The 144,179-nt window shown below is 40.6% G+C and overlaps 1 protein-coding gene across 1 annotated transcript; it reads left to right on the top strand.

Annotated features, from left to right (window-relative positions):
• Positions 1–47,582: 47,582 nt before the first annotated feature.
• On the top strand, positions 47,583–103,646 carry LOC148038300 (putative MO25-like protein At5g47540). Its single transcript, XM_087670394.1, has 11 exons — positions 47,583–47,983; positions 48,443–48,604; positions 48,692–48,810; positions 48,935–49,009; positions 89,992–90,085; positions 91,562–91,621; positions 100,341–100,409; positions 101,834–101,932; positions 102,018–102,062; positions 102,211–102,313; positions 102,864–103,646. The coding sequence occupies exons 1-11, from the start codon at positions 47,861–47,863 to the stop codon at positions 102,938–102,940; spliced, it is 1,026 nt and encodes a 341-aa protein (XP_087526520.1). The 5' UTR covers positions 47,583–47,860; the 3' UTR covers positions 102,941–103,646.
• Positions 103,647–144,179: the final 40,533 nt, after the last annotated feature.

Below are 144,179 nucleotides of genomic sequence, written 5' to 3'. Positions count from 1 at the left end.
GCACTCCTCGATCAGCCACTCCATGGGTTATAACTCTTACTGCTTTTTGTATTGTCTTACGGACCAAACATGTCTCCAATATGCTGAGTATTCTTTGTTGCAATTTTCTTCCCATAAGCATCATCATCACTGCTCTCATAAGCATCCATCTCAATTGCAACTTTAGGTCTATATCATGACTCATATTTGTTGAACCTTACATCCTTGCTTATGTAGACCTCTCATGTGACAATATTGTATTATTTGCAGCCCTTTTTCTCATCTAGAAAGCCAAGAAAATCACATTTGATTGCTTTTAGTTCAATTTTTCTCCTCAAGTCACCAAGAACATGAACATAGCATATGCAAATATAGGTGTTCTTCCATATATATTCTCAGTGACATATGATGAGTCAATGCTATTGAAGTCATAGTTATAATATGAATTGCAATATGTACTACCTCGGCCAAATAAGTCAATGGCATGTGCATTTGGTTCACCATAGCTCTTGCAACTTTAGCAATGATCCAATTCTTTCTTTCTACAACACCACTCTATTGAGGTGTATATCTACATGCAACTTGTCTCTTAATTCCATGATCTCTCAAGTAGTCACAAAACTCATTTGACAAATATTCATCCCCATTATTTGATCTCAAGCACTTTACATACAATCCAAACTACTTTTCTACCATAGTTTTAATTTTAAAAAACCTTTTAAAAGTCTCACTTTTATGTTGCAAACAATATACCCATATCATCTTGCTGAAATAATCAACAATGAATGTAATATAAAACTTGCATTTCTCTCTCAAATATATATATTGACATGGATCCCATATGTTTGAATAAATCATTTCCAACAAATATAGGTTGATTCTCCCACTCTTTTGAAATGGGAGTATAGACTACTTGTCAAAGTGACATGCCTCATATACATTATCATAGTTTACATAGCCAATGTACAAAAGATCATGAACTATTTGGATTGCATATATTTTAGCCTTTGCAAGTTTACATGCCCATAGTTTACATAGCCAAAGTGCAAAAGGCCATGAACAACTTATCTAGATTGCATTTGTTTTAGCCTTTGTAAGTTTACATGCCCAATTCTTCTATGCCATTACTCAACATCTTTATCTTGTCCATGTCTAGCATCCACTTATATAGAGCTTTGTATGACAAGAGTACATGCATCCAATGCAAACAACCTACCTTTCAATGAAACAACCACGCTCATTAAACCTTACTTGGAGCCCTTGATTAACCCAATAGAAGCTAAATTCTTAATGACTGTAGGTACATACAAAAAACCTCTAAGCTTATTCTCTATCCCATCTCTAGTAACCAATGGAAAATTGCCAATGTGTGCGATTTTATGCAATGTATCATCTCCTACAACAAGATACTCCTCGCTTTGTGTTTGTTGCTTCCTCTCAAACCATTTTGCATAATGTCTCATATGACTCATAGCTCATGAAACCAATAACCAATCATCCTCTCTAGGGGAATGCGTTATTATGCGAGCGGCAATTTGATCGAGAGCAAGCCTCACTTAGAACCCGATAGACGTTAAGGAGTGCTAGTTGGGAAAATTGACTTTGTCGGATGCACAACACAAAAAGGTTAAATATTTCTACAAACACCACACAAACTACACACGAAACCAAACAACACACAATGCCTCTTGTAGCTCAAACAACCAAAACCCAAACGGGCACTTCGACATCCAAATTCTCCGATTTCAAAACTAGCACGACAAGAGTATCCTCTCGCATGTGACCCTCCTCTCACATCTCTCACAAGATATAATATCAATACATTCGGAAGGGCCCTTTGCTCTTCCTTCTCATCTCCTTATATAGTTTTCACAAGTTCTCTCACATACATTAGGCTTTTTGCTTTCAGCTTTTGGCTTTTGCTTTTTTATTGCTTTTCACTATTTTCATTTTTTATGCCCTATGCCTATTTGCAACTTGTTTGGATCATAACTTCATCATATGAACTCCAAATATAGTCGTTTGGTACTCAAAACGATCGGAACACATTTGGTCGACAAGCCAACGCAGGAAAAAAATTGTGAAAATCTATCAAAAATGGGCAAAAATATCAATTTTCATAAATCGCATCATTTTTCTCCATCTTTTATCTTGGACAACTTATTCCCTTCCTTGGCCTATTGTTCTTATAATTGCACACACTTTCAACACAGATGCCCTCTTTTTCTTCAAAAAATACTCACTGACGATGTAAAACTTACGACCTTTTCCTTTGATCCTTGAGTCTTCAAAATAAACATTCTCTGGATATGAACCTGTTTTTTATGCAGTGTGCCCTAGCAGAAATATGGTTTTTTGAAATGAATTCCGTGCCCAATCATTCATGATTTGAAAAAATATGCAATGTTGGATTGTGCTATGCAACCAATCAATCGATGCTACACACAAAAATAATGTATGCATTGAAGAAATTGTGCCTAGCCTATCTACATGTGATCGTGCGTCATGCATAATGCAAATAGAGTTCCTTGTTAACTTTAAGTTTCCTTATCCTCACCTCTCAATGCTCATAAAAAAGATGTCATACTCCGCTCCACCCAAATTCTTATAAACACTCAAGATAATGATGGTCCTCAAGATGACAAGATATGAACAACCCATCTCACAATTGGCGGTGTCCTTCGCGACCCTCTAACTCACCCAACCACCTTACCCACTCAACGAGAGGTTCCTAACTTGGTGATGAATATCCCAAATATCGTGTGTGGAAGAAATGTGCGTGCTCAATAAATGTGCTCTCTCATGTGCACGTGCAACTAAGATTTACTGCATATAGCTGCAACAGACCACCTCATGTCATGCTAATGCTCAACGATGGTGCAAAACGTGCGTAAAACCCAACCCATGGCATGGAAGTATTTGAACAATTCAGGAGACAACCCCCGAGTGCAATGCATAGACAAGTGCACTGTGAAGTGCTCGTGAACCCATAATCTTTGTGATGTGCAAGAGTCTCGACAGGAAAACATACCATGATCCACAATGTTCGACAGCTACTAACAAACTCCAGCTCCAACCTGTCCAAAAAAATATACCAAGATCGACCAAGGCCATCAGGTTTCACACTCAACAAACCAAACAAAATGACAGAAACAAATCATACACTAGACAAACACGGAAAATCCAACTACAAAACAACAAAGCAATCAGTCACACAAACAGCTAAGCTTAGTAGAAATCAAACCTAACTATAGTTTTGACTAGGGGTTTCCATTTTCAAAAAAATGTTTGACAGCATTATGCTACCAAGTATATGCTCCATAGAAAAAATAAGACCTCTAGGTGATCAATCACCTCTAGAGACATAACCTGTGCCTCCAAAATCACATGCATGATGCCCATACTAAGTCCTTTCATGACCTCTAGACATAACATCTACTTATGGTACCATTCTTTTTCAAAATGGCTAAACTGTCTATAACAATGACATGCATTGTCACTATGAGGACTAGACCATCATCTACCTCTAGAGAATGATATCCCCTTGTTTCTAAGCAAACCAAAAGAGCTATGACCATGAGAAAATGTATCTTCATGACCAAAATATCCTCTAGCTCTTAAGGGACTACCAAGATCTCTCTGATGCTAGAATACATTGTCTCCACTAACATTTTTCCCACTCCTATATGCATAAGGACCCAATTTTCCCACTCCTACATGCATAAAGCAATCAAATCCTCGATGTTAGGTATAGAACTACCTCTCATAGAAATAGAAGTATCAAGGGAATTGTATGCAAGGCCAAATCCATTCAGGGTAACTGAAACTAAGTTGCCATCATTTGTCGGTGCATTAATCGAGCAAGGTTCTTTGTAATTTGCTTTATCTCTGCAACATACTCCCTAATGCTTCAATTTCCATGCCATGTTCCATGCAACTTTGCTTTAGCTATATCTTTCTTACCTCTTTGCAAGTGGTGCCATACATATTCTCAATTATCTTCCATTCATCTTTACATGTGCTAGCTTTCTTAATGTGTAGGATCAAGGTCTCTCGAATGCATATGGATATCCAAAACCTTCATGTTTTTACATATCCAATATGTATAAGTGAAGGGAGGAAACCCTGGGTAGAAGCAAGAGCTATGGTGAAAGAAATAAGAGAACAAGAGCAAGAGACACAAGATGTAGGAACTCCAACATTCATAATATGTGATTGGCCTTCCCTTATTCAAATATCATTGAAAGAATAAAGAATTAAGTGACAGTGATGGGCACCTGCGATTTGCAGTGTACAAGTGTGCGGGTATTATCAATGTAATGAATACATGAGCAATTAGGCACAAGAACCTTTACCCCCAACAATCTCCCACTTAAAGGCAAATGTGCCCGTACTGAGGAGAGAACAAGAAAAAAGTAACAAAGTTCAAATGTGCATAAAGTAGAACATGATGAGGAAATACATTATCTCATCCAATGCCCATCAACTTCCTCAGAAAGGCAAAACACTCGACTAAGAGACTTTTAATGAGAAAATTTGCAAGACTTTGGTCAGTTGAGATCTTGATAAGCTCAATGGACTTGTCCTTAATGACCTCTCAAATAAAGTGGTGACACATCTCAATGTGCTTTGCCTTTACATGGAAGACCTAATTATTAGCCAATTGAATAGTACTTATAGAATCCAAATGTAGGGTAGGGCCACATAAAAAATACCAAGGTTTGCAACGAGATGGCCAATCTAGAGAGCCTCCTTGTAAGTCTCCGTGGATGCAATATACTTTGCCTTTGTAGTGGATAGGGCATACATTTCTATACCATAGACATCAAAGAAACAACACCTCCAACTAAGGTGAAGACATAGTAAGAGGTGGACTTCCTACTATCAACATGTCCTACATAATCAGAGTTAGTGTATCCCATGACTCCTATATCCTAGCCACCATAACATACACACATATCTACAGTGCCCTTATATCTCATGATACCCTTTACAACATCCCAATGCCATTTTCTAGGTGTAGCCATAAAGGGAGTCACAACTCCCACTGCAAATGCTATGTCAAGACAAGTGGAAAGGACATCCAATAGGCTTAATATCTTACATATGAAATCGCTCAATGACCTTCTCGATGCACTCCCTCTGCAACAAGTAGAGGAGCCTCTTAGAGCGATTGCACATTATGCACATCCCAAGAATATGCAAGGTTTGTCCCATGTCATTCATCTCAAAGCTCTTCTCGAGCTCACCTTTCAAGGCATCCAACTCATCTCATGAGTATCCCTAGTAATCAACATATCATTCATATAGAGTACCAAAGTCATAAGGCTACTATCATAGGCTTTCTTCATGTATAAACACGGATCCATATCACTGCAAGTATATTCCTGTGAGTATACGAAAGCATCAAACTTATGGTATCATTCCCTAGTGCCTACTTAAGGCCATAAAGGCTCTTTCTCAACTTGCAAACTAGGCGTTTCTTACATTTTTTATATTTTGTAACCTTCATGGATCATGCTACCCATCGTGTTTGGGCTTACCCTTTAGTATGGATTGAGGATGTTGTTGCTATGCTTGACAGGTTTATAGATTATGCTGGTTGCAGGCCTAGGTGCTTGCAAATGGATTATGAGAGCTATGCTATCTCTCCCAGCTTACAGATCACTTGTCAGTAGTACGGCATTGATTTCTTATGCCGTCAATATTGTGGGATTGCTCATGGCATTTGCCTGACCTTACAGGCGAAGGTTGCTGCTATGCTTACCACAACTGGATTGTCTTATGGATTTTGGGCTGAGACCCTTATGACGGCAGTCTACTTGGTTAACAGGATGCCGTGCTTGACTTTGGATGGTATTACACCGCAGGAGGCATGGAGTGGTATGAGACTCTCCTATGATCACTTGAGGATATTTGGATGCTAGGCTACTATCAGTATGCCACATGAGCCTATGTCACACAGATGTCTTCTCCTTGGTTATGGAGATGGTGAGTTTATGGCTTACAGGTTTTGGGATTTGGATGCCCAGCAGGTTCTACGCAGCCATCATGCTGTCTTTTATGAGATGCAGACACCTCTCGGGCCTCTTGATGCGCATTCAGTGCACTTTATGGCTGATTCTATAGCCGTATGTCAGTCTTTCGCTTTGCCGAGGCTGCATACTATCTTGAGACCCCGTCTGACTTGTGTCCATGATGCTGGCCCCCTTTCAATGATTGACTCTGGAGAGTTTGGATGCTCTCCGATGTCTTGTATGTGCCACGATGATGTTATGCACTACTCTAATGATGGTGATGTATAGCCTTGTACTCCCGAGTTGTGCTGGATTGCTCCATTGTATGGAGCTACGGGATCACTTGCCTCCTAGATCTCTTGGACCCGGAGATTCTTCACACTTATTGCACAACTCGCTTTCCGATTGGGCATTGGGTGAGATGTCATTATTTCTCACCGTGTCTCTTTTCTTTTGTTTTGTTTTTTCACTCCCTAGCCCATTGGCCTTTTAGTGGGAGGTTGTTGGAGTAAAAGGCCCTTGGGCCTACCCATGTACAGTAATTGCCCATATTCTTTATTCATATATATATGAAAGTGTAATAAGGATGTCATAACATTGTTGACAACACCTACATTGTGTGTGCTCTTCTCTCCCGTGTCTCTTGCATCCCTTTCATTCCTTTCATGGGTTTTTAGCTTCCGCGAGGAATAGGCTATAGGATGACCTTCTTGAATTAGTAGACAGCCTAGTGCAAGTGACCTAGCCTCCGTGAAAACCTCAAATACCTTACTTAAGTCAGGGAGCTTAAGAATTGATGCTATCACCAAGCTATGCTTGAGTTGATCAAAACTTTCTTGTTCAGAGGAGGGCGTCCACACTATGGCAACTTGCTTTTTCAGCAAATTTGTGAGGGGGTGCTGCGATTAAAGCATAGTCCTTAATGAAGATCTTATACTAACTTGTTAATCCAAGAAAGCTACGCACTTCTCTAATAGTAGTTGGTGGAGACCACTTTTGGACATCCTTAACCTTTGTAGGGTCTATAGAGATTCCTTCATTTGACACAATAAATCCAAGATATTCAATTTGCCCTTTGAGAAAGGCACACTTTCTCTTCTTAGCATAAAGCTTATGAGTCCTCATGGTCTCAAGGACGATGCGAACTTGGGATTCATGATCCTTCTTTTCCTTGGAATAAACCAAGGTGTCATCAAAGAATACAAGTACAAAATCATCGAGATGATATGGTCTAAAAGTGTCCTGCATTAGCCCATTGAAGGTGGCGGCGGCATTAGTTAATCCAAAAGACATTACTGCAAATTCAAAATGACCATATCTGCTATTGAATGCCGTCTTCAGAATATCCTCATCCTTGATGTGGATCTGATAATACCCTGACCTCAAATCAATATTGGAGAAGATTTTTCCTCCATGTAGTCGATTGAGTAACTCATCTATCCTCGGAATGGGATATTTATTTTTTATGGTTACTTGGTTCAGGCCTCTATAATCAATGCAAAGTCGAAGTGTACCATCCTTCTTCTTTTGGAACAAGACTAGAGCCCCCTAAGGAGAATTGCTGGGGCGTATGTACCCTTGGTCCAATAGATGTTTGAATTGTTTCTTTAACTCAATAGCTTCAGGAATGGACATCTTGTAGGCCTTTTCACAATTGCTACAACTCTTGGCATTAGCTTAATCTCATGATCCACTTCCCTAGGCGGTGGTAATTTAGTTAATTCTTATGGGAACACATCCACATATTCTTTTAACCATGATGGTTCTTCATTGGTGTCCTCTACCTGATCTGGTTTATTTAGCTTGATTAGGTAGATGGGTAATCCCTTCCTTATTCCTTGAACTATTCGTGTTGCCTTAGCTAGCTGGATCTTTGGTTTACCTGCTTCTCCTTGTGTTGTAACTAGCTCACCTTTAGGATTTCGAAATGAGATGACCCTTTCCACAATGAATGTGAGCATCATTGGGGATTAGCCAATCCATTCCGAGTAGGCATTCATGGATTCCTAGATTCATTACCTTGAACTTAACGTATGTGGGCTTGTTTTCAAGTAGGAATTCCACCTTAGTAGTTTGTCTAATGCGAGTGATTTCTCCCCCATTTGCTAGTTCGACAAGCACAGTGGGTGTAGCTACAATGGTTATCCCTAACCTTCTTGCACATACTGGTGAAATGAAAGAATGAGTGCTGCCACAGTCAATTAGGGTTTTGAAATTCTTACATTGGTAGTTCGATGGTGTTTGAATCACCGAGAATTGGCGATTCGGCCCCTTTTTATGGAGAGTGGCATGAACAATTGCCCTCTCAATCTTAGCTTCCATGGATGGATCTTCTTCTTCGTCGATTCCTTTAGTGGTAATATTGGACGTTTTTGCCATTCCCAATGTTGCACGACCACAGCCACGGGTAGCCCTAGCTTGGCCACCGAATTTTCCTTGACGATGATCTTCGCCAAGTTTGGGACATTCCCTTTTGAAGTGCCTATGCTCATTGCAGTGAAAACAATGCAGGCTTTGATCACTTCTTTGAGTGGGGACAAAGTCACTGTTTGCATTTGCTCTCGGCTTCTTCTGTTGTCCTTGACTCTATTGTTGTGCCCTTTTTATTTGAGCTTTCAATATCCTCGGATTTTGGTCTTTGTATGACCAAGGTTGGACTTCTTGGGCAATAGGTCCCGCTCTTATCAATGCATCTTGCAAATCCGAAGGACACATTGATTCCAACCGAGAGTTCATTGGTGGGTTTAGCCCATCATAGAACTTCAAGACCTGTTGGGGGATACTCATTGTCGGGGCGTATTTCAGCAAGGAGACAAATCTCAAGTAGTACGCCTCCAAACTGTTTCAACTTGAAGAACTCATTCATCTTCTGATTTCTGTATGCATGTGGCATATACCTTCCCTGCACTGCTTCATTTAGTTTTTTCCAAGTTATTGTGCTTTCAATGTGACTACTTGGTCTTTACACCATTGCTTCCACCACAGCCTAGCTTCACCAGTGAGCTTGAGCTTGGTAATCATGGCTTGGTTCACATGTGCTGTTCCGGCTGCACTGAAATAGTCCTCTATGGATTCAATCCATATTTTGGCATCAACTTCAACAATCTTCCCTTTTCTGTCAAATTCCGATGGTTTAATTTGTTTGAGAAGAAACTTCTTCTCTTATGCCTCTGCCGAGCTTAGTATGAATAGGATTTTGGATCTGCACTTGGGGTTGTATCTGGTTACCGATTAGGATTACATTTACACATCCCTATACAACTTAAATTAATGTGCACATACTTTCCATCGCTACTATGCAACAATTCAAATGAACATAAAATTCTTAATTACCATAGGGAAGCGTAAGCCTCAAGTACAATTATTCGAGAATAGATAGAGATTGACTGAGATGATTTTCTTTTCAAGAGTTACATCAACACCAGGTTAATAATTGCCTATTGGATTCAACTACAATGACAGAATAGTAGTATGGATTGGGGGAATGGATTCTTAGGAAGCGATTAGTCATGGGAAGTTCACGAAATCCCTGTTTTTGATAGTAACGACGTTCATTTCACCCCATTACTTTAATTTTGTCTGCTGGTAAGATTTTAACCACCTCTTCGTAGATGTAGCAGTTCGGATCTACTTGCCGGCGTCCGATGTGTAGGGTCGAGTTCACACGAGCCTCATGGAAGATGAATAACTTGATAATCTTCAAGTCCTCCAATCACTTTAGCCTCTTCAAGTTGTTTTGAAGATAGGTGAGTCATTTGGCATCTATGTAGCAGTATCCCACGCTCCAAGTCCAACACCTTTGCACATACAGTGGTGAGGGGTTGTAGAGCTGATCTAGGATCCCCATCATGTTGGATCGTCTGTGATACTTTGAAGAGTTCATAACGGTCCTAAACATGTTATGAAATACGAGGAACCTGCTCCATGCCTCGTAAGTCTGGAAGCGGCAGCAATCCACAAGTGAGTAAAAATATATTTTTTTCTAATGAAAACATCACTTCACTCTTCTTGATCTATCCTAATTGTTTTAGTCATTGGTCTGCTCTGATACCAACTGTGATGTGCCTGCCTTAACTATCTGTCCAAGCACGTTTTAGCAGTCCATCGAGAAATGAATCTAAGTGTCACTGCTTGACACTCCCAGGGAATGTCACGGGGTTTGTTGCCTAGGGTTTCCCGAGTCTACCTTGCAACGGAACGTTCGCCACTGAACCCACTAGAATCGACTTGAAACTTGAGCCCCTAGTGGTCAAGGACTCCTGATAGCATTCTAGCATCGGGTCCTAGACATTCTACTCTACGCAAAGTTACCCAATCCAAAGCAGATCCATACCCCACTTGGTTCAAGGAGAATGAGAAACGATAAGGATGCGTAGCTCCACCTCTCTACCCATAGGGTGTAATCCCATTTTGGTCACCTAAAATGGCATGAATCGGGTTCTAACCGTGTGCTGCCTAAAGGTCAAACGACGATAAAACCTTGTGAGAAGCCTCCCAGTTCTCTCGGATCACCTTACCGTAGGGCAGACCCGTTGGGGTTCTGCCCATCCGCTTCCCAATATAGACGTACTTTAGTTATCTAATTAGCCCCTATCACATTTATGTGCAACATTTAAAAGCAGCTTTCTTAATTAAGGCCTTTAGGGATCATGATTTTTTCACATAATCTTATGGCACTAACACAGAAACAATTTCAGACAGGTTCCTTGGAAGTAAACTTAATATTAGAATTTTAGCTGAGATACAAGTCTTGTTCAAAAGGGACAATATTTGCAATCCGTGAGAATGCACCCTATTTCCTCCAAGATTTCGCCCCTCGCACTAGTAATAGGGGACCTCAAGAATCTATCTCAAGTCATGCAGATCATTTGAGTAGGACCCAGAGGCAGGGAATTTACAACCAGAGCCCCCTTGGCATCCAAGTGTCCTCGTACATTCAAACCAACCCGGGGAGAGACCTCTCGTGGTAGGTTCCATCCATGTTCTCGTCATGGCTATTTAGAACCCCCTTGGCTAGGGTTGGGGGTCAGCTAAGGGTGGTTTGGCGCACCTCCAAGAGTTCAAATCGATTCATTATTCCCAATTCTTTCATGAGTTTGGGGTCATACAATCCTTTTACAAGCGGTGTTTCTAAATTTACAAGCACAAACAATGGTGAAGGCGAGTGCTCGGAACAATTGCTAAGGTAGAGTTCCTGTCTTTGACGCTTAGCGTTTGTCCTTCTTGCCTTGGCGTCAATTTCCAATGTCCTCCAAGGGATAGAGAATATCTTCTTTCCGATCCCACTCCTTTGTGAGAGGAGCAAGCAATTATGCAATTGGATCTATATCCAATATTTCTCTCATGGTAGCTGTCCTAGCTTGCTAGCCCTTAGTCCAGGGTTATTGTTGTGGAAAAATGACATCGAGTTTTCTTGTATCATGTACATCGAGCTGTATCTTGGATAAAGGCGATATCTTCGAGGTTGTTTTGGCTTTATCGTGGCCAGATGTAGGATAGAGACCAATGAGTAACTCACTTGTCTCAAGGTCAACCCATGAATGTAACAATATTTTGACTCATTCACTTTTAAACCCTAAATAAGTCGAGTTAAGCCCTAGCCTTACGTATCATATAGGATTCATCTCATTGAACTGCCTTGAGAAATTAAGTTTAGTACTTCATAAGTGTGTCTTATGTCTAGCCTTAAGAGAATCCCTAGCAGTGCAACTGAAATTGACCATGATGCCACGCAATCTAGATGCAAGTCTTTCCTAAGACGATGATGCAATGCGGAGCTTCTACTCTTGGGAATTCATTTCAATGCACTTATGCAAAACATAAATAGAGACTTGTATTTTTCTTTTGTGCGAGGGACATGAAGTTATCAGGCCTAATACAAATGCGAGCTACTTCTCTTTAAAGGTTTACAAGAGCCTAATACTCGGCTTAGCATTGCAACAACCCAACCATACTTAACCGTTTTCGTGGCAACCCATGATCATCCTAAACTTGATTCAAGCCCGTACACCTATCTTTCCAATTTCGCAAATTTCACGATGCAAAAAGTATGATTTTCGCCTAATGATGACTATACTTTATCGTTCCGATAACCCATTTTTCAATTTCTTTTACCTCTCAAGCATGCCAATGCTAGTGCATAGATCTAATGCACTACAAACACAGTCAATCAAGTCCTTGATTACAATTGCATCCATGCATAATCTTCTGTGCAAGTTGTTCGTTCTAAAACATGCCATAGTGCAATAAAACACAATGCCGAACATGATTTTTATAATACAGCCTAGCTGGTGGTTAGCTATGGTATATTTTTGCATGAAAAACGCCTCCTAATGTAGTCAATCTACATTTTTTCAAAGATTCCTACCACATTTAAGATTTATGAAATGCACCTAGTTTCCAAGTGTCGCGGCTCCTTTACCTGTAGCTCCATTAGATGTAGCGAGATTTGCGCTCAATTGGACCTTACTTTGCTTGGGAGGCATCGTATAGTTTGGCTTTTTCATCGCAGCTACGCATCCGGGCTACAAGAGAGTTGACTGCTTCTAGAAGGAAATCAACTGAGAGGACCCTCTCAAAGAGGGAAAAAAAAAGAAAGGGGAAGCTTGAAAGCCTCCAAGGGAAATTTCCCTTTCTCTCTCTCCTCTCTCTCTCTCTTTTCTCTTACTCTCTCTCTCTTTCTCTCTCTTTTCTGTTACTCTCCCTCTCTCTCTCCCTCTCCTTTCTCTTACTCTCCCTCTCTCTCTCTAGACTGACAACAAGGGAGGCTAATGGTAGCAATCCCCCTCCCTCTTACGCCTAAGAGGCTTTTATAGTGGTATTGGGGTAGGGGGGTGGGGGGAAATAGTATGGTATGGAGCCGCCCCATCCCCATCAGGGCAGCCATGTGTGTGGCCGCCATGTAGTCGATCCCTCCAAGCTCCACGTAAGCATTTTGGAAGGCCTCGATGTGCTCTGCCCATACATGAATCTGGCCCCCCCTCCTCCTCAGCCCGATAGAGTAGCAGGTCATCCTCTTCCAGCTGGAGCTCCCCCATGCCCACTCATCATCATAAGGCACCCCCCTCCGTTCGCTAGTTGGCGGCCTGAGTATTATAAGATCTGAGATATACGCTCAACTTTCTTATATACTTAAAATATATATGGTGAATATTATGCTGGCACAAAGGGAGAATATATGAGAGAAAAGAAAGATGTAGAGAGAGAGAGAGGTAGAGAAATTGGCAACACACTAGGGACTAGAAGATGGGCCAGTCCCCCCCCTTGTGGAGTTATATTATTGACAAGGAGCAAGCTCCTACGTTACACATAAGCTAGTTCTTACTTGTAGATCTTGGAAACAAGATCATGGTTCCTTGCACGATATACAACCGGCTAACACTTGCACAACTTGGAAGTTGGTACCTTTTGATCCTTCTTGAGTCTCCTTCTCTCCTACACAATATGTGTAGGGCTCTTCTCTTGGCGCTTGATTTCCGCAGAGCTGCCGTAGCACTTACACCTTCTCTTCTCCTCTTGGAACTTGATTTCAGTAGAGATTCTGTAGCACTTGCACCTTCTCTTCTCCTCTTGGAACTTGATTTTAGCAGAGCTTCCGCAGCACTTGATTTCAGCAGAGCTCTCGCAACACTTGCACCTTCTCTTCTCCTCTTGGATGCATGCAAATTGATGGTTCCTTTACCTCCCTCACACCCAAGGAGAGACTCCTCTTTTATAGGCTTTCAAGAGCTTCTCTTCTTGGAGAGAGACTTGAGTTGATCTTCATGCAATATGTGGTTGTTCCAGGACCTACTTTGGAGCACTAATTTCAAGATATCTCTTTGTGCATTATTCAGATGAAAAAACGTCCAACACGAAAGTTGTAGATCTTGCTATTTCCAATGACCCTTATGACCCATTTTTAGAGATCGTCTTTTTATCGCGAGATATTTTAAAAATGAATTCACCATGTCTTTTTTAAAAAGAATAGCTTCTCAAACTATACTCTTAACTTGTGGTCCATGCAACCACCTTAAGGAGAATTTATTGAATTGCCTTGGAGCTCAACCTTAAGATTGACTTCCACACAAAAGCTTGTGTCTTTTTAGACCTTAGAAAGAGAAAATCACTTCTCTCCTAACTTCCAGAGGATCACGTCTCTTGTCTTTCTTAATGAGAGAATTACCTCTCTTGTCTTTCTTAATGAAAAAAAAAACCTTAGACCTTGACTTGTAAGGGAGAGGATGACCCCAAATGAATGCAATGCTCATTACACATAAGTAAACTTTCCCAGGCGTCCTCGGATGCACACATAAATACATATACACAATGCTAATGCACTTTCTCTTCTTAGAACTTAATCCATCTTCATTTATGTGTAACTCCTTGGCTCTTGTGTACACTCTTACACTTGGCAGACATTTCTTTCCCCCTTCATAACTTGTACTGCCTGTACCAGATATCCCCGTCACACTGCTCTGATCACCCCATTAAATAAGTGATGCACTAGAAATATTAGTCTCTAAATGGTCTCATGGCCATGCTAGATCATCATCAACACTTAAAGAAATGTGAGTCATTAATTTATTGACATGAATTTATTAAATAGAGATTGCATAATAAGCAATCAATTTAGTGACATCCCTCTAGCTTCTAAACAGTTGAACTCAATTAGAGAGGGGATACATAGTCCTTAAGAAGATTTGGAAAGTCTTGTAGTTCTCTCTCAATCATAAACTGAGCATCCAATGGGGGATAATTCTTAAACTTAACTTGATACTTTCATAATACCTTACCTGACTTTAGAGTATTGTCTTGATGGTGTAAAATTCTTTCAGGCACAAGAAACTCTTCTTTTTCTTCTATGTCATGTAAATCTTCCTTGATTGGTTCCATTGGAGGTTCTCCAATATAGGGATGTAGCAAACTTATATGGAAAGCATTATGAATGTTCCAATGACTTGGTAGATCCAAACAAAAAGTCACATCGTTTATCTTATCTGTGATCTTGAAAGGGCCGTAATAGTGATTAGAAAGCTTAACCACTTTATGCTTTTGACCTTTTTGCTTCTTTAAGCGAGCCTTCTCAAACTTAAGAAGAACATGTTGTCCCAAATTGAGATCTAACTTATGACGATGCTTATCAGCTTTGCGTTTCTGCTTCTCTTGTGTTATTTGGATAGCAGCTTTTACTTGAGTGAAAGTTGTATCAATGTCTCTAACAAACTCATCTGTTGCAAAGATCTTATCCTTCATAAGAAGGATGGGTGGTAAATGAGGCTTACCATAGATGATCTCAAAGGGTGCCTTACCATTACTAGAGTGCACCGTATTATTGTATGCAAACTCTACTAAAGGCAAATAATTTTTCCATTCTCTTTGATTATCAAAGACATAGGATTTCAAAAGGTCCTGAATAGTAGAATTAGCACTTTCACTCTACCCATCCATTTGAGGATGATAAGAGGATGAAAACTTTAACTTTGTCTTGAGGTTCTCGAAGTGAGCTTGCTAAAAGAGGTTGGTTATGCGGGGATATCGATCACTTATAATGGACTTAGGCATGCCATGATGTTTGAAAATATGAGCAATGAATAGCTTAGCCATATGATCGGCTTTGATTGTCTTTCGCGCAGGTATAAAGTGAGCTTGCTTACTGAATCTATCAATGATAGTCAAGATTGCATCGTTGTCTGCTTGTGTGCGAGGAAGCTCCATGATAAAGTCCATGGTTATACTTTCCCAAGGCTCATTGGGAATAGGTAATGGCTTTAGTACACCAGGTGGTTTATGCCTGTCATACTTTACTTTTTGGCATATCTTTCACTCGCGGACATATCTTTCAATGTCAGCTCTAAGAGTGGGCCAAAAGAAATATATTTCCAATGCTTGAGTAGTGGGTAGGCCCCTATGTCCAACATATGGAGATGCATGTGCTTCATCCATTACCTTGTGTCACAATGGTAATGCTATACAAATTGCTTGATGATGATACAAATAACCATCTCGAATTGAGTAAGGTGTAATTGACTGACCTGAGTTAAGATGATCCCATATGGTTGAGTAGTCAAAATCAATTGCATACATTTTGGGTAAATCCATGAACTCGGTATGGTAAATAGTTGTGATTGCTTTCACTCGAGGTCGCCGTGATAGAGCATCTACTACCACATTCTTAGTTCCAGATGTATGAAGGATTTGAAAATGAAACATAGATAAAAAATTTGCCCAGCGCGTGTGTTTCTCTGAGAGCTTCTTTGAGTGAGGAAGTATGTTAGACTTTGATGATATGTTTTAATAACAAAATCTACACCAAGTAAGTAGTGTTTCCATACTTGAAGAGCATGTACCACTGCCATAAGCTATTTCTCATATATTGGAGCATGTAGCTCATGATCCTTGAGGTGTCGGCTCTCAAATGCTATTACATGATGCTCTTGGTTAAGCATAGCTCCAATGCAATCCCCTGAAGCATCGCACTGAATTTCAAAAGGTTTTTTAAGATCCAAAACTATGAGAATTGGTTCTTGAGTCACAAGAAACTTAATTCTTTCAAAGGCTTGTAGTTGCCTTGATCCCTAGCGAAAAGGCATTCACTTCTTAGTAAGGTCATGCAGAGGAGATGCAACATACGCAAAATCTCGTATGAACCTCCTGTGGTATGAACATAGGCCTAAGAAACTTCTAACTTCATGTATAGAAGTAGGTGTAGGCCATTCAATAATGGTTCGAATCTTCTCAAGATCCATTCTCACCAAATTGTGAGAAACAATATGGCCCAAGTAATGAATTTTCGAAATGAAGAATTCACTCTTCTTAGCATTGACTTGTAGTCTATGCTTGCGAAGCTCCTGAAAAACAGTAGATAGATGTTTTCTATGCTATTCTTTAGACCGTGAAAATATTAGAGTGTCATCAAAGAATACACATGTGAACTTTAAGTGAGGTCTGAAAATTCTCTCCATCATTCAATTGAATGTGGCGGGTGCATTAGTCAAACCAAATGGCATGACTAGAAACTCATATAGTCTAAATGTTGTACGAAAAGCTGTCTCATGAACATCTTCAGGTGCTATCCGTATCTGGAGATAGCCGCTCTTGAGATCAATACGACTAAAGATACTAGCTTCTTGCAACTTATCCAAGATATCATCTATCCTTGGGATAGGAAAATGATTCTTGATTGTGATCTTGTTCAAAGATCTGTAGTCTATGCACATATGGAAAGAACCATCTTTCTTTTGAACAAGTGAGACTAGAGAGCAGTATGGAGAAGAGCTAGGTTGAACTAACCCTTTTTCCAATAGTTCCTTTACTTGTTTTAGGATCTCCTCTTGTTGACTTGCACTTACTCGGTAAGGCGGTTGGTTAGGTGGTGAACTGCCTGGGATAAGATCAATTGTGTGATCTTTCGAGCGCTTAAGAGGTAACTCTCCTGGGAGTGAATCACTAAAACAATATTCATATTGTTTCACAAAATCATAACTGGCTTGATCAATTAAATAGAGGGGTTCTTTTAAAGTCTGGAACTTAGAAGCATTAGTTGGTATTGTGTGTTCATTAGAGGCATCAAGTGCGCTTGAGTCATTAGCTTCTTTTGACTCTCTCACAAAAATCATGTATGCATAAATAGCTTTCTTCATTTCTTTAGAGATGCTAACATAACTAACCATTGGCACATGCCAATCTCCAACATCAACAATGCATACTATGTTTCAACCCTTGAATTGAAATACAAGGGTCTTTTTAACAAAATTGGGAAGAGGTCTAATCTTGTAATGCCAAGGTATGCCTAAGATAACATCACAGTTACCAATGGGTGCAAGTAGGAAAGATTCTTGGTCGCGGTAATCCCCAATTCTAAGATTCAACTTCCCTTGGACAGGAGTAAAATTGGTTGTAAGTCCTTCAAATGCCAAATCTGATTCAATTGGTGTTTCCAATCGATCGGGTGGAATTTGTATCCTTTCAAGAGTATCCATTGACACAAAATTCTATGTGGAACTTGGATCAAAGAGTATCAAAACTCGTTGATTGTTGAGGGTCCCCCAACCCTTTAAGAGTTGTCTTTTCTTCTCATTTGAATGAATGTTAGCTTGCACATCTGGAATAGAATTTGAGGATGGTAGAGGAGGATCTTTAACCACATTTTCTTCCTTCCTTTTGTGAGGACAATCAGGCTTCATATGCCCTAACTCACCACAAAGAAAGCACCTTCCTTCCTCTTTGTACTTTTGTATGTTAGAGGGTGAGAGATACTTGTGCTTCTTCTTGTTACCCTCTGGCTTTGAATGTTGGTCATGGGTAAAGGTAGGTCTTCTTCGATTAGTCTTGTCTCTTGGTTGATCATAGAGCTGCTCTTGTCTAGCTCTATAAGAACTCATCTCCAACTTTCGAGATGTACCAGGTGTATGTAAACTTTCAGCTATGATGGTAGACTCCATCATGCGAGATAAGGTTTCGTGTGGATACATCTTCATGGTTCTATGTAAATGAGAGAGTAGGCCACCTTCAAACTTCATTTTCTTCTCTTCATCGCTGATCTCCATGAAAGGAGTAACCTTGAGAAGAGTAGACCAAAACTTGTCCACATAACTAGCAACCTTCTCATGCTCTTTCTAACATAGCCAATCCCACTCCTTCTTGACATCATTCTCAAAATCGAGAGGCAAGAACTGAGCATAAAACTTCTTCTTGAACTTCTCCCAAGTCGTGGGTTTCCTTCCCTCCAAAATGAGAGTCAACCACCAATTGCTAGTGTGTCTTTCAAGTGCATGCCTACATACCTTAGCTTGGACTTTTCTAAGAAAGTACCATCAGATAAAGCAACTTCAAATTGCATGACAAAGGCTAATGCCTTAACAAGATCTCTCTTACTGGAGTAAGAGTCAAACTTTATGTCCTTATCCCAAGACTTGAAAGTGTTAGTCTTCTTAAGCTTGCTCCTCTTATGGTCCCTCTTTGTCCATTTGCAGATTGTACGAGACTTAGAACCAAGAGAGTAGGAAGTAGAAGTTGATGAGGAGGAGAAGGAACTTGAGTAATCAAGGAAGTAGCTAGTTTTGTTGAGAGAGATGACTCCATCCTTATCCGCCTCACTCGAGGTGAGGTCTTTTTACTCTTCTTGACCCGAGAGTCCTTCTTCCTTCTAGGAAGCTTCTCAACAATTGGATGCTTTGCACCTTCACACCATCAATTGGTGCAATTGTGTTTCTTCCAGTATCACCATCTTTTGGAGGATTCAATCCTTCATAAGTAGCTTCTTCCCTTGCCCTTAAGCTGTCAATCAATTGACGTACTTTGGGAATTTCCAACAAGGTATGATACTCTGTCAACTGAGCCTATAATTGATCACTTGTAGGCACTTCATCAATTGCCATCTTTGCCTTCTTTTTGCAAGGATCGCCTTTACTTTGAGAAAAGCAAAGAGACCTGCTCTGATACCACTATTATAAGATCCGAGATACAGGTTCGACTTTCTTATATACTTAAAATATATATGGCGAATGTTATGCTAGCATAGAGGGAGAATAAATGAGAGAAAAGAAAGATGCATAGAGAGAGAGAGGTAGAGAAATTGGCAACACACTAGGGACTAGAAGATGGGCCAGTCCCCGCCTCCCTTGTGGAGTTATATTATTGACAAGGAGCAAGCTCATGCGTTACACATAAGCTAGTTCTTACTTGTAGATATTGGAAACAAGATCAATGTTCCTTGCACGGTATACAACCGACTAACACTTACACAACTTGGAAGTTGGCACCTTTTGATCCTTCTTGAGTCTCCTTCTCTCCTACACAATATGTGTAGGGCTCTCCTCTTGATTTTCGTAGAGCTTTCGTAGCACTTGCACCTTATCTTCTTCTCGTGGAACTTGATTTCAGCAGAGCTTTTGCAGCACTTGATTTCAGTAGAGCTTCCGCAGCATTTGCACCTTCTTTTCTTCTCTTAGATGCATGCAAAGTGATGCTTCCTTTACCTCCCTCACACCCAAGGAGAGCCTCCTCTTTTATAGGCTTTCAAGAGCTTCTCTTCTTGGAGAGAGACTTGAGTTGATCTTCATGCAAGATGTGGTTGTTCCAGAACCTACTCTGGAGCACTAATTTCAAGATATCTCTTTGTGCGTTATTCAGATGAAAAAATGTCAAACACGAAAGTTGTAGATCTCGATGTTTCCAATAACCTACATGACCCGTTTTTAGAGATCTCCTTTTTATCACGAGATATTTTAAAAATGTATTCACCATGTCTTTTTTAAAAAGAACAATTTCTCAAACTGTACTCTTAACTTGTGGTCCATGCAACCACCTTAAGGAGAGTTCATTAAATTGCCTTGGGCCTCAACCTTAAGATTGACTTCCACACAAAAGCTTGTGTCTTTTTAGACCTTAGAAAGAGAAAATCACTTCTCTCCTCACTTCCAGAGGATCACGTCTCTTGTCTTTGTTAATGAGAGAATTACCTCTCTTGTCTTTCTTAATGAAAAAAAAAATCTTAAACCTTGACTTGTAAGGGAGAGGATGACCGCAAATGAATGCAATGCTCATTACACACAAGTAAACATTCCCAGATGTCCCGAAATGCACACATAAATACATATACACAATGCTAATGCACTTTCTCTTCTTAGAACTTAATCCATCTTCATTTATGTGTAACTCCTTGGCTCTTGTGTACACTCTTACACTTGGTAGGCACTTCTTTCCCCCTTCATAACTTGTACTGCTTGTAGCAGATATCCCTGTCAGAGTGCTTTGATCACCCCATTAAGTGATGCACTAGGAATATCGGTCTCTAAATGGTCTCATGGCCATGCTAGATCATCATCAACACTTAAAGAAAAGTGAGTCATTAATTTATTGACATGAATTTATTAAATAAAGAATGCGTAGTAAGCAATCATCCTAGTGACAGTGAGTAAGGGGGTGTTTATTCTTTATTTTTAAAAAATTGTTAATTAAAAGGGGGGTCATTTAGTGGGGGAGGAAAATATTACAAATAAGTTGCCTATCACCTCATTATCTTTAGTTTTGAGGACAAAACATCTCTAGAAGGGGATGATTTGTAATGATGCAAATTATCAACATGAGAGTTGAAGCCTATTCCAAGTATAAACCTTGTAAATACTCAACCAAGAGAGATGAGTGCTTTAGGGTTTAGTATAAAAAGGCAAGAAGTGCTAATGTAGCATCATTCTTTGGCATTATTACAATTGTATCCTTCTTGTCTTTTATCTTCTTGTACTTGGTTAAGAGCTCATGGCTACATTGTGCTGTGGTAGTGGAAGATGTTCCATGGCATGGCCATGTTTGTAATTCAATTTGTTACATTTCTTACTGTGTGTAGCTTAGAATAATTTGATTTCCTGTTCATTTCGATTGTTAGATTAGTCCTTCTTTACAAGTTTCGAGCAATTGCTAATGCACACACACACTCTCTCTCACTTACCTACTATTAATAAATATGGTGGTGGCAGATGGCTATCCAACACACTGATTGATCAAAAGGTGTTAAACCCCAATACACTCAACCATGGCTATGAAAACTATTGTACACTTGGCTTTATAACTAGAAGTGGCCATAGTGGGCTACTTCTTGCTCAACCATGACATACATGAGTTGCTAAGCATGAATCGGAAACCACTCATGGATACATAAGTGCTGTAGCAACAAGCCCAACCAAGAGGGGATATATGTAAAGAAGGTTTCCACTTCAATGGAAATTTACACAAAGACTAATATAAAATGCTGGAAATTGTAGCTTGGCATTTCTTAATTCAAGATGCCTTACAACCAAGAATTAAAAGGGATGTTGAAGCTATAGAAGCTTGAGAATCATTTGATGACAGTTGCTACAAGGAACTCACCCCTTACAATGGTGGGGAAGGAAATACCTTCAAGCTCCAAGAAGTGGACATGTGAAAAATGATTAACAAAGATGATTTACATTGGCAACCTCTCACCTTTTATACTCTAGCTTGAAATAGGGTAATTGTCTAAGTAAGGTAGCATGAAAATTGGTTTATTACAATCCATCCCTACCCAAAAGTTTTTTCCTCAAAACTTTGGAAATCAAAAGGACAAATGGATGGTAAATGTGAAGAAATAAGAGGCCAATGCTGAATATCCTTGAAGTTTTCCATTCAAGGAGATAATTTTCCATTAAAAGAATCTCCAAAAAAAGCTAAAAATGGTGGAAATCTGTAATGATGTCTTGAACAGGGTAGTGATAGTAAATGACCCATAACTTTGGATAGAAATGTCAGAATGACGCATATGAGATATAGAATTGAAATATACTTCATTAGGTATCCATCTATATAATCAAAATCCAATTTTGATGTCGATGGGTCAATTATTTTCATGATAGAAAATTAATACAGCAAGCTGTCCACTGTGCAATGAACTAATTATCTTCTTGACGAAGCCATGGAAACTGATCTAAATATGAAGCATGTTGCCAAGATGATTCTTCCATAGGCAATCCCTTCCACTTGATAAGATATTCCATAACAACATGGTTCCTTAGAGCCTTCTCTCTCTTGCCAACAATACTTTCAGGCTCATAGATGATTAAGCCATCTTCATCAAGAGGAGTTAGTTCTTCAAGAACTTGTATATTAGGCCCAATGTATTTCTTGAGTTGAGACACATGAAAAACATTGTGAATGCGTGTGATTGAAGGCAAATCAAGTTGGTAAGAAATATCTCCAACTTTCTTTGTGATTTGATATGGACCATAATAGCGATGAGTAAGCTTATTATGTCCACCCTTGAGAGAAGCATACCGAGACTTAGGTACTTTCAAAAATACACATTCTCCTTCTTCAAAATCCAGATGCCTTCTTTTATCATATGCATATAATTTCATTGTCTCTTGTGCCTTCTTGATGTCTTATTAGCACTGCTTCATCAAGGCTTCCATCTTTTCCAACTCTTCTCAAGCAAGAGAATTCACTTCATCATGAAACAATGCTGAAGGCACTTGGAATTTATATCCATTTCCAATGATCCCATGCATTTTGTGTATCATGGCAAAAGTGTTTGAGGTAGATTTCTAACCATTTATTGACCCTTCCACTTTGGCCATCTATTTGTGGATGATAGGCAATACTTGGAGTTAGTTTGGTACCCATGGAAGTAAAAAGACTTTTCCAAACATTTCCCATGAACTTGGAATCCCTATCAGAAACAATCTTCATAGGTAATCCATGAAGTTTGAAAATCTCTTCCATGAATTGATCTGCCATATGTTTGGCTGAATATTGGACTTTGGTAGGTAAGAAGTGGGCTGATTTTGTAAGATGATCAACCACAACAAAAATGTTATTCTAGCCTTGCTTAGTCGTAGGAAGTCCTGTAATAAAATCCATGCTGATATCAATCCATTTACCATGTGGAATAGGCAAAGGCTGAAGTAGATCACCAGGCAATAAAATTGAGTCTTTATTCTGCTAGCATGGTAAGCACTGCATCACATTCTCCTTGATATCTTTCCAAAGTCCCTTCCAATAGAAGCATTTATGGATCTTTTCAAAGGTTTTAAACAATCCAATATGTCCTGCCAAAGGAGAAGAATGCATCTCATGTAAAATTTGAGATCTAAATGATGACTGAGGGGTATACTCTTCCTTTAAACCAAAGGAGTCCATTTTGCCATTTTAAATTGGGAAATTTAGATCCGTCATCTTACTGTAATTTCTTCATAATATTGGCAATGTGCTCATCTAAAAGATATTCTTCTTGAATGTCCTAGATCCAATCCTTATGTATGGTAGAGATAATAGAAACAGAACATGCCCACATCTTGGACAAGGTATCTGCCACTACATTATCCTTGCTTGCCATATAAGAAATCTCAAAATCATATCCCTGAAGTGTAGCTAACCATTGTCTTTGTTTGGGAGAAAGACTTGGTTGAGAGAGGAAATACTTCAGCACATGATGGTCACTCTTCACCTTAAAGTGGCTGCCATAATTATAGTGGTGCCACTTCTTGATTGCATGAAGAATGGCTAACGTTTCCTGCTCATAGACGTGGAGTTCTCTTTCTTTATCATCCAACTTCTTGCTTTCATAAGCAATAACACCATGGTCTTGGAATAAAACAGCCCCAATACATCTGCCACTAGCATCAACAAATATAGTGAACTTCTTGATTGCATGAAGAATGGCTAACGTTTCCTGCTCATAGACGTGGAGTTCTCTTTCTTTATCATCCAACTTCCTGCTTTCATAAGCAATAACACCATGGTCTTGGAATAAAACAGCCCCAATACATCTGCCACTAGCATCAACAAATATAGTGAACTCCTTGGAAGAGTCTGGGCGTATCAAGATAGGTGCTGAAATGAGTAGACTTTTTAGCTCATTGAGACTCTTAGTGGCTGTAGCATCCCAAAAGAAAGCTTTCTTTTTCAATATATTAGTAAGAGGAGATGCTACATGGGCATAATTCTTAATGAATCTCCTATATAAAGAAGATAATCGAAGAAATCCTTGTAGTGAAGTAGAATTCTATGGTATGGGCCAATCCTTGATGCACTGGACCTTCTTTGGATAAACCATAATCCCTTTCTCACCAACTATATGACCCAAGTATTCTACTTCATCAGCCATAAAAAGTACACTTGCTTTCCTTTGCAAAAAGCTTGTGTCTTCTCAAGGTAAGAAGGACCTCTCTGACATGCTTTAGATGTTCCTCTCTATTCTTGCTATAGATGAGAATATCATCAAAGAATACCAATACTGATTTATACAATAATGGCTGCAAAATCTTGTTCATAAGAGCTTGGAAAGTTGCAGGTGCATTTGAAAGTCGAAATGGCATAACTAGGATAGGACCCATATCTAGAACAATCAAGTCCATCATAATAGTGCAAGACTTTGATAACTCAATAGGAGTCTGCTAGCATATCTCTTTGCTCAACTCTTGAGAACCATTAGCCACTTGTACCTTCAGTAGGGCTTCTATTTCTTGAGGTAGTAACTTCAGCTCATACAATGATTTGGCATTAACAAAACTATGACTGTTGCCGGTATCAATGAGAATATGAGCAACATTTGAATTTATAGGACCCTTGAGCCAAAGTGTATTTTCACCTTTACAACCCATCCATGCATCATGAGATATGGAACATAACATGGGCTGATAAGAAACCATAGAAGGATCATCAATCTCTGATCCACCAGGATCGAATGGACCACCTGGATCATAAGGAAAATTACTGACCGGTTCTAATTCCTCCTATGTGTCCTACTCTTCTTGCTCATGCATCTCATCACAAGTAGGAACTGCCTCTACTTGGAAAAGATTTCTTTCTTGTGTCTCCTCTTCATCAGAGTCTTCGATATTCAACATATTAGACTTTGCCATATATCCTTTGCACTTTTGCTTGTGCTTAGGAGACCATTTCTCCCCACATTTATAACATAGACTCTTAGATTTGTCATTGGGAAGCGCCTTGTTAATGTTGTTATTGGAATATTGCCTAATCGCACCTTCAGCCCTTTTGAATTCTTGTTAACCATTAGACGAACAAGGTGGAAAATCTGGAAAAGCTAAAGTAGAAGACAAAGGTCAAGGCAAAGTGAAACTGAAGACAAAGGTGCACAAGGAAAAGTGCAAGTCAATACTTTTGTAAAAGAGTGTAAGCACATCATGATTTAATTTAAGGAGTGCCGAGCTCTCACCCGTGCAATTTGTAAAGGTAGATGGGCGGTAGGAAGGAAGCTAGGAAGATAGGAGGACAATTGGAAAAAGGGCCTACCGGCCATATAAAAAAGGGGATAAGGGGATGACCGCCCAAAAGGGATTTAGGGTTTTGTATATAAAGTTGAAAAGTGAATGAGAAGCTCATTCTTGTGTATGGCCAAAAGTGGCTCTCCTCTTCTTCTTCTTCTTCTTCTTCTTCTTCTTCTTCTTGCTTGCTTGAGCTTGTGCTTGAGAGAGGGAGTGTGAGAGTGTGAGGGAATGAGCGTGTGAGGGTGAGGGATCGGGGAGGAGAAGCTCTTCATCTTCTCCTCTCTTCTTCTCTTCTCTTTTCTTCTCTTGTCTTGCTCGCGGCTATGGAGCTTGGAGCGTGGAGCTTAAGGATGGAGCTTGCTTGAAGCTTGCACTTGGATCGTGGAGCTACCGAAGTGCGCGGGAGAGGAGGTAACTCGATTGGCATGGAGGTAAACTCACTACACTTGTAGATATGGATGGCGTGTCAGCTATGTGAGAGGTAGCCATTAGTGCTCGGCTTGGAACACTTGAAGCAATAAGCGGTCCGTGGGTCTTGGCGGTTGAGTGAAAGCTCCCACATTTTGGTTCTATTTCTAGGACCAACGGATTCAAGCCTGAGCGCTTGTGCGCTTCGAATCAAGCATTGAAGTAGGGTTTTCCCCGAACTGGTGCTTGAGATAGATAGGTGGGAAGCGAGGGAGTTTGAAGAGGTATTCGATCTCCTTAGCAAGTAGATTTTTGTTGTTTTGGACTTGGGAAAGCATGATGGAGTAGTGTAGGTATTTTCCTTATAGTTTTTTCTTGCATTTGGAAAGGATAGGAGAAAAACGTTGGAGCAAACAGTAGGGTTTTCTATTGCTATATAACAAGCTGAAACAGGAAAAAGAAGAGCAAGAAATAACATTTTGGGTTAAATGTTAGTGAGGGAAGCAAGATTAAGGTGAGTGCAGGCCTGGACAAGGTGATAAGGGGCCAAGAGTGGCAAGAAAGGCCACATTGTGCATTGCAAGGTTTCAGGAGAGCAAGAGAGAGGAAGAAAGCTTTATTGAGTGGATCCGCTTTGATCTGGCCATCCGGGAGTTATTTTCCCAGCCCAGTTAATTCTACACCTTCCCCTACATGAGTAGGTTGGATCTGGAGCTACTCGACTAGTGGGAAGGCCTCCAACGCTCGGCGCAGCAAATTTTGTGAAGTCCGACGAAAAAAACGTGCCGCGTCCGACGTGTTCGAGTGACGGAAATTCTGGGCCAAGTCCCAGAATTGGCCCTCGGACCCTCGAAAATTTGGCCCTTGACCCTATCGACTCGGCCCACTACCACTCAGACCACTTGACTCGGCCCTCAGCCACTCGACCCTCAGACAACCAGACTCGGACTGCCGAATTTGACATTGGGACTAGTTACATTCGGCCCTTTCTACTCGGCCCTTGGACAGGCTGAATCGGGCATTCGGCCCCTGCAATTCGGACCTGTTGGGCCGAATTTAGATTTTTTCAAATTTTAACTTGAAGACAATGAAACTAACCGCGAGGCCATATAGAGCCGAAACCATATCATAGATCGATCACTGGGCTGAAACTTAGAGTAAGTAATTCAAAATTTGGCTATAAACGGTCTTTCAAATGACGTATGGCATTTACTGTAATGGCCCTATGGGCTGGGAGGGACTCCTTCCCCCCCCCCCCCCCCCCCCTCGATCCCCGCAGAGAGGGCTCTCTTCTCACTTGCAAAAGAGCAACCAAAAGCCCATACCCGAACAGAGAGAAACAAAGACCCAAAAGCCCATACCCAAACAAAGAGAAACAGAGACCCTAGAACCTCAATGGGCCAATCTAGCCAATAAGGGCAAAAAGGCCACACTGCAAAAACACATATGTGTTGCATTCGGATTGCATCTAGTTAAAGTGGAAAGCAACAACATCAAGCTACAACAATGAGAATGACTAGATATGATAGTCCTGATGATAGATGCTCCTTGAATAGCACTGCACTGACGATCCAAGACATCAATGGAGAATCCACATCTGGTCGTGCAGTTGGGGACTCAAGGGCATTTGTTAGAAGGCTTAAATTTACAAGCCAAGACCCGAAAGACGAAGACATAGTACCACCTGCTTATCTTAGGGTCAAACTCACCACGAAAAGAGAGTATACTATCGATGCTCTGATTGATGAAGGAGCAGATTTTAATATCTTGACCTATGAATCATGGACCCTACTAGGCCAACCAGGGCTCACACTAACTAATGTAACTCTTAGCCCTTACGGGGGACACCCACAAGCACTCATAGGGAAGTGCAAAATCCTTGCGACAATTGAAATTGAAAGCTTTCCTATCCTATTTCATGTTCCTCCAAATAGTGCTAATTGCGGGAAGAAAACCCTCCTAGGAAGACCATTCAAAAGGGCGACCAAGTGTGAGGCGGACTATGTAGCACAGAGGATACACATGACTCTACCGGGTGTGAGGATAGTCACAACCTTTGGCAAGGGTGACCTCATGGAACCTCGAGGGAAAGGCAAGGAAGATGCTGACATAACAGTCAAGCCTGCTAACGAGAGCAAGGACTTGTTGGAAGAGTTTATACAAGTTTTCCAAATTCTTGAATATGTGGTTTTATCCATTTGCAGTATCTTCCACCCCTTGACTATAAATGTGTTGAGTCTTGTGATCATTATTTATATGGTAGGCAGATACACAATATGCATAAAAACTCTGGTATGACATGCATGGGTGATCTGTTGGCTCTTGTTCATTTGGATATATGTGGTCCATGCACCTTACAAGTTGTTAGATGGCACGAAGTATTTCATTACTTTCATTAAATCTAAGTATACGCATAAGGTTTGGGTATATCCTATTAAGTAGAAATTAGATGTCTTGGCTACATTTCAGTGTTGGCTTGCTTTGGTTGAGGACTAGTTTGGGTATAGACAGAAATGCCTAAGGTCAGATAATGGGGGTGAGTATGTCTCTAAACCCTTTGAGTAGGTTTGTGATGAGAGGGATATTAAGCATCAGTTGAGTGCCCTGTACATCCCACCCTAGAATGGTATGGCTAAGTACATGAATAGGACAATTCAGCAAACAACGAGTTTGAAGTGTGATGAGCTAGGTGGGCTTACCATAGCATTTTTGGGCTGAGGCGGTTATTACTACCATACACTTGATAAATTGGTCCCTGTGCAGTTCTCTTGACTATTAGGTTGGAGAGGAGGTATAGTCTAGAAAACCTCCTGCATATGCTCATTTGCATGTCTTTCGTTGTGAGGATTTCTGCCATGTTCCCAAGGACAAGCATGGTAAGCTAGATCCTAAGTCTAAGAAATGCATCTTACTTGGTTATGGGGATACATGTGAGATGAGCTATCGCCTATGGGACCTGCAAGCTTTCGAAAGGTTATTCACAGTCATGATATTGTTTTCCATGAGGAGAAAATGCATGAGTAACCTGAGCATGTTGTTAAGGTACACAGTGTGATATTTTAGGAGAAGCCTCCTACTACTACACAACCATCTAGATAGCCTATAGCAATGGCTAATACTCTAATGGCTCAGGTCCCTAATGCCCCACAGGATATACAGGCCCCACAGCCAGCAATCTACTAGAGATAGACGACAACCTGTGCAATTTGAGCTCTCTATGGATTATGTTATGGTGACAAATGTTTGTGCATCTCTTAATTATGATGAGGTCATGCGCAGAGGTGATAGTCACTCTTAGGAGAGGTCTATGCAGTCAGAGTATGACTCATTGCAGAAAAATCATACGTGGAATTTGGTTCCTTTGCTTGGTGGCAAGCATACTTTGCCATGCAAGTGGGTGTACAAGTTGAAAAGTATCCTTGGACACCCCAAGCCGAGATACAAGACCAAATTTGTTGGTAAGGGCTCCAAGAAGGAACATGGTGAGGACTTTGATGAAGTATTTTCTCTTGTTGTAAAGATGACTACCCTACGCTTGGTACTAGCTTTGGTTGTTGAGCTTGACTTGGACCTTTATTAGATGGATATCAAGATAGCTTTTCTTCATAGGGACTTCCATGATGAGATTTAATGGAGCAATCTAAGGGCTTTGCATACCTTGGTAGATAACACCTAGTGTGCTGATTGCAAAAGAGTCTTTATAGCCTTAAGCAAGCACCTAGGGAACTGTATCACAGGTTTGATGCCTTTATGCATTCACAGGGATATTCCTACAGTGATATGGATTTGTGTTTATACATGAAGAAGGCTCGTGATGGCAACCTTATGATTGTGATTCTCTATGTGGATGATATGTTGATTATTGGGAGTGCTCATGATGAGTTGGATGCCTTGAAAGATAAGCTCAAGAAGAGATTTGAGATGAAGGACATAGGACATGCCTCACATATTCTTGGGATGCACATTACATGCAATCGCTATAAGGGGTTCCTCTACTTGTCATAAGAAGTACATCCAAAAGTTCCTTGACCAGTTTCATTTGCAAGATGTTAAGCCTATTGGTTATCCTTTACCTTCTCATGTGAGGGTTAGTCAAGCTGATTGTCCACAATGTGATGAGTAGAAGGCCGAGATAGCCAAGATCCCTTATGCATCCATAGTGGGTAGTTTGATGTGTAGCCACTCATCTTGACATAGCATTTGTAGTGGGAGTTGTGGAACGTTGTATGGCTATACTTGGCAGACGACATTGGGATGTTGTCAAGGAAATCATGAGGTACATGAAGGGCACAACAGTTATGTGCATAAGTTATGGTGGCCAAGATGCAAGAGTTACGATATACACTAACTCTGATTATGTAGGACATGTAGATAGTAGAAAGTCCATCTCTGGCTATGTTTTCACTTTTGCTAGAGGTGATGTTTCTTGGATGTCCAGGGTGCAAAAATGCACGGCCCTCTCTACTACAAAGATAGAATATGTTGCAGCCACTAAGGCTTACAAGGAGATTCTCTGGTTAGGCTATCTAGTGGCGGACCTTGGCATTACTGATGTGGTCTCTACACATTGCATTCAAATTCTAGGATTGCTATTTAGTTGGCCAAGAATCTAGTCTTCCATGTGAAGACAAAGCACATTGAGGTGTGTTACCACTTTATCCGAGAGGTCATTGAAGACAAGTCCATTGAGCTTGTAAAGATCTCAATTGACCAAAATCCTGTAGATCTACTCACTAAAAGTCTCTCAATGGCACGTTTTGCCTTCCTTAGGAAGTTGATGGGCATTGGATGAGATGATGTCTTTCCTCATCCTGTTTTACTTATCTACATTTTTACTTTGTCACTTTTTTCTTGTTCTCTTCTCACTAGGGGCACATTTGCCTTTAAGTGGGAGGTTATTGGGGGTAAAGGCGCATGTGCTTAGTCACCCATGTGTTAGTTACACTAACAATACTTGCATACCCACACACGTGTACATGCAGGTGGCGGGCACCCATCACTATCACTCCATTCTTTATTCTTTCAGTGACATTTGAATAAAGAGAAGGCCGATCATAGATTGTGACTATTGTTCCCATATCTTGTCTCTCTCTCTCTCTTTCTCTTGCTCCTTCCACCATAGCTCTTGCTTCTACTCCATGCTTCCACTTTAGAGCTCACTCTTCCCTCGATGATCAATTAAGAATATGAAGAAGTGGGTCTATAAAAAGAGCAAAGATTTTGGAGGAACTCCTAAGCATGGAATGACCATTACTACAAGGATGATTACAACACAATGAAAATATTTCAAGCTACATTTGGATGTGAGGTCAATAGATTTTCTTCTAGTATGGTCTAGAAGCAAATCTATTAAGGTGCATTTTGTCACATAATAGATGTGGATGGGAAACAAGCATGGTAGAGCTACCAAAGGCTATTAATACATTAGTAGACACCACAATGCTCCAAGAGATGATTGAGTGATAGAAAGGTCTAAGATGATTGTTGAGGTAAGAATTAGAATATTTAAATTAAAGAAGTGTTTTTCCAATATTATCATGGTAGTTTATCATCTTCATAAAAGGCTATTGATAGACTTGGATCTAATATATTTTAATTGATATGCATGAGTTGAATGCAAAAGTAACTCCTATTATCATAGTTTAGCTAATGAATATTATAAACTAATATGAGAATGGAGATTGCATAGAGATGTAGAGAGAAATGATGCTATGTTTGTGTTGTCTCTAATAGCTCTCTTGTAAAAAATGCCTTATTTTCTTATATCACTCAAAGAATAATGAATAAGTGTGTATATATATATGGTTAGGGTTAGTAGGATGGAAATCCCGCCACATTAGCCTTTACCCCAACAACCTTCCACTTAAAGGAGAATAGGCATTTAAGATAGGCAATAGAATAAGAGAATATGTAAGGTAAATATATGTGAGTTACCCTCACCTAATGCCTATCAACTATTTGCAATGTACAAACTTTTTAGAGGGCAATGAGAAAATCTGCAAGATTATTCTCAATATGAACTTTGACAAGCTTGTTTGCTTGTCCTCAAGCACCTGATGTGAATGAAGTTATACCTCACTTCTATGTGCCCTTGGTTTTTGTCTGAAACACATGGTTATTTGCCAACATTATGGCACTTGACTATCTTTGTGCAACAATGACGTGTCTTCATTGAGGCCCAAGTCTCCCACTAGATGAGTAAGCCTAATAACTTCTTTACATGCCTCTATGACTGCAATTTGCTTAGTTGTAGTGGCCATGAGATTGCACCACCATTCAAGGTAAAAACATATCATGTGGTTGAGTTTGTGTTGTCAATATACCTTGTATAGTTTGTATCTGTATATCCAAGTGCACCACTACTGCTCCTCCCAAACCATATGCACATATCACTCAAGTATCTCAAGTTACCTTTCATGGCTTTCCAATGTTTCTTACTAGGATTTGACATATACATGCATAGTACTCCTACTCTAAAAGCAATGTCCAAGCGAGTGGCAATCATACTATACATGAGATATTTCACACATGATGAATATGAACCTTGGGCATTTCAACCCTCTTCTCATCATTTTTGGGACAATCATTAGTACTCAATTCTATATATGGAGCCAATAGAGCACTAGTTGCCTTTTCCATATCCATATTAAAACACTGCAACACTTTGTTAACGTAATCCTTTTGGGATAGATAGAGTAATCTCTTTGTTCTATCCCTGAGATACATGCGAAGAATGTGATTTGTATGTCCCAAATCCTTCATTTCAAAGATTTCCATTAATATTTTTGTTAGGGTATCAATCTCATAGTTGTTTTTCCCAACTATCAACATATCAACCACATAAAGAATCAACACTATCAAGATGCCATTTTTAGCCTTTCTAATATATAAGCTGTGGTATATCTCCTTTTTTTTTTGTAGCCATGAGACTCCATAAAGGCATCAAACTTATTATACCATTCCCATAGGGCTTGCTTTAATCTATAGAGACTCTTATTTAGCTTACAAATAAGTTTTTATTTGTCGTGTTTCACAAAACCCTCTGGATGTTACGTGTAGATGTCATCATAAAGGTCATCATGTAGAAATGTTGCCTTGGCATCCAATTGTACAAGTTTCTGTCATCATTAGCCACTAAGGCAATCATAATGAAGAGTAGTGAGTTTTACCATAGGTTAAAACATCTAGTTAAAGTTCATACCTTTTTCTTGCTTAAAACATTTTATCACAAAACTTGCCATATATTTTGGGTTAGAATCAGTGTAACCTTTAACTTATAGATCCACTTGGATGGCAATGCTTTTTTGCTCTTTGGTAGAGGAACCAATTCTTGAGTTTGATTCTTCATAATGGAAGCCATTTTAGACTGTATAGCTAGCTCCCACTGAAGTTATCATCATGAGTTATGCCCACTTTATAACAAGATGGCTCTCCACAATCTATCAATATCACATAGTTAACTCTAGGCTAAAATATCTTAGGGGAATGAGAGATATGAATAGATCTCCATAGCTAGCTAACTTGAAGTGGAAATTTCAATCTCCATTCTTTCTTCTTAAGACATGCCGTGCTTCCTTCTCCCTAGTTGAAGCATCACTGGTGCTATCTTGTTGTACACTTGTTGCACTAGCACTTGCCCTATGTAGCAAAATAATAGTCCTTGCTTCCTTCTCACTAGTTAAAGTATCACTCGTACTTTCTTTTTGGACACTTGGTGCACTAGCACTTGACCTACGTGGCAAAATAATAGGCAATACTACATTCTAGAATGTAATAATTCTTCTTTCCACTTCCTTAAGAGGTTGGTTATGTATCTTCTTCTCATTGAAGATTATATCATTAGCTCAAACAATATTTCTATCTTTTGGATCCCAAAGGCGACAATCTATCTTGACACTCTATCCATAGCCTAAAAAGATGCGCACAAGAGGCGGCGATGGTCACTATTGAGGAGGTGGGAGGCACAAGAGGTAGTGAACGAGTTGGTGATGACACCATCAGCATGGTGGGCGCGGCGACAGCAGCTCCGGCGGCATGCGAGGCGGCTCCTTTGGTGAGCGGCACCTATGACCTGCAAGTGGCATGTGGTCCTAGCAAGCGGCAGCTCCTTTGGCGAGCCGCGTCCAGCGAGCAGGTGACTCTAGCATTGGTTCTATAGGTCTGCCGGTGACCAAGGTGACACGTGACAACTGTGGTGGCGACTTCAAAGACTTAAGCAAGGCGACGTGGAGGGAGAGCAAGGGAGGGAGAAGAGGGAGAAGAGGGGAAGAGGAGGGGAGAATATGCGCAGGGAGGTGAGAGAGAGAGAGAGAGAGAGAGAGAGAGAGAGAGAGAGAGAGAGAGAGAGAGAGAGAGAGAGAGAGAGAGAGAGAGAGAGAGAGAGAGAGAGAGAGAGGGAAGAAGGGGTGTTGGTTGGGGGGTGGAAAAAGATTTTTTTTAAATGTAAATTTTGTTGAATAAAGTGTTTTACTTTTTTTAAAAAATGAGGATCCCCCCATCTCAACACAAACGTGAGCGTGAAAAACGTCAAAACATAAATTAACAGAAAAATTAATAACAAATAAATCGAGCGCCAGATGAACGGACAGGAAAAAGAAAAAATAAGCGAAAGGACGAGAGGAAGAGGCAGAAGAGTGAAACGGGGGTCCGGGACAATTAAGGGCATTCACATGGGAAAAATGTGAAAACCACGCCTGCAAACACACACGAGAATTAATACCAAAACGAAGGGCAGATAGAAGGAAAACTATTTGAAATGATATGTTGGACAGGCCTATAACATCTGAACGCAATTCTGACAAGGATAAGACCCATTCGAATGGAAAATAGGAAAAAAACACACTAGAAAATGAAAATAAAAATTAATACAAAAAATCTAACGATCGAAACAAATAAGAATGAAAACAAAAAATGTATGCAACGAAGTGGTAGACAAGATGGATAGAGGTAAAACGTGATTCCGAGGGCAGAAGAGCGCATTCGCATGGAAAAAATAGTAAAAATACAAACGAAAACGGAGTCAAAAATTAATATATGAAAATCCACGCACTGAAAAGAAGTGCAATGAAAAAAAAAGTGTCACGAGAAACTTGGAGGACAGGCTTATCAAGTCAAAACACATTTTCGATGGCATTAAGGGGCGTTCACATGGAAAAAAAGTAAAAAAACAAACACGAGAATACACGAAAAAATTAATAACATAAAATTAGTGAACCGAAATATGATAGAGGAAAAAGAAAAATTGGGTAGGGGAGCAAAGCCCGGACAAGGCTATCTAATTAAAATTGAATTTCGAGGTGAACAGGATAGGCTCACATGAAAGAATAAACAAAATCACACGCAATACCCAAAAATACGAAAAATTTAATAACTCACAAACTGTGCATCGAAATTACAGGCAAGTATAAAGAAGAAATATCAAGGGAAAAGTGTAGGTTGGGGCTGTCACATCATATCACTATTGAGAAGCAAAAAAGGCTCGTTTGCATGGAAACATGTCAAATTGGTAAAAAATTCTTTAAAAATTAATAACTCATTAACCATGGCTCAGAGCAGGGGTACTGTAAAAGAAAAAATGGCCAATTCTTCGAGGGGAGGAACAAGGATGTAAGATCGGACTTCAATTTCAGTAAACATAGAGTGTGTTCTTATGAAAAAACAACAAAACAAAGGATAAAGACAAACGGACAAGGAACGGCCCTAGGACGGGGAGAAAATAGAACAAATGGGTGGGGAAGGGACCCCATCAGGGTAAGATTAGGACATGATATTCTGGAATAATCTGATAGGGATGCTTCTCGAAAGGATATCCAAAACAGATGCGCAAGGATGGTCCCCACACTTAAGACCTTAGCGAATTGAGTTAACTAATCAATAGGGCCTAACATTCGACCACAACCCATACTCGGACGTTCGCACACTTAAAACATGACCGACACTTGTAAACAAAAAGGGTAGGGTTAGAAAAGCTTGGCTCTATTTGTAGATGGTTGAGATGAATCATCACTAATACGTGAAGAATCGTAGTCGTCGGCAAAAGGTACCACGGCTCACCATATCACACTTGTCCAACATGGCAAGGACCATGCAGTAGCATCGAAGGAGGTAGTGTTGATGGAGAACTAGTTATATACCTAATATGGTGAGGTGGTTCCTCATCACTCCATCCCATTCACTATGCACAAGCCTTTAATTTCTACGCATGGTGAGAATGCGAGCACCTCAATGAGTCAATTCCAACATAGTCCCTATAACAAAACCAAAATGTTGGGAGCTCAATTATGAGACATGGATAGAGCTCTTATTCATTCAAGAGTTCAACTAACTATCTCTCACCTAGTCACTCACCTTCCAACTCTAAATCATTACATTATCCTCTCACAATGACCATGCAAGAAAGAAATACCAATTATTTAAAGATTGTACCAGATGCACCTCTCCAATACCTTCTCATTATAGTTCTTACTTGAAGAAAGAAGTGGATGGTCACAAGATCCTGCTAGACTCCCTTTGCAAGCCAAACCTTTGATCTAACACCTTCATGTGTCCGTCTGTGCTTCAACAGTAGACATTGCAACAAGAAAAAGAAAAAGAAGAGTGAGATAAGAGTAGATGCAAGAGGGTGCTCTCTCTCTCTCTCTCTCTCTCTCTCTCTCTCTCTCTCTCTCTCTCTCTCTCTCTCTCTCTCTCTCTCTCTCTCTCTCTCTCTCTCTCTCTCTCTCTCTCTCTCTCTCTGTGGATAAGCAAGGCTAAATCTCACAAATTGGCACACAGAAGAACAAGCTCTTCCATTCACCTTTTGATTTTTATATGTCATGATTATGATTAGGGTTTCTGCCAAAACTCAAGCAACTTACCACTTTTAAGGCTTATGATTGAAAATATATTAATTTATGCATACATATTAGGTTAATTGGACCTCATCTAAACCAATTTGAATTGAAGTTTCATGCTTGCAATGCTCACATGTATTTCAAGTCTTCTAATCTAACCTTTAGAGATGTTACAATTTGCATGGGAGTGAACCCACCTCTCACATAATGTTACAAAGCATTATAAGAAATAATTGAAATACATTATAGTTGCACATGACATATGGAAGTTCATAAAGTAATATGATTTTATAATTTTAAAATTTATTTTTTTTGAAAATAATTTATGCCAATTTCGCACGCTTTCACTTGACTTTGACTTGACCTTGTAGCCTTCCTTGCTCCTAATAGAGGTGAACCTTGCAAGGGTGGGGGAGTTACCCAAGCTTGTACCTACAAGTGATTGAGGATCTCATCAAGAGAAGACAAAGATAATCTTATCAATCTACTTGACCTACAAGTGATTGAAGATCTCACCAAGAAGACAAAGATAATCTTGTCAATCTACTTGAAGAGTTCAAGTATGTGTTTGCTTAGAGTTATATTGACTGAAAAGAGTTGCACACTCTCTCATTGATTCTAACGAGTCTAAGGCCAAGACAATGAAATAAGGGCCTTACGCGATGAATCCTAGATATATGCATTACATTAAAAGTTGTTAAGTCTAGATTCATCCAAAAATTTCATGTATACTTTGTAAGACCTATTGTTGTGGTACTTTTAAAAAACAATAAAATTCGAGTATGTGCAAACTACAAAAGATGAACCAAGTTGAAGGCTAAGGCAATCAAGGATCAATAAGAGCTTCAAATCCTATTAGATGAAGACAAGGCTCTCCACAAAGAGCATGCCTAGGCTACCATCCAAGAACTCTTGGCTCCTAACAATGTAATTGAAGCCTTGAAGAGCACAATGGATGAGTTGAGGGAGGCACAAACCAGCCATGAAGAAGCAAATAACAAAGTGATTGAGTTCACCATACTTCTAGAACAAGAGAGAGCCAAAGTCAACAAGATGAGCAAAGAACTAGAAGACATCCATTAGTCCCATGAACAATTGAAGGTGACCTTCATAAGGCTACAATCCACCACTAGAAACTCATTGGCAAATATTAGAAGAAATGTGAAAGAGGAAGTATGCAAGAGATGAGAAGCCATGATGGAGCTAGTTTGCAAGATGGCTATGGATTTAGCTATTAAAAAGCTAAAGTCTACAAGCATATTGTGGACATCATCACTACCATAAAACTATTAAGTGATGATGTGGAGGACTTAAAATTCAAGCTAACTTAAGCCACATAAAAATCTTTTGTATGACTTTGGCCAAGAAGCACAAGCACCAAGCTATGGAAAGGCCAAAGACTATTTGGAGCACCTCAAATTTTTTGGTATGGTAACTAGGTGCTAAAGGAAATATGCATTTGGATGTCTACATCTTCAAGGTAATCCTTTGTATCCAACATCCAACTCATTCCACTATGGAAGGGTTGTCGAATCTCCCTTAGAACCATGGATGGTGGAATCTTCTCCACAATTTTTTTATGACTCAAGGGGAGAAAAATAACCTTAAGAAGAACCTAATGAGGAGTTAGACTAAAGAGGAGCCCCATGCTACACGAGAGGAAGTAGAGATATTGTCATATACCCAAGATCAATATGACAAGCTAGTCAAGACTTGAAGGCTCAAACACAAAAGGTGCATGAGGCCCCATTGCTAGTTGAATTGCCTATAGCTAAGAATCAAAGGGGGGACTTTGAAGGAGCCATATAGTAGCTCCTTGAACACATTAGATGATGTTATGATGTTTGACTTCAATCTATCATAGGAACCAAGCCTCAAAAAAATCAAGCCCATTAGCACCATATTGACTCCCTCATAAAGACAACAAAGAAGCTTTTGTTGAAGCTTACAAGACTCATAAGGATCAAAAGGCTAGTCTTTGCATGAAGTTCAAGGATGCTTGGAAAATGCAACCAAACTGAGGGTGCGCGGCTATAAGGTCACAATTATTTAGAAAATCTCAATAATGAGATTTCATTATTATGATGAATTAGGATATTATATAATTGTATTTTAGTTAACTATTTATTCCTATATTGTGGGGTTAACAATCAAAATCCATATGAATATTTATTCTTACATCTTTGAGTTGAAGAATCTTCAAGCATGAATACTTTTTATGTGACTATAAAATAAAGTATAATATTACAACAATATCTCTGTACATGAGATTATTATATATAAGCATGATATTGTATATTATTGACTTCCTAAAGACCCCAACTTCCCAAAGTTTCACCTTCCTAAAGATCCCTGACTTTAATGTCAAAGAACTAGAAAAAATTTATCTATTCCAAGTCAAAGATCTACATGAATCTTTCATTGTCACCATATAGAAATCAATATTTGTATAGATTATGCTTTCATCAACACATGTAACTGCTTGTGGCTACTCATCAAGTTGCTAAAACAAAAGCAAATAGTGTATGAAGACAAGCTTCCCAAGCTCTTCTTTGATGTGATGTAAAGATAAACCATGTCACCATGGCACAGTTCCATCATCATGCATTGGTCCTCCCATCTTATTGCTTCGAGCTACTTGAAGGCATGGTGGACAAAAGGTTTGCATGTTGTTCCCATCCCTTCTTCTCATAGTCTTCCATATCTTATGGGAATCACTCAAAGAATACATCATGAGTGAGAGTTGCTTCTTGTGTGGGTACTTTATCCTCTCCCTAGAAATAGCATTTTAAAAAATGATAAGAAGGAAAATGAGAAAATAAAAAGAGAGCAAAAGATCTAGCAATAATGTGGGTGTACTCACATCATTGCACGTAGGGGTCCTCAAGCTAGAGACATTTGGCAACTTGATTAAATGACTCTATCTCTAACCCCTTAGCCCTTTCTTCCACTATATAATCTACAACATATCAAGGGCATGCCATCTAGGACTTTCTTAACTGGCCTATCACCCGTGAATTCCACTAAAACACTCACACATTACACCAATTTGGGTTGTGGGACACACCTAAGAGGTTTCAGTTTCTTGGTGTTAGACCCATCTCCTAGCACAACTACCATTATTGCATGATTAGGCAACACACCCTTGGGGAGAGCACATCTATTTTTACAAGTACACTTACAGTAGATCTTGGAGCTAGAACAACAACAACCCTACTACCCTTCACATTTTCTTTGCATCCACTAAATTCCACACATCTTTATGATCCTACTGTCAGCTTCACTCTATTAACTTCAATAGAGCATGCCATGGAACTGACTATTAGCTAGCAAGGGGTAAATATTAACCCAAAGAGACAACAACTTGCAGAAAATATTAATTGAGATGGAGAATAAGAAGTGCAGTTAGCCAACCAATGGTGTTGGAAAGGTTTTTAAAAAAATTATGTAAGTTTCATGGGGCTTCATTGTAATATCTTAAGTATTGCAATGCCACAAGGTGGACATTTAATTTTTTCCATTTATCACTTGCAAATATAGGTCTTGTATTTTTGTAAAATAACTAAGAGCCGAGCTCATTTTTTGGATTTAGATTTAGAAAACCCTTAATTATTATAAAGCTACTGTGTTGTAACGTGTCTGCTCGTCTGCTTGTGGGACATGTCTTAGCAGCCCATCGGAAAGAGAGTCTAGAAAGCGCCGCCTGGCACTCGCAAGGAATGTCACATGGTTTGCAATCTAAGTCTTCCCGAGTCTACCCCGTGCAGAAGTATCCGGCCATTCCCACTAGGAACGACCTAAAATCCGGGTTTCTCGTAGTCAGGTCTTCCTAACAACCTTCTAGCGTCAGTCTACAACAACTACTCCACTTTGCACAGATACAACTGGACCGAAGCAGACTCATACCGCACTTGGTTCAAAGAGAATGGGAAACGAAAGGGATGCATCGCTCGACCTCTTTGCCCGTAGAGCATAGTCCCATTCTGGTCCCCTATAACGGTATGAATCAGGGTTCTAACCAACATTGTCTAAGGCCATCGTCCGACTTTTCCTAACATTTCTCGTTAACATTTCCTTTGAGGAAAGATCTCGGCTAACCGAGACCACCCTTCCCTAGGATAGACCCATCAGGGTCACATCCACCACGCTTTCCTCAGGGGTTGTTTTAGTTATCTATTTACCTACAGCACATTATGTTTGACTTATAAAAACAACTTCATTAATTAACTTGTTAATCACAAGTTTCTTTACATAATTTAGGGCACGGACACAAAGACAATATAAAACAAGATCAAACTGTTCCTTAACTTATCTTCATGTTAATGTTTGTCTCCCACCCATATAGGAGAATTAAGTGTCCCTTTTTGCCTCCGCAGAAATAATCCTTCCGTATCCCTGAATACATCAAGTATCATGCCCGAAGGCTATCCCAGCAATCTATAGGATTGCTGCTCCAAGTTTCGCTTGTAGACTAGTACACGGGCCTCAAGATCCCATCTCAAGTCACGTCGGCCTCTTGTGCGGGATCCGGAGGCAAGGAATTTACAACGAGAGCCTCCCTTGGCACCCAAGCGTCCTCCTGCTCCAAGCAGCACCCACGGAGAGACCTCTCTTGGTGGGTTAGGTCCATATACCCGTCATGGCTAACAACCCCCTTGGATAGGGCCAGTCAGGCAGTCAGAGGTAACTGAACCTACCTCTCCCTCCAGGCTTTTAACCTGAAGCATTAAGTGTTTTGCCTTGAATTAGTTCCTTGAGCAAAGAAGTTCAAACAATGTACCTAAGTGTACAATCACGATCATTTTGGAGGCCGTTTGTATGACCAACTGCTAAGGTGTGATTCCTTTTTTTCGGATGCTCCCAGCAGATCCTGGATCATTCGCGACTTGGTGAGATCCCAATAATCTCAAACAAGATCATGCAAGCAAATGTTCTTGGTAAGTTAACTTACTCTTCCCCTTGGGTTTTACCTTATGGTATCTTAACCCTAACTCAAAGCATTAACTGGTCAACCAAGGCAATGGACAAGCCTTATTTGCAACCCAACCAAAGGTCTTTATTCTTCCAATTCTTTACTCATCTCCCTTTAACCAGGTTCAGTTAACACACTTGGCAATGCAAGACTTTTCATCTAGGCCTTCAGGATACAGTCTAGATGCATGCGTCCCTTCCATCTCTCTTAGTGCGGTACTATGCAGAATTTTCCAATCAAACTTACCCATCATGCACATGGCGCACTTAATATATTAGTACATCCTAAACGACCTTTAACTCTCTTCATACCTGGCAACGAATACTTATTCCTAATGCACTGGATCTCATGTGACTTACGTATATGAAAGTCTAGGTTTCTATCCATCGGTGCAATTGCATCCTATGAGCGGAAACTAACATTTCATATGTTTATTTTAATCACAATTGCGAAGCATGAATTCTAGATGACTATTCATGCACTAAACTGGTTTAAAAGCTATTAGTTTATGTGAAATAATGTGAAAACCTTATCATTCTATGTGTGTAAAAGCTATCATTCTATGCATATAAACTTATACAAACTCCATGCTCTACCATTTCATGCATGCAACCTATCACTTGAAGTAAACAAAAATCTTAAGGCTCGTTCTTGTTCCATGCATGTAACTACCCCTTTATTTCTTCTTCTTGAAATAATACAGAATATGCTTAACCAAAATTAATTATAAAGCCTAGGATATCAAAAGGACTTGGGTTTGATTCGTGATCGTGGGAAAAGGGTGTGTCCAATCATTAGATAGGTCAAGTTGGTCCAATTTGAGTATGTTCAATTTCCAAAATCGAACAGGGTCCCCTAAGATAATTTACAATTCGAGTTCTGACACCAAACCCTAGGTAAGTCAGTGAATGGGCCTAGATACCCTTAGCTAGCATATAAGGCTAGATTGGTTTATAAGGATTTTAAGTAGGAGCAAAGTGTTGACTTCGATAAAGTCTTCTCTCTTGCATATAAAATGATCACCCTACACTTTGTATTGGTTGTGGTTGTTCATTAGGTCTGGACATGTATCAGATGGATGTAAAGACGACTTTCTTACATGGGGACTTGCATGATGAGATTTATATGTAGTAGCCTAAGGGCTTTGAGGAAAAAGGTAATGAATACCTAGTATGCAAGTTGAAAAATAGACTTTATGGCCTTGAGTAGGCACCTACGAAATGGTACCACAAGTTTGATGCTTTCCTGTATTCATATGGATCCATATGGATTATGGATATACTTGTTGTGATATGGATCCATGTTTGTACAGGAAGAAGGCCTATGATGGTAGCATTATGATTTTGGTACTCTATGTGGACAATATGTTGATTGCTAGGAGCACTCATGATGAGCTGAATGCATTGAAAAGTCACTTCAAGAAGAGCTTTGAGATAAATGATATAGAATATGCCTCACATATTTTTGGGATGTACATCACATGCAATCACTCTAAGGGGATCTTGTACTTATTAGAAGGAGTACATCCAGAAGATCCTTGAGTTGTTTCATATGCATGACATTAAGCCTATTGGCTATCATTTACCTTCTCATGTGAAGGTTAGTCAAGTCGATTGTTCACCGTCTAATGAGTAGAAGGCTGAGATGGCCAAGATCCCTTGTGTACTTGCAATGGGTAGTTTGATGTATACCATAATAACCACTAGTCCTGACATAGCATTTGTAGTGGGAGTTTAGCACACTATATGGCTATATTTGAAAAGTGACATTGGGATGTTGTGAAGGGTATCATGAGATACCTTAAAGGCATTGCAGATATATGGCTACACTTGACAAAGTTGTAAACGCCCCGAACAACGTAGTATGCTTAACAATTATGATATTCGCTTGTTTTCGAGATTTAATATAAAAGAGAATGAACACTTAAAGCTGAAAATGAAAATTACTCACAAAATTACAGCCATGAAAATGTAAAAGTAATGGAGACAAGATTGAGGGTTGAAGATGGGCAAACCCTCCCCCCCCCCCCCCCGAAGGAATGCATTTCTGCTCAACCCAAGTCCCTTAGGGAAGAGCTCAGTTACAATCAACCTGAGAGTGAGAAGAAGTAATTCTCACTCTCACAAGATCATGCAAAGATGTACAAACACACATGCATTATCTATTATGCAATGATAAGAACTGATTTCTTTACAGTATGAGAGAAGAAAAAGGGAAATTCAGCATTTCTCCATCGTTGATCAGCAGTACATGGATAGGGCTTGCTTCTTGTAGCTAAAATGGAAGAAAAAGCTCGAGAAGGAGGTGTTGTGATGAATTTACAAGCTTGCTGTCCTGTAAACAGCAGTGATAGAAGAGGGAATATGGAGGAATTTGATAATGAAGAAGTGGGGGATGATGATGGGGATGGATGGGGCCAGTTTCTGGCTATCTGTGGGTGCTGTACATGAGTTTACAACAAAGAAAAATGATGATGAATGAAGAAAAACGAGCTCTTATTTATAGAAGAGGGGAGAGCTAGTACAAAAGGGGAAAGTGAAATAGCACAAGACAAGTGTCCAGCCACATGTCATGAGATGTGACAAGTGGTGGGACACTTGGAAACTTGTGTGACAAGTGTCTTGACACTTGTCTCTTCTCTATGGCCTTCCTTTTTGGGTTGAATACTGTCAAGAATAGAAACAACCAGATTTAGTAAGCACAGTCAGAGTACATAACTTACTATTTTTAGGATGACATCCCTATTTTTTAGGACTAGCATTTTTAGGCTAATTCGAGGCTCCTAAATTTTAGGGACCTCCTAAAATTTAGGGATCTCCTAAAATTTAGGGACCCCCCCAATATGGGTGTCATATGAAAGCTTTTTCCGTGTACATCGCAAAAATGGTATCCGAATCTTCATGTGACTTTCCTATGCAAAGAAATGTGCATTTCAAGCTTTCAACCCACACATGCACATTATACAAGCATTTCATGATCATGCCATCTTGTTGATTGTAACTATTTGTTCTAGTGGATCTAGTCCACACTTCAAGGCATCAATCCTTTCTGTGTGCGAGTCTAACCCTGATATGCGTGAGTTCTAGTCACAGGTGCCCAATCGGGTCATATAGGTGGAAGTGTGAACTATCTTTTCTCTAACCCACCGCATGGGTCCACCATAACCTGTGACCACTCATCAATGGCCAGCTCCAATGCACTTTTCTTTATATCTAATTAGTGCAAAGGAAATAAATTTAATAAATCATTATATAGACAAATTAATGAAAAAGGATACAAATTCTGTTTCTATAGAGTTGTGACAAAAGTGGCATTGGGATATTATGAAGGGTATCATGAGGTATCTTAAAGGCAATGCAGATACGTGCATGTGTTATGGTGGCCAAGATATAAGAGTCATATGATACACTGACTTTGATTATGTAGGACATGTAGATAGTAGAAAGTCCACCTCTAGCTATGTTTTCACACTTGCTAGAGGTGCTATTTCTTAGATATCTAGGGTGCAGAAATGGATAGGCCTATTTACTATAGAGACAAAGTATATTGCACCCATTGAGGCTTGCAGGAGGCTCTCTGGTTAGGTCGTTTGGTGGTAGACGTTGGTATTATTGATGTGGTCCCTACACTATATTTGGATTCTATGAGTACTATTTGGTTGGCTGGGTCGAGAATTTGGTCTTCTGTGTGAAGACAAAGCACATTGAGATGCATTATCACTTTATTTGAGAGGTCATTGAGGACAAGTCCATTAAGCTTATTAAAATCTAAATTGACTAAAATCCTACAGATCTACTCACTAAAAGTCTCTTAGCAGAATACTTTGCCTTCCTTAGAGAGATGATAGGCATTGGATGGGATGACGTCTTTCCTAATCTTGTTGTACTATATGTATGTTTGTACTTTGTTACTTTTTTATTATTCTCTTCTCACTAGAGGCACATTCACCTTAAATTGGGAGGTTATTGCAGGTAAAGGCACTTATGCCTATGCCATACGTGTATTCACTATGCTTCACTATCTTTTTCTTTAAGTGACTAATGGATAAGACAAGACTGGTCACATCGTGATTGTTGAAGCTCCCATATCTTGTGTCTCTCTCTTTCGCTCTCTTGCTCCATTTGCTATAGCTCACACCTCCATTGCTTTGGCTTGCTCATGCTCCCACTTAGGCTTCTCCCTTCATCTTAAGACAACTAACAAGCAAACAAATTTGTTAGGCAAAAGTAGGTTTTGATCTCGTGCCATCTATGAGAAGGGAAACATACTTTTTCACTTGTCTTATAATTATTAGTTGAAGCTAGGAGTGAAATATCATATTAATTAGTTATTCAAAAGTTTATGAATATAGGATGGACAGACATGGAAAATTTATAGTTTGTCCATCCACCCTACAGTGAATCCACCCTAAGGGCCAAGACAACGAATGTCAATTAACCTACATGAGTTGCCACAATTATTGTTGAATTACATGCACATGTCATGGTTGTATAGATTATAACCATGCAAAAAGGAGAACTTCACATAGCATGTGAAGTACCTTTAAAAATGAAGGTGCTTCATTTTGCTTCATTGACTTAGGCCAGTTACACTTTATGCCCTCCATGGATTATGTTATGATAACAAATGTAGGTGAGACTCTCTCTTATGATGAGGTCATACACACAGATAATAGTCACTCATGTGACAGGGCTATGTAGTTAGAGTTTGACTCTTTACAAACTAACCATACATGGGATTTGGTTCCTTTGCCTAGTGGCAAGAAGGCATTGCTATGCAAGTGTGTATACAAGTTGAAAATTATCCTTGGATGTCCCAAGCCCATTTATAATACTAGATTGGTAGCTAAGGGTTTCAAGTAGAAACATGGTGTTGACTTCGATGAAGTCTTTTCTCCTGTGGTTAAAACGACGACCCTACGCTTGGTACTATCATTGTTTACTTAGTCCACCTTGACATTTCAACACACAAAAAGAAGGGACGTTGTGCTAAAGTGGCACCTTATGATTCACTCTGCAAAATACATGTGGGCAGGGGAGATCGTTTGCCCAAGGGGCAAACCCCTACCCAAGTGGGATAAAGACAAACACATCTATTTAAAAAGATATATTGGGCTTGACAAATCTGAACCTTTGGCCAATTAGCCATAACCCAAATCTCTAACCATTAAGACACGTGCACTTTTTTGACATTTCTCCCTGCCATGTGTGTAAACAATATGATGGATAACTTTTAGGCCAGCCTTGGGCTTGGGCCCGGTGTGTACCTGGCCTTAGATGATGTGGAAGTTGGAATGGATATCCGATCCTTTCTCTTACCATCACATGCTGATTTCTCTCTCCTTTGTGTAGCTCATCACCCTCTGGGTCCACTATTAACTCTACCTGTGTGTGGCCGCTGTTTCACAAGTTCATTCATGTGATCAATGCACGTTTTGAAGTTGCGTGTGCCTCGACTCTAAATATACTTTTCCTTGGCGTGATAGCGTCGTGTGGACAAATTCGTGTTGCATGACGATGGGTCATCAGTCCACGTCGGACTGGGACGCTTATGAGGGGACACGTGTCAGGGATGATTGCCTGACGACGACGGGTCTAAAAAAGATTCTGCCTGGGGCTGCCACGTAGCCGTCTTCTTCTTCCCTCTGCGTCTCTTTTCCTCTTCGCAGTTTTGGGTGTGTATGGTACTATGGTAGACTGAATCGCCTTTAGTCTCCATCGCTATTGCTGCTTCTATGCAGTGAAACCCTAATTTCAGTCTGTTTTTCTCTTTAATTTTTGAAATTTGCTATTTTATTCTGGTCTTGAGCTTCCCCCCCCCCCTCCCGACCTATTTTGGGGCCTCTTTCCGATCAGGCCCTTCTACAAGGTGTTGAACTGCGATCTGCTCTCTCTCCAAGGATCGCTGAGGCAGAACAAGTCCGACACAATGAAGGGGATATTCAAATCCAAGCCCCGGACTCCTGCAGAGCTCGTTCGATCCACCAGGGAACTGCTTCTGTATGTGGACGCTTCTACAGCTGGAGCTCGCGATAGTAAACGGGAAGAGAAAGTATGTGTGCTATCAAAAGCCGGACATGCACAATCTGTTTCGTGTTTTCCGCATCGATGAGCCTTCGTTATCTGCATGGGTTGCCTTTTCATAGTAGCTAGCTGCTTGTGTTATTGATTTGCGTTTTGCATATTACAGTAGGGCAATTATAACAAGGTCCTTTTTGACTTGTTCTGAATGATCGAGTGTTTGATTAGCTTTTCTCTGGTTGCTCTTTGCTTTTCTGGTGAGGATAAACCGTACTTGCCTTTGGCATGTAACAGCAGGGCAATTGTATTAAGGTCGTTTTTGACTTGTTGTTAGTATCCAGTGATTAGTTTGATAGCAGGGCAATCGTATTAAGGTACTTTTTGACTTGTTCTTAGTATCCAGTGTTGATTAGTTTGTCTCTGCTCCTCCCTTTTCTTCTGGTAAGGTTGTGGTTTGGGGATAATCTGATATCGTTGAACCCTATATTAGATGGCTGATTTGGGAAAGAGCATTAGAGACATGAAGGTGATTCTTTATGGGAATTCTGAGAGTGAACCTGTCCCAGAGGCTTGTGCACAACTTACCCAAGAGTTCTTTCGTGAGAACATTATGAGATACCTTGTTGTATGTCTTCCAAAACTTGACCTGGAGGTACGTCTCTAGTCAATTCTGTTGTGCACCTAGTGCTCTCAAATGCAATGATTTCTTCTTCTACAAAGATAGCTCTTCTTTCCGCAGGCAAGAAAAGATGCAACTCAAGTTGTTGCGAATCTACAGCGTCAGCCAGTTCATTCACGCCTAATTGCGAGTGATTACCTGGAGCAGAATAAGGATTTACTGGACATCCTTGTCGAAGGGTATGTAACACGCCTTTTATTGCCCTTCCAGAAAGTGGCAGAACTAAAAGTTATGTTGTCAGTAGAATCACCAAAGGGCATACTAGCTGCATAACTGACATTATATATGGTATTACTATGGCAGTTATGAGAATACAGACATGGCTCTTCACTATGGCACGATGCTTCGGGAATGCATAAGACATCAAAGTGCAGCAAAGTGAGTTTCTGCATCTTTGTAATTGATAGAGTTGGGCATTATGCAAAGAAAAGCCTTTAAAAAAAGAATAATAATAAATAAAGGGATGATGCACTTATGTTGATGTTTATTTAAGAAACAAATGGCAGGTACGACATAAAGTGGACATGACTGTCCCTCTTTTTCTCCTTTCAGGGCTCACAACAAAGAGATGACCTAGGCCAACAACTTTTGGCTTTTATACCAGACTTTCTTGTGGCTTTCTAGATACCATGGGGAGTGACTAATGTGTGTGAGAAATCTGTATGGCTGCATAGGATAAGCTTGTCTATTTCCTAGTTCCAATTTGGTGGCCTCTTTATATTAGTGGAGGGCCAGCAATACCACTTTTTTGTAGGAAGAGCGCTTTCTTGCGGGCTGACGTTGAGTATGGAGTAGAGGTAATTTGCCTTCAATTTGGGTCTTTAGTCCTTTGGAGGATTGTTAGGTGTTGGGCAAGTTGTGAAAACCCTTGGCTGTCTTTATGACTTGGCAGAGCCTCTGCATGTACCTTGTTTTTGGGGTTTTGTGGACAAAGGGGGTTAATTGTCCCTTTGCTATGGGCTGGAGGTCTCTAGAGTATCCACTATAGCTTTTTTGCAGCTATCAACTATCAACTATATGTGATGCTAGGTTTGGAGCCGGTTCTTCTTTTACACTACTTGGGTGAGAGTGGGTTATGTCACGGGGTGATGAATTTTTAATTTAATGCTCTTGGGATAGTTAAGTTGTGCACGTGTTGTGCAATGCGAGACTTAGATGAATGTGTGTCATGGTGGCAAAATGACCTTAGACATTGTAGCAAAGTAGAAAATGGCTTACTATGAGAAAAGTAATATTACATAGATTGAAAACCATTGAAAATTAGAGGTAAAATGGATTATGTTCTTACATTGGCAGAGAAACGCTAGGTTGGATGGATGTGCTAGCTTTGGCATCAAGTAGAGAACTTGCATGAGAATACACTTCAAGATCATTTGACAACTCACAACAGTGTTTTCAAAGCATGACATATAAACATAACAAAGCAAAAATTTAACTAGTTGATACCATCCTGCCAAATCATAAGGCTAGAAGATGTCTTACCCATGCCAATCATCCATCACCATGAGGTTAAGATGATTAGTGGAGTATCTCCCTCATTGAAACTTGGTGGGCTGATGATTGCTTCACTAGCTCCAAATTAGATGAGATCTTTCCACCTGCTCATGCCCAAACACAACTTACGATTCTAGGCCTACCATGTGCCCATAGAAATCCCATGCCTTTCAATTTGTCACCACATGCACGGCCCCCCTCTTAAAAAGAAAACAAGATGTATGACTCTTCATCCCAATGTGTATCACTTATTGTAAAGACTAAAATCATATATTATTGTTCCCCTAATAGTGATCAAGGAATCTCAACATCTCCTCTCTCTTTAGGGGCAATTCCATGCTTTTGACCAAGTGGGGAACAATAGTAGAACTTGTTGTGGATAGTTGTCAATGGGTGCTTGGTGATAGATCTTGGTCAAAAAGACATTGAATAGCTTCTTGGGAATGACTTTTGGTGTCATGGGGTTTAGGAAATTTAATGATCTAATGTCTTGAACTAAGTTTTGTGGAAAGTTTCAGCACTTTCAAGTTTAAAAAGGCTAGGAATTTTACTGTGAGGTTGGGCACTAGCAAAAGTTTGGGTAGGGCCATGCATTTTTATATTTATTGAATTGCTATTGGCTGGGAATTCAGTCTAGAGGCGGAGTTTTGCATGGGCAGATTTGCCACTTGGCATGCAGCCACGTTTACAGCCATGCAAGGTTGGAGTGAGCGATTTTGGGCAGTTCTAGGACCGGAGAGATCACTTTTGGGGCATTTGTCAGCAGCTGATGCACAATCTGGAGCATTGGATAGCAGCAAAATCCTAAAGGATAGTAAGTGACCTGAACTAATGCTGAATTTGGAGCATTTAGGTTAGGCAACAGCAGCTAAGGCAGTAATTAATGCAGGTGACCTGATTTGGGGCAGCAGTTAATGTTGTTGACAACATTTAATGCACATTTGGACGCAGATGACCTGGTTTTGGGTGCTTTTTAGGCAAGAAAAATCAGAGAATTCTCTTTTCTATTGCTTGTCTTTCAGCTATACCTGATGATGTGCAATCTTGTGAAGAAAATTGATGATCCAAGCCTTGCTTTTGGACCTGAAGTGCTGCTGTTGGGATTTTGCTGATCCCAAGCTTGTAACCAGTACAGTTTGGGTTTGGCATGGTTGCAGTAGGATGTGTGCATGCACCCCTCACTATTCATGAAGGTGGTTGATGCAAATTCAGTCAGTGGACAGCAAATTGGGTGACATTTGGTGGTCTACGATGGGGCTGATTTGCATGCAAATGTAGAAGACTCAATTTGGGCTTCTCGGGGACTCATTCAAGGGGCAAACTAAGTTTCATGGCTGCTGCTTGCAGAGAATAGCATGTTATTTTAAAATTGTGAGAGATTTGAGCCTAGTTTTGTTGGAAATAGAGAGGCTTACACTTGAAGAAACTTGGACGGATTTCAAGTTCTTAGCCTACTTTGCTAGGGAAGAATTTTAGTTGAAAGAACTTGGATGGATTTCAAGTTCTTATCCTAGTCTTCTCAATTTCAAAGCTTTGGCCTTTCCCAATTGTAAGCAATTTCTAAACTTTATGTGTAAACAAATATTGCAAGGGGCGCTAATGCTTTTGGGGACAATCGGTGTTGGCTTCTCTCTTTCCTTGAGGGTAGTTTAGCTCAAAGTGATAAAGTGACAAACTTTCTATTTATTATTTATTTCATGCATTAATTGCTTGTAATCATTGTAAATTAGGGTTCTACCACCCTTCTCAGTCAAGGAAGGTTGGTTTCATGGTTCCATTTTTGAGATACATCAAGTCAAGACTGGAGGCACCTAATTGCAAGTCACAATTCGAAGAAATTTGCTGAACTTGTTCATAGCTATCACAAAATTTAACAAGCATGTCTTCTAGTAGTGAAGAATCATGCTACGATTATGCATTACTCTATGGAGAGTTGGAAGACAATGAAAATAATGCAATGTCTAATCATGGAATGGGTGTTCAGTATGGGCAGCATTTTGAGAATGCTAAATGCATGTCCTGACAAACTGCTCAACAACATGCCTCAAAGTTGGGTAAGAAAAGAAGTGTTCCATTGCCTTAAATGTGGCATCAATACCTCTATGCCTTGCATAAAGAACAGCATGACTTTGAGTTGTCACCTTGTCACTTAAGTGCTTTGTAATATACAATCGCCCACGCATCATCAGAAAGCCCTCTCCAAGCATTAAGTGCTCATGTCTTTGGCCATTGCAAAGCTGGTCATACACATTCCCAAAGTTGGAATCAACAATATGCTAATTTCTCATGGCATCCTACTCAGTGTGGTAAACCATACTGACAATTGATGATTGAGGCTTACGTGATAATGTATTAGCCACTATATTCTTTTTCCCATCAATTTGTACAATTTGAAAATGAAACATAGAGAGAGAGAGTTTGCCCATCTCACATGCTTCTTTGATAACTTCATCTGTGTTAGAAAGTATCTCAATGTTTGATGAGTGTTTGCATTGTGAGATCGGCCCCTAGACAGTGCATGAATTACAACCAAGAGATCTTTCTCATAGACTTGCAATTCGTCTTTGCACCATGGAGAACACGACTTTCATAAGCAACTACACGGCCATCCTGCATTTAAATAGCCTCATTGCTGTTTCACACACATCACATTGTACAACAAATGACTTCTTGAGATCAGGCAATACAAGCACAGGATCCAAAATCATTTCATCTTTCATCGTATTAAATGTTGAAGTTTCCACTGCCGTCCATCTAAAAGGCACATTTTTCTTCTGCAAAGCATGCAATGAAAAAGTAATTTCAGTAAAGTTCAATACATATTTTTTCTAGTATGGAAAAAATTCCACGAAGCTACAAATCTCATTAGCATACCTGAGATGTGGCCATGAATAAGTTGCCTAAACTTTTGCAAGATGCATTTGCCTAAACTTTTGCAAGATGCATATGAATGTTATGAGCTAATACAATGTGCCCCAAAAAGTGGATCTCGTACAAGAATAATTCGCTTTTCTCATCATTTGTTAATAACTGATGCTTACGCAACTCATTGAATACTATTGCCAAGTGCTTTCGATACTCAGCCTCATTCTTCGAAAAGACAATCATGTCATCAAAGAAAGTACCCACAAATGCCCTATATTGTCGAAAAATGTGATCCATCATTCTATTGAATGTGGTAGGAGCATTATTAAGCCCAAATAGCATAATAAGAAACTCATATAAACCAAAGGATGTTTGGAAAGCATTTTTAGATGCATCTTTAGGTCTAATCCAAATCTGATGGTATCCACTTTTCCAATCTATACGGCTGAAAATGGCTGCTCCCTGCAATCTATCCAAGATGTAATCGATCCTAGGGATTGGAAATTTATTTTTAATCATGATTTTATTTAACGCACAGTAGTCATTGCACATGCACCATGACCCATCCTTTTTTTACACTAGAAGCACTGGTGAACTAAATGGAGATGAGCTGGGCTGAATAAGCCCTTTCTCTTAACAACTTATTTACCTAACTCATAATCTCGTCTTGCTGGGCTGCACTAACTCTATAAGGTGGCTTGTTAGGAGGGCTATTGTCAGGAATCAAGTCTATGTTATGATTCTTGGGCCTTTCAGGTGGTAGCTGCCCCGGAAGTGATTGAGAAAAGCAGTCAGTATACATTTTCAGAAACGACATGTGATCTTTACCTAGGTGAGTCACATTCCCAACATTTTCATTATCACTTTTATCTTAAGTGAAAACCAAGTAAGACGAAAGATGGTTTTTCATTACTTTGGAAATGACAGAAGTAGATAGAAGAGGGAGAGGAGAAATTCTCCTTTCAAATTTACATCCAAAGTATGAACTTTGCCTTTACGATAAAGGGTCACAATTTTATCATGAGTATCAATAATTGCCTGCACATCACGACACCAAGATCCTAAGCAAGACATCACATCCTTTCAAAGTGTAATAAAGAACTCTTCGCTATCCACATAACTTTAAATCTGTAAAGGAAGCTTTCCAATGATAGGAGTGGGCAGCTTTGCATGCCCCTTGCATGCCATACCAATCTTACCCATGGGCCCTATCTCAAGGTTCCATGCTCTCGTTATGTCCACTTCAAATGTTCTTGTCAACTGGTTTGAAGCAAACATTTGATTGAACTTAATCTAGGTGGTAGGTGCTCTTCTGTGAATAAGAAGTGTAGACCACCACTGCAATGTATTTCCCTTAAAAAATGTGGCTGCCTTACGAATTTTAGATGCCTCTGTGAAGTTGCCTCGTGAATAGGTTGTATCAAATTGTTGTATGAAAGTGAGAGCTTTCAGCCCGCCGTCTTGTGCATCACTGAAAGGTTCAATCTTCACACTATTCATCCTCATCATAGTCCTTTGCTAGATCTATGGGAATGAAATTGTCATAAATAGGTTGTTGCTTAATGGGTGCACTCGTTGCACACTATCAGATGCATTTACATGACAGCACTAAATCCTTGTGCTCCAACAGCCACAAGGGGTGCAAATGCATTTTCATATGGCCCACTTTGTGCCCCAGGCGTCATGTCTATGTTGCCATATATGGGATCGTGCATTCCACCTGACATACCCGGATTACTAGGAGTCTTTCTAATATACATGTTTCCAGATGCAACACATGGCGATAGTGTTAGACAGTCATTTTCTGGACAGACGGATGTCAGTAGCCACGTCAACAACTGTGTCAGCAATGTGCGCAGGTGCCACGTGGCAGCCTGCAGTCGGACATGACAGGCTGTAGTTGGACATGACAGGCTGTAGTCGGACAGTTTTTTTATTATTTTCCTACAGTCGGCTGCATTTAATGCAACCGACCTGGTGCTGGGCATTCTTTTTTTTTTGGCTATTTATAGCCAGTTGGTGGCACACTCCAATCATTATCATTATTCAGTGATTTCAAATTTTGATCTTCAGATCTGTTGGCTGAGACAAACTGTGCTCGGGCTGATGGAAATCGAGGTCATCAAGTCGGAGACATACGCATATATTTCCTCTGTCCCCTTGTGTATTTCTGCACTCTTATACAACATACTACACCGCAAATTTTCTGCGTTTACATAGTCTCCTTTTCTCTCTCTTCTCTCTGTGTTCACTCTCTCTCAGTCTTTGTCCTACGCTTCCGTATCGTTGCACTCTGACATGGTATGAGAGCAGTGAAGATGGACTGACTGAGGGTTGAACCTATCTGAAGAGGAGATTTCATCGCGACACAAGGCTGCGTTTCCAGGTTTCGAGGGCGAGCGGGAGGGCTGCGCATTGGATCAAGGCTGAAGCGAGCGTGGGTGTGCGGGAAAGGAGTCTAATTGGTAAATTTGCTGCAGGTTATTGCTGTTTGAAGTTGAGGAAGGCTACGTTTAAGGCCTTTTCATCGCCTTCGGCAGGTGAAGAAGGTTTGGGCAGCGGAGGAATCAATCCTAGAAGGCTGCGTTTTCATAGTCAAAGGGGGCTGCTTTTACGTTTGTGCAGGTATTGTAGGTTAACATGTCTTCAGAGACTGATTTGGAGTTCCAGGCGATCATGGACAGGAAGGTGCCTGTCCTACCGGCTCTTCCAACGGATTAAAAGCTTGATGGTGACAATTACCGCATCTAGTGGGTGATGATGTTGGCCATTTTAGAGTCTTATGATTTAGCGGAACTGGTGATGGAGGAGATTCACAAGTCCTCGGTGAGGGATGAGTCGAAACTCTCTTCCAATGCTCGTGCGGAGTTGACCAAGGCCCAGTCTTATTGGGACAAATTGAATGCCAGGATTCGATCTTTTTTGTTTCTGTCTTGCACCACAGCTGTGATAGCTCATATCGAGCATTTGACGGTGGCTTGTGAGATATGGCTGAAGCTCGATTAGATGTATAACCGGATGACCCTGATGAAGAGGGTTTCTTTGGAGGTGTAGATGTGGACTTTGTCTGTGAATAAGTCTTCTTCGCTTTGGGAACACATCAACAAGCTTCGGCAGCTTCAGATGCAGGTTCAAAATGCGGGGAAGCCTATTTTTTCCGAAGACACGGCGATTACTTTACTATCCCAGTTGCCGCCACGATTCGGTACTTTTTATTCCGCTCTTATTGCTTCAGGGCGAGAGTCGACTCTTCAGTGGGAAGAGTTGGTTCCTATGGTCTTGGACCAGGAGGAACAATTGAAGGGACAAAATGCTTCCAAATCGGAGGCATTGGTTGGTCAAGCTTCTGAGAAGAAGGGGAAGGACCAAAAGAAGAAGGAGGATGACAACAAATCCAAGAAGGACAAGGAGAAGGAATCAACTTGCCATATTTGTGGTAATACTGGTCGCTGGAAGAAGGATTGGCCCGACAAAGACAAGAAGGATACCAAGAAGAAGGACATGAAGGACTCTGGAGTAGTGGCTGCACCCTCATCAGCTGCTTTTCTACACTTAGCAGTCATTGAGGACTCTACATCGACAACTTCTGATGCTGCGATGATAGCTCCCTAAGCTCGAGAGTGGATTGTGGATAGCGGTGCCTCACGGCACATGACTCCTTCCGTTGGTGTTGCCCATTTGTGACCTTCGCGTGGGCAGATTGTCATTGGAGACAGCTCTTCGGTGTCTATTGCTGCGCGGGGTGAGATGCAGCTTATTCCAGATGGACGTGATGGTACCCACACCTCTGAGGTTTGCATGTGCTAGGATTGGGATATCATTTACTTCCGGTTCATAAGATTTGTGCTCTTGGCCTCTTGGTGGAGTTTGACAGTGATACTGTTCGAGTCCTTGATCGTGGATCGAGGAAGGTTCTCTCTGCAAGGTATGAGGAGAATGGAGTCTATAAATTGAAGTTTTCTTCAGTTCTTACTTCTCTTCTTCTTACATCTCAGACACAGTACGAGCTATGGCATGCTCGGTTTGGCCACTTGAACTACGAGTACCTTTGGAAGGCGTCGCGAGGGTCATTTGTCCGAGGCTTGCCGGACATAGTGGTGAACCATCAGCCATGTGTCTCCTGCATTCGTGGGAAACTTCTGGATGTGATTCCCAACAAAGCTTCTAGGCGGTCTACTTCACCCATGGAGCTTGTATCTACGGATTTTTGTGGCCCAATGAGGACCGAGTCCCTGAAGGGGAGCTTGTACTTCATGTTGATCGTAGATGACTATAGTAGGATGACTTGGGCCTATTTCTTGACTTTGAAGTCGGAGGCTTTCTCTCATTTCAAGGGGATTGGCTTCTTTTTGAGGAGAACCGTTCTGGTCGGCGACTGAAGACCTTGCATTCAGACAAGGGAGATGAATTTATGTCTAATGAGTTTGCTTGTTTTTGTGCAGATAGAGGCATTCACCAGGAGTTTGCTAACACCAACACTCCCCAAGAGAATGGCATTTTGGAGCGGAAGAACCGAAGTGTAATCGAGATGGCACGCATCATGATAGAGCATTGACAGACACCTCAGTTTCTATGGGCCGAGGCAGTGGCTACTGCAGTTCACATCCTAAATCGATCTCCCACTTCGGCCGTTGACAGGATGATACCTTTTGAGGCTTACTTCGGGACTAAGCCTGATGTCTCTTATTTTAGGATCTTTGGGTGTGATGCTTATATGCACATTCCGAAGACACAACGTGATACGTTTGAGGCAGCTTCCCGATGACACGTTTTTGTTGGCTATAGCTCCCAATCCCAAGGTTATCGTTTGTTTAATCCCGTTAAGTGGGATGTCTACATGAGCCGAGATGTGCGGTTCGTGGAAGTACCGGCCACAAAGGGGGTGAGGTATCAAGATTGTGGAAGAGAAGGAAGGAGTCTCACTTGTAGCTTTTTCACTTACACAATGGGGGAATACACACAAAGGTGGAGGCTAAAAACAGTTTTCCTCTTCTTAGTTGTGTAAGCAAAAAGAACTCAAGTACAGAGAAATAGAAGAACCCTATATATGGGTCTCAAACCAAACTCAACTAACCAAGGTGACATACTAACTGAGCCACGAATTAGAGTAGATAAGGATAGCTGTCATCTAGCTATTATTCATGGGCGGTGTACCAATCGCATCTGCAGCTAACAAGTCGGTGACATAAATGCACAACGGTCACCTTGGCATATCACGAGTGGAGCTGGATATCTCAACACTCCTGGAGCCTGCATAAACTGACTTACCAATCCAACAGCATAGCTCAAATCTGGCCTGGTAATAGTCATATAAATCAAACTTTCTACTATGCGTCCCTACATAGTAGGGTCTTCCAGAAGCTCACCTGCATCTACGCTCAGCTTCACATTCTGCTCCAAAGGAAGTGAAATAGGCTTACGGCCTGTAATCCCATATTTGGACAACATGTCCAATCCATATGGCCTCTGCAAGAGCCATATCCCACTTGGTGATTTAATCACCTCAATGCCCAAAAAAAAAAACGCAGCTCTCCCAAATCCTTCATCTCAAACTTCTGCTTCAATAGCATTTTTACATGAAGGATATCTTCATCACTATCACATGTCATAATCAAATCATCAATATAAATGACAAGTAGCATAATACATTTCTCTGTTTTTCTCACATAAAGTGAGAAATCTGCCTTGGAAATCTGAAAGCCAATAGTGACAAGATACTGTCCTATCTTGTCAGACCATGCTCTAGGTGCTTGCTTCAAGCCATACAAGGCTTTCTTCAACCTGCAAACAAACTCAGGATGAACAACATGCACATAACTTGGTGGCTGCTCCATATAGACCTCTTCTTGCAAATCACCATGCAAAAAGGCATTTTTTACATCCATCTGATGTAAAGACCATTTCTTTGATACAGCCATAGCAATGACTGCTCTTACGGTTGCCATCCTTGCAACCGGACTGAATGTTTCTTCATAATCAATGCCATATGTTTGTGCATACCCCTTGACTACTAATCTTGCCTTGTACCTATTCACAGAACCATCTGCATTGTGTTTCACCTTATAAACCCACTTACAACCAATTGCATTCTTATCTTTAGGCAAAGGTACCAATTCCCATGTAGCATTTGATTCCAAGGTATCCATTTCTTCATCCATGGCTTTCTTCCATTTTTCTTTTTCCATGGCTTGCTCAAAAGAAGTGGGTTCTAGTTCCTGTATCACTTTGATCATATAGGCATAGTGAATGGTTGTAAATCCATCATATTTCAGCCTATCCACAGGATACCTAGCTCTGGTAGACCTGCGTAAAGTAGGTTCACTCCTAGGTGCTCTTAAAACATCCCTGGTCTTCCTTACTCCAGGTGTAACAATAGAAGGAATACCCAACTCATTATCAATGCTTTGTTCTGAGCCACTGGATTCACCATCCACATAAGAGTGACCTGCATTCACATCAAACATGGGTTGATCTACATTCTCTTTTCCTTTTCGAGAAACCTGCATACCTCTATCTGCATTGTTTTGAGGAGATTCTCCTGATCTCAATCTGCCTGTCCATGGCGAAGAATGTGAACCACTTTTAGAGGACACTCGAGGTCCACTAATATTTTGTGACTGCTGTTGTGAATTCTGTGCAGCATTATCATTTTGTACATCTACATTATCAATCACATTTACTGGTTTATACCAGCTACTCATCTCATCAAAAACATCTTTGCTCACTGTAAACTTACGAGTAGAAGGGTTATAGCATCTATACCCTTTCTGCTGTAAAGAGTAACCAATAAAGATGCACTTCTCAGCTTTTGGATCCAACTTGGATCTCAACTAATCTGGCACATGAATATAGGCAATGCAACAAAAAATCTTCAAATGAGAAATATTTGGTTTCCTACCAGTATATCTCTCCTCTGGAGTCATCTCATGTATTGCTGTAGTGGGAGTCCTGTTCATTATGTAGACTGCTGTAGCAACTGCTTCAGCCCAGTAAAAATCTGGCAAGTCTCTTTCGTTGAGCATGGCACGAGATACCTCTCCAATATGCCTGTTTTTCCTTTCTGTAATTCCATTTTGTTGTGGGGTATAATTGCATGAATATTGCTGCTTTATGCCATGCTCCTGCAGGAACCTTGCAAACTCATTTGAGAGGTACTCTCCCTCTCTATCTGACCTTAGGCATTTTATTTGCAGGCCTGTTTCTTTTTCAACCATAGCTTTAAGAGTTTTGAAACGCCCAAACACTTCACTTTTCTTTTTCATAAAATACACCCAAAATTTTCTGTTATAGTCATCAATAAAAGTGACAAAATAATGACAACCTCCAATAGATGCAGCTTTAGTAGTCCACACATCAGAGTGGATTAATTCCAATGGCTTCTTACTTTCTTGAATATGTCTAGGAAATGGTTTCCTTGCCTGTTCTCCAAATTGACAGGCTTCATATACCTTATGCATTTCTGCAACCTTGAATTTAGGCGATCCTGCAACAATATTTTGGGCTTGTATTGATTTAAGTCGCTGTACATTAACATGACCAATGTGTTTATGCCAGATATCAATATCTGCAACTACACCGGTTCCATGTGTAAACATTGCTGCACTCAATTCAGGCATGTCTGCATCCAACGTAAACATTCTGACCTTCTTCGTTCCTTTTGCTATCAAGCGACCTTTAGTTTTTATATCCTCAACAAAGCATCCATGAGAATTAAATCTGACTTGCAAGCCCTGCTCAACCATTTGACCAACAGAAACCAGGTTCTTGGTGATATTCGAGACATGAAATACATCCGACATGTATTTCTTTTTCCCATCCTGTATAGACAAATGAATTTTTCCAATCTGCACAATAGGATATGCAGTATCATCACCAGTCTCCACAAATCCTGGTTTTTCCATTTTTCTTGCATCCTGTATCCATTCTGCATGGCCTGTCATGTGGTTTGATGCACCTGAGTCAACATACTACACATCGTTGCTTTCTTTTGCACTTGTCACAGAATTGGTCATGTGCTGCATCATAAACAAATGCCCATTTCTGTCATCACCCTGTCTACTAGAAGATGCATAATTCCCTTGTTGCAATTTTCCATTCATGATGTCATTCTGCTTTTTATAGCAGTCTTTAGCCATATGACCCATTTTACCACAGTAGTAGCATTCAACATTGCTGTTTGTATTTTGGTCTCTTTGCCATCCACCACGACCTCTTTGGCTCCCCCTGCCTCCAGAGTTACCATGTCCTCCTCCATAGGATTGGTTTTCTTGAGTTTGTTGCATATTCTGATTTCTACCACGGCCTCCAGATCGGCCTCCTCTACCTCTGCCTCTACCTCTTCCAGCATTTGAGTAGAAGACATCTTCTTTTGAAGTTCCTCCTGAAGAAGATGCACCACCATTTCTCTGCCCCTTAGAAATTAGAAGAGCAATCAACTCCTCAAAATCAGGAAATCTTTCACGGATGGAAATCGATGTTCGGAACTGTGCATAATTCTTTCCTAGACCATTCAAGGTCACAGAAACTAAATCATCATCTTCCACTGGCGACCCAATGAAAGCAAGTGCATTTGCAATCTTCTTCACCTTCATGTGGTAGTCATTGATGCTCATACTTTCTCTTTGCACATTTTGCAACTCTTGCTTTAGCTGCATTTTCCTGGCTTGCGTATTTGTGCTATACATTTTTGACAAAGTATTCCATGCCTCCTTTGGTGTACTTGCATCCTGAATATGCACAATCATAGAGTCTGAAATATTGATAGACAGCCAATACATAACTTTTCTGGCTCTCTCATGCCATCCTTTAAATGCCTGCATTTGTTGTTGATTGGGAACATCAGGAAGAATTGGTTCTTCTTCGTTTCCTGCAACAAATTCCCAATATCTTTTTCCCATAAGGAAATTCGTCATTCTAACTTCCATGCTTGGAAGTCGTTCTTGTCAAGCTTTTCAGTGACAATCTGTGAAAGATAATCAGACGCCATTACAGAACACTGCAAAAAATTCTGTCACTGCAAAAAACATAGCTTCAGCCTCACAGGTGCAAATCTGCAAAACTGACGAAAGTGATATTTGACCACACAGTCACTTCCTAGTGACGATTTTGCATCAACAGGCAACAAGGTGATTCTGTAACTCCCAATGTCTCTGCGCACAGGCATACGATGTAATTTCTATGGTACCTTTTCACCGACTTGTAGAACAGTGGTTGCACAGTAAAAAAACAAGGCCTTTTCCTGAGTGCATGCGGAAAACTTCCGTCTCCAAAACATGCCTCGAAATGGCCTCGAATCAAAAAAACAGGGCAACCAAGCTCCAAAGCCCTCACCCTCAGCATATACTATCCTCTTGCTACACCGCGAAGGGCGTCTCAATCTGAGACAATGCACTCTTGCACTTTCCGGCTGTGCTACCTGCAGAGACTTGCTCCCAAACTTGAAAAATGAAAGCAACACTGATCCTCTTATCAGAACGCCGCGAACTTGGTTTGCTTTCTTGAGCTCCTTACCACGAACCAAGCTCTGATACCATGTCAAGATTGTGGGAGAGAAGGAAGGAGTCTCACTTGTAGCTTTCTCACTTACACAATGGGGGAATACACACAAAGGTGGAGGCTGAAAACAGTTTTCCTCTTCTTAGTTGCGTAAGTAAAAAAAACTCAAGTATAGAGAAATAGAAGAACCCTATATATGGGTCTCAAACCAAACTTAACTAACCAAGGTGGCATACTAACTGAGTCACGAACTAGAGTAGATAAGGATAGCTGTCATCTAGCTATTATTCATGGGCGATGTACCAACCGCATCTGCAGCTAACAAGTCGGTGACATAAATGCACAACGGTCACCCTGGCATATCATGAGTGGAGCTCGATATCTCAACATGAGGAGCACCCCGTCCTTGGAGATCTAGGGGAGAGTTGGGCTCCTGAGACAGTTCCTTTGGAGCCAGAGCCTCTTGATGGAGATTCTTCTTCGGATTCAGAGTCTTCTCTTTCACCGGCCACCCTCGAGGAGCTTCCGGCGGTGGATGTTGCTGAGTCTTTAGCAGATGGAGAGCGACGGGGAGAGGTTCGTCCTCCTCCTCATTGGGCCCGTGACACCCTCTGAGATTCAGGGATTGAGGGGGTCCTTGAGGAGTGGGAATTGCAGGATGGACCGCAGAGGTCACGGAGGAACCGGGCACATTCTTCAGAGCTTGTTTGCTCCAACTATTGTTTGCTGACCCGTGTTATGCAGGACCAAGAGCCCACTTCAGTGAAGGAGGCTTTTCAGTCTGATCATTGGCGGAAGGCCATGGAAGCCAAGTTGGAGGCTATTGAGAGGAATGACACTTGGTCTCTTGTGCCTTATCCCTCTCACAAGAAGGTGATTGGTGTCAAGTGGGTCTTCAAGACCAAGTACCTTAGCGATGGTTCTTTGGACAAGCACAAGGCTCGCCTTGTTGCTAAAGGTTTTGCTCAGTACCCAGGCATTGATTTTCAGGATACTTTTGCCCCCACTGCTCGTATGGCGACTATTCGAGCTGTTCTTGCCTTGGTTGGCCATAGGAGATGGCCTGTTTATCAGTGGGATGTGAAGTTAGCCTTTCTAAATGGTGACTTGTAGGAGGAGATCTATGTTGAGCAGCCTCCTGGCTTTGGATCCTCGGATGGCAAAGTTTATAGGTTGAAGAAGGCCTTGTATGGCCTCAAGCAGGCTCCGTGTGCATGGAACGAGAAGATTGACTCGTTTCTTCAGTCGAAGCTGGGATATCGGCGCTCCAAGGCCAATCCGCAGCTTTATGTGCACACTTCTGCGGTTGGTCGTGTGTTGTTTGTGTTGTATGTTGATGATTTGATTTTGACAGGGGATCATGCACAGAAGGTTCGAGAGACCAAGACAGCCTTACATCAGGCATTCGAGATGATGGATTTGGGGCTTCTTCATTTCTTCTTGGGTCACGAGATTTATCAATCTCAGAGGGGGATTTTCATCTCTCAACAGAAGTACATTTAGGAGCTTTTGGTGACTTTTGAGATGGAGACTTGTCGGCCCATTACTACTATGGATCCGAATTGAAAGGCCACTTTACATTCAGATTCTCCCGTGATGGATGCTTCACGCTACCGTCAATTGATTGGATCCTTGATTTGGCTTCTCAACACTCGTGTTGATCTTTGTTTTGCTGTGGGTCTTTTGGTAGGGTTCATGACGGAACCCCAACAGGTGCATTGGCAGGCTGCCCTGAGGATTCTTTGATATTTGAGGGGGACCTCTGACTTAGGGATTTCTTATCCCGTAAGTACTACAGGCTACTGTTTTATCTTGGGTACATGCGTTATCTCTTGGAGTAGCAAGAATTAGCCCACGGTAGTCCTTTCTTCTACTGAGACGGAGTATCGAGCTGTGTCTTCCACCACATGTGAGGTTGTGTGGCTTTGGAGATTGTTGGAGCAGCCTGGCTACCACCAGACTTGTCCTACTCTTCTGCGGTGCGACAATGAGAGTTGCATTGCCTTAGTACAGAATCCAGTATTCCATGCTCAGACGAAGCACATTGAGATCCAGTATCACTTCATTCGGGAGAAGCTTCTGGATGGGACCATTGATGTGGAGTAATGCAAGACGGAGGATAATCTTGCAGATTTGTTTACAAAGGCGCTTCGCCAGGCTCTTCTTCGGCAAGCTACCATGTGGCATCTGCGCAGGTGCCACATGGTAGCTTGCAGTCGGACAAGAAGGCTGCAGTCGGACAGTTTTTTTATTATTTTCCTGCAGTCGGCTGCATTTAATGCAGTCGACCTGGTGCTGGGCATTTTTTTCTTTTTGGCTATTTATAGCCAGTTGGTGGCACACTCCAGTCATTATCATTATTCAGTGATTTTAGATTCTGATCTTGAGATTTGTTGGCTGAGACAGATTGTGCTCAGGCTAACGGAGATCGAGGTCATCAAGTCGGAGACATACGCAGATATTTCCTCTGCCCCCTTGTGTATTTTTGCACTCTTATACAACATACTACACTGCAGATTTTCTGTGTTTACACTCTCCTTTTCTCTCTCTCTCTCTCCTCTTTGTGTTCACTCTCTCTCAGTCTTTGTCCTACGCTTCCACGTCGCTGCGATCAATTGCCTTCTTTTGCTTTTCTTGCAATCTCTGAAGTGCATATTTTATCTTTGCATAGGCTATATGCAAGTTTTCCACATAACGTTCAGCCTCAAAGATCTTATCCTTAGTTGTTAGAATAGGTGATACCTTCTTGCCACCCTCAACCACCTCAAATGGAGCTTTGCCCGTAGAACTATTCACTGTGTTATTGTAAGCAAACTCAACCAAGGGCAAATACTGCTCCCACTGTGTCTTGTGGTCTGAAACATAGCATCTCAAAAGATCTAAAACTGTGGAATTTACTTCCTCAAACTGGCCATCTGTCCGCGAATGGAAGGATGATGAGGATTTCAGCATGGTACCCATATTCTCAAACAAGCCCTTCCAAAAGAAACTGGTTATCCAGGGGTCTCGATCACTAATGATCGACTCTGGCATACCATGATACTTAAAGATGTGCTGCAAAAACAATCGTGCCATATGATCAGCCTTTATTTTCTTCTTTACCGGAATGAAATGGGCTTGTTTGCTAAACCTGCAAATGATAGTCCATATCCCATCATTCCCTGTAGGTGTCTTAGGAAGCTCAAAAATAAAGTCCATTGCAATGCTCTGCCAAGGTCTATCTGGAATAGGCAAGGGCTGCAATAAACCCAGCATCTTTTGCCTATAATGCTTTACCTTCTGGCATATGATGCATGTCTTAACAAACTGTTCTACATCATGCCTCAAAGCTGGCCAATAAAAGAAATGCTCCACTGCCTTGACCGTGGCATCAATACCTCTGTAGAGGGTGGTAAGAAAATATCCCCTATTTTGCACACAAAAGATACGATCTTTGAGTTTGATCACTATGTGGAAAGCATGGATGTAGCTTATCAGAAGGTTAAGTATGCACTTAAAGATCACAAGATAAGCAAAAGAGGGCAGCTGATCGCCATAGACGTGCTTTGCAGTTTGGAGAGGGTGATTATGTATTGCTGCGTTTTGAAAAGGCAAGGCTGAAAAAGATGAAAGGAAGAGAAAGACTGTAACCGAAGTTGAGTATGAGATACTATGGGCCCTTTCAGGTGTTGGAAAAGATCAACGATGTGGCATATCGGCTGAAATTACCTCCACATTGGCGGATACACAATGCCTTTCATGTGAGCTTGCTTAGACCTTTTCATGGAGATGTGCCAGAGGATGTCTCTGCTGAAATTCAGCGGGAGGTTGAAGAGCTCGATGAAATACTGGTACCTGAGCAGATTTTGCAAGGAAAGAAAGGTCAAAGGTAAAGTTTCCAAGAGATACTTGGTGAAGTTTCAGAATTATTCACTAATGGATGCCAAATGGATGGAAGAGGATGACTTGGCAAACCATCCTCAGTTGTTGCAGCTCTGCCTAGATGCCTTTCAGTTAGAGCCGACTTTAGTTTGGGCTTCGTCAGGTTCAGCAGAGCAAGGGTCCGGAGTATTGCCTGACGCTCAAGGGGGAGGTACCACTTCCACTCCTCCAGTTATGGATAGCTCTCGTATGTAGTGGATTTCAGATGTATTCAGCATACATTCAGGGTACTGTAGTTGAACATTATGTTTGCCAGGAGATCACTATTCAGTGTACTAGTCACTATGTTTGGTATGCAGATTGGTATGGTTTTCACTGCAGCTTTGAAACTGTACATTTGCATCCATTATGCTTGGTGTGTAATCAGTTATGCTTGGTATGGCATTGGTTATGCTTAGTGTAGCACTAATTAATGATCATCAGGGGCTGATTATTGAATGTTGGTTTTCAGCGTATGATCATTAATATTCGGTGGTATTCAGCTCAGTTTTTGATCAGTATGAGAACCGTTTATGGTCACTTTTTGGATCAGTTTTGTATCAATCTTTGCATTGATTGCTGGTTAGTTTTTGCAATGAGTTTGTGATTAGTTTGGGGTCACATTTGCAGCAGTTTGTGATTAGTTCTAGATTAGCAAGTGATCAATTTATGATTATATTATGCTCAGTTTTCAATGGTTTATATCTAGTTCCATGGACAATAGCATATGTTATGATGCCATTGATGTTTTAGCCATGGTTTATACTTGGTTATGTTATGTAACAGTTTGGTTTTGCCAGATGAGCTGAGCTCATGAGAAATAGACATGTCACATGATAATCTGGCAATGTTTTTGACATTCCTTGCGAGTCTTATGTTATGTTATGTTGGCTGGTAATTTTCAGCATATGTTGGGCATATGGAATGGTTGAACAGTAGTGCGCAATGTTGTGTTGACTATGATGCTCTATGGAAATTCCAATGTAGTACTTTGCTTTTGATGCATTTGGCAGTGCAATCAAGGACGATTGCAGGGATTTCAAGGGGAAGGGTTGTCATGAGGACATGTATTTTTGAAACCTCACTTAACATGTGGATTAATTTTTAATCACATGGTTAAGTAAATGTTGCAAATGTGAGGTGTAATTGGGATTAGAGTAAATTTTCAAGCCCGAGACTCGAAGAAATCACGGGATGTCAAAGGTAAAAGTTGCTATAAGTTATGCCGCACAGGTAGTTGGTGGTATCTGGTGCCAGTTGTTGGCCTAGGTCATCCATTTGGCCATAAGTGTCAATTGTGGTGATACTAGGAAAGTGGCATTTAATGGTACCTAACACCAATCTGATGGTCAAAGATGGTGTAGAGACACTCAGGAATTGCCTAGCTAATTTAATTATTGGCTGGTCAGATTATTTTTTAGGGCACCAAAATAATTATTAGATTAATTTTTAGTATTTAAAGACTGAAAATTAATATTTAATTATGAAAAATGTCGGAAAAAACCATTTGGGAAGGCTATCACTTGTCAAAAATGCCCATGCAAGATTGAAAAACGTCTTTACAGGTTGAAGAGAGGCATTTTTATAAATTCAGCCTACAAGAGAGGGGGAGGGGAGATTGCTGGTCTGATTTGCAGCCATTGGAGGACTTTCTGAGGTAGCCAAGGGCAAGAGAAGACCAATCAACAGCAGGTGACAACATCTACAAGACTATAGGCTGCTGAGATGGGGCAGCAGTAGTAAATGACTGACTTTCTTTAGTTCTTTGCATCTGTAAGTTGTTGTGGCAGGGCAATAGCTGCATTTGACTGATTTTTAGTCATTCTTCGCGACAAAACTCTGAATTTTCTCTCTGTACAGCTTTCTCTCTCATCTCCCAGCCATTTTGCAGCCTTGCTCCGAAGATCTCAGCATTTGGACCCTTGGAGGTTGAGAAATTGCAAATTTCTCTGGTGTAAACCCTAATTTACAGCAGAAATTAGGGTTTAGCAGCAGCCTCGGGAGGTGTGCCATAAATTGGAAGCTCCAAGACTTGGATTCAACAGGGTTGAAGGTGAATTTTAGCTAAATTTAGGTGGAGGACTAGCTAGCCATTGAATTTGGGGCATTTTCATTGTTTATGAAGTGGGTGAAGGCCAATTGAGTGCCCGAATCAAGGGGCAAAATAGATTTAAGACTTGCTGTTCACTTTGGATAGCAAGGGGAGTTGGAATACCGAAAGGGATTTGGAGAATCCCATTGTAAGTCAACATTTTCTTCAATAAAGCTAAAGAAATACTGAAAGGGGCACCAATTTTGGGGCCAATCGGGTTTGCATTGTCCAAGATGAGTAGGTAAATTTGTATTTTCAGATTTGCATTTATTGTTTGCTGTTGTAATTAAGTTGTAATCAGGGTTTTACCACCCTATCCGAGGAGGAAGGCTGGTTTCACCTCTCAAGGGGTAACTCTCATGGTAACAAATCTGAGAAACAGTCACTGAATTTATCCAAGAAAGCCCTTCTACTTTCATCTAGTATAGACACATTACTGTCAACTTTATTAACTTGCTTTGCATAAACCAAATATGCAAAAATATGATTTTTCATTACAGAAGTAATTGCAGGAGCAGAAACAATTGGGACAGACTCTCCTTTAAGCTTCATGTCTAATACATGAGTCTTGCTCCTATGTACAAGAGTAATTGTTCTATTGTAAGTATCCAAGATAGCATGCTTCTTGTGGCACCATGGAATACCCAACAGAACATCACAGCCCTGTAAAGGCATAATATGGAACTCCTCTGTGTCTACATAGATCTGAATATGCATACGAAGTTTGCCAAGAATGGGAGTGACAGGTTCAGTATGTCCTGGGCATGCTAAATCAACCTGTCCAACTGGTCCCATTTCCTCGGGATGTATACCCAGCTTAGTTGCCAATGCCGGTGAGATAAAGTTTGCATGAGCTCCAGGATCAAAGAAAATAAGCACTGTGGAATCTCTGATCTTTCCCCAAGCTCTGCACAATTTTGTAGCATCATCAGTGATCTCCCACCATATTAGGCACTAAGCCAATGCTGGGCTTCTTTATACTTAGCGCATCTTTATCCTCCACATCTTTAGAAGATTGCTGTGGACACTTAGAAGCAATATGGCCTTTTTGTTCACATATAAAGCATTTCCCAGCCATCATTAAAGCCTTTCTTTCTTCAAATGATTTGCCAAAAAGTGGCCTCTTTTGTCCTTAGCTCTGTTTAAAAGAAGTCTGAGGTTGCTGCTGAAATCTTTTCTTCCAAAAAGACTTCTTTGTAAAGCTAGTCCTTTCTGGAAATTGCTTCTTCTTCTTGCCAGGATCCTGCTTAAATTGAGAATTCTTCTTTTCAGAGCCTTTAAAGCTATTAGCTTTGCCTTTCAACAATGCATTTGCCACACTAGCATTTTCAATTAACTGTACCATATTTGTAACCTTGGTCTTGGTATAATAATCCGTGATGGCTTCGGGCAAACTGCAACAATACTTTTCAATTTGTTCTGATAGGGGCACTGTCCTTTAAGAACTCACGAGCAAAAGTGCTTCCCAAAATTTCTTATTGTACTCTTCTAAATCCGCACAATTTGCTGCGTCCAATTTATGCCATGCAGTCATGACATCTACTTCAAACGTGTTAGTTAACCATGAGGCTGCAAACAACTGTTTAAAATGGACCCAAGTGGCAGGTGCATATCCTTGCATCAACAATATGTTCCACCATTGCAAAGCATTACCTTTTAAAAAAGTTATAGCCTTCCGCACCTTAGAAGTCTTAGTAAAATTTCCTCCTGTGTAAGCTGCGTCAAACTGCTGTATAAATGTCAAAGCTTTCAGCTTATCTTGCGTATCACTAAAGGTTTCAAACTTTAATGCCTAACCACTCTCTTTATAGTCTTTAGGCTTTGCACTTTTTGGTGTCAGGTTGTCATAGAAAGGTGGCTGTAAAAAGGGGAGTCCCTTTAGGCGCATTATCAACATTAATTTCACCTGTCTTAGTTGCCGTATGCCCACTAGGCTGAAAAAACCAGCCACTACATTTTGTACTCCAGGCATCAAATAAGGACTCTGCAAAGTTTGATAACCGGGTTGTAGACCAATATTAGCATAAAGTGGGTTCACTGCCTCAATAGGCATCATTCTTGGTGGCTCTCTAGGCAAGCATCCCTGATAACCAGTGGGTAATCCAGCCATTGCTTGAAAAACTGACCCACCACCAAAGTAATCAGGATAAGTAGCAAACTGAGGAGGAATAGTCTGCTGTGCCACTTGTGCATAACTACCTTGACCATTCACTCCCTAATCCTGTGCTTGTGTTTCTTGTTGCACTGGACCTGTCTCTATGTTCGGTGTCTTTTCCACATGCTCACGCATATTAGAGGTTTGCCTTTTTTAGCGCTCCATGGTATGGTGTGATGACTTAGCTTGAGAATCCTCACTATGTGACTTCAAAAATTTTTGCATCCAAGGATTCTTTACAAGCTGTTGAAAAGAGCCAACCATACTGAGGAGTCGTGCCATAAACAAGTCCTCTTGTTCTTGCTCCTCATCCTTTGGTTCAATGTCGGTTCTAGAAGGTGCTAACACTTGTGCACCGATACTCTCTCTTCGGTGTCTATGAGCAAAAGAAGAACTCTCTTGTTCATGAGGGAGTTTTTCTTTGACTTTGTCCATGTCTGCCATCTCTCTAGTCCTGTAATCTTTGTAAAACTTGTGTGTATGGCCTTTTCACCCAAAACTGTCTGAGCTTAAATTCTTACAGAAAAGGATTCAAATCTCGGGGATGGAACCATGAAATCGGTCTATGACTCACATAAAGCGGTAGTTCCTTCAATTAATACTTGGTCTTTTCTCTCACACACACAAACACAGAGACCTCACTTCCTTGCTCAACACCAGATTGGCCCCGAAGACCGGCACCCCTCTCGGTATTTCTTTATCAATTAAAAGATGGAAAGTTATAACAATGAAATGTTCCAAAATACATAACCTGCGAACAGTTGGTTTTCATTTTTTTCTGAGTAAATCCCAGCTGCATAAGGACAGTTCAGCATGACCAGATCAATATCCCTTTTAGGAAAGGATTTTTTGTAACCATAACTCAATGATTCATGTGCTAGAATTGCAATCTGCAGAACTTTGAATTCACTGTTCTTACTGTCCAACATGTCCAGAACAACATCCCTTTTACTCTAGCATCATTCCAGTAGTAAAACAGTCCCACGAACAGCACTAAATCAGAGCTGAAAAACCTTGTTCTTGTGTGGCATGGTCATTACTTTCTTTAGTTCTTGCATTGGAGAAGCCAAGTGCTGCTCCTAAACCTGGACAGCGCGGCTCTTGCCTCAGTAGAAGTGCAAAGAAAACACAGAATTGTACCTTTGATGGAATCAGCCCATCATGCAGAGCATTTCCTCTGAGAATAGAGAGAGAGTTGACCAGAGGGAGCAAGCTCTACCTCCGTACATGAGTCAGAGACGAGGAAGTACTCTCCATAGCTGATGAACTTGCAACAATTTGCCCTCAGCTCCTCAAAAATTCATTCTCAGATCTGCCCCTTATGTCTATTACTTTTTTCTTTAATGGTCTCTCTCTCTCTCTCTGTGTTTTGGGAATTTGTCCCACATGACATATATGTAACAATTTTCCTGTTTAAACCTTTCGGTCTAAAATTCTCCATGATCGGTGCAAAATTTGACCTCAACACAGACTAAAGAATTAATCCTCATGCAAAAACGAAGATAATGACGCGAATAGATTCTTGGGGTCCAAAAATAGTAACTTCCTAAATCTTAGGGATGGTGACCCCTGCATTTCTCAAGTTGTTTTGAGCAACTTTTATCATTCAACCACATCAAAAAGTGTAATGTGGCTTAGTTACGGTGACTTTTATTCCGTGAGCATTCTCACATGCGCATCTTCTGTCTTGGCCAGGCTCATTGTCCTGCACCATCTCCAGTGGCTAAGGATACAATCCCAAACCACTGGCATTCTATTCTTTAGTGCCCATTCAATATGGAACCAGTCCTAATGCTTAGACAAACCATTAGTCCAATTTGTCCCAATGGTTGCCTCTTATGGCAATGCAAAGATCCTGGCTTAATCCAAGAGAACTCTGGGGGTAAAAAGCAACAACTACTAAAGAAAAGATTTTTTTTAAAAATATAAGTAAATAAGGAAAGCAACTGCAAAAAGTATTACCACCTGGTGACAGCTCTCGTTAGAGTTTAACAGAAACATAGAAACTCTGGCAGTTTAGGTGCATTGTCTTTATTTGTAAGCTTCTTGTGTGCATTCCTAGGCTAGTTACTAGTTTCCACAGTTTGTGCCTACACCTGCTAGACATTGGCATTATCGTCTAGGATTTTTTCAGGGTTACCCCTATTTTTTTTGGCATTTTTCCTTTAGTGATCAATATTAAATGTTGGTCAGCAAACATTTATGGCCCCTACAGGAGCAGATTGGTTAGTGTTTTAGAGATTTGGCTATTTATAGCCAGCTCCCCTTACCGCCCTTTCTTGGTAAACACATACAGTCTTCAGTCTTTAGTCTTCCCTTTGCAGGTGCACACTTTGACACTTCGACTCTGCTTGGTGCTGTCATTGTCATCAACTTGATTCGGTGTCCTCATTGACACTTTGGGCTGTGTGCAAGGACTAATCGGTCCATCGTGATTGTATCAAGAATCTTGTTTAGTCAATGCTATATTCTTTTTTCATCCTCTGCTCTCTCTCTCTCTCTCTCTCTCTCTCTCTCTCTCTACTTCTCTTTATATTTGTATTTCTCTTCTCACATGGTATCATCACCTAAATGAGGACACAATCTGGAGATTTCTTGCAGAAGAATAGGTTTTCATCGCGAAGGAGCAGCCTAGAGCTTCAAAACATAGATTTTTTGCTTGCGTTTATTGCGTTCATACTTTGTACAGGTGCTTTAGGACCAGGTGACTTTGTCCAGTCATTAGGCGGCCCCAACTTTTTGCGTTTTGTAGAAAACACAAATTTGTGTTTTGTAGGTGCTCTCTCCTTGGTGCGACAACTTCCTAGGTATAGGCGACAACTTTTTATTGTAGATGATAGCTTTCTGTGCAGGCGACAACTTCCTAGTGAGAGGCAACAGTCGTTTCTTTGATAAACGCAGATTTCTGGATGATTGCAGGATTGAAGATGTCTTACTAGTTCATGAGCTTTAATGACTCAGAGGAGGAGCTTCTTTCTAGACACTCTTCTGAGTGGAGACATGATTATCACAATTATAGTCGGCAAGAGGAGTCCCCCATTTGCACCATCTTTCACAAAAGGCTCTGTCCTCAGTGAAGATGTTGTTTTTGATTCCCTCACTGTAGGTGCCTGTCTTACCTTCATTACCCAAAGTAGACAAACTTTATGGTTCAAACTATGTGATGTGGTCGTGTAAGGTGGAGTGCGTACTCGACATCTTTGATCTTTGGGCTCTTGTTTCAGATTCCCTCCCTTGTCTTAAGGAGGATCTAACAGATGGAATTTCTATGGATTGTGCAGCCTTGTGGGATTGACTCAACTCTTGAGCTCGATCCTTTCTCTTTATGAGTTTGCAAGATTTTGTCCTTGTGCATCTTCAAAGATTGAAGACCATGGCGGAAGTGTGGAAGAAGCTTGCGTCTTTGTATGAGCACAAGACATTTGTCCACAAGATTTTCCTTGAGAAGAAGTTGTGGATGCTCAGTCTTGATGATTCCTCCTCTATGAAGGAGGACATCATGAAGATGGAGGATATGAGAGGTGAGCTTGTCTGTCTTGGTCGGATGATATCCTTTGAAGATATGGCTATAATCCTTTTGACTTAGCTGCCATCTCCTCGGTTTGATATCTTCTATACGAGCCTTATTACATTGAGGACCTGCGAGACACTTTTATGGGAAGAGCTTTCATTGCTTGTCTTGGAGTATGAGGAGCGACTCAGAGAGGTTGGGGCTAGTAGTTTTGGCTCCACCAAGGCATTTACTACAGGTACAGGCAAAGGAAAGAAGAAGAAGGTACAGGCCAAGGACAAGAAGCAGAAGGACAAGAAGGATGAGAAGGAGAAGCCCAAGTGTCCACACTGTAGAAATGACACTCATCCCGAAGAGGTGCTGGCAAAAGTACCCCCGTTTGAAGGCAAAGGAGAAGGATTTAAAGGATTCAAAGGCTGCCCCATTGACGACAGAGGTTGTCTTTGTGCATGTATTTGGCGACGAGGATACATCTCTTGCTTCCTTCGCTTAGGAGAAGCCTTGGCTCTTTGGCAGTTGGGCCTCTTCTCACTATGATCTACAGACAAGATTGGCTTCAGGATTTTGAGTGACAGAGGGGGCAGTGTCACCATTGGTAACAACTCTATTGTTTCTGTTCGGGGAGTAGAGACTATTTTTTTGTTGCCAGACAGGCAGTCTTCTTTAACCAAAGTTCTCTATGTACCGGATCCAGGTTTCAACCTCTTGTTTGTTCATGGTCTTACACGGCTTGGTAGCTACGTAGTGTTTAAACAAGATGCGGTGACAATGGAGGATGCCTCTATGGTTACCGTTCTTTGGACAGGATTCCAAGAGGCTGGGCTTTACACGTTGAGAGCCTTAGTTGTGAGGTCTTTCCAACGAGCTTGGGCTACCTTGGCATGCTCGTTACCGTTCTTTGGACAGGATTCCAAGAGGCTGGGCTTTACACGTTGAGAGCCTTAGTTGTGAGGTCTTTCCAACGAGCTTGGGCTACCTTGGCATGCTCATTATGGTCATCTCAATTTTGATGCTAAACGACAGGCTTCTTGGAAAAAGATGGTGGAGGGACTTCCTAACTTCTCTCCTATTCACACTTTGTGCCCTAGTTGTTTGAGGGGCAAGCGGCATAGGCAGCCACATCCCCAGGCTGCCACTAGGAGGGCTTCTATCTTGCTTGAGTTGGTTTACACCTACCTTTATGGCCCTATGGGCATGGCCTCTCTTGGGAAGGCCAAGTATTTAATGTTGATTGTAGATGACTTCAATCGTTATGTGTGGCCTTATTTTTTGGAGTATAAGAGCGAGGTGTACTCCCGTTTGTGCGAGTGGAAGGTATTTGTGGAGACACAAACTACTTCCAACATTGATGCTGTATGACAGATCATGGGGAAGAGTTTACTTCTAATCTCTTTTCTCAGTTTTGTAGGGATCACGGCATTCGGGTGGAGTATACTCATCTGCACACACCTCCAGAGAATGGTGTGGTGGAGTGTGTGAATCTGACCATGCTAGAGATGTTCCGAGCATTAGCGTCTTCCTCATACCCTTTGGGGTGAGGCGGTGGCTATTGGAGTTCACATCCACAACTGTTCCTCGACTTTTGCGTTACAGGATATGAATTTGTACGAGTTTTTCCTTAGTCGAAAGCCCTCCGTGTCTCACTTTCGCATCTTTGGATGTGATGTATTGTACATGTGGACGAGAAGAAGAGAAAGATGAAGCTTTCTGGATTGGATAGCAAATAGTAAATTCCATAATGCATGTTTGATGCTTTAGGGGTGCTATTTTGGTGCCCGGATGGTACGGTTATGCTTTTGGGACTAATTCGAGCTTGAAATAGCTCAGATTTCGTTGTCATTTCGGTGCTGTAATAATAGGGCAGCAAGCATTTATCATTGAAAAGCTTATGCCTAATACTCATTGATGCTTTACGGGATACTCAATGGATGTACCACTACTTCGGTTGGTATGTATACTTCCCGATATGCTATGGCATGCTTTTGAGTTGAGATTTGGGCTCTGTTGCATTGATCTTGGCTGTGGTTACATGCCTTGGTTACTTTAGTGACTTATGCAATTACGGGCTTGAAGTATGTATTGGGTTTTATAATCTCGACTTATGCTTCATGTATCTTGGATACTCGGATGTTATGTACTTGATGTTTTAAGCTTGCATTGCTCATTTGGCATTCAATTTTGTTGTGGGAGTTACTTGCGCTACTTTGGATGTTATGTAGAGCTTTGGATTTATGTAGTTGAGCTTGAGCTTACTTTCACCGAGACCGTGGGACACTTCATGTACATGCTTTCTTGATATCTATTGGGTGTAGTACTCTACACTGGGCTAATTTAATCATTTTTGATCTGGCACTTATGTTTGTCAGTGTGTTGCTAGTGATATTTATATGCTTCTAGGTTATGTATTGAGCTTTGCTTAGTGGGTTATGCATGTGGCATCCCTCCTCTCTTTATCCTGAGATTTCTTCTGTGTATGATGTCTATGCCTAGTGCATGTATGGTTATTGACACATTGCAGTTGTGATAGCTCTTAGTGCTGGTTGTTCTGGGTCTTTCTTGGTTTCTCACACCCGGTTGTTGGCATATTGTTGCATTTTATTACAGCAGCTTGTGATTTCGGTTTTATGCATTCTATCTAAGGACAGTCACTTGGATTTGATAGTTACTTCATTACAATTAGTGGACAACTCATCCTTTTGGCAGTTTCTCTTGCTCAGCCTTTGATTTAGCTGTGATTTTGGGGCTGTTTTGTTGTCACTTATAGTAGCTTGTTTGTCTTAGATTGTGCTTTCATCTCCTATTTTATGGTTGGTGGGTCAAATGACAATGCTATCTTTAACATTGAGAAGTTGGATGGCATAAATTATAGCTATTGGAAGGCACAAATTTGACAGGTTGTAGTGCAGAAATTTGAGATTAAGCCATTGAGACACGAGGGTATAAAGCGTGAACGTTTTGATGTAGAGGATTGGGCTGAACTGGATGAGTTACGTAAATCTACAATCATTTTGTCACTCTCTAAGTAGGTCTATTATAATGTTGTCTCTGATGGGCAAACTGCATGGGAGTTACAGGATAAGATTTGCAATGTCTATGATAAGCAGTGCCTTGCCTCTTAGATGTATTGGCTGAAGCAACTCAGGGATCTTTGTATGGAGGAGGGGATTTCCATGTCCGGCCACTTTCATTCTATTTTCAGCTACTTGTCTTCGCAGGGAATTGAATTTAATGATCCTTGTTCTTGCTTGTTACATTGTTCGAGTCATGGGACACATTCCATACTGCTATGTGTGCAAATATGCCTAATGATGGGCTGAAATTGTAGGATGTAGAGGATGCACTCTTGAATGAAGAGGTTAGTAGAAAGAATATCGATGCTTTTTGCACACCTCATGCTTTGATAGTCAGAGGCAATAATGGTAGGAGTGATAAAGACCATTGTGGGAGAGACTTTTAGAAGTCTTGTTCTCAGTTACGTGGACAGTCTCGCACTAAGTCCCGTGGCTGTAAGTTTGCATTGACTTGTCACTATTGTGGGAAGCAATTGTGGAAGAGACTCTTGGAAGCCTTGTTCTCAGTCACGTGGATAGTCTCATAGTAAGTCCCGTGGCCGTAAGTTTGCATTGACTTGTCACTATCGTGGGAAGCAAGGTCATATTTGATCTCAATGCCATAAAATGTGTGATGATAAGTGCAAAGAAAAGGAAAAGGATAAAGTGTAAGAAAAAAATGATGATCATAGCATTGTTTCTAGCAAGTCGAGTGTCAAGATTGAAGAGATTAATATTGTGCAAATTGATTTTGATGATGACTACATATTGATAGCTTTTGCTCTTGATGATTTGTAGTTGACTGATGCCTCGTCTACTTATACCAAGTATTGGGTGCTTCATTTAGGGGTTTCATTTCATGTCGCCCCTCATCAAGAGTGGTTGTACTCTTATCGCAGCATGATAGGATCTCTCAGATTGGATAATGATGTGTCCTTGAATATTGTTGGCGTTGGACATGTCTAGTTGTAGTTTCCTTTAGGCAATATGTTTACTTTGCATGATAGATGCCACGTTTCAGCTTTGACCAAAAGACTATTTTTAGTTGGATAGTTAGATGATGTAGGTTATGTTGTCTCTTTTGATGATTCCTCATAGAAACTCACCCATGGGAATCTTGTCTTGACACGAGGTGCTAAATTTGACACTCTTTACCCCTTACTTGTATCTGGGTTTATCGACAATGTTTTGGGAGTGGATGCAATACCACATGTATCGTTATGGCATCATCGTCTTGGGCACATGTCATTAAAGGGAATGAAAGTGCATACTCGTTTGTAGTATCTTCTACCCCTTGACTATAAGTGTTTTGATTATTCCGATTATTGTCGGCAGGCAGACTCGTAATCCGCATAAAAAGTCTAGCATTATATGTATGGGTGAGCCTTTGTCTCTTGTTTTTGTTTATTGTGATGTTTTGTTGGGTTTCACTCACGCCTACGGTCATAGAGGAGTGTTGGTGATCAATAGGACATTGGGGTACTTTTTACTCTCGGTATGAGAGTTTTTTCCCCAGACTTGGTTTTCTTTCGTATGCGTTTATGCTACACACTTACGGGCACTTATCGTTTTCGGGTGTGAACACCCCCTACAACCCTAAGGTTTAAGGGTTGTACTTTGTACTTTTAGTTTACACTCTTTCAATCTATTGCATTGGGTGTTGTGCTTCACTCTCCACACTGTCTATTGCACTCTTAGTTGAGCTTCGATCCTCACCCTCTCACATTTGGTATCAGAGCAGAGTTCAGCTTTGCTCAGCCTCCGAGAGTTCCCACACAGTCCAGCTCTGTGTGGTGGAAGACTGCCAGTGCTGCCCATCTCCTGCAGCAGCCCGCCATTGCCGAGTAGGTCCACTATCTACGCCTCCAGGTCCACCACAACAGCGCTATTTTCGTTAGCCGCCAGCTAGCCCGCTGCCCCAACGCTGCCCGTCGCCTAGCGTCCGTTAGTCGACAGCTGCCCGTGCCTTGTGCCAATGCCCAACGGCCCACCAGTTTGTCTGGAACCGCCGCCAGACTGTGCCCTCCTGCCTGGAGTCTGCTGCGTGCCTGTGGCAGCGCTAGCCATGTCTGCCTCTAGCTCGCCATCGTCACCCCTGCAGCTTCCTGCCGTGTGCCATACCTGCTTGTGCCAATGTCCGCCTTCTCCAAGCAACCACCAACGTACACCTGTTGCCCTGCCTGCAGCTTCTCTTCTGCACTTTGGCCTTGGTCCACTGGCCTAGCTCGCTCAGCAGCTGCTTAGTCCACCACGTGTGTCGCTATCCTGCCTTAGAATCGGAGATACAACAAAATTTTTTAAATTTATTTTTCTCTATTCTAGATTCATCTCTAGAAAAGAAGATTCTATAAGGGCAGGCACAGAAATCAGAATATGTGTCTGAGACATGATTGATGCAAATTTCTTGGCAAATAAGTCAAGAATTTTGGTGCTTTTGGGGTTTTTGAAGACATTGGCACATTTACTGTAGTCTTAGTCAGAGACAGACTGTTTTGGACAATTTTGGGGCAAGAAATTTTGGGGTTTTTGCTGATACAATTTTACTAAACATTGAATGCACCTTGGACTATGTGCATTACAGACAGTTTTGACAGAGTATACCTCAGTGTACTAATTGCAATAAGCTATTTGCTGTAATTTCTGGAAATTTTGGATTTCCAGGTTGCTTCAGCTTGGACATTGCTCTTTTGCCTTCTCTTGGTATTGTCTGTCATGGCTAATTAGGGAGGAGATGTATTTACCTATGTATCCAAGGAGGAGAGATTGGATGGTAACAACTACTCACTTTGGTCCTTCAAGATGAAGAATGTGTTGGTTAAGCCTGGAGTTATGGATCCTGCTACTCCTTCTCCAGGAGGACGTGGACAACGGGCACCTTAGCCTGTTTAGCCTACTCCACTTCATCCACTTCCCCAAAGGCTCAAAAAGCATGGGATACACGGGATGCACAAGCTTTGTCGTTGATTGCATTGGCAATTCAGTGGTCCATCATCCCTCACATTCGTTTTGCAGCTTCTTCACGAGAAGCTTGGCTAACTTTGGAGCAGATGTTTGCTGGTAAGAATGAGACTCGCATCTCTTTCTCAAAGAAAGAGCTTAAGACATTGAAAATGGATGAGGGTGATTCTATGTAGGATCACTTGAATAAAATTTAGGACTTGCGTGAGCAACTTATGAATGTTGATGAGTACTATTCAGATGCACAACTGATATCTACTACATTGAACTCATTACCTCCTTCGTACTTGGCTTTTCATACGGTCCTAAACCTCACCATGAGGATTGCTTCACAGCCTATGGCTTCTTTAGTTAGTCGGTTTGCTTCTAGAGGAGGAGCAAACAAGAATAAATAATGGTGTGGATGTCACAGCCTCTGAGCAGGCTTTTATGGCAAGACAGAAGGGCAAAGGCAGCCAAGTAAAGAATGCTACACAGAGCTTTGGGACTTCAGGCACTTCATAGGGTAATAAAACACAAGGGGGTACGCAAGCCAAGAAGAGCAAATGCCATTATTGCAAGAAGCCAGGCCACTACATCATTGAATGTAGAAAGCGCATCGCCAAGGAGAAAAAGGAGTCAAGGATGTCTGTTTTTGATGCTCCTTTCACTGCTACTAAGTCAACGTCCTTTCGTTTCCAAGCTCGTAGAAGATTTGCATTCGGAGGAATCATCACACTAGAATTTGATGGGTCGAGGGTAGGCTGTGGTTCTGCGTCAGTCCCCAGCACAGTCTCTAAAAGCTCATAAGAATCAAGGATAGTTGTAATTTTGAACTTCCACAAGGTGTAGTTTGTACCATCTAACTTGCCTTTGTTGAAGCTTGGTGGACAAATCCTCAGTGTTTGAATAGCTGGTACAACAGCATCACCTCCTGATGCGCCAGAACCACATACGGAAGACGACATTGCTTCTCTTTGCTGTTGAAGTCTTTGCCTCTTGCGCACTCTTAGACAGGAACTATTGCTTTTACACATGCAGTTATGACTCTTCTTGGGCTGATAAGAGCATTTAGCTCTACTGAGGATGCAGACACTTGGTTTTTTGATAGTGTGCTTCTAGGCATATCACATCTCGCAGAGATTTATTTGCTTCTGTTGGTGCAGCTCCAGTTGGCAAGTTTGTATAGTATGTCAATAATGCATCATACCTTGTTCGAGGTATTGGGGAGATTGTACTCACAACCATTGATGGCTCTATTCTTCGTCTATAGGATGCTTTGTTTGTGCTAGGTATAAAGAATAATCTGCTCTCTATTTCTTCTTTGGCATGTTGTGGATTGTAGGTCACTTTTGATGATAACAGATGCGTGGTGAGAGATAAGGAACACATGACTTTAGTCTTGACCGATACTTTATGTCATGGGTTATATGAGTTGGATACTCTTTCAGTTGATCAGTCAGTGTATTTGGCATCCACTCTTACTCTTGCTATGTTACAGGCGCAGTTATGGTATGCTCGGATGGGGCATGTGAACTATGGTAGTTTGATGCTATTACAACGTACACAGATGCTAGATGGATTACCTCTTATGGAGAGACGTCCTGAACACTTGTGCAAAGGATGTATTTTGGGGAAAATGCATTGGTTTTCGTTTCCCCGTGATATAACTTTTAGAGCCACAGCTAGGTTACAATTAGTGCATTTAGATGTATGTGGGCCTATGCAGACAAAGTCATTGGGTGGATGCTACTATTTTGTGACTTTTATTGATGACTTTACATGCTTTTGCTAGGTCTATTCTTTAGTGAAAAAGTCGGAAGTGTATGATTCATTCTTGGCTTTTGTAGCACTTGTTGAGAACCAATCTGGTTGTAAAATAAAGACTCTCCGTTCGGACCGAGGGGGGGAATATATGTTGGATAACAAGGCTGTCAAATGTATTTTCGTGGGATATAGTAGTGAGAGCAAAGGCTATAGAATCTATTATCCAGTCTCTAAAAAGGTGTTCGTCAGTAGGGATGTACTTTTGATGAAAAATCAGAATTATCCCTTGATGGTTTAGACACATAGTAGGCTGCTCATAATGTATTTGAAGAGCTTTTGCCCATTTCATTTGGTGATTCAGCTGGAGTTTCAGCAAGTGAACTTAATGTTCAGCCAGCTGCTCCATTGGAAAATGCAGAAAATCAGCCATTGGCTGAGCTGATCTGAATATTCAGCAAAGTGCTGAAACTGAAATTCAGCAAGAGCTTATGCACAGTCAGGAGGCAAGACAAATGGCTAGATGGTATTTACAGACTATGAAAGATAGTCATCTGGATGCACCCATGGCTGGTCTTACTAGAAGGCAAGCTCGTATGCTCATGCACATATCATGGAGTTTGTATGGCAGCAAGTACAGTTGATGATGAGGAGCTTGAATGTTTTGAGGATGCACAACAAAGTGTGCATTGGATGGCAGCAATGCGAGTTGAATTTGATTCTATCATTAAGAATCAAACATGGGAGCCAAGGGTTTATAAACAGCTCATCTGAGCCTACTCTTTATGTATGTAAAGAGGGGGGATCCATGTTGATCATTTGTCTATATGTTGATAATCTTTTGCTTACAGGGACTCATGCTGATCAGATTTCAGCATTTAAACAAAAAATTATAGCAAACTTTTGAGATGTCAAATTTGGGGTCTTTGCATTATTACTTGGGCATTCAATTCATACATGATGCTAGAGGTATTGGTTTATCACAGTCAAGATACATTGGTAAACTTCTTGAGAAGTTTGGCTTGCAGGATTGCAAGCCAGTTTGTACACCAATGGAACCTGGACTAAAGCTGTCATTACATGATGATAGTGATTTGTTTGATATACACACATATGCTCCCAACCGTTGGATGCCTTATTTACCTATGCAACACTAGGCCGGACATACGGTTTGTAGTTTTAGCCTTGAGCAGATATATGCATTAACTACGCATGTCACATTGGCAAGCTGTTAAGTGTATCTTTCATTACTTGCAAGGTACTCGATCTCTTGGATTGCTTTATGCCAAGGGGGGACCACTACAGTTACATGCTTACAGTGATTTTGATTGGGCTAGTGATTATGATTCACGTCACTCCACTAGTGGCAATTGTTTCTTCCTTGGCTCATCTTGCATATCTTGGCTTAGCAAGAATCCATTGTTGCCACATCGTCATGTGAAGTTGAATACAAGGCAGCTTTCACTACCATAGTTGAATGCGTATGGATTAGACGCTTGCTAGTTGATCTTGATGTATCTTTTGTGAAGCCTACTCCTTTGTTCACTGATAGTCAGAGTGTCATTGCAGTGGCACGGAACCTAGTATTTCATGCACGTGCGAAACACATTGAGATACATTATTACTTTGTCAGAGAGAGGCTACATATAGGTGATATCAACCTTGTCTATTGTCCTACCACCAATAATAATCCTTGTACTTTTGATCACTCTTCACTCCAGGGGGATTTGTTGGGTTTTACTCACGCCTACGCTCACAGAGGAGTGTCGGTGATCAGTAGGACAAGACTGGGGCACTTTTTAGTCTTAGTTGAGAGGTTTTTTCCCCAGATTGATTGTCTTCTTTCGTATGTGTTTATGTTACACACTTACGGACACTTATCGTGTTTGGGTGTGAACACCCTCTACAACCCTAAGGTTTAAGGCTTGTACTTTGTACTTTCAGTTTACACTCTTTCAGTCTATTGCATTGGGTGTCGTGCTTTACTCTCCACATTGTCTACTGCACTCTTAGTCGAGCTTCTATCCTCTCACCCTCTCAGATGTTTGTGAACCTATGCTCTACAAGTCTTTAGGTGGCGAGAAGTATTTTGCTACTTTCATTGATGATTACTTGCATAAGGTCTAGGCATATCCTATAAAGCAAAAATTGGAAGTTTTGGCTACATTTCAGTGTTGACTTGCTTTTGTTGAGAACCAGTTTGGATATAGGCTGAAATACTATGTTTTGACAAAGGGAGAGAGTATGTCTCTAAAGCCTTTGAGAGCAGTTTTGTGATGAGAGGGGTACTACGTGTCTCTTGGGATAATTAAGTTGTACACACTTGTGCACATGTGAGAGTAAGTTGAATATGAGTCATGGTGATAGACAACTCTAGGACAAGTGCCACTAGGTGCTTGGTGAGAGATGTCTATTAAAGACATTGAATAGCCCCTTGAAAATGAACGTTTGTAACCAGTCTTCCTTCTGTGGATGGGTGGTAAATCCCTGATTACAACTTAATTACAACAGCAAACAATTAATGCAATTCTGAAAATATAAATTTACCTATTGATTCTTAGACAATGCACACTTGATTGGCTCCAAAATTGACGCCCCTTTCGGTATTTCTTTAGCTTTATTTAAGAAAAAGTTGACTTACAATGAGATTCTCCCAATCCCTTTTGGTATTTCAACTCCCCTTGCTGTCCAAAGTGACCAGTAATTCTTCAATCTATTTTGCCCCTTGATTCGGGCACTCAATTGGCCTTCACCCACTTCATAAACAATGAAAATACCCCAAATTCAATGGTTGGCTAGTCTACCTGAATTTAGCTGAAATTCACCTTTAGCCCTGCTGAATCCAAGTCTTGGAGCTTCCAATTTCTGGCATGCTTCCCAAGGCTGTTGCTAAACCCTAATTTCTGCTGTAAATTAGGGTTTACACCAGAGAAATTTGCAACTTTTCAGCCTCCAAGGGTCCAAATGTTGAGATCTTCAGAGCAAGGGTGTGAAATGGCTAGGAGATGAGAGAGAAAGTTGTAGATTCAGAGTTTTGTCGCGAAGAATGACTGAAAATCAATCAAATGCAGTTGGTGCCTTGTCACAATAGCTTGTAGATGCAAAGAACTGAAGAAAATCAGTCATTTACTGCTGCTGCCCTGTCTCAATAGCTTGTAGATTCTATCACCTGCTGTTGATTGGTCTTCTCCTGCCCCTCGTTGCCCTAGAAGGTCCTCCAATGGCTGCAAATCAGACCAGCAGCATCTTCTCCCTCTCTCTTGCAGATTGAATACACTATAAATGCCTCTCTCCAGTTTCTAAAGACGTTTTTCAATCTTGCATGGGCATTTTTGACAAGTGGCAGCCTCCCCAATTGGTTTTTCCAGCATTATTCATAATTAAATATTAATTTTCAGTCTTTAAATACTAAAAATTAATCTAATAATTATTTCAGTGCCTTGAAAAATAATATAATTGGCCAATAATTAAATTAGCTAAATGCCTAGTGGCAGCCTCCCCAATTGGTTTTTCCAGCATTATTCATAATTAAATATTAATTTTCAGTCTTTAAATACTAAAAATTAATCTAATAATTATTTCAGTGCCCTGGAAAATAATATGATTGGCCAATAATTAAATTAGCTAGGCATCTTCCGCTCCCGAGTGTCTCTGTGCCATCTTTGACCATCAGATTGGCGTTAGGTACCATTAAACGTCACTTTTTTAGTGTCACCAACTGACACTTATGGCCAAATGAATGACCTAGGCCAACATCTGGCACCAGATACCACCAAGTACTTGTGCGGCATAACTTATATTAACTTTTGCCTTTGATATCCCGTGATTTTCTCGGGTCTTGGGCTCGTAAATTTACTTTAGCCCCAGCTGCACCTCACATGTGCAACATTTACTTAATCATGTGATTAAAAATTAATCCACATGTTAAGTGAGGTTTCAAAAATACATGTCCTCATGACAATGTTGGTGTCATGGGGTTAAGAAATTAAATGATTTGATGTCTTGGACTAAGATTATGAAAAGTTTGAACAATTTTAGGTCCAAAGAGGTTAGGAATTTTAAATTGGGGCTCGGCAATGACCAAAGTTTGGGCAGGGGCATGTACTTTTAAAATTTTTTAGTTTACTATTGACTCAGTTTTGCATTGGCAGGTTTGCCACTTGGCATGCAACCATATTTAGAGCCGTGTGAGGTTGGAGAGAGCCATTTTGGGGGCAATTGACAACAGCTGATGCACGTTCTGGAGCATTGGACAGCAGCAAAACCCTAAAGGACAGCATGGAACCTGATCTGATACTGGATTGGAACATTTAATGCAGGTGACAGCAGCTAGGGAAGCAGTAATGCAGTTGTCCTGATCTGGAGCAGCTTTCAAGAATGCAGGAAACCTGATTTTGGGCACTTTCCATGTCAGAAAAATCAGAGAATTCTCTCTCCTCCATGCCTTATGCATGTGCAATTTGGTGAAGAACATTGACAGTCCAAGCCTTGATTTTGGACTTGAAAAGTTACTGTTGGGATTTTTCTGATCCGAAGTTTGTAACCAGCAAGGTTTAGGGTTTGTAGGGCAAGGATGTGTGCATGCATGCCTTAGTGATTTGTGAAGGTTATTGATGTAAAATTTGGCAGTGGATAATAGATTAGGTGAGTTTTGGTAGTCTACATGTTGAGAAACACAGATCCTTGAGTAAGGTTTAGCTATAGAGGACGAAAGTCAATGACAAGAAGCATGATGACTGAGGCTAGACACATTGATTGTTACTTAAGTGAATTAGGTTCCAAGATAGATAAGCTTAGAATCATAAACACAATCTTGAGTAGAGAGAGACAAGACTTCAAGTACAAAGTACAATAGCATTCTTAGTCTAATGATTGTGGAGTATACTCTTTCATGGCTGCAGGATGGTACCACTTTCCTCACTATGTCTATGGGATAAAGGCAGCTTCTCTAGATTGTTGCATGTTCCTTACCCTACTGCTCCATACAAAGAGGTTGTCATAGGAGTGTGATTGCATATTCCTCAACATCCCTCCTCAATCACATTCATAAAAAGCACAGAGTATATAGAGGCTGTTATGAGTAGAACCTTGCTAAGTGTAGATATGGAAAAACCAACCATATAAAGCTAGAGGCTGTCACAAGGCTCCATTAAGTGTGCAAAGGCTGTAGTGTATAGGTTACATGAGGGTTACAAAGCTTATGATTAGAGCATTAATGCAAGTACATACAAGGGTTAAAAAAGTCGGTTTGAATACCTTGTCTTTCTGTTCTCGAGTGTTTTCTTCTTTTTCTTCTTCATGGTCTTCTTCTTCTTTAGTAGTTGCTAGGTAGGCCTTCTGTGATCTTTTCTTGGCATAATAAAAGTTTTCAATGTGTTCCGTTCTCTTGCAAAAGTCACAGACAATGTCTTTCTTCCCTTTATACTTGTTATTGACACAGAGAACCCGTTTTTCCTTTCAAGTGCTTGCTTCTTTTTTACCTTTGAGTTTTTCTCTTCTTCTAGGAGTGATGCTTTAATGTCTACCAACTTTGAATTTGGCATATTAATTAGTGTAGTGAAGACATTACCAAATTGTGAAGGAAGACACTTGAGCAAGACTCCAATGCATATGTTTTCTTCCATCTTTAGGTTAATCCCTGTAAGTTGAGTTAGCAAGCTTTCCATATAATTAAGGTGAGTCACAAGGGATGTATTAGCCTTCATATCCAACTTGAAAAACACAATAAAAAATCCATATTTTTAGGATTTAGATTGGGCACCAAATAGTGTATTCAACTGTTCCCAAGTGGCATGAGATGTATTACATGTGTCTACATGGTGGATATAATTGTTATCAAGCTCAAGCTTGATGATTGCTTGGGCTTTGTCATCACTCTTTTGCCATATTGCTACAAGAGCAGCATCTCTAGGTCTCTTCTCTTGGCCATTGGTTATTGACCAAAGGCCCTTCTTCATCAAGATCAACTTGTTTGCCAAGTATGGAAGCCCGTTTCTTTGAAGTGGTATGGCGGTGAATCTTTTCCTCTACTGGATGGCAGGAGCAGTAGTAAATCAACACAAAAAATCTTAGATCAGACTAGCAAATGAGTTACTTGGATGTGCCAAGAGACATAAGTAATGGCAGTGTCAGATAACACTACGTAGTATCAAAAGATACTAGCTTGAATCTTAATGTTGGATTTTTATGTTTGATCTTTATCTTGAATTTCCTTCTTGTTGATGGCTTTGTTGGGAACAGAGTGGTGCAACAATTTTAGAGTGGTAGTGACTTGGTTGAGCCAAGAAAAGTGAGAGAATGTAGAGTTTTATGAGCTTGAAGGTCAATGGCTATGGCTGTCCACTTTAGGGTTTTTGTATCTGACTGGTTTTTTTGATGTAGTAGCACATGGAAGCAATCATTTGATGAAATATTTGGTGAGGAAGAAGCTTAGGGGGTAGGCTTCAAAAGTGCTAAGGTTGTAGGGTCAATCGCACTGCCTGTAGATGGCGCGAGGTTTATGACTAGCAGACGGCGCATTCTGAACAACAAGCTGGAAAATTCGCAATGGTGAGTAGGAGAGAGGCCAATTTCGTGGTTTGATGTGCGGGCCTGAGGTGCCTTGAGTAGGAGAAGGTTTGCCTAGTTCAAGGCATGAGCTATCTCCTCTTCTTTGGCTAGATCCAGGAGCTCCAAGATAGGTAGATACTGTTGGCTATGGTAGTCGAGAGGTTGAGTGAGAAGATGAAGACTTTTGTTGAAGCTGAGCTGGACTGAGGTTGTGGAGAGTTGGAAGAGTAGTGTGTGGAGCTAAACCGAGCTCACCATGGCTCTGATACCGTGTTGAGAAACATGAATCCTTGAGCAAGGTTTAGCTATGGTGGACGGAAGTCAATGACAAGAAGCATGATGACTGAGACTAGAGACATTGACTCTTACTCAAGTGAATTAGGTTCCAAGATAGATTAACTTGGACTCATAAACACAATCTTGAGTAGAGAGAGACAAGGTTGAAAGTACAAAGTATAATAGCATTCTCATTCTAATGATTGTCAAGTACACTCTTTTGTAGTTGCAGGATGGTACCACTTTCCTCATTGTGCCTATGGGATAAAGGCAGCTTCTCTAGATTGTTGCATGTTCCTTGCCCTACTGCTCCATACAAAAACGTTGTCATAGGAGAGTGATTGCATATTTCTCAACACTGCAACAGGGTTGATTTGCATGCAACTGGGGAAGACTTAATTTGGGCTTCTTGGGCACTCAATTCAAGGGACAAACTGAGATTTAGGGTTGCTCATTGCAGAGAACAGCAAGTTGTTCCAGATTTGTGAGAGATTGTCCCTAGGTTTGTAGGAATTAGAGATGGTTTTAGTTGAATGAACTTCAATGGGTTTTGAGTTCTAAACCTCGTGTCCTAGGGAAGAATTTCAGTTGAGAGAACTTGGACAGATTCTGAGTTCTCAGTCTGGTGTTTGGATTCAGAATTTCCAGAGTTTTGGTCCTTCCCAATTGTAATCAATTCGAAATTAATAGGAAAAGAAAATACTACAAGAGTCACCAATGTTTTTGGGCCCAATTGTTGTTGGCTTGTCTACATTCTTGAGGGAAACTTAGCTCAAAGTGCTGAATTTTCTATTTGTCATTTATTTCATGCATTAATTGCTAGCCGGAATTATTGTAAATCAGGGCTCAACCATCCTTCAGTCAAGGAAGACTGGTTTCAGGTCACCTTCCCCATTACGAGTAAAATTTTTGTCTGATCTTGAACCTATATTGGCTTTTGTCTTTATCTCATGTGAGGACATCTGAAGAAAACTTGGAGGGATGTCATAAGTACAAATTTACATGAAAAATACATCGCTATATGTGTGAATTTAGAGGGTCATTTTGTGAAGCTTGAAGAATTGTCTTTTGGAAATTTGCAAAGGGTAGTAAAGTTTTGGAAGTTTTCTGGTGTAAAGTTCTTGATTCATCATTCTTTGTTGTTCAAGTGTCTTTGACAAGTTATACAAGTGAAATATCTTGCGATCGGGGTCTGTTTGAAAACCTCCTTATGTAATCTTTTAACATTAAAGCAGCAGTTTGAACTCCTAAAGTGTGTACCTATTTTTTCAGGTATGTCTTAGAGTCAAATAGTCTGAGGAAATTCTTTGGCTATATGGAGCTTCCAAATTTTGATGTGCAATCAGATGCTGCTGCAACATTCAAGGTTAGTAGAAATCTTAATGTTGAAAAGAACTTATACATATCCTAGCCATTGTCTCATTAGAAAAGACTTAATCCATGAATGAAATCTACAAGGTCAAGTCTTAACCGGAGGATGCATACACAAAATTTTGCTTGTTTAGTTGGGTGAGTGCAGGCCAAATATGTGCGCATACAAAACTTTCAGGCTCATAATCTTCTGCTTGCAAATTCCTGTTAGGAAAATAGAGATACAATAGGAAGAGCCAGAATTTCTGGGACTGTTCAATCCATGAGTCTTTATGCAAAATGAAATTATAGAGTTCATTGATTTTGTGAACATGGGCATGTGCACATAATTCCCTGTTCTCTTCATTTTAGTCTTCACTATATCTCCTTGTAGCTGCAAAATATTGGCATTCCTTGTTCCGGACTCAAGCAAGGTCCCTGAATTTTGCAAGTTGTCATCTAGCATTTTTCATTATAATTTAAATGTACTAGTATGGACACAAATACTTTCCATCTGAATATTGATGGTCTGTTTCAGAATGCCTGTTGATTCCAATGGATTTGTGTTAATTTGAATGCAAATACCTTATCTGTTTGGGTAGTCTCCTTGAATTGAGTCATTTTTGGAAATGTCATTGTACGATATGTCAATTTGGGAATGTGCTGAGACCTGTTTTTGGGTTGCTGAATATTCATGGTCTGTTTCAGAATGTCTGTTGATTACAATGGAATCTGGGTTATTTCAAATGCAGATGATTTCTCTGTTTTTGTAGTTCCCTTGAATTTGAGTCATTTATGAAAATTCCAATGTACATCACATCAATTTGGGGAATGTGCTGAGATCTACTTTTGGGTATCAGATTGAAAAGTAAAATAATATCTTAAACTTTTGTTTAGCTGCAATGCAGCTCTCAGTTAAGCCAATAGGCCGTTCAATTAAGTTCATCTCTAGTACCCTTCATCTTCCCAAATCGACTGTTAACTGGAGGGATGATTGGGTCCAGCTTTTCAAATAACCAGAGATATGTTGTCCCATAGATTTTGCCTCACCAATAAGAACTCCTGCCCACATTGATGAATAAGGAAAACATCTTGTGTTCCAACAATATGTACGAAGCATGTTTTGAAGCATTGATTCAAAAAATTTCTTCCTATTGCTGTTTTATTCTTTCTTTTTGAAAAGATAAAGCTGCTCTGGGTGTGCAATCTTTACCAATGATAAATTATCTACCCACTGGGTTGGCAACTGGCATTACCTTACTACTATGAATACATACGTGCAATTCTTGGGGGCTCCACCTTGGTCCTTTATAATTGTATCTGCATTCTTATCCAAAGGTAGTTTACTTGTGTTACCTCCGTCCTTGAGACATGGTTAATTGTACTGTAAGAACTTTGTCCATTGATTGCTGTTGACTATTTGCAGGATTTCGTTACTGTTTATGAGACATTTTTCTCTCGTTGCTGATGGTGCATAGTTATTGATCCTCAGGAGCTTTTGACAAGACATAAATCAACGGTGTCAGAGTTTCTCACAAAGAATTATGAATGGGTAAGTTTTGCTTGGTTTTCTGATTTACCAGAAAAAAGAAAAATTCAGTTGCTGAATGGCTATTGTGCATATGTGGGAGCATGTTTGTGTTCATGCTCATTGACGAGATTTTATTTTTCTGCCTTTTCCTTCTTGAAAATATCTAATATGTGTAGGTTTTGTGACAGTATATGGCCATATCTCGTCTAACCGGTGCTTCAGCAGCTTGTGGAAAAACTGTTGTAACACCTATAAAACATCTGTAGAGGATCATTGAGTGCTGGAGTAGCTTGTATTTGTCTGTAATTGTGGGCCTCTGGTCAAGTTCTAGAAGCCTTCTCTCAACACTGCTCAAAGTTATTTATTTTCTTGAAGAAAGGCAATAATGAGCCAAAGATGCACTGATCCACAGATGCACTTATTGCTCTCTCTCTCAAGTGTTGGTGCTGTTTTACATATGATGAAAACTGTGATCAATGATGAATGTTATTGTGTGATCATATGATGAATGCTATTGTCTCTCATTTTGTTCCTATTGAAACAACTGGTTTCTCATTCGACCAATTGAACGTGTTCTGAGCTTATACCCCAGAGCATCAAATCTTACCTTGGACCTGTGAAACATTGTTGGACAGATAATTGGATTTGGAAGCAACATATCTTGGCCACATTGCATCACCAAGTGTTGATTGAGATAAGACTGAATGTATTCACAGCTGGCCACAGCCTCAACATGTTTTTGTTTTGAATCAATCAAAGTCATAAGAGAATGACTTTATAAATTTGGGGTAAAATCACTGACAACCTCCTTGGATCTTCTATGCAACAAGAGGTAATTTTTGGCTTGCTTTAGAAGAGGCATATCTGAGAGGTATGTGCAGGGTTCTTCAGTATTTCTATCTTTACTGCTATCAGGCTTCTAGTCAAACAAGGTGTCTTGGTGACATCCAAATGCACCATGGCAAGAGAACCTGCCAATCATAGTTAAGGGAAAAGGGGAAATGGAAATGTCAAAAAACTGGAGCTTTAGGGAGTTTCCAGTAATTACAGGGATGTGAAAGGTAGTAACAGGAACAGGAAAATTGAAAAGGTAAATTAGTGGAGTTTCAGGGAGTGTGCAATAACTATGCAATCAATATCCAAACTTGCACCATGACACGAGACACGAGAATCTGCCAAGGTGCACACTTGCTTGGAGGGACCAATCCCAGTGTTCTCATGAACGGAAGTGTAGCCAGTTGCTGTGCATCCACATTTATTGAAATGATAGCCTGCAAGCTTGTCTGCAGACTTTGACATTATGTACTCTCAAGAAAAAAGAGGGAACATGATGTATCAATATTCTTCTTAGTCCAAGTGGTCACACAGTTGCTTTTCAAGTAAAGTGCTTGCATTTCTTCTTAGTCTAAGTGCTCACATGACAAAAATATTTATATCAACATTATGGGACTGGGATGGGAGGCTAGAAAATGGCCATCCCCTGTTACTATGCCCACCATAGAGCGGCACTAGCCTTTTGAACCATGAAGCCCTTATGACAGCACACTCTCTAGTTGCCATATCCAAGTGGGACAAGCTTGCCAACTAAACTTCAGAATATTGAGGCTGTATTGTCAGGAGGTGATCTCATTTGGCATTGAAGAAGAGTGAAATCTCTTGGTGGAGAACCACTGCCTCCATGCCATAATGCCCTTGCATGAACTAGCATGAAGAAGGGGGGGAAAAAGCGGCAACTTTTATTAAAAAGAACTGAAAAGCTACAGATACTTCCAGTTTAAAACAACACTGTCTAAAAAATGTTAAAGCTTTTCAATGGTCCTCTATCATTTTGAATCTGACCTTTGGCTAGATTAAACTGCATCTGATCTTTCGTTATCACCTAATCTATCAACCTTAGTTGTGACTTGCACTCTCACTTGCTGTGTGTGCGTGCGCGCGGGTGTGATCCTGCCAGACTACCCCCTCCCCAGTAATTACATGGATGTGAAAACAGAAATGGGAATGTTGAATAGGGAAGTTTCAGGGAGTTTGCAATAACTATGCAACCAATATCCAAACTTGCACCATGACATGAGAATCTGCCAAGGTGCACAATTGCTTTGAGCCACCAATTCCAGTGATCTCATTTGAATGGAAGTGTTGTTGGTTGTCGTGCATCTGCATTTATTGAAATGATAGTCTGTCAGCTTATCTCCAGACCTTGACGTTATGTCATCTTTAGGAAACAGAGAAATTGACAAAAATTTATATCGACATCTTCATCTTGTAGTTGCTGCTTTCTTTAAGAAGATTTCGGTCCTAGTTTGTTGAAGTGCTTGCATTTTTTCTTTCCAAATGCTTGCATAGTTTCTTTTCAAGTACAAGTTCCATCACAGAGCTGCACTAGCTGTTTGAGCCATGAAACCCTTATGACAAAGCAATATCCAGTTTCCATATCCAAAGTGGGACAAGCTTGCCAACTGAACTTTAGAATATCAAGTTTGTACTGTTAGGAGGCGTCCATTTCATTTGGCTTTATAGAAGAGCAGTCTCTTTGTGGAGAACATCCACCTCTATGTCATGATGCTATTGCATGAGGGTTATCTTAAAATCAATCCTTTTGTTAAGAAGAACAGAAAAGCTACAGATAGTTTTAGTTTAAAACAACGTTTCATTAGATCATCATTATCACCTAATTTATCAATGTTTGTTGCAACTTTGTGCCCGCGTACGCCTCTCTCTCTCTCTCTCTCTCTCTCTCTCTATTGGTCAGATCCGCACCTCATCCCACCACCTGAGGATTGAGACAGGCAGATGGGAGGGTATACAGACAGAAGAACGCATATGCCCACTATGCGACAGAGAGCCAGAGACAGAGGAACACTACATCTGCCGATGCACTGTATATTACGACATACAAGGTAGATACCACTGTCTGTTTCGAGAGGGTTTTGGACCCCTGAGACGGATCATGCAGTATGAGGATCAGAGATGCTTGGGATTTTTCCTCTTGGAGCTCCAGAGGCGCAGAGCAACAATTCTACGGAGTAGGAGGCCCCCACAGCTCGGCTCACATAGACAGAGAGCAGTCACTGACTTTTTCATGGATACACGACAGAATATGGCAGATACCACTACTACTGCCACACAGCCTACAGGAATACATCATCATTGGACCTCATCTTCTGTAGGTGTCCCTTTGGATAGAGCAGTGGCACTTAGCCGGTCTAGGCGCCCACGTCCACCCGGACGAAGGCCTAGACATCCACATTACAGACAAATTAAAGCCATCATTGAGCGCCACAGGAGACAGATGCCAAGACGCCTTAGCTATGCAGAGATACACTTCCCTAGAGAACAGACATATCATTGATGGAGGGTTTTCCTTTCTCTACTCTCACTTTCAGATCACTGACATGTTTCCCTTTATGGGACACTATTTCATTTCATTTCATTTCCTTTTCAGTCTTATAGGCATGTTCTTCATCTTTCTTCTCGTTCTAGATGAGAAATACACCATCATCATTGTATGTACTGTTTTGGTCTCATAGGCCACATTGGCCTTTTAGAGACGTTAATATACTCTCTCTCTCTCTCTCTCTCTCTCTCTCTCTCTCTCTCTGAGTCATCCCACTAGACTGCCCCTACCCCACATGGAAGAGTCACATTAGTTAGGGCTACTGCACTTTGCTGGGCACGCCACGACAGAGGTCTCATACCACAGTCAGATCAGAGCCATTGTTGCAAGGCATAGGAGACTTCACCCTCTGGTGTTTGGGTGTGCATGCACCCGTACACATGTACTCTCTCTCTCTCTCTCTCTCTCTCTATATATATATATATATATATATATATAAAAATCAAAAACCTAAAGTGGTACTTGGAGATTGTACCCACTTCAAGTCTTGTGCTCTCCCTCTCTCACTCTCTACGCTGCACTCACACACACTCATTGTGCAAACCACAGCATCGTGTGTCTTGACCCTCATGCACTCTGCTGACAAACTAGTATTAGAGCTTAGGTTGCTGGAGCTGCATTAGGACTGTGTCAGGACAGTCGTCAGAGAGCTGCATCAGGACAGTCTGTCAGACTGCGTCAGTCAGTCAGACAGCTTAGATTGCAGGCGGCAGGCCAATCAAGGTAACAGGACAGATTTTTCATTATTTTTCAGAATTTCGAAGGTTTTCTGAATCAAACCTTTAGCCCATTTACGGGCGTTCGGATGCGTAAGCAGAGTGAAATTTTGAGTCAAACATTTGGGGCTTTTCCTAGATTTGGGGATTTTGATGTAGAACATGTCAATTTGATTCAGAAATTGCAAATTTGGTGCACATTTGCTTGGGAAAGTATGTGAAGTGAATTTTTGACAATTTCATTGAAATTTCTGCACACTAAACCTGAGAAAATTGGGGCTTTTGCGGAATTTCATCAAATTGTGCAAGAATTGCCTGGTACATGCACTTGGGTACATGTATTGATGCAATTTGGGCGGATTTGCCTTTGAAAATTTGGGGCTTTTGACCGCAATCGTCAAATTTGTGCCCGAGAATGCAATTGGAGCAGAAATTGCAGCAGAATTTTGGGGATTGCACATGCAATTGGTGCATTGGTCTATGAATCTAGCTGTAATTGATTGTGGAGTGCAGTATGAGACATTCTCTAATTCTGGAAATCAATTTGCAGATATTAAATTTCTGTAATTTTTTGATTTTCATTGCTGGTTGGTAGTCGTAGTGTACCATGGTCATTTGTGTGACATTTGGGCTTGGATTTGCTGACGTTTGAGTCAATTTAGTACTGCAAATCATGGCTGGAAATAGTGACAGCAACAACCTTTTGCACATCAAGAAGGTTGAGGTTGCACACAATTTTGCAATATGGCAAAAAGAGTGCTACAATGTCTTGGTGTAGAAGAAACAGGTGAAGCCCATCAAAATGAAGGGAATAAGACCAGCAGGTATGAAACAAGAAGAGTGGGATGATTTGGATGAGCTTGCATGCTCTACCATAGAGCTGTCAGTGTTAGACAACTTGCTCTTTAACATTGAGAAGCTGAATTTTGCATATGAAATGTGGGAGAGACTTGAGGAATTTTATGCTTAGAAAAGTGCAGCTAACAAGGCTTATTGGTTGAAAAAGTTGATGGATATTCGCATGAAGGAAGGTATAGCCATGTTTGTACATTTGAATGAGTTCAACCCAATTTTCAGTCTGCTGATTGCTTTGGATTTCCACACTGATGATGAGTTCAAGGCTAGTTTCTTGCTATGCACTTTGCCTGAAAGTCGGGATAGTTTCAGGATAGATTTGAGTAACTCAAATGCTCAGCTTTTATATTTTGATGTGGAGAGTTCTTTGCTGATGGAAGAGCTCAACATGCAAAATAATTCAGCAAACAAGTCTTCTAATGCATTGCACACTAGGGGCAGGGTAGTTTTGAAAATAGAGTGCACAGCAAGTCTCGTGGCAAAAATGTGGAGAGTCATCATTGTGGCAGGAAAGGACACTACAAACAAGACTGTTTTCAATTGAAGAAAGAGAAAGGCAAAAGTAAAAACATTGAAGACAACAAGGTTGAGAAAAAGGACAGCCAACCTGCAAAGAAAAATAGTGTGAAAATAGAGGAGGTAAATGTAGTCACTCATGAGAATGATAGTGACGATAATGTACTCCTTGCTTCTTCTTCGAGTGCACATGTATTAATTGTAGATTTTGATGATGACATGCACACTTGGATACTTGATTCAGGTTCATCTTTTCATGTCACACCACATCATGAATGGTTTTTTGACTTCAAAGGTGGTGCACGTGGTATTGTCCACTTGGGGAATAACTATGCATGCCAAATTGCTGGTATTGGCAATGTGATTGGAATTTTAGCATGGCTTTGTGTTTGTTTTGCATAATATGAGGCATGTATGTTAGCTCAAGAAAAGCTTGATAAGCATACAGGGCAGCTTGATGACAAAGGCTATCATAGCACCTTTGGGGATAACAAATGGAAAATTTGTAAGGGCTCTTGTATTGTTGCTAAGGGCTCTAAAAGTGATACTTTGTATGCTTTGTATGTATCTAGCGTGCGTGACCATGTAGTTGCCATAACCGAGTAGCCAAGTGTTTCTCTGTATGTATCTAGCGTGTGTGACCATGTAGTTGTCATAATCGAGCAACCAAGTGTTTCTTTGTGGCATAGCTGGTTGGGACACGAGTCAAATTGGAATGAAAGTGCTTTCTCGTTTGGGTTATTTACCGTATTTGAGGTATGCTAATTTTGAACAATGTGATCATTGTATTTATGGTAAGCATGCTCAAACATCACATACTCTAAAGTCTTAACCCTTAGAGTTGGTACATTCAGATGTATGTTAGATGTCAAAGTTATGTCTAGGGAAAAAGAAGTATTTCATCACATACTCTAAAGTCTTAACCCTTAGAGTTGGTACATTCAGATGTATGTTATTACTTTTGTTGATGATGCCACACACAAAGTATGGATCTATTCAATTCGTTGCCAGCAAGACATTAAAGTGTCTTCGGTTTGACAATGGTGGGGAATATGTGTCTAAAGCCTTTCAGGGCTTTTGTGACAGCAAAGGGATTAAAAGGAAGCTCACCGCCCCTCACAACCCATCCCAAAATGGTGTTGCAAAGCATATGAACAAGACCATTTAAGACAAGGTTTGTAGAGTGCTGTCACATGCTGCTTTACCTCATGGATTTTGGGCAGAGGCTGTTATGACAACTATACACTTGATTAATTGGTTACCAAATAGGTCTTTGGGGGGAGGGGAGAGTCCCTCAAGAAGCGTGGTCAGGCAAGCCACCTTCGTATGCAAGGAATGCAAAGAATGCCCCCTGGATAGCAGAAACTTCCTGCTGTAAATGGCCCTGAAAATGCAGGGAATGATGCTGAAAATGATTAGCAAGATATTGCCCATGATGTACCACAATTTCAGCAAGAACAGATGCCTTTGGAACAACCAGAACCGGCTGTACAACATGCTGAACCTGTAAGAAAGTTAACCGTTAATGCAGATTTGTAGGTTGAACAGCTAGCAAATCTTGGTCATTGGGTCCGTAGGTAGACCAGAATGCAAAGATAGCCAGATAGATTTGTTCCTGGTGTCAATTATGTGGCTGATTATGTCATGTTGACAAATTGTGGTGAGCCGTCATGCTTCAAGGAAGCAATGGATAGAAAAGACAACAAGAAATGGCATAAGGCTATGTTGTTAGAGATGGAATCCCTCATAAAATTGGCACTTGGGAATTGGTGCATTTGCCTAAAGGGTAGAAATTGCTACCATGCAAATGGGGTTACAAAATGAAAGTCACTTTTGGTTCTTTGCCAAGATACAAAGCACAATTGGTTGCTAAAGGGTACAAGCAAGAACATGGAATTGATTTTGATGAAAATTTTCCTCATGTAGTCGAAATGACTACTTTGCAAACCATTTTGGGCTTGGTTGCATTTGAAGATATGGAACTTGTACAGATGGATGCACAGACAACTTTCTTACATGGTGATTTGCATGAGGAGGTCTATATGTAGCAGCCTGAGGGTTTTGTTGCAGAGGGGAAAGAGCACATTGTATGTAAACTCAACAAGAGTTTGTATGGGCTGAAATAGGCACCGCGAGAATGATATCATGAATTTGATACATTTATGCAATTTCAAGGATTCCATAGATCTCAAGTTGATCATTGGTTATACACCAAGAAGGCAGCAAATGGCAGCTTTATTCTCTTGGTATCATTGGGTATACTCCAAAGGTTCATGGTTCACTCCCCCATTCAACAGAATGCCTTTGAAATGTCCCGATTCCACAGGATGGTATGATCTTCAAGTGCTGGCTAGCCTACTAGTCTAATCCCAAAAATCTTGTTACAGTGGGGAATGGAGCCTAGGGTTTGAACTCAACCAACCACCAACCACCACCACCCCTCTTTGTGGATGAAGATCACCTATACTTGTATTTTTGTTAGATTCTCTACTACTAATGAATGGTTGAGGATCTGATGTTTAGAGCTCATAGGCGCTCACTTGTCATGCCTTGTTACTCATTTCTCAAAAATTTCATCCCTTCCCAAAAGGGACCAGGGCCCATTCTGATTTTTCTGGTGTTTGTATTTATCTCATTCACAACAAATTCTCATTCTCTGTTTATTGTGTCATTTGGTTAAGAGATACTTTTTGACCATGGCATCACACGAGGAAAATGAAGATGATACAATGCTCGATAGAGGTATCATCACTAGCCATGCAGCAAATTGAACAAATTGAGGTTGAAACCTGCCATTACAATTCAGTTGTGGAGAAATATACTGAAGATTAAGAAGAGAATAAAGAAGAGGTTGTTACCTTTGAAGCTATTTGTTATCAACTCAAGTTTAGCAAGAAATGAGATGGTTGTGGCTCAGGTGATGGGACATTGGCTCTAGAGGCACTTCATGCAACTCTGTGAGAATATGTTCAGGTGAGCATGCATAATTTTTTCCTCTCTTTTTGATAACAGAAGAGGTGGATGGCAATGAATCTGGGATGCAAGTTATCAGTAAAATTCTGCTATTTAGTGGCAGTCTTCAGATGACTTGTTTTTTGTGAGAGGAGTCTCTTTTTCACTGTTGTATTTTGTTTGTAAAGGCTTTGGTGATGTGGTTGTTTTCAATTGTCTTGTGGTCTTCCAAGTGTTTCTGCATAGTGTGGACTCATGTAAAGATCAATCTAATTCACAATTTTTTGTTTCTGTTGTGTGCCAGTTTTTTGCAGAATACAACAGCAAGCTGCTGGAGTCCCCCAACTACATCACAAAACGTCAAGCTGTCAAAGTATTATTCTTGCTGATTGTCTTGGCCAACTTCTAGGTTGTCATTGTATCGTTGGTTTCATCATTAGAGGAAAGCTGTGCTTTAGATTGTATTATAGAATGCCTGTGCTTGAGATGTTCTGTGACTCTACACATTATGGACTGGCAATTGATCTGTCAAAAGGTAGCATAGATTGGGTTTGCATCATCAACATGTACTAAAAATGATTCGGAGGGTTTTCAGATCTTTTGGGGAACAGATGTTTGGCCAACTGTTTGTATAGATGTGCATTCATCTAATCTATCTGCAACTCCAAATTTCTGACATACAAAATATCTTATAATACTACATCCCCTACATACCTAGCCAAGTCTTCATCATCTAGGATCAACAAGTCACCTTGCAACAAGTACAGATAAGACATAAGTATGGTATATGTAGTCACAAAATCCTCAAAAACCATTGTAACCACTTCAATAATTCAGAAGACCAAGCTCCACTCCAACCATCCTCTAGAGGAGGCAAATCCGCAGGGGATAAGGAAGGAACTGACTGCACAGAAGGAGCTTTTTCTGATAGTTAACCATCTAAGCTTGCTTGGTATTTTCTTTTAGTACAATTGGGAAACAGACATGGTTTGTTAACTGACTGAAACCTGTTATTAATGTCTAGCTTGCATAGGCTGCCTCATACATATTGTTTAAAAGGTTTCTTCTGTCGGCCCTAACTTTGAGTAGGGATTGACTCCATTTCTATTCTGAAAAATCTCAAATATGCAGAATCCTGACATAGTTGCCAGTACCTGTGAGTTTGAGCTCATGTTAACAACTTGATTGCTTGATGTTTGGTGCATCACTGCCATTAATTATAAGAAGGTTTTAGGGTTATTGGGACTTCAATTGCCTTGTAAACTTATATTGATTAGAACAGTCACCGTAGAAGAAAGAGGGGTGCCACCATAGTCTCCAGTGCTTGGGGTTGCTGTCAGTCTTTATATTGTATTGGTGTTGTATTGAGGTCTTTTACAGGTTTTTGCTTACCAGCTCTAAGATGGTCAAGGGCCTCAAGCTTTTACTTCATTTCTTGACATTTAGTCACCAACACATGTAAGCAGATTAGGCTATTGAGAGTAGGAATCTAGCGGGTGAAACACCATTTTCTTGTTATCTAATCCACTTCTTGTATATTACTTGGGATCGTAACCGTATCCATGCATATGTTCTTAAAAACGATTATCTAACTGCAGATTTCTATTGAGGTGACTGTCCTCGTGTAGAATCATGTGACTGGACCATTTACATGCTCTGCATGTTATCAGCTCTCTTAATAACTGCTCTCTGTGTACTTCTCATGCAAATTATCAGACCATCTCCAATTGTTTTATTGTGTGCTTTTCATGTATATTGTCAGCTATCTCTATAACTCTGGTATTGTGTACTTTACAGCTGCTAGGTGATATATTGTTAGAGCGCTCGAACAACAGAATCATGTTGAGATATGTGAGCTCAAAGGACAATTTAAGGATCTTGATGAATCTTCTTAAGGTTGGCACACTATTAGAGCTGATTTGTTAGAAAGAGATGACACAGGACAATGAGTTATTTTTAAACATTTTTGTGTTGCTAGCAGGAGCCAAGCAAGAACATTCAGGTTGAGGCGTTTCATGTTTTCAAGGTGGGAAGCCATCTATCTTTCCAAGTTCACACAATTTGCTCTAAAAACCTGTAAATAATGGTTTGGATAATCATGATGTCATGGGCATGCTTTTGCATCAGTGATATGAACTGCACATCTGACTTGTGTTTATTTCTTACATTTGTAGATCTTTGTGGCGAATGCAAATAAACCACCTGATATTGTGAGTATATTACTTGCAAACAGGAATAAACTGCTCCGATTTTTCAGCGATTTCAAGACTGATAAAGGTATTTTTATTTGACTAGCTGTCCTTTTCTAGTATTCTGGAAATTTGGCTTAGGAAAGATATTGGTGTATGTGGTCATATTTTTCATCTTTTCATTGTGCATTCATTATAAGGATTTGCTAAGTGACTCTTGCCTGGTCTATAGCAGTACTGTTTATCATGCCATATGATTATATGGTTTTCCTAAGTCATATATAAATAGATCAACGAGACTTGATATCCAATGGGCTCAAGATTCTTGATGCCATGAGAATCATCTTTTAGGACATGCAGAGCTTTGATGGAAGATTGAAGCAACTGTTGATGGTGTACCTGTTTGCTATATTTCACATGTGGGGCATTCTCAGCCTTGTAACTGTTAAAATTAAAATTTGCATGTTGTACCGTTATGCTGTTGGCAATATGCAGCTGTTTTTTAATCCTGTGAGATTGACACAAGGCTTAGTGTGCTCATTAATTGTGACCTTTCTTTCGTACAAAATTTGTCTTCCTCAATCCAGATATTTCATTGGTCATTGAAGGTTGTGACTTTCTGTCTTGCAATATTTCAGAGGATGAACAATTTGACCAAGACAAGATGCAAGTGCTGAAGGAGATTTCAGGGTTGGAGCCAAAAGAAAAACCTTGAGACAGGAAATTCTATATGCCTGTTGTTTGTACATTGACATTTAAAAACCCTGGAGATGAAATCCGAGGATTGGGCTTCCCAGGAGAATTGCAACGAGCTGAAGTAGACAGCTGGTCTGTAGTACAGCTTGTTAGCCTGTCGATCCACTGCTTTTAAACGACATATTTTCATTTAGCAGCAGCATGCATCCCGGGTTTTATATCTGACACGATGTGGAGGTATTTTCAGCAAAGCTCCTACTTCCTGTCCCCTCAAAACATTTGAAACTAACAAATAAGAGTACAAATTATAAGGTTCTGTATTCTGTGGAAGAATTGCAGGCATTTCTGATATGGTTTTGCCAATTAGCATATTTGAAAATATCAAATAATACCTTAGACTTCCTATGGTTAAGATGAGGGTTTGGGTTTATTTTTTAGCTGTAATTTATGCTCACTCTGAATCAAAAGTAGTTTTCTTTTATTCAGTTGCCTTGGAAGGCCCAAGCTTTATTAAAATTGCCCTCCTAATATATGTAACTTATTGCAATGCTCTGCCATCACCAGACGAGTGATTTGAGTGATTTGTGTGTAAATAGTATCTTTTAGCAAAGGCTCAGCACATGCTGAAGTGGTATGATACTGTGAAACACGCCCAAATGATTAGAAATTGACGTGCTTATAGCTTCATGGCCCCTCCATGGCGGCTCCTAATGACATCAAGCTACATTGAATAAATGGAAGTGGTGGTCACTCCCTAGATGTGGTGGATGGAGCTTGAAGTTGCACATTATTGAAATACAAGTTCTTGATACTACTAAATGTGTGCATATGCACACTGCTTTGTCAATGATGTACAAAGTAGAATAAAAGATTGTTGGAAAGTGAATTGGAGCTTAAATTGTTGCATTCCTCGAAAAGGAGCAAAGCGGGACATTCTTTAGAACTTTTTTTAAGAGTATGATTCTTGAAATGCCCTAAAATACTTGTTTTTTTTCAATATTTTTTTGCCAAGGGAATGATGATTTTGAAGTAAGAGTAGACTTTGCTTGAGCATTGCATGTGGTCAACCTCAGCCTTACCCAAATCCTAGTTGAACTTTAAGAAGAAAAGTTTGGAGTTGGAAATGCACATCCTCCCATTCATCATCCAACACCTAAGCAATGTTTGGAAGATAATTTTATGGTTGTGTACTCTAATGAAAGGCTTTGTTGACAAACATTGTTACACTCCTAGGAAAATTATTTCGTATATTTTCTCTACAGTTGCATGATGCTTTATACATGATGAATTTGAAAGTGAATATGTATCTAGCACATTAATTTGTTAGATTAGATGGTATATTCACTTTGTGGTTTTACATCTCTATTGTTAGACAGAGATTTGCTATATTGAGATTATGAATACCACAATTACATTGCGAGGGAGAAACTAGTTCAACAAAACAACTAGAACAGCCATATCTATGATACTAAAAAGATGAAAGATTTCAAGATGGTATTTGGATGCCATGTTGACCAAAGTGACCTCTTTATATCTACCTTCAAAATGGTGCTTACTCTTGGCACCCCAAATGGTCTTTATAGTTCCTATTTTGATCGTTTTAAATGTAAGCAAGTCTAATTTATCATCTACTTTATATTTACCAAAGATGCATGAGGTAGATTCATTGCCATTGCACACCAAAGTCCAAGTGAGGTAAACTTACTCTAGGCTTGTCAAGCCATATCGCCCCTCTAAAATAGATGATCCATTGTGTTGAGGGTTGAAATGACTTGGACTTTTTGGTTGTTTTTTGTTGTTTTTAAGGATTGAATGGTTGATCTTTGATGGATTTTGTATGTTTAGTTGGTTTGGGAGTGATTGAGTGTGTTGAATGAGGTTGATTAGGTTTGAGAAGCTCATGATGTTTTAGTGAAGATATGTTTTGATATGTTTTGTTGACGTTTTAAAAGTATTTGATTAGTTCTGATTGAGATTGTTGAGCTTTTATTTTGTTATGTTTTTTTTTGTATGAGGTTGGAATAATGATTGATGGAGTTTGGGAGTGTTTGGAAGCTTATTGATTGATTCTTGTGGTTTTGAATGATCCAAGTTAAGCTAAAGGCTTTTTAATAACCTTTTGTATAGTACTGTAGACTAAATAAGAGTTTTTGTAGAGCCTTTGTTTTTGTTCTGTTTTGTTTTGTATGTCTTTGTGAGTGTTATGTTGGATGAATGTGTAGCTTGGAAAAGTTTTTCAACCTTGGGAGGAGATGAATACAAGTTTAAAATAGCTCAAAGAAATGAAAGTAGTTGTTGAAGACTCAAGTAAAGATTGAAGTGACAGTGACATTGTTAAGTTACGAAGGGACATTATAGTGGCTTTGGTGACCTTTTATATCAAATATCTCTTAGGAGGGGTATTCATGATCAAAGAGAGATTATAAATGAATATTTTTAATTATTTTATTATATTATTGAGAGAGCATGTATGATATATATATATATATATATATATCTGTGTGTGTGTAAAATAATGTATTTATGAGTGAGATTGTGAGAGAGCTATGGAATCTTTGAAAAATACTATGTGATGATTTTTATTCAAAGTGGTGTATTTTTTGTGTTTTTGTGATCTCTTGATGAATTTTATGAAGAGTATGAAGAGTATAATCAATTTTGTTCAAAGCTGTAGGAGAATTGTTTTTATGAAGTTCTGTGAATATTTTTTTATTCATGGTGTTTTTTTTCTTATGGTGGTTACATAAAATATGAAAAAAATATTTGTTAATGATCAAATATAGATTTTTTTATAGTAGATTTTTTCTTTTTTTTAGTGTTTTTCTTAGGGATTTAGTTTTTGGTGCGCACTCGGGGAAGAACTGCGATCAACATACATAAAAAATGGTTGAAAATAAAGGAAATGACATAATAGAGGAGAATGATTCAATGGATGCTTGCAAAGTTCATTCAACCACTGAAGAATTGGAAATTCTCATTGCCAAAGCTACTTTTTACAAGAAATTTATGTCACAACAATGTAAATATATTACCATCTTGATACATGCTTTATGTGATGGAGTATTTTCTCCTTGCTGAAGCAACATAGATGTACATCTTGGTGGTAAATTGTTTGGGAGTAAATTGAAGTGCAGAAATATAGAGTGATTATTCATGGGAGATTTTGCTTTCATTGAAGAGTTTTCAAATATCAAGTGGGAGATCGTGAAGAAGTTCCAAGAGTCGTGGTCAGTGAAAGTTTATGAGAACAAGGAGAAAAAGAGTTAGAATTTGTTCATGGATGCTCAATAGCAAGATATGTGGGATGCTTGGTGCATTGACAACCTTTGGTTTATCCAATTAGCAATCCACTGGAAGCTAGTAGACAATGTTTTTTATAACATACATTGTTAAAATCATCAAAAGCTAACATTACTATGATGATAATACAACAATGATGCTTTAAAAAACAAGTTTTAATATCTTTAGGACTAAATATATTTCTCTAGTGGTTTGAAAGTTGAATTCAAAGACGTCGAAAAGAAGGAAGTAAAATAAATGTTGGCAAGAGAGTCTTTCAGAGACATGAATTTCTGCTTCTGTTTTGTTGAGTAAAAATAAATTGGGTGGAGTTAACTCGTTGATGAATGACACAATCAAGAGGCAAGCACCAGAATGAGTCCAAAAGTATGAGAAAAGAGAAGGCAAAAATCAAAGTTGAGTCTCAAACAGTTCTCCTAATGGCGATCCAACAATAATGGAATCCTACCAATTGAAACCAACAATCCCCAGTCTAAACATGAGCTTTGAATTAGAATCAAAACAAAGGACCCTCTAGATTAACCCAACCAATCTATGCGGTGATAACAGAGGCTTCCCAAAACCCTACTGCAAGTACCCCAGGAGGAGAAAACTTGAAGGACTACCTGTCCAATTCAGTTGCAAGCATCAATGAGTTGATGTATGTGATTATAGAACAATTGCAGATGTTGAAGGTGAATATCGCCAACATATCTACTCTTGCAAGAGGTGGAAGAGATGTGATGCGATCTAATACATGGTGTGGGAAGTGCCATCAAGCGAGACATTTAACCATTGAATGTACTCGAAAACCAATAATCCCTGGAGCCTTTTGTTTGTATTGTTTGAGGAAGAACCGTACAAAAGATATTTGTTCCCTAAAGGAGATGCATAAAAGAAGGAAGAAAGATGAAGAAGCAAGATTTAACGTGTTGGAATCTAAGATGACAACTCAGGATATTGGATCAAAGCCTAGAGAGTTTGGTCCTAATTTCGGCCCAAGAAGGTTTTCCTCTCAGAGTTACAAAGGACGACAGTTTGGCGGTGGCCAGAGATCAGAGGTGGAGTGTTACAGATATGGAAAAAATGGACATATCTCGCCAAAATGTCCAAACCCTGAAGGTTTATGGATTACAAGCCCTTATGCAGTTGATGCAAAGGAGAAGGTCACACTGCAAAAGACTGTCCTAGTCTAGCTCTTGTAAAAGCTACCCCTGATACCCAACAGAAGACCCAAGAATTCACCTCCAATTTGGTGGAATTAGAAGTTGTTGCAACAATGTATGCCAAGAAAAGAAAACCCATAGTTCCAAAAGAGAACATTTTCTATGTCAAAACGGTGAAGTTTAACCTTCCCAAGGAGAAACAGAATAGTGTAGAGCAAAAAAATGTAGTACAGATCACTGTAGTGCCACAGAAAGTCACAGAGATAGTCGTAGAGACATGACTAGAGGTCTATGAGATGGAGGATGCCGAAGTATCTCCAAAAGTAGAAGTGCAGATGTTTGCGCTCTTGGGAGGAAAGAGGAAAGTTAAAGTGGGCATTGTTCCATTTTCTAACCAATTAGAGAAGCTCATGGATCCTATTAAAGAATATGACTTGGTTAAAGACCTAGACACCTTCAAACCAAACCTAACATTTCGACAGTTGTTGCTGATGTTATCTCCTAGTTGTCGAAAGAAATTCAAAAGTATACTGACAAGAAGAAGAGGCTTATTTATTGCTCCCTCAACGGCAACCAAGTCTAACAAAGCTCGAGAGCCAATGAGAGAAGTGGATGTGGCTAACGCCTTCTTGGATCCTGGTACCCAAAAAATTGGCATGTGGATTAAAGGATGCTTTATAGTAGACGCATTGATTGATGGAGGTTCATCAATGAACATAATGAATGGATGTGACAATGAAGGATCTAGGCTTGCAAGGTATGTAGCTTATGTAGTGGCTTGTCAGACTAGTAGACCAAAGTAAAATCAAACCTTTGGGCATTTTTCCATATGTGAAGACAACCCTCGCAGGAAGAGATTATTGATTGACCTATTTGGTGGTAAAACCAAATTCCTATGGGACTTCATATCCTTTGCTGCTGGGAAGACCATGGCTTTTTGAAGCAAGGGCATGGATGGATTGGTTCAAAGGAATCCTAACCCTAGGCAGAGAGCCCAACAAAGTCATGCTGACGTTGTATGGATCACAAAAAGGTAATGGATCCACTTCTATTCACGTCTTAATACTCTTCCAGTGAGATAACTGATGGCACATCAGGAGACGAAGAAGCTGTCAACATATATTTCCCAAGAAAATAGAGGCATAGTCCGTGACAGTGGGCACTATAAGCCAACTCTTGAAAGAAGCAAAGTCTTTGTCAATGAGTGAATACCTCTTGCCTAAACCCGAAATGACTTCTGAAGTCACCTCTGATAGTGAGATAGAAGCATGGATATATTGTTCTCCTTGTTACACGGCCGTAGTAGAGATAGAGCCAAAGACAAACACAACCAGAGACAAAGACAAATGTAGAAGCAGAGGCAGAGGACATAATAGAGAGTTTGTTCTTCTCTTACAAAGCCTACACAGAGGCAGAAACAAAGTTCGAAGAGGACGAAGAGGACATTGGAGAAGAAGACTATGAAAGCAAACTAGAAGAATCTATTCTACTAGCAGAAGAAGACGCGAATGAGGAAGAAGTTCCAGAGACTACAGAAGCAGAAAACCCCATGCCGTTAGACAAAATAACTCTGTTACCCTTTGGATTGACTAATGAGTTGCATCATATGCAAAATATCCATAAGAAATGGATTAAATAGAATAAGCATTCCTTTAGCAGTGGCTCTTGTCGCTTGAAGTTACCCTTCTCAAGAGAGGATGATGATGATACACATTGCCAACCACCACCGACCCTGTAGCAGCTCAATAAGAACTCTGAATGTTCTTGGATGAATCGTCGAAAGATGAATCCTTGAGTCAAGAGATAAATAATCCTCTAACTAGACCCGAAATAGCCCTGATACCGTTTCAACATACCAAGGAGCAAATTCAGTCCTCACTAAAAAAGGAAGTTGGTTCCAGTGGAGCATAAGATGAGGAGACTACTCCCTTGAAGGAGTCAGATCTCTAACTAGAAGTAGTCCATGGGACCTTCATTCGTGAAGTGGAATGTGAAAAGCAATTAACATTCGTGGATGCTGATAGTATTGAATGTCACTTGAAGGTAGGAATCAGTCTTTCAGAAGAGGATTTGTCGGTCCTGCATGACCTACTAAAGGAGAACTTGGATGTGTTTGTATTATCCTATAAAAATATGAAGGGGATTGATCCTACGGTGTGCCAATACCACATCGACCTCGAGCCTGATGCCAAGTCGATGAGGCAAAGACAGAGATGCATGAATCCAAATTACTTCGCCTTAGTCAAAGCCGAATTACTGAAGCTCCTTGAAGTTGAGTTTATCTATCCAGTGGCCAATAGTGAATGGGTTTCACCCATCGTGGTAGTAACCAAGAAGAATGAAAAGCTGCGAATATGTGTGGACTTCCAAAAATTGAATTCCAAGACTAAGAAGGATCGTTTCCTTATCTTTTTCATAGACTAACTGTTGGACACAGTGGCGGGCCATGAGCTCTATTTCCTCTTGGATGGATTCAATGGATACAATCAAGTCCAGATTGGAGAATAAGCTTAATCCAAAACAACCTTCACAACAAAATGAGAAACCCGTGCTTACAGAGTGATGGCGTTTGGGCTTTGTAACGCTCCTACTACCTTTCAATGAGTGATAATGGTTGCATTTTAAAACCATATGCATGACTTTATTAAGGTCTACCTAGATGACTTCTTTATGGATTTCATCTAGATGACTTTCATACACACCTAGAGCAGTGTTTTGACAAATATCGAGAGTATGTGATCTCTCTCAACCCCGATAAATGTGTCTTCAACATTTCTTTAGGAGTTCTTCTAGGCCACATTGTCTCTGCACAAGGGATAGCAACAGACACTGCCAAGATTGAGAAGATTAAAGCTTTAATAGCGCCAACCAACCTCAAACAGTTGAGGGGATTCTTTGAAGGTTCATTGTACACTTTGCAACAAAGACAGTCCCCTTACATAAGTTCCTGAGGAAAGATGCAAAGTTTACGTGGACTACTGGCTGTGACGAAGTGTTCAACACCTTGAAGCAGTGTCTAATTGAAGCACCCATCCTGCAACCTTCTGATTGGACGAAGGAGTTTCATGTGCACACTGATGTGTCAGTCGAAGGCCTAGGCGCGGTCCTATTCCAAAAAGGCTCCTCAAAATTAGATCAACCTATCTACTATGCTAGCCGAAATGTCACTAAAAGAGAAGGAACTACACAGTGATGGAGCTTGAGTGCTTGGCAATGCTGTTTGCTTTGGAGAAATTCTAACACTACCTACTATCAACACACTTCAAATTCTATGTGGATCACGAGGCTCTGTCCTTCCTGATGAACACAGTAGATGTGAAAGAAAGAATAATAGATGGTTCCTTCTATCCCAAGAGTTCGACATTGAAGTGGTTACCAAACTTGGTTACTCTCATGTCTTGGTTGATCATTTGCCACGAACTTCTCACAGCGATGAAGAGGAGTAGGATGACCCAGACTTTCTTGATACTTTTCTCTTTCTAGTCGAAATTGTTACCCCATGGTACGCAGACATAGCCAATCTCTTGGAAATGTAATAATATTCCCTTGGTATCTCTAGTCATGAGAAGAAGCTTATGTTGGAATAATTTCTCTACACCTTGTTAGGTGGTACTCTGTAGTACAAGGCAAAGATAAAGTACTGCAAAGATGTATTGTGCAAGAGATGAGATCAGGATTGTTTTGAAAGCATGCCATGACGAGCCCTGTGGAGGCTACTTTGTAGGAGAAGTAATAGCCATAAAGACCTTGCTCGCTGAATACTGGTGGCTGATCCTCCACAAGGATGCCTATGACTACTACAAATTTTGTGATACTTGTCAACAAATGGGGAAGCCTACCAAATCTAGCGTTATGCCAGTGCAACCCATCTTTCCCCTAAAGCCATTCGAGAAATGGAGAATCGATTTTGTTGGCCCCATTGATTCGCCAACCAAAAGGAAGCAAAATAGATATATCTTGGTTTGTACGGATTATGTGACAAAGTGGTGTGAAGCCAAAGCTCTCAAGCGGGATGATGGCAACATCGTGGCTTTATTCTTATACGAGAATATCATCACCCATTTTGGTAGTCCCCTAGAGCTAGTAAGTAACATAAATACTCACTTTCTCAATAAATTTATGGAAGAATTGACAGAGTTGTACAAGATCCGCCATCGCAAGTCCACACCTTACTACGAAAGCCAATAGCCAAGTCGAGGTTACCATTCACATCATTTGCTCGATTTTGACAAGAACGATTGTTGGATATTTCTATGATTCGGATAATTGACTTATAAAGGCCTTTTGGGCATACAGAACCTTCCATAAGGCTGCTACAAGGACAGACCCCTTTCTAGTTGGTGTACGGTACAAAAGCCATTTTTCCTGTTGAGTTAGAGCTACCCTCTCTACGCGTGGCTATCAAAGAGCGTTTCGGAGATGACGAGTCCATGTATCACCGTCTCTTGTACTTGGAATGTTCAGATGAAACTCACAGGATGGCCCTACAGTGCATGGAAGCTACATAAGCTCGGCAAAAGGCCTATCATGACAACTTCATTATACATAAGTTTAAGGAAGGTGACTTAGTCCTGGCTTGTGACTCAAGATTTGGCAAGTTTCCAAGCAAGCTTCAATAGTGATAGATGGGCCTCTATAATATACTTACCATCAATCCTAGTAGCGGTCCAAGTGCAGATAGTCGATGCTTCTTATGATCATTATATAATTAATGGCTATCGCCTAAAGTAGTATTACCCTCCTTGGGAATCTTGACAATCACCGGTAGATAATTCCTTCATTTCTTGGGTGTCGGTTGATAAGGCTTTACCTATTGGTCTTGATAGTCCTCATGCTTATCTTGATGAGGTGGCCTCGTTCTTCTAGCTCCTCACATCTTCCTTCCACTCATCCTTTGTTTTCTTTCTGTCTAATCTAGCAGCAGTGGCACATATGGTTCTGATACATGGTGTTCTGCCATTCTTCTCTTTCAAAAGAAGAAAAAGAAATAAAGAAAAAAAAATATTGGTCATGGGAGAAAAGGAATACGGTCCCTGCCATAACGACCTGTTCTTTGAGAAAAGGTGGAAATACCCTCGAGAGTAGGGAAAAATAGAATAAAAAGAAACTATTATGGGAGAAAAGGAAGAAATTCCCTATCATAATAGGCCTCGTTCCAAGAAAAGGCGGTGAACACCCTTGGATGGGAAGCTGGTTGTGGAAAATGTGGCAATACCCCTTAGTCCAGGATAGTTGAATCATTCATTGATCCTTTGGAAGCAATTCAAAGATACCTCCCTTTTGGTGCACTGAATCTTGCAACTCCATCAATGCTTCTGATTTCTATAATAGACGATATTTCTAGTGTGCAATCCAAGTATAAGACTTGTTGGCTACCTCCTTGGGTACTCCTCTTCATCAACCGATCCAAGTTGACATCATTAACCATACGAAGCCGATCTTCATTGACAACCCTTGAGTGATATGAGCTTTCATCCTAACTGGATGGAGATGTGAGTATGGGTTGCCTTTTTGTATTCATCAATAGAGCGTGAGATAGAAAATGGGATGAGTGACTAGTCCTTGTCCTTTATATTCAAATGAGAGGTGAGATGTGTTAATGGAGTGTTGCACATAAGCATGAGATGGGACTCTCAATGCACAAAGTACAAATTGTTCCTGTGCACGGCACTATAATGATTCTTGGCCTTTCTTCTCACACCGTATGTCGACACAAGGCATGATGTACTATTGCACCATCAATTGCACACAAGGCATATAACTTTCGCACAAGTGGTAGTGAGGATTCAATCAACGGGGTGTGAGAAATTCGATTGTCTTCCTATAATCATCAACAAAGCATGAGACAGAGGGGGAGCTGAGCGTGATTGATTTTCCCTTCATCAACTACGAGGTGAGGTTTGAGGGATGCTTCGACAATTGGAGTTAGGCACGTTCTCATTTTCCTATGCACACACGGGACATGCCTTCTATCATCAATATACACATCATTCTGTTTGGTGCATTATGCAACAAGCTCACTGGCCTTTCTTCTTGTATCGATGCCAGATGAGTTGGGACACTGATATACTATCAACTATGCACGCTGACATACTCCCTCGAAACTATCCCCTTTTTTTGATTTCTCAACTAGGTGTAAGTTACGGGTTTCAATCATTCCTATTGAGTGACGTGAGTCATGGGGTGAGCGACTGATCTATCATTCCAACATGAGTGATTGGGAGTGTTGAATAGAAAGAAAATATTAATCACTTAAAAAAAAAAACTTCTATTGCACAAGTTATGATAGCAAGATTTATTTGTTTTTGTAATGGATTAGTTGTATTCCATGGTTTATCTATGTTCTAACCACTATTGTGTGTGTTCAAAAATGAATAACAAGAATAGTTAAGTTTTTGTACAAGTCAAGTTGAGTTTAAGTGTATTAAGCAAATCTATATTTGTGTGCGCTAGAGAAACTTTAACTAGCCTCCTAGTTATCATATTTATGGAGATACAATATGCCACTATCGATTGGGCCCATCTCAAAGATTTTTAGACTCATCAAGGATCAACAATATATTTTTCCCTCCAATCACAAGTCCACAATCACCTCTTAGGCCAAACTCACTTGAGTCCACCGCTCGAGTTGCTCCATCCACTTTCTTGACTCGATCTAATCCAGTCGAGCCCCCTTGCCAATTTGTCACCCACCACCCTTAAGAACAACAATGTGACTTAATTGACACTCAAGTTGGCATGCTTGAGGTCTATCTCAATCAAGAGCATACCCAAATCCATATTCGAGCCACTTACCTAACCCATCTTGGCACTTGAGTGAGCATCACTCAAATTGTCAACAGTTCAAGCCATCACACTCAATTCCATGATCCCATTAATCCTCCTACTAAGCACTCAAGACTTGACCTCTCCACACATCACCTCACACCTCCAAATAATAACTAGACTACAAATTGATTGGCTTTGCCTACACTTGACAGCCATTACTTGACTAACTTGGATAGCCCGCACTCCACCTCTCCACTTGCCACTCAAGTGTGACAACCCACTCAAGTTAATAACCATCTCTCAAGTGTGAGAACCCAACAAGTTCCCACTTAAATGTGAGAGCATCCACTCAAATCAATCGCTTAGCTCTTGAGCATACACAAAAATCCATATCAACAACTAACTATACCACCCATTGGGCATGGCACGGTGCCTACTCCAACATGCTTGAAATGCTTTGCATTAGTAGATAGAAGGAAGGTGAGGGAGAACATGCTGGTGAGGATGCCCATGATGAAGGCAACATTAGGGCAATGTTAGAGCTACGAGAGAGAGAGAGAGAGAGAGAGAGAGAGAGAGAGAGAGAGAGAGAGAGAGAGAGAGAGAGAGAGAGAGAGAGAGAGAGAGAGAGAGAGAGAGAGAGAGAGAGAGAGAGAGAGAGAGCACGTGCATGCGTGTGCACACGCACCCGTGTGTGTGAGGCTATTGAGGTTGCAACTTGCAACGAGTACACCCTCTCACACCTTTTGTACTAGATCATTAAGTCTTATAGCAAGACAAAGAAACCAATGATGAGCAAGAGTATTAGCTTTCTCTCACATGCACTCATCGTCATGTCTCTCTTGTTATCACTTATCTACGCTCCCTACTTGGTCATGTGACAATGCCAATGGTACCTAGCCACCTCACCTACATTCTTATTTATTCACCAAGAGCTTTGTGTGCCTTAATTGTAACCACCTAATTGACCCACTAGAGTAGCCAATAGCCACTTGAGGAGTCACAACTATCATGTGAGTGCCTAATCAACCAATCACTCCATTAGATTGTCACCCAACTCGATCATTGTCTCATGAGAGCACACAAGCTTACCCCCACTCACCACTCAAGTGTGACCCCACACTCAAGCACTAACTTATCCCATCATCATCTCACTCAAACATGTGAAGCGAAGTGCCACTTGACCTACATGATCTCAACTATAAATTTTGATTAACTTGCCAACATGCTAACACCCGCATGTGCATCAGTCAACCACCTAGTCATGTAGCCGACTAGCTTTGACATGTAACATAGATTGGGACCCCTTAACATGAATTCAACCCATGACCTAGACACCTCTATCACAAAATAAGTGTAAAGGCATGGTGACCTTATTTTCAACGAGTATTATTAATAATAACTCATAATCAACTGCATGTACATGCACATATTTATAAGCCATGAGGCATTTATAGTCCAAGTAGGCACCCAACTCACACATGGGCATACTTAGGCAATCATGGTCTCAACATTTTAGAATTTTCCATAGCCATATCTTTGCGGTTAGCACAACCCACCCAACCCCTTCATCACACATACATATTTAGGCAGAAGATCACCACACCATGTACACAATCTCAACCCTAGGATAGACATTGATAATCACATACCTAGGTGCACACTATAGTTACTTAGACACTCATGACATCCTCTCTTATGCCTTACATGGCGAAACACATTGCAAATTTAGGCATACGACCTTACACTTTGCATAAGCATTAAGTCATTGCATAATTCCATCACCACATATATACACCATGGGGCATTTGCATCCATCATCTAGGGCTATACCTTTCATACCTAATCAAGAGTGCACCCTTCTTGCACTACACAAACACTATCCAACTAAATCCTAGTCACATTCTCAAATTCAAGGTCACATTTTTTAGATCATTCCCATAAGCACTTGGAATAGGGACTTACCTCTCTTAGGTACACATAAACCATGTATTCTTGGGCTAAGTTACATGCACCTTACCCTTTGCACTTTTAGTCACCCCATTCCCCACTCTTAGATACTCCACACAATTTGATAGTCACCCCTTGTAGAACATTTGCATTCAACCTTAGATAGGGTTACTTGACATCCTGAGCACTTCAAGGCCAACCATAGCTCTAACCTTAGAAGAACACTCACACGCTCAAGGCCTCACCGAGTTCTTATATCACTATCAGGGTAGGCCTTACTCCCCTATAATAGCTTCAAGTGCCACCAAAACTTAACCCTAGTTTACACATTTAGATACCCAACTAAGAAACATTACACCTTGAGAGGGAAGCAATGGTGCGATGTAGGTTAGAAGCTATGGAGTGCACGAGGATTGACACAGAGAGAGAGAGAGAGAGAGAGAGAGAGAGAGAGAGAGAGAGAGAGAGAGAGAGATGTGTGGGCAAAAAACTAATGGTGTCCTTATTCTTTATTATGTTCACTTATATATGACTATATAATGTGTACATATAGAAGGGGTGGCTATTTAACTATAGGAGGCCATTGGCCTTTATCCCAACAACCTCCCATTTAAGGCCAATGTACCTTTATGAGAGTATAAGAAGAACGTGAAAATAGTATCCAATGCCGATCATCACTCTATATTGTGCAAAGTGCTTAAAAGGTAAACTCTTATTGAGAAGATCTACAAGGTTATCATCCATATGGATCTTGACAAGCTTGTCCTTAAGAATCTCCCTAATGAAGTGATACTTCACCTCAATGTGCTTTGTCTTTGCATGAAAGATAGGGTTCCCTGCCAACTAAATGGCACTTTGACTCTATCAAAGTGCAATGTAGACACCTCTCATGTAATATTCATGTCTCCCACTAGATGAGTGAGCTATATAACTTCCCTCCAGGTCTTAATGGTTGCAATATACTCTGCCTTAGTAGTAGATAAAATTGTATGTGGCTATAATTGAGAGACATTTGAGACTACTCTACCTATGAAAGTAAAGACAAACTTGTAGTAGACCTCCTAGAGTCTACACTCCCTACCAAATCAACATCTACATATCCAAGAATAGATGCATTCTTCCTTCTCAAGTATATGCACATAGATGTAGTGAATTTACTACTGTAATAGAGTAGGGTTGAAGCTATTTAACTCAAGTTATGTTATGTCTATTGGTCTCAGGTGCATCTCGGATGCTTGTTATGACTATTTGGATGCAAATGGAGGTTGGCAAATGTCTTGGATGGTTATGGAATGTATTTTGAGCCTTGTTTGAGCTTTGTATTGGTTGGCACTTACTTGACATTGGTCTACACTGGCATGCTTTGTGACAGAGGTTATACCTATAGTCTATGCATGACCCATTGGTACATGCTTTGAAGAAGCATATGTTAGTGATGCATGTTACCTGCATTGTTTGATCTTCTTTGCCACTTGGAGCTTCAATTGGGCTTATACTTGGAAACTTTGGAACCTCTTTTGGATGCCTGTCAGAGATTGACTTGGATTTGTACATGATGTACTTGGATGCTATCAGATGCTTGACCGCTTACATGCTCTTGGTACTCTCATGATGTACGGTCTTGGATATGAGATGTCTTCTGCATTTACATGCTATCTCTGAGCTTGGTTGCTCATTTTCCATAGAATTTTGTGCCAGTGGGAGCTTTATGCTTATGGTCTTGGATTTACCCAAAGCTTGCAGGTTATGCATTTTGAGCTATTACTTGAGATTTAGGACTAGGATCTCTTACACATCCTTGACTATGATATTTGCTTGGTAGATGCTTCCATGTTTGCTCTTGGATGCTTATGAGATGATTTGATCCGTCTTCATTGAGCATACACCGACCTTTGTCAGGCCTTACGAGTAGTGTGTACATCTTGCTTATTACTCAAGGATGTATCGGTTGTACTGATGGACTCTCTTGACACATTTGGGTGTCATTGGATCTTTATTAGCTCACTGTTTGCTCTCATTTACTCACTGTTGTCATTTATTACAACATGCTATTTTATGCAAACTATTATGTATTTATTGGGTTAAATCATGTCATTTTGATGTACTATTGATAGTACTTGGTGGGCAGCATCATCGATCACTTGTACTCTCCCATTTTGTCTTGGTTTGCTCGTGGTTTTGGGTTGTTTATAGTAGTATAAAACAAGTTGTTTTGACTGTCTTCACTGTTTCCAACTTGCATTATGGCTAGTTCTTCCACTGATAATGCTATATTCAACATCACTAAGTTGGATGGCACGAACTATGGCTATTGGAAAAGCCAAATATGGCAAGTGTTGGTGTAGAAATTGTAGGTTAAACCATTGAGATTGAGTAGGTAGCAATCCCAACGATGCCTAATGATCAATGGCTTGAGCTTGATGAATTGTGCAAGTCCACAATCATATTGTCTCTCACAGAATAGGTACACTATAATGTAGTTGAGGAATCACAGAGTGTATGGGATATTTGGGAGAAAATTAAGAACTTATATGACAAGAAAAGTTTTGCTTCCCAAATGTACCGGTTAAAATAGCTTATGGATCTCCGCATGAAGGAGAATGTGACAATGCCTGCTCATTTGAGCTAGTTCCATGCTATCCTGAAACATTTGGTTTCGTAGGGCATTGATTTTAAGGAGGATGTGACTCCCTTGTTCTTGCTTGGCACTCTTAGTGACTCTTGGGATATCTTTCGTACTGCTTTGTGTGCCTCTACTACAACACTTAAGCTATCTAATGTTGAGAGCACTCTTCTTCAGGAAGAGATAAACAAAAAGAATTTGGATGCCTCACATGTCTCTCATGCATTGACAGTTAGAGGCAAGGATGATGGAAATTGAAAGAATGGCAGTGGCAGTGGCCATGGACGTGATTCTCAGAGATCTCACTCTAAGTCTCGTGGGAAATCATGCAGCAAATCTCTTGGCAGGAATGCAAATGTTACATGCCATCATTGTGGGAAAAAGGGCAACACTAGGCCACAATGTCATGAACTGTGCAATGAAAGGCGCAAGGAAAAGGGGAAAGAGAAAGTACAAGAGAAGTCCTCTGATCACAATATTGTTTCTGCAAAGTCTAGTGTTAAGATTGATGAAATTAATGTTATGCAGCCCAAGGACTCTGATGGAGATTATATTCTTGTAGCTTCTCCATGTGATGCCTCACATTATGACTGTCACTCAGTCTATATATGGCCAGTGTTGGCTTTTGGATTCGGGTGTGTCCTTTCATGTGACACCCTGTAGAGACTGGTGTCATACATACCGCATTATTTCTGGTTCTGTGTGTCTTGGTGATGACAGGTCTCTTCATATTGTGGGCATAGGTGATGTTATGTTGCAGTTTCCCTCTGGGAGCACTTTTCTAATGCATGATGTATACCATGTACTTGCATTGACCCACAATATTATGCTAGTTGGACAGTTTGCTGACATGTGCCTTTTAGGGACTTTGCATGGAAAATTACTCGTGGTAGGCTTGTACTTGTAAGAGGTTCCAAGTTTGGTAGCCTCTACCCCTTGGTTATATTTAGTTCTACTCCTAATCATGTATTGGCAATGGGTTCTATCCCACCTGTATCTCTTTGGCATGCTCGTTTGGGGCATATGTCTCTTAAAGGAATGAAAATGCTTCGTGCTTTGTAGTATATCCTGCCTTTTAACTATTCTGACTTTGCGTCATGTAATCATTGTTTATATGGCAAGTAGACTAGGAACTCACATAAGAAGTTTGGTATGTCATGCATGGGTGAGCCATTGGCTCTTGTACATTTTGGTGTTTGTGTACCCATGCCCTATTAGTCACTAGGGGATGCGAAATACTTCGTTACATTTATTGATGACTTTTCATGTAAGGTTTTGGCTTATCTCATAAAGCAGAAGTCTAATGTCTTGGCAATATTTCAATGTTGGCTTGCTTTAGTCGAGAACTAGTCTGGGCATAGACTGAAATTCCTAAGGATAGATAATGGGGATGAGTATGCTTCACGTGCCTTTGAGCAGTTTTGTGATGAGCAGGGTATTAAGCATTAATTGACTGCCCCTTACACCCCTCCCTAGAATGGTATGGCTTGGCGCATCAATAGGACCTTTTAGGAGAGGGTATGCAATATGCTTAGCCATGCAGGCTTACCACATCATTTTTGGGATGAGGCAGTTATGATTGCAGTGCATATCATTAATAGATCGCCTTGTAGTGGCATTGACTTCTAGGTTGTAGAGGAGGTATGGATAGGAAAGTCTCCCTCTTATACTCATTTGCATGTCTTTGGATGTGAGGCATTTTTCCATGTGCCCAAGGACAAGCACAATAAGTTGGATCCTAAAAGCATGAAATGCATATTCCTTGGCTATGGAGATACAGGTGAGATGGAATATCATCTCTAGAATCCACAGGCGTGAAAAGTCATCCGTAGCCATGATGTTGTGTTCCATGAGGACAAAATGCATAGGCAGCCTGAGAAGGTAGTGGAGATATGCATTGTTATCTTTCTAGAGGAGCTACCTACTCCTGTGTAGCTAGCTGGATAGCCTACAACAGTAGTTGGTAATCATGGCCAAGATGTTAGACATGATGTTGGACAAGTAGCACAACCTGCAGTGAGGCATTCTACTAGAAATATATGTTGTCATGACGACTTTAAGTCCTCTATACAGGGGAGCCTCTCACCTATGATGAGGCTATGTGCAGGGGTGCTAGCCACTCCTGGAAGAGGGCTATGCAGTCTGAGATAGACTCATTACATAAGAATCATACTTGGGATTTGCTTTCCTTGCCTAGTGGCAAGAAGGCTCCACCATGCAAGTGGGTGTACAAGTTGAAAAGTACCCCTAGATACCCCAAGCCAGCATACAAGGTCAGATTGGTAGCAAAGGGTTTTAAGCACGAACATGGTGTTGCCTTTGGCAATGTCTTCTTTCCTATGGTTAAGATGACTACCCTGCCCTTGGTTTTGGCTCTGGTTGCATAGCTTGACTTGGACTTTCATTAGATGGATGCCAAGACGACATTCTTACATGGGGACTTGCATGATGAGATTTACATATAGCAACCTAAGGGCTTTGCAGAGCATGGCAGGGAACACCTAGTGTGCATATTGAGGAAAAGTCTTTATGGCTTGAAGTAGGCACCTAGGAAATGGTATCATAAGTTTGATGCATTTATGCAGTCACATGGCTACAAGCATAGTGCTATGGATCTGTACTTGTACAGAAGAAAGCCCATGATGGATCTTTATTGATTTTGGTACTCTATGTGGATGACATGCTTTTGGTAGGGAAAGCTCATGATGAGCTAGATGCTCTTAAGGCTCAGCTCAAGAAGATCTTTGAGATGGAAGATCTGGGACAAGCCTCTCATATTCTTGGTATGCGCATTACATGTCATAGGCATCAAGGACTATTCTATTTATCATAGAGAGAGTACATTCATAAAGTCTTTTTGCGATTTAGTATGTAGGATGTAAAGCCTATTGGTTGTCCATTGCCTTCTCATGTGAAGGTATCACAGGATGATTGTCCAGAGAGACAGATGAGCAGAGGGCCACGATAGCCAAGCTTCCCTATGCATCCATAATGGGCAGTCTTATGTATGCCATGATAGCCACTCATCTAGATATTACTTTTGCAGTTGGTATTGTGGCACATTATATGGCTACACTTGGCAAGAGGCATTGGGATGACATGAAGGGTATCATGAGATACTTGGAGAGCATTGCTTATACGTGTGTATGTTATGGAAAACAGGATATAGGAATTATGGGATAAACTGACTCTGACTATGCAAGACATGCAGATAGTAGGAAGTCCACCTCTGGCTATGTGTTCACTTTTGCTGGAGGTGGTGTTTCATGGATGTCCAGGGTGCAGAAATGCATGGCCCTTTCTACTACAGAGGCCGAGTATGTTGTAGCCATCCATTGAGGCTTGCAAGGAGGCCATTTGGTTGGGTCATTTGGTTACTGACCTTGGTATTGCAGATGTTATCCCTACATTGCATTCGGATTCTATGAGTGCTATCCAGTTAGCCAAGAATTTGGTCTTCCATGTGAAGACAAAACACATTGAGGTCAGGTATCACTTCATTTGTGGGGTCATTGAGGACAAGTCTGTTGACCTTTTCAAGATCCCAACTGACTAGAATCCTACAAACTTTCTCATGAAAAGCCTCTCTATAGAGCGACTTGCCTTCCTTAGGAATTTGATGGGCATTGGATGAGATGACGTCTTTCCTCGTCCTCTTGTATATATGTACATGTTGTATTGTCTTTTTTTTCTTTTTTTCTTCTTACTCCTCACTGAGACAGATTTGCCTTTAATTGGGAGGTTATTGGGGGGGAAAGGCACCTCCGCCTAGCCACCATGTATTACTACACTGATAGTACCTGCACCTGCACATTGCAGGCAATGGGCACCCATCATTGCCACTTTCTGTGACATTTGAATGAAGGGAAGGCTAGTCACACATTGTGACTATTGGAGTTCCCACATTTGGAGTCTCTCTCTTTCTTGCTCTTGCTCTATCCGTCATAGCTCTCACCTCCATGCTCTCTTGCTCAATCATTCTCACCTTTCATCTTGCTTGTACCTAGATAATGCATCAGATGGAGATACCTTCAACTTGAAGTGCCACTTACATGGTAGTGCATGTTTACCCTTAAGCAAAGGAACTAACTCCCAAACATTGATTGTCATTCCTAGTCATAGCATTTACATAACAAGAGGGCTTACCACAATTTGTGACCATGACATAGTCTAGAGATGGAGCACATCTATCTGGCAATATAGAAACCCTTGTAAACTTGCATAAAATAGGCTCAATATTAGCCTCTAGCTATTCAACCTATCTATCATGTAAAACATGAGACTCTATCCACCATCCTATGGCATTCCCACCTCAGCACTATCCAAGCCCTATATCATGTGGAATAGGTCGTATAATTTGCTTTTGTATTGGCTACCCATCCTCCTAAAATACACTATGAAGGTCTCAACAGTTTTAATAGACTACTTATGCATCTTACCTTCAATAAAGAGGACATCGTGGTTGTCTACAACACTTCTTTGGTTTAGGATCCCATAAGCAGCGATTTCACCTGACTCTCCATAGCAAATAGAAATGCATTTCTTAGACTTAGGATCAAGCTTACCACAATTGTCACTAGGTATATGTATAAATGACTCACAATAAAAAACATGCAAGTGATAATAACTAAGTCTCTTGCTGGATAATAACCTCTACTATTTTGCCATCCAATGGCTTGTTATGAGATATATTGATCAAATGCATTATTGTCTTTATTTCAGCCCAAAATTCATTAGTGAGACCAACATTAGAGAGCATAACATGAACCCTTTCTTGAATGGTCATATTCATCTTCACTACCAAACCATTCTGAGCAGGACTCTCTCTCTCTCTCTCTCTCTCTCTCTCTCTCTCTCTCTCTCTCTCGATAGCACATCTTACACAAAAGTTTGTAAAGGTATGTGAGGTTTACTCTCTACCATTATCAATCCTCAAGAATTTAAGCTTCTTCCTCAACTAACTCTCTACCAAGAACATTTGAAATGTATCTAATACATCACTCTTCTTGTGTGAAAAGGATAAGCCCAAACCTTCATTGTGGCATTACCTATACAAAGTAACAAAGTGTGATGCTCTTTTCAATGGACATTGGTCCACACAAATCACTATAAACCAAATCAATACATTATGATATTCTACTTCCACTATCTCTCTTATGTGACATTTAGTTTACTTTCCAAAGAGAAAAGGTTCACAAAAGTCAATATTAAAAAAAATTAGACAAGGAAGATAGTTTAAATAGCATAAAGATTTCATTCTAGTAGGATTGGCATTTACTCCAAATGGGGATCCCAAAAGGAAACATGTGGCTATTCCGCCATCATTACAACATAATCTTTAACTCCAAAAATATGTAAAGGATATAAAGCATTAGATTTTGACCCTATGGCTACAACAAAAAATTCATTGTGAATCTTCCACACATCATTACCAAATGTCATTCTATAACCATAATCGTCAAGTTGTCCTAAACTCATCAAAATTTTTACCATTTGGCATTGACAAGTATATATTTCCAATGCCAACAATACTACATGCATAGTTATTTCCAAGTAAACACATCCTCTCTTTCCAGCATCATAAATAGAGAACCATTCCCTATGTGGGGTAATGTGAAACAATACTCCAAAATCTAGAAGCTAGTATTGAGACATGTGATTATCCATAGTAACCAAGAATGCATCACCCAAAGAGGATACATATAAAACATCACTATCATCACTACTCCATGAATTTATCTTCTCTATCTTTGCCTTGCTTTTCTCTTCCTTTTTCACCCTTTTCTTGTTCTTTCACTTGTAGTAGTCCTTTTTAATGTGTCCCTTCTTGTTATAAAAGAAGCATTTTACATCCTTTTAATACACGATTTGCTTCTTGTCATGACAAAGCTTCACTCCTCGCACTTCTCTCTCCAAGAACAAGCTTTCATGAACATGAAATGCCACTCTAATAACAATTGAGAGAGAAGAAATGGTGGGATGCAAGGTAGAAGCTATGGAGAGAGAGAGAGAGAGAGAGAGAGAGAGAGAGAGAGAGAGAGAGAGAGAGAGAGAGAGAGAGAGAGAGAGAGAGAGAGAGAGAGAGAGAGAGAGAGAGAGAGAGAGAGAGAGAGAGAGAGAGAGAGAGAGAGAGAGAGAGAGAGAGAGAGAGAGAGAGAGAGAGAGAGAGAGAGATGTGAGAACAAAATGAATGGTACCCTTATTCTTTTTCATCTTCACTTATATACAACTATATAGTGTGTACATATACAAGGGGTGCCTACCTTGTTATAGGCCATTGACCTTTATCCTGATACATCTTGCAAGGCATAAGCCACCATTTCTTCAAGAGGCATAGAAACCTAACATTAGGCTATATGCATGCACTAGACTTATCCACATGTAGCTCAAGTTCTCATCCTACTTAACCACATGACTAACTTAGAAACCACACAGTTGGATGCATCTAAATTGAAGCATAGTTAAGAGTGCAACTCACAATCTTCCTTGGCACTGAGACTAAAGTCCACTATATATGATGGGGAATAATTAGCCAAGCTCGTCAAGTTCTTTATGTAGAATTGAGTCAGCATTTAAACTTTGAATGACTAGGGAATTCTAAGTATACATTAAGGAAATGCAGAAAGAGCTCGAAGCCATGAAACAAGAAGGCCAAAACTAGTTGGAGACTAGAATTGAAGGGCATGACAATTGAATGTCAATTAAATTTGGTTCCTTTCATGGATTGGAACTTGTAAGGTCAAGCTCTAACTTGAGTGCTACTGATTGTCTTTTTGGAGCAAAGCTATTTGAGTTTTATAGACTCATTTTGGCCAAGAATTACCAAGGAAATTGACCTTTGTATCACTTATGACATCGAACAAGCTTAATATCTTATCAAGCAAAGATAGTAATTACTTGCAAGTTGTAGAGAAAGCCAAAGTTAGAAACCCACTTGATTAGAGTTAAGGCAAAGAGGCACAAAGATCTCTCTCGACATGGGAAATGATTAAGTTAGCCACAAGATAGCAAGAACTAGAACTAAAAGGTTGGTGGAGACACAAAAGTGCACATAAACTTAATTTGACAAAAGAAGATTACACATAATTGTGCTTTAGTAGATCGCATCTAGTGGGAAATTGAGGGAATGATTCAGTAGATCACATCTAGTGGGAAATTGAGAGAATAATTTATAAAGGGGGAAAAGACACTAAACTATATACTACGGTGATTAACCCAAGAGACTTAAAAGAAGTGAACACCAAGAAGGAAAACATTGATAGACCCTAGAGCTTATAAAACCCAAACACATACAAACCATACACACAACTTGATTCTCAATAAGAGCAAAACTCACCTTTAAGGACTAGAAATGGAATAACACCCTAAAGCACATTAACAAAACTCGAGCTTGTAGAGAAAGAGTAAGCAATTCATCCAACTAGCTTTGCTCATTGTGCGCCATGGGGGGGAGAGAGAGAGAGAGAGAGAGAGAGAGAGAGAGAGAGAGAGAGAGAGAGAGAGAGAGAGAGAGAGAGAGAGAGAGAGAGAGAGAGAGAGAGAGAGAGAGAGAGAGAGAGAGAGAGAGGGAGAGAGGGAGAGAGAGAGAGAGAGAGAGAGAGAGATTCCTAATGCATTAATGATGGTTGTATATACATGAAAGAAATTGAATAGGATAGGTGAATACAAATATCTATGGTATTTACATAATTAGAGTCCCTTTTTCTATACATTTAATCCTTATCTCCACATCCAAATATCTTATCCTTGGAAACCTATTCTAATATCCCCCTCAAAAGGATTTCATGATGATTGTATATGAATGAGTGATACAACTGAAAAGGAGAAGAATAAGACTAATATCAACTTATTAAAATCCATGTACCCATTCCATTCCTCCTCTGTAGAGTATGCAAAGAATCTTCATGGCTATTTCATAAAAAGTTTACTCGATTATTACATGAGGATATATTCTCAAGCATTACATGAGATTTTTCAACTAGTTCACATTTGTAGTGCATATCTATGAATTTGAGCTTTAAATTTAACTTAGCCCCTCGGTCCATAGAGATACATGACTTATCATCACTCAAAATAGGAATAGGCTAAAGGTGATATCTTCAAGAAACTTCTTAACATAAATGACTTTTTATGTAGCCATACTGTAGAGGCTATGTACTCCACTTCGATAGTAGAGAGTGATATTGATTGCTATTATTTGTTGGTGGACAAAAGGATAGGGTCACCTAATGATATAACAAGAAAACTTGAAAGAAATATATGAGTATTTAGATCTTCATCCCAGTCCACATCCAAATAAGCCTTTGATGTAGATTTACTATGTATGTTGGTGAAGTAGATACCTGCCACAACAAATGTGGAAGCATATGGACAAGATTGAAAGAAATGAACATGAGAGAAGAGGGAGAGAGAAAAGAGATGGAAAAACACAAAAATTTTAGGTATATGAATGGTAAAATGAAGAATGCAGATGTACAAATGGGTTGTTGAAGTATCTTCACAAGCCGATCTCTCTCTCCACTTGAAAATTGACAAGTGCAAGATGAAAGTAGGTTTGCCTATAAATAGGCATGCAAAAAGGCCATACAATAATTAAGTTGACCAATTTTAAATTGTCCAACTACTGCCAAACAACAAATGTTGAATAAAATAATACAAAAAATATTCCACAATAATGTTATCTATGACATGGCAACCTGTGCAACTTGCTCAAAACAAATTTGCTAGGTTGTCCTCTATCTTACAATAAACCATATCAATGGTTGCATCCAATATCTTCTCCCAAATGAAATGATATCATATCTCAATGTGCTTTGACCTAGCATGGAATACATGATTCCATACCAAAGCAATGCAACTCTCATTGTCTCAATGCAGTGTAGTAGGACCTGTTTGAGGATAGGCAAGCTCTCTTAACAATTTTCAAAGCCACACTATCTCACATGTCGCCGCTCTATACTTCACCTCCGAAGATGATAATGAAATAATGGGTTGCTCTTTGCTACTCCATGAGATAGCACCTACACCCAAGTAAAGTAATATCATGTTGTTGACCTCTTGTGGTTGACATCTCCAGTGCATCCATCCAACCCTATAGAACCAAGGTTGAATCTCCTATACCTATAGATCATTGAAGAGCACCCTGCCACGGCACCAAGAGAACCACGAACCGGCCAAGAGAGGCTGCAAATACATTTGGTGGCCATAAAAACCTGCAAGAAAACTCTCATTCTCACCAAGAATCCATATCCTCAAGACACACAAGAGGAAGGCACACAAGAAATTGGACAATTCTTCCATCCTCACCCTCTTCCTCTTCCTCACTCTCCATTAGATTTTGCAAAGGAGCACAAGAGAGGAATGCAAGAACAAGAAGGCAAGTGTTGTGCCAAAATGAGAGAGGGAGAAATGAACCGTGAGAGGAGAAGATAAAGGAAGAGAGAGGGTGTAACCACCTCAACCTCCCACCTCCCCAAATCCCACGACTGCAACCACCTCCTTTCCTTTTCTTGCATTATAAAATTCAAATTTGCATACATGGACTAAGGTCTAAGGATCTTTCAATTTTTGGAATGAGACAAAAAGGTTTGACCTTTCCTTTTCCTTTCAACATTTTTTTAATGTGAGCCTTTTGGACTACACATTTTACATTGCTTCATATTTGATTTTTGACAAAGGGGTACAATTTCAAAGTATCAATTTAACAAAAGTTGTTTCCATGTGAGCACATTTTTGTGCCTTTATTTGCACTGATTTCCTGGTTATCATTTCCTCCCACACTTAAGTGTGAAGCGTCCCCGCGAACAAATTCGAAGAAGAACCACAATCAGCTTGGACAAATCTTCATCCTCTTTCTTCAATATTCATTTCTTTTCTTCATTGTCTTTGAATTGTCATTGGATTTGGAAAGGAAAATAATCACAAAAATACACACACAACTAGGACGGGGAGCCTAGTTTACGAGCATACCACATAAAATCATACATTAGGCAAAAGATAGGGCTTTCCACACAATTTGCACATAAAGACAACCTTACACTTAGCATGAATTGAAAAATAACCAAACATGAAGCACAATAATAAGACCCTGAAAAGATATGAATATGAAGTATGCCCTTACAAATGATATGGCAATAGTATTTTCCCACCCGGTTCTCTTTAGAAAGGACAAGGAAGGTAGGTTTTATTTGAGATAAAACTAAAAGAAATAGAAAATAAAGAGGACTTGTGTGTATGGAGAAAGGGTAAAGGTGGAAAGGTCACAAGGATGTGGGTGAGAAAGGTTTTCCTTAACAGAGGTTTAAATCTTTACTCTATTAAAAGAAATTGAAGAAGAAGATAAGGTTGTGAATGCCCGTCGATCATCTTGTGTGGGAAGAAGAGAGTAGAGGAAATTGAGGTTTGGAACGGCAGCTTATCCTCTTCATCGCACACTTGCATGACTGTCGTGGTACATCAGCGATGAGAGAGACGCAGATTTGACACCGTGAGGATTGGAGGAAAGTCGCCTCCGCCTGCAAATCACAGATGCATCAACACTACTCCTCAACCTTTCCAATCACCTCTTCAGATTTTCGATACAAATTCTTGCCCTCTTTGCATCCTTGCGGCCATGAAATGTGTGGTGATGTATGACGAGTAGAGGTGCATGATGGATATGGTGGGGAGTGACATGGAAGGACAAATCGGAGGCACGAGAGGAAAAAAAAAGGAAGATAAGGCGACTATTAAGCAAGAAGTTCTTGATAAACCGTGAAGCAATGGAGATGGTGGATTGAGAGGAGACGCCCAGGTTGGAGCGCTCAAGGGGGTAAGAGAAGGTGTATTTGTGGAGGTCGCAGGACCTGAAGCGTGCCGCGCAGGACCTGAGGGGATAGCAGGGAGTTGCTGATGGGGTCGATGGTGACAATATTAAGGATGACGTGTGGGCGCAAAAATGTAGGTAGCCAGGAAGACCGTTCTGGCCCATTGAGGTGCTCGCGCAGATGCGATCTGCAAGGATGAAATGCTAAAGGCTGTAGTTGCACCATGAACCTGCAGCAAAAGTGTGGACTCGCCCATACGTACGGTGTGTTTGGAGAAGCACAAAGGGATAAGTGATATGGAGAAGATCGATAGATGGCGTAGAGGGTGAAAGAGAGTAGATGATGGATAGGGATGGAGAGGATTTGGAGGCCAGCAATCGAGCAATTGACAGCATTCTCTCGTCTCCTTCTTCTTCTTCATGTACAACATTCAAAAACCCCTCTTCTTCAACTTCTTGATCCTTGAAAATGCAGCCAAGACAGATAGCTTTCTATGGCTAAAATATAGACTGCAAATCCTTGTCTCTTGCAAGCTCCATGACCACCTCTTTCCTGGCCAGTGCACCAAATGAAGAGCACCCTGCCACGGCACCAAGAGAACCACGAACCGGCCAAGAGAGGCTGCAAATACATTTGGTGGCCATAAAAACCTACAAGAAAACTCTCATTCTCACCAAGAATCCATATCCTCAAGACACACAAGAGGAAGGCACACAAGAAATTGGACAATTCTTCCATCCTCACCCTCTTCCTCTTCCTCACTCTCCATTAGATTTTGCAAAGGAGCACAAGAGAGGAATGCAAGAACAAGAAGGCAAGTGTTGTGCCAAAATGAGAGAGGGAGAAATGAACCGTGAGAGGAGAAGATAAAGGAAGAGAGAGGGTGTAACCACCTCAACCTCCCACCTCCCCAAATCCCACGACTGCAACCACCTCCTTTCCTTTTCTTGCATTATAAAATTCAAATTTTCATACATGGACTAAGGTCTAAGGATCTTTCAATTTTTGGAATGAGACAAAAAGGTTTGACCTTTCCTTTTCCTTTCAACATTTTTTTAATGTGAGCCTTTTGGACTACACATTTTACATTGCTTCATATTTGATTTTTGACAAAGGGGTACAATTGCAAAGTATCAATTTAACAAAAGTTGTTTCCATGTGAGCACATTTTTGTGCCTTTATTTGCACTGATTTCCTGGTTATCAATCATAGATACCTAGGTTTAGGATCCTCCTCAGGAACTACAAAATCCTCATAGCAATCTTGCAATGAACCAGCTTGAGTTCACTCATGAACCCTGCAAGCAAACTTATAAGAAACCAAAAATCAATATGAGTGTTAAGGACCCATATCAATGACCCAATCAACTGCCTGTTGTGTGTAGCATCTGCCATGCTGGTGAATTTTCATAGGATGTAGCCTTCCAGTTTGGATCCTATAGGAGTAGAAATAGCCTTACACCCCCCTCCATCCCAAATGTTGTCTAAAGCTTCTATGTGTATTGCTATTGGGAGATGAAAATATCCCTCAAAGTTTACTAAATCTTGTGACCTAAAAAGAAGTGGAGAAGGCCCATATCTGTCATCTTGAATATCTCATGTAGTGCCTCCTTATTTGCTTGACCTTTTGGGAATGGTCACATGTCAATATGAGATCATCCACATAAAGCACAAACAATTCATGCCCTCCAACTGAGGGTGCACACATACAACTAGGGATCAAAAGCAAAACGATGACACCCTAACTTCCTTGGGAGAAATGAATTTATATTCTTGTTCTAAGCACGAGGAGCCTGTTTGACACTGTAAAGGGCCTTCATTGGATTATGAAAAGAAGCTAGCAATCTATTCAACATAGATCTCTTCCTTCAAATCTCCATTAAGGAAAACAAAATTCACATAAAGTTGATGAACTAGCCATGGTTGACCAAGGCAAGAATGGCTCTAATGGTAGCGATCCAAGTTGTAAGTGCAAAGGTTTTATGGAAATCCATCATTGATCGCTATTATGTGAAGTCACCTTGTGCTTATCCAAAGGGCCATCGCTATGGTGCTTGGTTGTATAGACCCATTTGACTCCAATCACCTTCCTATGAGTGGGCTAAGGCATAAGATCTGAGGTGCCATTGTGTTCAATTGCATCCAACTCCTCCTCCATAGCCTTCTTCCAATGCTATGGATGTAAAGCCTCCTTCATGAAGGTGGGCTCTCTATCTTGTATGGCACAAGATATCAAACGATAGTTAGTACAAACAAGCTCCGTGGAGTATGCTTGGTTCCTCTAAGATCACTACGGGCCAATGTACAACAACTAGCACTCCTCAGGGACTCCCTCAATCCCTACATCATGGAATGTATCACTTACCCAATGAAGAGCAGGCCGATACTCCCCTCAGTATAGTGCCTTTACCAAAGTCTCTGGAATGCCCACTCGTGCCAGCTTATGGGGTAGATGGTGAAGTAATCTCTTCCTCCACTAATGGTGGAGCCTCAATAGGCAGAGGTTGTATAGGCTCTAGGTCAAGTGTCCAACTATCACCTAGATCTCCAAGTACAAGATGGTCGACACTTCCTCTACAAGCTGGAAGTTCCACAAACTGAATATCTTGACTCATGTATATCTCTCATGAAATGGAACCATAAAGCCTCTATCTATGGAATTGTGAGCTATAACCCAAAAACACCTATCTTTCGGAAGCCATCTCAAACTTATGGCTCTCTTTCTTTAGAATGTGAACATAAGCATCATGCCTGAGCACCCTAAAATAAGACACATCCAACTTTTGACCAAATTAAGCCTCAATAGGTGTCATGCCTACTATGACCAATGTAGGGGATTGATTAAGGATGTGGACGGTGGCAGCAGCCATTACTTTAGCACATGGATGCTAAGATGTCTATCAATACTCCATCATAGTCCACACCATCTTGATCACCTTGTGATTCTTATGCTCCAAGATGCCATTCTCTTAAGGTGCATTTGTGTTGGTAAACTCATGGAATGCCATGATTTGCACAAAACTTGGCTAGCTCTTTGGAGTCAAACTCCCCTCTCTTATTGAAATGCAAGCTCTTAAGTTTCCTACCACACTTATTCTCCTCAAAGATCAACCAATCCTTAAAGTGTGAGAATTCTCTGACTTCATCTCTAAGAACTAGGCGCAATTCATCCTACTAAAATAATCAACAACTAGCATAAAGTATAAACTCCCCTTAAGGGACTTCATCCTCATTGGTCCACATAACACTATTGAAACAAGCTCAAAGGGCTCCTTAGTCCTATGTAAAGCCTTGATGGGAATAACATTTCTATGTTGTTTAACATGAATATAAGATACACATGGTAGGTGTGGCTCATTCCAATTTTTGGCAATCCATGCGCAAACTAATTATTGGGGGTTAAAGATTGCCTATGCTTAGCCACCTATATTTACTTGTACTTACTACTCGTACACTTGTACACTATAGGTGGTGGCCACTCGTCATTGTCACTTTATTCTTTATTCTTACTATGACAATAGAATAAGGGAAGGCAAGTCACACATTGTGACTGTTGGAGTCCCCGCATGCCGTCTTGCTCTCTCTTACTTGAAGCTCCATAGGTCTTGCTTCTGCTTGTGCTTCCACTCTTCCTCCACTTTTCAATTGGTATTGGAGTAGGGATTCGAGGAGTTTCACCAACATTCCATTTAGCTCAAGAAGAGAGCTTGGCTTACACCTTTCATGCCAGCCATATTTCAATTCATTTGAGGTATGCAATGGCTTCCCTACCTTCAATACTTGTTCTATGCCAGTTGAGGAGATTCCCAAGGCTTAGTTAAGCCTTACTAAGTACTTACTGAGCTAAGAAGTATCCATTCTATCCATTTTGAGCGGATATAGAGTATGCTATAGAAGTCGTATACAACTATGGCAATTTGACAACACTTTCGTATTTTGGCCATAACTTTTACATATGATGTCCAATTGATGCATCTCATAGCTATAAACAAAGAGGCAATAAGAACTAGAAGTCTAAGCACTCATAGAGTTTATTTTGTGTAGTTTTTAGTTCTCTTTTTTACATAGAATAGAACAATTTTGGTTTGGACAATAAGCTTATAGGTTATAGAGCTTTATGTATTACATATCCACATGCTCTTTGGGTCTTCCATATGCTTATGTTGATGCTCAACATTGATGTTTATACTCAGGTATGTTTATGGGTGACCTTGGAAATTAAGCTCCATTGGATGTATTTGGGTGTTAGTCATTTGCTTTAATGATTCTTCACTTATGGATTGAAGACACATTAGATATATTTGCTCTTGGATATATCATTGAAAGGATTAGCCTTCCTAAATGCTATATACTTTATGTATTGAGGTTTTTTATACTCTTGGGCATTCCAAATTCACTTCCAGTAGGAGCCATTTGTATTTATATTACAAAGCTTGGTGTAACATGTCCCCTTGTCCACTTGTAGGACACGTCTTAGCAGGGAAGAGAGTCTAGGAAGCACTGCCCAGCACTCACAAGGAATGTCACGGGGTTTGTGATCAAGGTCTTCCCGAGTCTGCCACGAAGTGGAAGCATTTGGCCATTCCCACTTAGGACCGACCTGAATCAGGGTTTTCCCAATAGTCAAGTTCCTAGGAAGTAGCTAGCGCCGAGCCTGAGACGAACCACTTTGCGTAGAAACATTGGGGTCGAAGAGGATTTATACTGCACTTGGTTCAAGGAGAATGGGAAATGAGAGGGATGGAAGCTCAACCTCTCTACCTGTAAGGCGTAGTCCCATTCCGTTCCCCTAAAATAGCATAAATTGGGACTCTAACTCTCATTGCTGCTTCACTATCAATTCCTTCGAGAAAAGTTCTCTGCCAACCAGGACCACCCTTCTGTAGAACACACCCAGAGTCACATCCACCGCACTTTCCTCGGGTTGCTTAGTTATCTAATTACCTACCACATTTAGTTTGACAAGAAAAAACAACTTCCTTAATTAACCAATTAATCACTGGTTTCTTCACGTAACTTAGGCACTGACACAGAAAAACAATGTCAAGAAAGTTCCTTTAACATTTGATCTTTATTTATCATAGTCTTTGGAATACATCAAATAACCTGCCCGAAGGCTATTCCAGCAATCCTTAGGGATCGCTATTCCAAGTTCTGCCCGTTGACTAGTATGCGGGCCTCGAGATCCCATCTCGAGTCACGTCGGCCTCTTGTGCAGGATCCGGAGGCAAGGAATTTACGGCCAGAGCCTCCCCTGGCACCCAAGCGTTCTCCTGCTCCAAGTAGCACCCACGGAGAGACCTCTCACGGCATGTTCGGTCCACGTACCCAGCGCAGTTAACAACCCCCTTGGATAGGGTCAGGCAGACAATTGGAGGTAGCTGATACTGCCACTCCCTCCAGGCTTTTAACCTGAAGCATTAGTTATTTTTCCTGAATTAGTTCCTTGAGCAAAGAAGTACAAACAGTGCACTTAAGTGTACAATCACGAGCATTCTAGTGGTTGTTCGTACGATCAACTGCTAAGGTATGATTCCTTCTCCCCGAATACTTCCAGCATTCGATCTTGGCTCATTCGCGACTTGGCAAGATCCCAAAGGTTTAGCAAGCTGGGTTGCTTTTTACCCTTTTTCCTTGGTTTAGGGTTTATACCCTATTGACCCCAAATTGTCACTACCTTAGGTTTCCTTATATTATAGTTGAATAACTCCTGGACAACCCCATTGTCCTAACTTGGTTGGTCAAATTGCTTCTTGGCAATTCACCACTACCCTAAACTTGACAAAATAGTTCCCAAGAGGGAGTGTTGTAGTAGGGCAACTACTCAATTCTCAGAGAAATTAATTTGTAATTAGAACTCACTAACCTTGGTCTAAGGTGTAGCAGTACTAACTTGTGATTTAGTCACAAGAGCATAGGACATTGCAGGCATGTTGCACGAGATAGGTGTCAGTACCTAACTTGTGGGATCATACGGTATTTCTTGATCAAGAATACCTTTGATCAAGATATAGGGTTTGGGAGTCCTATTGACCCAATCCAAGACCCTAACCCTACTAGGCTGATAAACGTTTTGGCCCTAGGGTCCCTAAATTCCTTGCGAAAGTCTATCATTTGGTCATCTGTTCCTTAGGGTGAGAACCCTAGATCATTCTTACACGGGCGTTTAGATAATCCTAACATTTCGTGAATGTGGGTAGGACCTTTAAAGTTGGAAATATTAAATTGGCATCCTAAGTGCGATACTATGCAGAATTTCATCATAACTTAACCCAACCTAGCACATTGAGGTGATCGTCGTATGCTACTATTCACGCCTTTATGAATCTCATGTGAGTTACTCAATTTTATGTGCTTTACTTAATTGATCTAACTATCTTACGAATAAAGATGATCCTTCCTTTAGTGATGCAAATACTTCCTTCAAAATTTGCAAGTACCTTCCTTAAAAGATGAAAGTCACTGCAAGATGTATGCCATGTATCATTTCATGCGAATATGCAATTTCAAGAGCATAGTCCTTCTGCCTTTATGCAACTATGGGATCTACAACGATCCTCTTTTCCTTGCCCTATACGAAATTGATTAACATTCAGAGCTATTTCTTATAAATCCTACGTTTATGCATCGAAATCAAAGCTTTATTATTTTAACGAAGATGCATCCTTTCCCAATTTCGAACTTTGATAAAAGAACTCTATGCATGGATGCCTCATTCTTTCATGACCAGATGCCAATGAATACATCATTGATTTAATCCTTCCCTTATCACTTAACTCAACCTAAAATGTAATTATCATTGCATGCAAATTGCATAATATATGTTTTTTTTTTGTCAAAGTTCATAAATCTTTTCCTTTCATTGCAACTATTTAGACATCATTTAATGACCATCTACGATTATATTATACACGAGTCACAACCAGGAATTTATTACGTAAGTGCATTATGCGTTATATGCCCTATTCTTTGCGTGATGCAACAAGGATGCCTTTGCACAATTTCATCTTTTAACTTATGCATCATAAATTCAAAAATGCGACTATCCTTGACCATGAAAGTGCAAGCAAATGCAAGTACCTCGTCATGCAACTGAACTTTGTAAATCGAACAAGTATATAAAATTTCCAATGCATTTAGGTTTCCCTATGTGAATTAAAACATGCTTTATGCATCCTTTCCATGCCGGGATATTTTTCAGAACCTGGGCATTTAATATTGTGGCATTGTCCACTCTCGTACTTTGGGTGGAAGCTCCCGCGTGCGCTCCTCTTGACTTTTGCTTAGGAGCCATTGACGAAGTAAACTTCGACTTAGCAAACTCTCCCTTGGTCCCCTTTTTCGACTTTCGAAATTGGTTACTACCTGAGATCTCCCTTGCAGCACGGGAAATAGGCCTTGGGGAACACGGTCTAAGAAATCCAACACCACGGGTGAACTTGGTCTAGAGAAGCTTCAATAGAAGCTTCTCAAGCTTCTGGATGAACAGAGATGATGTGTGAAGACGTGATCGTGAGGATGAATGGAGTGATGATGGTGAGGATGACTGGAGTGATGATGGTGAGGATGACGATGAGGATGATGATGATGATGGTGTTGGTGGCGGCATCAGCGTGGCGATGACGGCGCAGGCAGTTAGATGGCGAGCAGCTCCCTCACGATGCCTCCACGCTTGGGAGGGGGGGTTTATAGGGTGAAGGTGGGGGGGGTGTAGGGGTGGCCACACAGGTGGCAGATTGCATGCTCTCCTCCCCATGCCCCTCCACAAGCTCCTACACACACACTCTCTCCCCTCCATGCAACGAGTGAAGGGGAGGGAGTTTATATAAAAAAAATTGCAAATTATTCATTAACCTTTTTCTTGGGGGAGGGATTTCCTACGGTGGTTTTGCGGTTTTGAGCCATGGTTTCATATGCACAACGCGGGGGATGGTATTGTGAATGCACGAGGATGGAGCACTTAGGCTAGATTTTCTTTGTTGTGGGAGATTACTTCGCATTGTTTTTGCGCGGGATCTAGGGTCTTTAATACTTTGTTGTAGAAATATTACATTCTCTCCCCCTTAGAGGAATCGAGATGTCCTCATCTTGAGAAGATTTGGGGGTCTTGTTGGTTGAGAGTACTTTCGTCTATCCAGGAGGCATCCTCTTTGGGATAATCTTTCCACTGGATGAGGTATTCTCTCAAGGTCTTGGATCGCAATTACCTCTCCCTAACATCTAGGATTCTTTTAGGGCATAGCTCAAGGACTCCTTGGCTAGGCATTACAATTTGTTGGTAATCAAGCACATGACTAGGGTTGGGAACATAATTTTTCAATAGGCTGACATGGAATACATTATGAACTTTTAGGTTTTCAGGGAGTTGAAGTCTGTATGCATTAGGCCCTAGGCACTTGAGAATCTTATAGGGTCCACAATACCTTGGACTTAGCTTTTTGCATTCACCCAAGGATAGGAAACTCTTCTTTGGACATATGCGAATGAAGACCATATCACCTTCAACGAAGGATTTCTCTTGACGTTTCAAGTTGGCATAAGCCTTCTGTCTGTCCTTGGCGGCTTGGATGTCCTGTCTTATTGATTTGATTTGGTCATCTATGTCTTCCAACATCTACTTTGAAGCTTCAACCCTCAAGGTGGATCCGAAAAACTCAAAGGAGTACGAAAATCGTGCCCATACAATGATTGAAAAGGGGTCATCTGAATGCTTTGTTGGTAAGAAGCATTGTAGGCAAAGTCAACCAATGGAAAATATTGAATCCACTTTTTGGGTTCGCGACAGTAGTGTGCCCTAAGCATATCTTCAATGACTTGGTTGACTCGTTCTGTTTGACCATCGGTTTGGGGATGGTAAGCTGTACTAAAACAGAGTTGGGTCCCAATGGCCTCGAAGATAGCCCTCCAAAAGTGTGATGTGAAGAGGGAGTCACGATCATTAATGATTCTTCTAGGTAACTCATGCAGTTTAAATATTTCCTTGATGAATGACCTTGCGATGTCTGAGGCTTTATAGTTTGTCTTAACAGGGATAAGATATGCAACCTTGGTGAGCATATCTACCACGACCATAATGGAGTTGTATCCTCCCTGAACTTGGGGCAAGCCAAGAACAAAGTCCATACTAATGAATTCCCATTTCATTTGGGGAATGTCAAGTGGTTGCAATTTCCCTGGCATTTTGACATGTTCGGCCTTAATACGTTGACAAGACAAACATTCCATGACATATTTGAGAACGTCACCTTTGAGTCTATCCCAATAATAGCTCTTCCTGACCGCATTAAGGGTCTTGGCATAGCCAGGATGTCCTGAGAAAGGGGAGTCATGGGCTTCCCAAAGTATCTTTTGCTTGAGTGATTGGCTTGCTGCGATACATAATCTTGTCCTAAAGTAGACAAGTCCACTATTGATAGAGAATTCTTGATACTTTGTTTCCAGCTTTGGGTCTTGATCTTTGATGGGGATCTCCCTTAACAATTTATGATAGGTTGGGTCATGACATGCCTCTTCTCTAGCTAGCTCAAGAATTGGGTTGTTTGGCATGGATACCTTTGTGGCTAGAGATCTTGCTATTGATGGATCTTGCAAAATCAGAGAATTTAGAAATGCCTTGTGACTGAGTGCATCAGCAACTACATTCTCCTTTCCAGGCCGGTATTTGATTTCGAAGTCATATTCTTCTAGTACGTCAATTCATCGACGTTGCCTCATATTGAGCTCATTCTAGGTGAAAATCCATTTAAGACTTTTGTGGTTTGTCACTAAGGAAAATTTGCTACTCAGCAAGTAGTGTCTCCAAAGTTTGAGAGCATGGATGACAGCCAACAGCTCCAGATCTTGGGTAGCATAGTTTCTTTCATGGCTCTTCAGTTTCCTTGAAGAGTATGCTACGGGATGACCTTCTTGTATAAGCACACATCCTAAGGCAAGTGTGCTAGCATCAATTATCACTTCAAACTTCTTACTAAGATTAGAAAGTTTCAGGATGGGTGCTGATGCTAAGCTTTGCTTTAGTTTGTCAAAGCTGGTATGTTCAACAAGTGACCATACAATTGATACTTGCTTCTTTAGTAGATCAATCTTAGAGGCGCTGCAATCAAATCATAGTTTTTAATAAAGACCTTGTACCATCTTGTCAATCCAAGAAAACTACGTATTTCTTTGATGGAAGTTGGTGTTGGCCACTCCAGAATGTCTCTGACCTTGGCAGGATCCACTAAAATTCCTTCCGCTAATACAATGAATTCCAGATATTCAATCTGTCGCTTGAAAAATGCACACTTCTTCTTCTTGGCATAAAGCTTGTATGCTCTCATTGTTTCAAGAACAATGTGAAGCTGGGGTTCATGATCTTTTTCCTACTTGGAGTAGACTAGAGTATTGTCAAAGAAGACGAGTACGAAGTCATCAAGATAGGGCCTAAAGATATCATGCATCAATTTGTTGAAGGTAGCAGGAGCATTTGTCAGCCCGAATGACATGATTAGGAATTCAAAGTATCCATATCTTGTTCTAAATGCAGTCTTCAGGATATCTTCTTCCTTGATCCTTATCTAATAATATCCAGACCTGAGATCTATCTTGGAGAAGATCTTCGCACCTTGAAGATGGTCAAGAAGTTCATCTATTCTTGGAATGGGGTATTTGTTTTTAATGGTTGATTGATTCAACCCTCTATAGTCAATGCATAGTCGAAGCGTTCCATCTTTCTTCTTCTGGAATAGCACTGGAGCTCCCCATGGCAAACTGCTAGGACAGATGTAGCCTTGGTCTAACAGTTGCTTGAGTTGCTCCTTCAACTCAATCCCTTTCGGGATGGACATCCTATATGGTCTCTTTGTGACTGGTGCAGCTCCTGGCGTCAGCTTGATTTCATGATCGACTTCCCTTTGAGGAGGAAGTTCTGTCAGCTCTTCAGGAAATACGTCTGCGTATTCCTTTAACCATGAAGGTTCTTCCCTAGATTCCTGATTCTGATCTAGCTTATTTAGTTTAATCAAATAGATAGGTAGGCCCTTCATAACTCCTTTTATTATCCATGTTGCTTTTGCTGAATTTTTGGCTTGCCAGCCTCTCCTTGAGTTGTAACTAGTTCCCCTTCGGAATTTCGAAAGGAGACTTGGCCATTTCCACAGTGAATGTGGGCAGCATTAGGTATTAGCCTAGTAGGAATTTCACAGTGAATCTGACCGAAGTCGACTCTCCTCCCAATAGGAATTTCACCTTAGCAGTTTGCATGGTACAAGAGACCTCTCGACCATTTGCTAATTCCACAAGTAAGGTAGGTGTATCTTTTGTGGCTATTCCTAATCTTTTTGCACAGACTAGTGAAATGAAGGAATGTGTACTGCCACAATCAATCAAGGTTTTGAAGCTTTTACCTTGATAATCCGATGGTGTTTGAATCACCGAGAATTGGCGATTCGGGCCTTTCTTGTGAAGAGCAGCATGAATAGTTGCCCTCTCAATGTCAGCTTCCATGGATGGATCTTCTTCATTACCCAGCTCCTTGTTGGCAACACTGGAGGTTCTCCCTCTGGCCATGACGGTGGCTCCTTGGCCATGGATGGCTCCTTGGAATGGCCCTTGACGTTGTCCTTTGCTAAGCTTGGGACATTGCCTTTTGAAGTGACCAGGCTGGTTGCAATGGAAGAAACGGAGATTGCAGCCATTACCTTGTGTAGGAGCGAAGTTGTTGACAGTGTTTGCCCTAGCTTTCTTCCTTTGTCCCTGATTTTGGCCCTGCGCTCTCTTAGCCTGAGACCTAAACATTTCCTTGTTCTGATCCTTGTAAGACCAAGTTCTGTTATTCCTTGGCTTGGTTTGCACCTCCTGTATTATTGGCGCAGCTTGAATGAGTGCGTCTTGTAGGTCCGTTGGGTGCATTGATTCCAAGCGGGTGTTTATGGGTGGATTTAACCCAGCACAAAAATTTGACACCTGTTGTGTTATATCCATTTGTGGCGCATACTTTAAGAGAGAGACGAACTTTGAATAATATGTATCAAGGGATAGTCCAAGCTACTTCAGTTCATAAAATTCATTCGTCTTCTATGTGCAGTAGGCAGGTGGCAGATACCTCCCTCACACAGCTTTTTTAAGCTTCTCCCAAGTAACTGTCCCTTCCGACATCCCTTGGTCTCTGCACCATTGTTTCCACCAAAGTCTTGCTTCATCAGTAAGCTTCAGTTTGGCGAGCATAGCTTGGTTAGAGGGTGCAGTTCCTGTTGCCTCGAAATAGTCCTCCATGGACTCGATCTAGACCTCGACGTCAGTTTGAACAGTCCTTTCTTTACCATCAAATTCAGGTGGCTTGATTTGTTTGAGAAGAAACTTCTTCTCTTAAATTACAGCTGTACTTAGTACAGGGGTCGGACTAGGAATCTGCACTTGAGGTTGCGCCTGGGCAATAAGATTCTTTACGTTAAAAACTTACTAAATATTTCTCACATTACGTTAATATGCCTAGTTCAGCTTTTAGCCAAGTGACCTAATCACTTAACTCCTTTACCAACACTTATAGCCATGACAGACAATGATGAAAAATATTATTTATTCATGTGGACATAGCCTTTTGAGTACATTTATTTAGGGAAGCTAGAACAGCCTGATTGGCACATCAGTTTGGGGAAAATAGGATTGTGTTACATTTGGCCATGGGGACTATGTAATAATATGGAGAGGGGTCATGGATTTTCAAGAATCGATAGGTCATAGGAAGCTTGGGGTATCCCTTCCTTTGATACCCGTTGTTCTCATAACGTCCCAGCACCTTGATTCTGTCGAAAGGGATCACTCGAGTCACTTCTTTGTACATATTCTTGTTCTGCTTGACTTTCAGACCGCTGACATGTAGGGTTGCGTTTGCATGAGCCTTGACAAAGATGAACAGCTTCACGATGTTTAAATCCTCCATCCACTTGATTCTCTTCAAGTTGGTCTGAAGGTACGCAAGTCGGTGGGCCGCTATGTAATATATTCCTGATTCACTCGTCCATCTCCGTTCCACATGCAGGGGTGAAGGATTGTAGATGCGGTCTAGAATATTCATCATGTCTAGCCTCCGTCGATAATCCAAAGCACGCATTGCAGTCATAAAACATAACCTGGAATACCAAGAATTTGTTCCATGCTTCGTGACTCTACAGCCCAGCATCCATAAGTAAGCAAGGAAATGTTCTTATCGGCAACAATGCTCTACTTCTCCTCATTAATTCCCCTTGTAAATATTAGATCCCGTTGGTTCGCTCTGATACCAATTGTAATGTGTCCCCCTGTCCACTTGTAGGACATGTCTTAGCAGCCCATCGGGAAGAGAGTCTAGAAAGCGCCGCTCGACACTCACAAGGAATGTCATGGGGTTTGCGATCAAGGTCTTCCTGAGTCTGCCACGAAGCAGAAGCATCTGGCCGTTCCCACTTAGGACCGACCTGAATCAAGGTTTTCGTAATAGTCAAGTTCCTAGGAAGTAGCTAGCATCGAGCCCCAGACGAACCACTTTGAGTAGAAACATCGGGGTCGAAGCGGATTTATACTGCACTTGGTTCAAGGAGAATGGGAAATGAGAGGGATGCGAAGCTCGACCTCTCTACCCGTAAGGCATAGTCCCATTCTGTTCCCCTAAAACAGCATAAATCGGGACTCTAACTCTCATTGCTGCTTCACTATCAATTCCTTCGAGAAAAGTTCCCGGCCAACCAGGATCACCCTTCCATAGGACGGCCCCAGAGTCACGTCCAGCACACTTTCCTCCGGTTGCTTAATTATCGAATTACCTACCACATTTAGTTTGACAAGCAAAAACAACTTCCTTAATTAATCAATTAATCACTGGTTCCTTCACGTAACTTAGGCACTGACACAGAAAAACAATGTCAAGTAAGTTCCTTTAACATTTGATCTTTATTTATCATAGTCTTAGGAATACATCAAATAACCTGCCCGAAGGCTATCCCAGCAATCCTTAGGGATCGCTATTCCAAGTTTCGCCCGTTGACTAGTATGCGGGCCTCAAGATCCCATCTCGAGTCATGTCGGCCTCTTGTGCAGGATCCGGAGGCAAGAAATTTACGGCTAGAGCCTCCCCTGGCACCCAAGTGTCCTCCTCCTCCAAGTAGCACCCATGGAGAGATCTCTCGCGGCGGGTTCGGTCCATGTACCCAGCGCGGCTAACAACCCCCTTCGATAGGGTCAGGCATACAGTCGAAGGTAATTGATACTGCCACTCCCTCCAAGCTTTTAACCTGAAGCATTAGTTATTTTTCCTGAATTAGTTCCTTGAGCAAAGAAGTACAAACAGTGCACCTAAGTGTACAATCACGAGCATTCCAATGGTCGTTCGTACGGCCAACTGCTGCTAAGGTGTGATTCCTTCTCCCTGAATACTTACAGCATTCGATCCTGGCTCATTCGCGACTTGGAAAGATCCCAAAGGTTTAGCAAGCTGGGTTGCTTTTTACCCTTTTTCCTTGGGTTAGGGTTTATATCCTGCTGATCCCAAATTGTCACTACCTTAGGTTTCCTTATATTATAGTTGAATAACTCCTGGACAACCCCATCGTCCTAACTTGGTTGGTCAAATTACTTCTTGGCAATTCACCACTACCCTAAACTTGACAAAATAGTTCCCAAGAGGGAGTGCTGTAGTAGGGCAACTACTCAATTC

The sequence above is a fragment of the Lygodium microphyllum genome, chromosome 3 (genome assembly GCF_053477565.2).
Source record: "Lygodium microphyllum isolate KBCC chromosome 3, Lygodium_microphyllum_v1.1.10, whole genome shotgun sequence".
NCBI lineage: Eukaryota > Viridiplantae > Streptophyta > Polypodiopsida > Schizaeales > Lygodiaceae > Lygodium > Lygodium microphyllum.
This window is presented reverse-complemented; position numbering and strand designations above follow the sequence as displayed.

Bases quoted from the DNA above. Each gene is read 5' to 3' on its own strand.
- LOC148038300 (XM_087670394.1), top strand. From the start codon at position 47,861: ATGAAGGGGATATTCAAATCCAAGCCCCGGACTCCTGCAGAGCTCGTT. The intron at 48,605-48,691 runs GTACGTCTCTAG...TTCTTTCCGCAG, and splicing joins TTCCAAAACTTGACCTGGAG to GCAAGAAAAGATGCAACTCA. The intron at 101,933-102,017 runs GTTGGCACACTA...TGTTGCTAGCAG, and splicing joins TCTTGATGAATCTTCTTAAG to GAGCCAAGCAAGAACATTCA.